This window comes from Vulpes lagopus, chromosome 5, assembly GCF_018345385.1.
Source record: "Vulpes lagopus strain Blue_001 chromosome 5, ASM1834538v1, whole genome shotgun sequence".
NCBI lineage: Eukaryota > Metazoa > Chordata > Mammalia > Carnivora > Canidae > Vulpes > Vulpes lagopus.
Genome location: NC_054828.1, coordinates 66,799,672 through 66,943,850, shown reverse-complemented (window position 1 = coordinate 66,943,850; position 144,179 = coordinate 66,799,672). Strand labels below are relative to the sequence as shown.

Sequence of the window (144,179 nt, the reverse complement as noted above, 5' to 3'; positions counted from 1 at the left end):
ACTATGTGGAGAAAAAACAAATGGAAAAATTCATTGCAAAACAATTTTCGGAGAGCAAAGAAGTTGTCAACGGCATGTGGTTATAAATATGTGTGAAATTTCTCCCTTATAGAAGTTTCATACGAGTTTCCAAAGTTCAAAAAGTTAAAGTATAGAAAATGATTTTTTTAAAAAACTTTTAATGTAGTTTATTTTGTGGGCAAGATAGTGACAATCGTGAATAAACCAAAGACGATTGAAATTTTTTAAACTCTTCCTTTTGTGAACCTGGCAATCAAACAATACAGAAATATGTCAAATCTCCTGCATGAGATTCTAGAAGGCATCTATGCAACAATTAGAAATAAACATCGGATTGACTGACAGCTTTGTACAGTCACTCCAAAACTTTATTTGCTTCATAAAATACATTTGAAAGTCTGGGAAATCGTAACATTTTCAATACAGACAAGGATATTGGTGCTAAGTGGCCTCTCCCTGTGACATGTGTGTGCATGTGCACACACACACTCAGGATGCTCTCCTTACCCTCCTTCATGCTGCTCTTCTACACAAGCCAGAGTCCGCTTTGCTCAACGCCATGGGCTGCATTCCAGAGCAAACCTCTCAGGACTGATGCATGAAAAAGAAAAACCCACCTGTCACTAGGATACCAAGCTTCTTATCTCCCAACATTCCAGAGTAAATTGAAAGCAAGAGCACTAATAAGGCAAGAAGGCACTTGGAAAGGCAAGCTGCTTCCAGAGACATTTCATTATTCACTGGCTTAACAAACATTTCCCATATTAAATGCATTGGTAAACTCTCCCCCCAAAAAGCAGAAGAGGCCCTAAAACATGGATTAGAAACGGTGGAAAAATTAAAAGAGCCGCAGGAAGTTTGTGTCATACCGCAAAAGCAGAAAGCACCACTGCCTGCTTTCCTTTTCATGGTGAGCTAAATGAGAAAAATGTTTGAGGATGTTCGAGAGCCTGGAAATAATTTTGTCCTTTGCATGTGCTCTGTTACTGTACCTCGCAGGGAGGACCTACCTGAATACTGTATGGACGTCGTTATTAAATTACCTTCCAGACTTTGTCTTCTCTGTCCTAAATAATACAATTTCCCTTAACATATTCCCATAGTTTCCATGTCTCAACCCTTTAATTATCTGCATCACTTATTAAGACTTCTCTAGCCTTTCTGTGCCATCAGAAACATTTGGTCATGTAGCCATCGATATTTAAACTTGTGCAAGTTGTACGGAGCTCTCATGGTGATTCTCATATGACAGACTGCTGTACGTGTAATTTCGATATTTTTTCCTTACTGTAGCATTTTGGTGAGGCAATGGGGAATCTCTGTATGATTAATTAGAACATCGGTATAAGTTGATGCTCATAAGACTTCAGTTTTAACTGGTTATCTTGTCACTGAAGTAAGGCATTATTATAAGAATGTGAAAGCAATCCAAATACACATTTTCTGCAATGTTTCAAAGACAGTGATCACTGGCATTGAAAACACATCTCTGTCTTCTTTTCAGAGCAATAAGAAAACATGTCATTTATCCATAAAAGTGCATTCAGTCATCTTTGCCCAGCGGTCCTCTCTATCCCCAGCCTTATGCTCTGGGTGCTACAGTACCAAGAGGCTGCAGCTAAAAGGACCTAAGACCAGGCCGTTTATGTCAGCGAGTGTTTTGTGAAATTAGCGCACTGTACTTGTCATAGGGTTATTATAATGGAAACCTATTCTTCTGCAGTTTACTCCAGAGACCACAGATCATTTTCCCTGCCTGAAGACATGTTTTCAAGAAGAAAGCCAAGAGATGGTTGTTATGGAGGTGACATTGCTGACAAAGAAAAGCTAAAATACATGAAACAGAACCATAGTCAAGCTTACCTTGTTCCCGAAAGTGACAGCTACAATCATTAAAGAGATACTGTAATAAGAGAAAGGGAAAAAAAATCGTTGACTTTTCCATACTCTTTATCTTAGAACTTTTAAAAGATTGAGCTAAAGGACTTTGGATCCTATAGGCAAGGGTCTTTTAGGGGTTAGTGACCTTTCTAGTGACTCTAACCACATTATAGTTGAGGAAAAAGCCCTTTGCTAGGATTCAGGCGATCTGTGTGTGAGCCCAGCTCTGCCATTAGCTGGCCATGTAACCCTGTAAACGCCACTGAATCATTACAGGCTTTAGTTCTTAATTTGTAAAATGAAGGGAGTGGATCACTATTCCCATGATACCAGAGAGATCAGCTTTGTTCTCTAGCTTGCTGGTTTCCACCCATTATTATGAGAACATACTGAGATTAGTTCACAAGATAACTGAATACAACTATGTACCTAATTGAAAGGTATGTTCTGTGAGGCAAAATAGGGGTGCTTGTGCATTCGAGGGTTTCTCCATATAGAGATTTTGGCCCAGACTTTGTAAACACCCTCCCAACCTGACTTAATAATGGAATGTCCTGACTGCTGAAAGTGAGTGAGTGTTCACTATGCAAAATAAATGTATTTTCAGCTACTTTTAAGGGGGATGATACTATCCAGGAGCATTTCTTCAGCAACCCTCCATGAATTGACCATTATTATATCTGTATTTAGAAAAAACAGACATAATCCTGTTTCATAGAACAGATAAAATATGGACAGCATTATCAAGCAAGAGGAGTTACCACAATCTGCATTCTTACACATGTCTCCCTCTGACACATGCTCAGATTGGTTGAACAAAACAGAACTGAATCATACCTTACCTGGACACAGTCCACACACAGCACTGCTTGTGGTTGCCACTAGCCAACCTCATACCAAAGGGTAGTCATAACTGATGCTATCATCTATAACCAATATAGATGGAGAGAAGTGAATCACTGTCACTAACTAATAATAATGTTAGAACCACTCAAAAGTGGTTTACAGACTGTAGAAAACTGAAATCAAGTTATGCAAAAAGGCATAAGAAGATAATTATGTAAGACTACAGCTTGTGCCTTATAAGTGCTTTTGGGTAGGGCTTTGCTTCCTTTACTCCTGTCTGTGTTTGACAGTTATCCTGGATGAATAATCAATAGGGTAATCACGAATTTATTTTAGTCTAGTCACCAAGGCAGCTTAATCTTTTTTTTTTTTTTAACTTTAAATTAGTATTTTAGGGAATCCTTGGGTGGCTCAGCTGTTTAGCACCTGCCTTCCGCCCAGGGTGTGATCCTGGAGTCCCGGGATTGAGTTCTACATCAGGCTCCCTGCATGGAGCCTGCTTCTCCCTCTGCCTGTGTCTCTGCCTCTCTCTGTGTCTCTCATGAATAAATAATAAAATCAAATCTTAAAAAAAATAAATTAGTATTTTATTTTTCTGATTATTAATACATTCTTAGAAATCACTTATATAATACAGAAATGAATGAAGAGTCCATCATAAGTCTATAATTAGAAGGAGGGTTAGGGATGAATTAAAACTCAGGAATGTCTGTCGCATGATATTAATTAAAAGCTATTGTGCCCAACAAAAAAGTGAAGTAGTTTTCGTTAAGAAAAATCTGAAACCATGAGGAGGAGTATAATAGTACAAATGTCATCATTCAAATGGCAAACCAGCATTTCTGAAATACGAAGGCAACCAAGACAAGAGTGAGCCATAGGACGTCAAATACCTGAAAGATAATCTTAGTTTTCCATTTTCTTTCCTAACAGAGCACACATTTAAATATGCCCTTTCATATGGTCAACAAAGTGGAGCGCAGCACAGCAAGATAGTCTCTCTAAGAATTCTGGAAGTAGGTGTAATAATAAGTAAAATTATTAGAACATAAATCAGTCATACATGTGAAGAAAATGAAGACCTACCAAAAAATGGCTTTTGAAATATTTACGTTAGAGTAGTATGAATAACTTAAGGCCACAATGTTCTTGTCTTATTTTTTTAAAAAAACACTCGTGTAAGTGGGGAATGAGAAAGGCCCTTCTTAATATAGAAAAGAAATCTCTCTTAAACCAAAAGTAAATAGTATAATTAACCATGGAACGCCAGAGACATTATTATTATGATCTGTTAAAGAATAAAACAAAGATTAGGCTGCTGAGTTTGAAGTAAGAACGTAAACATTGAATTCATGTTCATCTCAGCTTCTTTTATCTTCAATCAGTAATAATCAACATCAAGGAATTATTAGGCTCCGATGATGTGCCAGTAAATTGGTGAGATGTCAGAGATTTTAGTGATAAGCAAACACAGTTGCTCTATTTAGGGAGTTCTTTGTCTAGAGAGGAGATAGACAAGGATACAAATAATTTTAGATGGTTATGACAACCACTGTGATAAAGGTGAAGAATTGATGGCTGGGGAAGCGTTTAAGAAGGGATCACATCTCAAGAAAGGGTAGCCTCTAGACTAAGTCCTAACAAACAAGTAGGACTCAGGAGAGAAAACTGAAGACAGAGTGCAGATTATAAATAAGAGGAAAGGGATATGAAAAATGCTGACATGCAAGACAGAATGGTGTGTTTAAAGAACTGCAAATATTCAGGATAGTTTTCAAGAAAGTCATTTAAACAGCCTCCAATAAGTCAGATCCCACTAATTTTGGAATTTTTAAAGAATATTTTATTTATTTATTTATTCATGAGAGACACATAGAGGGAGGCAGAGACACAGGCAGAGGGAGAAGGAAGCTCCTCACAGGAAACCCAATGTGGGACTTGACCCCTAGACCTCAGGATCACACCTGAGCAGATGCTCAACCACTGAGCCACCAATTTTGGATTTTGATGTGTTTTGAAGATCACCAAAATATCATATGATTGCATCCCTTATGGCTATGAGTGGGCATTAATTATTATTGCAAGAAAAATGTTTCTTGTCATTAGTTTGACTTGACTCCCAAACACAATAGAGATTTCATACATACCAATTCTTGCTTGTCCAATGTTTTAAATAATTCATTTACTCAAAAATCAATGCATATTCTCTGTGTTTATACATAATATCTGCCCTCAGAACTCCAATTTATTGGCAGTTTTCTCAAAACCACAGAGTAACCACGTAGAATTGTTTTGGGAAACCTTACACAGTTCACTACTTATAGTAGAAGCATTTGATTGGTCATGTCTGGAAGCCAGTCAGGGTTCACATCAAATTTGAAAGTCATCTTTATAAGGTTGTTAATTTCCCCCCATTTTTACATCTTTCAAACCTTTAATAACTCTCTGGAATTTTCTATGTGCTCTACTAAAATGAGACATTTTATCTACGAATAAGTTATCATGTTTTATTTCAGCAAGATATCATTATTTACCTTTAAAATGAGCTTTATCTTTCATTTGCAGACAGAAGTCAATTTTTAAGTTAATGTAGAGTTGTACTGTGGCCTCTACCAGAAATCTTGCAATCACTGAGTATTGACTTTAAAAACTAACCCCAGTACTCAGCACCCATGTCTAGAATGCATTGAGCCATCAATAAATACATATTGAATAAATAAATGAATGTTGATGGATCTGTATTCACATCAATGACTAGATAGCCTCTGAAGGCCATTTTTTGCTCTAAATTTTTAAGATTCTACAGAAAAAAATGTAAAGAAAATCCATATTTCCTTGGAAGTTTTCAGAAGACAAAGCAGACGAAGATGAAGGAGGAGGAGAAAGAGGGGGACAAGGAGGAGGAGGAAGGAAGGGAGGGGGAGGGAGAGAAGGGAAGAGAGGAAGGACAGAAGGTCTGCAGGGGGCAGATATAACACAGAATGTGGAGTCTTTTGTGATGGTCTGGAGTGTCCTGTGTAAAAGACTCAGTCAACACTGTTTAAATCATTACATCTGCTCCCTTGGACAATAATTTGATCCCTAACTGGTAGGTTAATGTTGAGATCTGTTTAATCCATTTGGAATATACATCCCAGGTAACACAAGTGTCCTGACCAGCTAGAGAGATTTTGAAGAGTCCAAAGCTGATTTATTTAGTTGGGCAATGTCATTTGCCTACTGCAGAAGAAGGTTGGGAAATTCATTTAAAAGGAAGGATTTCTTTTAATGAAATACAGTAGTTTGACAGTTTAATGAAAGTTGATATATGCCTCGAGAACTTTCACTTCCTTGGTATGTCCTTCCAGCACATTCACAGAATGTTGTTTTTTCTTAGACACACCATAAAACTCAGATCATGCCTATATTTAAACAGAGTTGCTGTTGTTCCACTGAGGCTTTACTCAGAATTCAGGTGGGTGACATGATGGGGTCATGGAACAGTTGAAATTCTAAACTGATACAACCAGAGGGAAAAGCTAATGATGTTACACTGGTGACATAAAGGCATCCATGAACGTCGAATTAGGGTGGCTTCCGTTGTTCAAAACAATTTTGGAAATGACTTATCCCTCTAAAAAAATTGGGTTATCAAGCTGTGCCTCATATATTGCAGCCACACAGAGGCACAAGAAGCAAGAAGGTGTAACAAATAAGGTAACTTTTGGGTTAGAGAGAGAGAGAGAGAAGGAGAGAGACAAAAACCCCATTTGGTCATTCATTCCTTCATTCACTCATTCATTTATACATCCATCAAATACAGAGTGCTTACCATGTGCCCAGTGCTGTTCTACTCTCTTAGAGTAGCAGGTGAAGAAGACAAAATTTTGCTACATTACACTCTTGTAGAAGATAGTAAAAATTAATGAATAAAAATAAAACAGAGGTCATCAGAATATGACAAATGCTATAGAGAATAATTATTCAGAAAAGGAAAGGCAGAGATTGGGGAGTTGGCAGATATTAAGATTTTAATGTGATGGGTCTGGAAAGGCCTCCCTGAGAAGATTAATTTAAGCAAAACCTGAAGCAGGTGAGAGTGAGTAGTAAGGCTCTCTGGGAAGGAAAGAAATGCTGGCAGAGTGAGAAGGTCTTTTTTTATGTAACAAGAAATTGGGTTCACTATTTTATTTAGCACATTGAAGAAAAGCCAATGTTTTTAGAAATATATGTGATGAGGACTTGCAAGCGTAATCTTTGGGCGGCTTCAGATATTTCACACAGTTGGTAGGAAACATCCTACAGCAAGGAAATAACTGGTTGACAAAGACAAGCATGTACTTAAAAGAGCATGGAGCCCATGGATGATGCAGGCAGGTTCTTTTAAAAGATGATGTAGGGTAATTTCCTTCCGTTGCACCTGGGGCAGAGCGTCCTCGATGCATAGGTTAATACCAAAACCACTCACTCAAGAATCTGTCCGAGCAACATCTGTTGCTTGTTGCGTATCATCCAATGTACCAACTGCTTTCCAAGCACGGTCTCGTATAATCTTTACCTTAAATGTTCAGTAGGACTTTTATCTTCATTTCACAAAGTGTAAAATGAAGGCATAGAGGGGATCCCTGGGTGGCTCAGTGGTTTGGCACCTGCCTTTGGCCTAGAGCGCAGTCCTGGAGTCCCGGGATCGAGTCCCACATCGGGCTCCCGGCATGGAGCCTGCTTCTCCCTCTGCCTGAGTCTCTGCCTCTCTCTCTCTTACTCTCTCTAAGTCTATCATGAATAAATAAATATTTAAAAAAATAAAATTAAGGCATAAAGAGATTAAATAATTTGCCTACAAAGCTGAGTTGCAGAGTCAACAGTTGAACCCAGGCAGCTTAGTTATACGAAGAGAACAATGTATTCATGTTTCACTATATAGAAAAATAACATAAAATTTGAACTCCTTTTGTTATTTTTTAAAAGATTTTATTTATTTATTATGAGAGACACACAGAGGCAGAGACACAGGCAGAGGGAGAAGCAGGCTCCCTGTGGGGAAGCCAATGCAAGGACTGGATCCCAGGACCCCAGGATCAAGACCTGAGCCCAAGACAGATGCTCAACCATTGAGCCACCCAGACACCCTTCTTATGTTGTTTTTAATTAAATAATTTTTAACGAAACACACCAAGAGTAAGAATGTAAGCTATCTTTGGACATGACTAGAGACATAAAAGCACAGCAGAAGCTGCAACTACCAGTTGCTCTCAAGACAAGCATTCTCTCCCACAGGAAGCTGTCCTGCCTGTGCTATTCCTCAGTGCACTTGAATGTGGGCATTTACCATCGGCCAGGAAACTGAATGGGCTAGAGGAAACCAAGAGACCCCCTTCCTTCTGCTGCAGAAGGCCAGCCTACCCATAATTACACATGAAACACAAAGAACAATGGTCCCTGAGAAGGGGGACAGTAGGCTTTTGTCTAGGAATTTACTGTGAATTTACTGAAAGTAAATTACAAACACCTGCTCTTTATTAGTATCACACGCCTTCAGCAACCTTCATCAGATTTTGCTTCCCACTCTAATCCTCTTTTATGCACCATTATTTCCTGAAAACCATTCGAGTAAAATCTGGAAACAACGTGGAGACTCCGGAAGTGAAAACACCATTTTCTCCTATCAGGTGTTTTAAAACCTGACATAGACTGTCTCTTTTTGAAAGAGAGATGTTAATCATATAAGGTAACTTTTTGCAAGAACTGTTTTCAAGTATTGATAAATGATCATTGGAATATTTTCTAGGAAAATATTCACATAGGAGCCCCTTTGTCGCTGACAAAACAAGTGATAAAATATATATAATATTTTATGTTATAAAATAAAATAATATATATAACAATATATATTTTATATATACATATATTTTTTTCTTCTGAATTGCCAAGCCAATTGCCTCTTATTTTTTACCTTATTCTGCAAGATAAAGGCTTGCATTTAGTTACCACAACATGTACACACTTACTGAAAGCGATTACTTGTAAGATGTTTGTCATTTGCTACTTCTCTTAACTAGTGAATCTTAACTATTTAGGTCAGCAAACTGGGTAGTTCCTCATGAGCACAGTATCCGTATCTATATCTCTATATGTGAATATTAACTGGCAGTGACCTCAGAGAAAGTCACAGTTTTGAAAATGCTTTAATAGAGGCATCTCGTACCATTTCCAGAAAGCCAAGGCTTCTGAATAATGGGAATATCACAGACAAAAGGATCCAACATTTTCAGACTCAAATTGCCTCTCTTTAGCGATAGGATGAAATTACTAAGTTACAGGCCCTTTACTTTCTTACTCAAATTGACCCTTTCTAACAACTTAATTAAGTGTATCAGTCTTGGGCTCTTCAGAGCCATTGCTGATTTCATGGACAGTAGCGTGAAGCTAAGTGGGCGCAGTGCCTATGAAGCTGTCCCGTTGTAGGGAGAGCTCTCTCTGTTTTCCCTCAGACTGAGAAACCCCACATTACTATTCTTTAGCGACACATTTTAAAATGTTTACTTCTTTTTAATTGCTATTTACTCTTTTTTAAACAACTTTAATTCCAATAGACTTAGCCTGCAGTGTCATATTAGTTTCAGGTGTACAATACAGCGATTCCCTGCATCACCCAGTGCTCATCACCAGTGTGCTCCCCAATCTCCAGCACCTCGTTGGCCCATCCCCCCCGCTCCCCCTCTGGTAACCATCAGTTTGTTCTCTATAGTTAAGAACCTCTTTCTTTGTCTGTCTCTCTCTCTCTCTCTTTTCCTTTGCTCATTTGTTTTGTTTCTTAAATTCCACGCATGAGTGAAATCATATGGTATTTGTGTTTCTCTGATTGCCTTCGCTTAGCATTATAGTCTCTAGCTTCATCCGTGTCATTGCAAATCTACCTTGCTACTCTGTACCTTTGGACTTCATTATGTGTGCCATAACTATGTAATTTACTCTGGGCTCATCAGACTAAAGGATCCATCCTTCTGATGGCCTCTTTCATTTTGAAGATCTAAATTGTCACGCTCCTGCTGCATGCTTCCGGATTGCCACATATGCTATGATATTTTAACTTTTCTCTGTGTTCACACCCAAGACTCAGAGAATCTTTGTATTTTTCTTTGTATCTACTGGAATATTGAATGGTGGCATAGTGTTCACTTAATCTCTCATTGTTTATGGTCTTTCCCTTATGATAAAAAAAGCATTTGACTGATGACCCTAGGGCTTCTTTTTTCTCAGCAATGAGCTTTGACTTCTGATTAGAAGGCTTAATATTGACTCTTTCAAACTGCTTGATACTCCTCATCCCAGTTGAGGCTCATTAAGGGGCTTGGATGAGGTACGCTTCATTATGGAGATGGGGAGAAAATATCTCCAGGCCCACCCACTGGGAGAAGGGTTTCAGCTGGATCCAATAGCTATAGTCTAAAACCAATATGACAAGAAACAGAAAAAGGAATGAAAACTTGGGCTGCATTCCTGCCCACACACATACAACTGTAATGGAAAGAATCACCAAACTAATTGCCATCTGATAGTTTGCGTGTTAAAGGAATCAGCAAATGCCTTCTTGCTTATGTTTGGCTTGAATACTCTTTTCTAAGCCCACAATATAAAATTATGAACATATTAGTCAAAAAAATTGGGCTATTTGTATTCATGAAGAAATGCTAGAAGGTATAGAAATAAATAAAAGCAGTAAATAAACATCAGTGGAAAGATTACATTTCTTTACTATTATTAAAATTATGTACTCTATATTAGAAAAGGAAAGTTATAATGCAGAAAAATCTTTCTTAATCATTAGACCTGTCATATCTTTTTTTGTTTGTTTTTACTACTTTAAGCAAAAAAAAAAAAAAAAAAGGCACCAGATTTATTGACTTATCTGTAGTAATAAATCTCATGTTTAAACACTGGTAATTGATGTCTATAATGATGGATAATGTAATGGAATTTGTTTTATTAAATTGTAAATATAATTTTATTTGCTTTTTATTTCTTCCCCTAAAATATAGCATCAGGCCTTCCACATAACGAAAGCTCAATATATCATTGTTATAATCAATACAAATAATCATAAGAATAATAACAGTGGCTCCCTCTGATTATCATTTTCTTTTCAACCTAAATGGTTTTCAAGCCAAGTCATCATTTGGAGATTTGGATGTGTCAAGATATCTTATCTAAAAGTTGTCAAACTCATTTGAATTCTATAAACACATCAAAAGTTTTATTTTAAAAAAAGTCTTAAATTTTAAAATATTTGCCTTAGGAATAAGGAAACAACTACAAATACAACTTTGCTATAAAAAATATTTGGTATGTTATATATCCCCCGACTGTAACTTGTTTGAGATGGAAATGAAAAAGAAAAATGTCCCCTCAAGAACTGATGCTGAATGGCAATGGGAATGACAGAGTAAGAAGTTCTAAAAATCCTCTTTTCATAAAAGCAGTAAGAACTGTCTCCACCCAAAAAGGGTCCAAATTAACCTTTAAAGAAGTGTGGGAGGCAAGATGGCGGAGGAGTAGGGTCTCCAGGTCACCTGTCCTCAGCAAATTACCTAGAAAACCATCCAATCATCCTGAAAACCTACGAATTCGGCCTGAGATTTAAAGAGAGACCAGCTGGAACGCTACAGTGAGAAGAGTTCGCGCTTCTATCAAGGTAGGAAGACGGGGAAAAAGAAATAAAGACACAAAAGGCCTCCAAGGGGGAGGGGCCGCGAGGAGCCGGGCTGAGGCCGGGGCGAGTGTCCCCAGGACAGGAGAGCCCCGACCCGGAGGAGCAGGAGCTGCACCGACCTTCCCCGCGGAAAGGGGCTCCCCGGGAATTGGAGCAGGATCCCCAGAAAGGCGGGGACACCCTCGGGCTCCCTGGGACAGTAACAGAGGAACTGCGCCCCGGAGAGTGCGCCGAGCTCCCTAAGGGCTGCAGCGCTCGGCGGGACCCGGAGCAGCTCGGAGGGGCTCGGGGGCGGCTCCGCGGAGGGGGCTGCGGGGCTCCGGGAACAGCTCGGAGGGGCTCGGGCGGCGGCTCGGGCGGAGGAAGAAGCTCCGCGCGGAGGGGGCGGCGCGGCTCCGGGAACAGCTCGGAGGGGCTCGGGGGCGGCTCCGCGGAGGGGGCTGCGGGGCTCCGGGAACAGCTCAGCGGCGGCGGCTCGGGCGGAGGAAGAAGCTCCGCGCGGAGGGGGCGGCGCGGCTCCGGGAACAGCTCGGAGGGGCTCGGGCGGCGGCTCCGCGGAGGGGGCTGCGGGGCTCCGGGAACAGCTCAGCGGCGGCGGCTCGGGCGGAGGAAGAAGCTCCGCGCGGAGGGGGCGGCGCGGCTCCGGGAACAGCTCGGAGGGGCTCGGGCGGCGGCTCCGCGGAGGGGGCTGCGCGGCTCCGGGAACAGCTCAGCGGCGGCGGCTCGGGCGGAGGAAGAAGCTCCGCGCGGAGGGGGCTGCGCGGCTCCGGGAACAGCTCGGAGAGGCTCGGGCGGCGGCTCCGCGGAGGGGGCTGCACCGCCGGGAGCGCGAATCCAACAGCGCAGGCCCCGGAGCACAGGGCGCCGGGACACAGCCCAGGATCCGGCCTCCCCCGGGACAGGCAGAGGCCGGGAGGGCCCAGGACAGCAAGGACGCTCCTGCCTGGAACTGAGCAGATCAGCGGCCCCGCCCCGGAGCCCCCAGGCCCTGCAGAAGGAGAGCCCCGGAGCTACTGCGGGGGCTGGATCCAGGGTCCCAGAGCTGCCCCCGCCACTGTGGCTTCCTCCCGGGGCCTCACGGGGTCAACAACCCCCACCGAGCCCTGCACCAGGCAGGGGCAGTGCAGCTCCCCCAAGTGCTAACACCTGAGAAACAGCACAGCAGGCCCCTCCCCCAGAAGACCAGCGAGACGGACCAGTTCCAAGGGAAGTCAAGGGACTTAAACTACACAGAATCGGAAGATACTCCCCCGTGGTTTTTTTTTGTTTTTTGTTTTTTTTGTTTTTGTTTTTGTTTTTGTTTTTTTTTTTTTGTTTTGTGCTTTTTTTTTTCTCTCTTTCTTCTTGATTTCTGATTGCTTCCCCCACCCCCCCTTTTTTTTCTTTTTTCTCCTTTCTTTCTTTTTCTTTCTTTTTCTTCTCTTTTTTCCCTATTTTTTTCTTCTTTCTCTTTTTTCTTTTTCTCGTTTCTTTCCTTCTCTCTCTTTTTCTCCTTTTCCCAATACAACTTGTTTTTGGCCACTCTGCACTGAGCAAAATGACTAGAAGAAAAACCCCTCAAAAAAAAGAATCAGAAACAGCCCACTCTCCCACAGAGTTACAAAATATGGATTACAATTCAATGTCAGAAAGCCAATTCAGAAGCACTATTTTACAGCTACTGGTGGCTCTAGAAAAAACCATAAAGGACTCAAGAGACTTCATGACTGCAGAATTTAGATCTAATCAGGCAGAAATTAAAAATCAATTAAATGAGATGCAATCCAAGCTAGAAGTCCTAACGACGAGGCTTGACGAGGTGGAAGAACGAGTGAGTGACATAGAAGACAAGTTGATGGCAAAGAGGGAAACTGAGGAAAAAAGAGACAGGCAATTAAAAGACCATGAGGATAGATTAAGGGAAATAAATGATAGCCTGAGGAAGAAAAACCTACGTTTAATTGGGGTTCCCGAGGGCGCGGAAAGGGACAGAGGGCCAGAATATGTATTTGAACAAATCCTAGCTGAAAACTTTCCGAATCTGGGAAGGGAAACAGGCATTCAGATCCAGGAAATAGAGAGATCCCCCCCTAAAATCAACAAAAACCGTTCAACACCTCGACATTTAATAGTGAAGCTTGCAAATTCCAAAGATAAGGAGAAGATCCTTAAAGCAGCAAGAGAAAAAAAGTTCCTGACTTTTATGGGGAGGAATATTAGGGTAACAGCAGACCTCTCCACAGAGACCTGGCAGGCCAGAAAGGGCTGGCAGGATATATTCAGGGTCCTAAATGAAAAGAATATGCAACCAAGAATACTTTACCCCTCAAGGCTTTCATTCAAAATGGAAGGAGAGATAAAGAGCTTCCAAGACAGGCAGGAACTGAAAGAATATGTAACCTCCAAACCAGCTCTGCAAGAAATTTTAAGGGGGACTCTTAAAATTCCCCTTTAAGAAGAAGTTCAGTGGAACAATCCACAAAAACAAGGACTGAATAGATATGATGACACTAAACTCATATCTATCAATAGTAACTCTGAATGTGAACGGGCTTAATGACCCCATCAAAAGGCGCAGGGTTTCAGACTGGATAAAAAAGCAGGACCCATCTATTTGCTGTCTACAAGAGACTCATTTTAGACAGAAGGACACCTACAACCTGAAAATAAAAGGTTGGAGAACCATTTACCATTCAAATGGTCCTCAAAAGAAAGCAGGGGTTGCCATCCTTATATCAGATAAATTAAAATTTACCCCGAAGACTATAGTGAGAGATGAAGAGGGACACTATCTCATACTCAAAGGATCTATCCAACAAGAGGACTTAACACTCCTCAATATATATGCCCCGAATGTGGGAGCTGCCAAATATTTAAACCAATTAATAACCAAACTCAAGAAATACCTTGATAATAATACACTTATACTTGGTGACTTCAATCTAGCTCTTTCTACCCTGGATAGGTCTTCTAAGCACAATATCTCCAAAGAAACGAGAGCTTTAAATGATACACTGGACCAGATGGATTTCACAGATATCTACAGAACTTTACATCCAAACTCAACTGAATACACATTCTTCTCAAGTGCACATGGAACTTTCTCCAGAATAGACCACATACTGGGTCACAAATCGGGTCTGAACCGATACCAAAAGATCGGGATAGTCCCCTGTATATTCTCAGACCATAATGCCTTGAAATTAGAACTTAATCACAACAAGAAATATGGAAGGACCACAAACACGTGGAGGTTAAGGACCATCCTGCTAAAAGATGAAAAGGTCAACCAGGAAATTAAGGAAGAATTAAAAAGATTCATGGAAACTAATGAAAATGAAGATACAACCGTTCAAAATCTTTGGGATGCAGCAAAAGCAGTCCTGAGGGGGAAATACATCGCAATACAAGCATACATTCAAAAACTGGAAAGATCTCAAATTCAAAAGCTCACCTTACACATAAAGGAACTAGAGAAAAAGCAACAAATAGACCCCACCCCCAGCAGAAGAAGAGAGTTAATTAAAATTCGAGCAGAACTCAATGATATCGAGACCAAAAGAACTGTGGAACAGATCAACAGAACCAGGAGTTGGTTCTTTGAAAGAATTAATAAGATAGATAAACCATTAGCCAACCTTATTAAAAAGAAGAGAGAGAAGACTCAAATTAATAAAATCATGAATGAGAAAGGGGACATCACTACCAACACCAAGGAAATACAAACGATTTTAAAAACATATTATGAACAGCTGTACGCCAATAAATTAGGAAATCTAGAAGAAATGGACGCATTCCTGGAAAGCCACAAACTACCAAAACTGGAGCAGGAAGAAATAGAAAACCTGAACAGGCCAATAACCAGGGAGGAAATTGAAGCAGTCATCAAAAACCTCCCAAGACACAAGAGTCCAGGGCCAGATGGCTTCCCAGGGGAATTCTATCAAACGTTTAAAGAAGAAATCATACCTATTCTACTAAAGCTGTTTGGAAAGATAGAAAGAGATGGAGTACTTCCAAATTCGTTCTATGAGGCCAGCATCACCTTAATTCCGAAACCAGACAAAGACCCCACCAAAAAGGAGAATTACAGACCAATATCCCTGATGAACATGGATGCAAAAATTCTCAACAAGATACTAGCCAATAGGATCCAACAACACATTAAGAAAATTATTCACCATGACCAAGTAGGATTTATCCCTGGGACACAAGGCTGGTTCAACACTCATAAAACCATCAATGTGATTCATCATATCAGCAAGAGAAAAACCAAGAACCATATGATACTCTCATTAGATGCAGAGAAAGCATTTGACAAAATACAGCATCCATTCCTGATCAAAACCCTTCAGAGTGTTGGGATAGAGGGAACTTTCCTCGACATCTTAAAAGCCATCTACGAAAAGCCCACAGCAAATATCATTCTCAATGGGGAAGCACTGGGAGCCTTTCCCCTAAGATCAGGAACAAGACAGGGATGTCCACTCTCACCACTGCTGTTCAACATAGTTCTGGAAGTCCTCGCCTCAGCAATCAGACAACAAAAAGACATTAAAGGCATTCAAATTGGCAAAGAAGAAGTCAAACTCTCCCTCTTCGCCGATGACATGATACTCTACATAGAAAACCCAAAAGCCTCCACCCCCAGATTGCTAGAACTCATACAGCAATTTGGTAGCGTGGCAGGATACAAAATCAATGCCCAGAAATCAATGGCATTTCTATACACTAACAATGAGACTGAAGAAAGAGAAATTAAGGAGTCAATCCCATTTACAATTGCACCCAAAAGCATAAGATACCTAGGAATAAACCTAACCAAAGAGGTAAAAGATCTATACCCTAAAAACTATAGAACACTTCTGAAAGAAATTGAGGAAGACACAAAGAGATGGAATAATATTCCATGCTCATGGATTGGCAGAATTAATATTGTAAAAATGTCAATGTTACCCAGGGCAATTTATACGTTTAATGCAATCCCTATCAAAATACCATGGACTTTCTTCAGAGAGTTAGAACAAATTATTTTAAGATTTGTGTGGAATCAGAAAAGACCCCGAATAGCCAGGGGAATTTTAAAAAAGAAAACCTTAGCTGGGGGCATCACAATGCCAGATTTCAGGTTGTACTACAAAGCTGTGGTCATCAAGACAGTGTGGTACTGGCACAAAAACAGACACATAGATCAATGGAACAGAATAGAGAACCCAGAAGTGGACCCTGAAATGTACGGCCATCTAATATTCGATAAAGGAGGAAAGACTATCCATTGGAAGAAAGACAGTCTCTTCAATAAATGGTGCTGGGAAAATTGGACATCCACATGCAGAAGAATGAAACTGGACCACTCTCTTTCACCATACACAAAGATAAACTCAAAATGGATGAGAGATCTAAATGTGAGACAAGATTCCATCAAAATCCTAGAGGAGAACACAGGCAACACCCTTTTTGAACTTGGCCACAGTAACTTCTTGCAAGATACATCCACGAAGGCAAAAGAAACAAAAGGAAAAATGAACTATTGGGACTTCATCAAGATAAGAAGCTTTTGCACAGCAAAGGATACAGTCAACAAAACTAAAAGACAACCTACAGAATGGGAGAAGATATTTGCAAATGACATATCAGATAAAGGGCTAGTTTCCAAAATCTATAAAGAACTTATTAAACTCAACACCAAAGAAACAAACAATCCAATCATGAAATGGGCAAAAGACATGAAGAGAAATCTCACAGAGGAAGACATGGACATGGCCAACATGCACATGAGAAAATGCTCTGCATCACTTGCCATCAGGGAAATACAAATCAAAACCACAATGAGATACCACCTCACACCAGTGAGAATGGGGAAAATTAACAAGGCAGGAAACAACAAATGTTGGAGAGGATGCGGAGAAAAGGGAACCCTCTTACACTGTTGGTGGGAATGTGAACTGGTGCAGCCACTCTGGAAAACTGTGTGGAGGTTCCTCAAAGAGTTAAAAATAGACCTGCCCTACGACCCAGCAATTGCACTGTTGGGGATTTACCCCAAAGATTCAGATGCAATGAAACGTCGGGACACCTGCACCCCGATGTTTCTATCAGCAATGGCCACAATAGCCAAACTGTGGAAGGAGCCTCGGTGTCCATCGAAAGATGAATGGATAAAGAAGATGTGGTTTATGTATACAATGGAATATTACTCAGCAATTAGAAACGACAAATACCCACCATTTGCTTCAACGTGGATGGAACTGGAGGGTATTATGCTGAGTGAAATAAGTCAATCGGAGAAGGACAAACAGTGTATGTTCTCATTCATTTGGGGAATATGAATAATAGTGAAAGGGAATATAAAGGAAGGGAAAAGAAATGTTGGGAAATATCAGGAAGGGAGACAGAACATAAAGACTCCTAACTCGGGGAAACGAACTAGGGGTGGTAGAAGGGGAGGAGGGCGGGTGTTGGAGGGGAATGGGTGACGGGCACTGAGGTGGACACTTGACGGGATGAGCACTGGGTGTTTTTCTGTATGTTGGTAAATTAAACACCAATAAAAGTTAATTAAAAAAAAAAAAAATAAAAAAAAATAAAGAAGTGTGGGAATTAATCAAAGACTTGCAACAATCTGGGGAACATTTATTTAGGAACAATGGCCACATCTCAGGAAGGTAAACCTTGTGACACTTACCTTGACCCAGTCCCACTCACCTTGCCCAGTTCTTTAAGGGTCTTAAACAACAGAGTTGCCTGGGTGGCTCAGTTGGTTCAGTGTCCAACTCTTGATTTTGGCTTAGGTCATGATCTCAGGGTCCTGGGATTAAGATCTCCATTGGGCTCCATGCTCAGCATGGAGTCTGCTTATTCCTCTCTCAAACATACCCCCCTGCTCTCTCTTTCTCATAAATAAATAAATAAATAAATAAATAAATAAAATCTTTTTATTTATTTATTTATGATAGTCATCACAGAGAGAGAGAGAGAGAGAGGCAGAGACATAGGCAGAGGGAGAAGCAGGCTCCATGCCTGGAGCCTGACGTGGTATTCTATCCCCGGTCTCCAGGATCACGCCCCGGGCCAAAGGCAGGCGCTAAACCGCTGCGCCACCCAGGGATCCCTAAATAAAATCTTTTTAATAAAGAGAGTCTTAACCAACAACCCTGCAATCATGCTGAAGGGCAGCAGCCTAGGAGACCCTGGCGAGAAAAAGAGGATTGGAGCTCTTCCAAGGCCTCCTTCCCAGATTACCATTCTTTGGACTCTTTGGCACTTCCCTAAAAATCCTTTTCACCAAACTTGTCTTTATTTGAGCTGACTCAGAGCTGTCTCAGTGTCAACAGACTTTTTCTCTGGGGCGTTTGTCAGAAACAATCAGCAGCAGTTGTTCAGCCTCATGACTGCTTGAAGCAGTCAGGGATTGTAGGTTAGTCAAATAACAGGTGGAACAAAACATGTAAATGGAATACCTGGGGAATGAAACGTTCAGAGGAAGATTTAAGAAGCTTTGACACATTCCTGAGAATCTAGAAAACAACATGTATGAGCTGAGCTGAGAAAACCCTAACACCTCACCTCTGGCTGACTTTGTGGCTCCGTGCAATCAGGAAGTGAAGACTAGGACAGAGTTGTCAACTGCCTGCCTGAGCATTTAAAGCAAGCCCAGAAACATACACTGAGCCATTCAGCAAAGGCAAGGAGACTTACTGGTTCCAGGCATTTATTTTTATTTTTATTTTTATTTTTTATTTATTTATGATAGAGAGAGAGAGAGAGAGAGAGAGAGAGAGAGGCAGAGGCATAGTCAGAGGGAGAAGCAGGCTCCATGCACCGGGAGCCTGACGTGGGATTCGATCCCAGGTCTCCAGGATCGCACCCTGGGCCAAAGGCAGGCGCCAAACCGCTGCGCCACCCAGGGATCCCTGGTTCCAGGCATTTAAAAAAAATCTCAGCCCAGTCATCAGCTGACTACAGGCTAGTTGAGCAAAGATGTCAGTGACACTGTGTGTGTGTGCAGGATGTGAGTGTGTGTCAAGAAACCATATTGAATAAAAGGTGGCTTTCACATTAATTTGAAGGATGGATGACACCAGACATCTCTCACAGTATGATAACTGATGGATTACTTCCAATGTGAAAGATTCTTTGGTGCTGTTAAAAAAAGAAATCATCTGCGGGAATCAGTTTCCTATCATGTGCCACGTTCTCAAGAGACCATGAGCTCGGCTAGAGCCTTACCCTGATGCAGGGGAGCTAGCAACGCCGGGATGGTGCTACTGGAGAGTGAGCTGACCAGACTCTTCCAGAAGTGCCGGTTGTCAGGCAGCATGTTCATCACCTTACATGAGTATGGTGGTTGAACTAAACCCATCCAAGGAAAGGTTCAGTAGAGGCCTTTGAGCCCTTAGACAACAAGTGTCTGTTAAGAGCTACTGAGGGGAAAAAGATCAGCACTGTGGTGAGCTCCAAAGAGGTAAACAAGTTTCAATGACTTACTCAAACGTACTGAGAGCTAATGTGGATGGACTGAAGAAGACGGATGAGAAGAGCAAGAGTAAGAGGAGCAAAGCAGCACAGTGAAGGGCACTACATATCCTGCTCTCGCAGCTCACCACTGTTACTGTTTTTCCTTTGGTTTTTCCTTTTGACCACAAAGCTAGGTTTCTCATCCCCCTATGATAACTTTTCATGTGAGAGGAGGCTCATTTTGGATGGAACAAGGAATGCAGGGTTTACAGGATAGTTGTAAGAAGCAAAAATTATTTTAGAATTGGTTGATTGGTTTGTGTTGCATGGTTATATATTCTGGGATCATAAAGTCTCCATAGCCAACTGTGTGAAGAACAATGGATCATTAAACCTGTATTTATCTGCAAAAAAACCAAAAAAACAAAAAACCAGGAGCTCATGAAAAAAAAAAAAATGAGTGGCTAAGAGTAGTACCTGCTAAATTTTATACTGAATCACCTAGTTGTACTAGGAAAGTCTTTTTACATTTTGCTTTAATGAGTTCTCCTAAATAGTACTCTCTCCGGCAATGCTTGACTAATATATTCATAGTAATTATTTCTATGCATCTCTACCCACTCAGTACCCATTAAAAAAATTAGATAACAGGTTTTACTATGAGCCTACAATTGCTCTAAAAAGTCTTTATTTTTTAGAGATTATTTCAGAGAGAATGAGTGAAAGAGAGAGGGCAGGAGTGGGGAGGAGGGACAGAAGGAGAAGCAGAGGGAGAGAATCTCAAGCAGACTCTCCACTGAACAGGGAGCCCAACTCGGGGCTCTATTCCAGGACCCTGAGATCATGACTTGAGCTGAAATCAAGAGCTGGACACTTAATTGAGCCACCCAGGTATCCCTAAAAAAAGTCTTAAAAAAACCCCACTAAAACCAAATTTTTGCTCTAAGTTATTGTATAAGAAAATGTAAATTAAGTGTTTTTAGTTAGGTCAGTACCTATGCAATACTCTAAATAAGTGTAAGTCTGTTTTGCAATGTCTACAAATGGATAGAGTTATTGCATTTAGGGAACCATCTGTTTTTTCTGAGTTCACAAGAGCATGTTCTCCTTCTTCAAATGTATAGTAGTTATCTTTTTTGCTGTATTTCAAATTAACCAGACTTAGCAAATTAAAAGAACAGTTTAGCTAGTTCAGAGTTTCTCATGTGTTCATAACCAAGCCATCAGGCCTGCAATCATCACAAGGCTTAATTAGGACTGAAGACTTGCAAATTCACTTATAGGATTATTGGGGAGGGCTCTGGGAAAGACCTGTTAAGTGAATGGAGAGTTAAGGCACAGATGGGGAGAAAATATTTCAAAGGACATATCTGATAAAGGCACATTATCCAAAATATATAAAGAACTCTTGAAACTCAACACTAAGAAAAATCAACTCAGTTTAAAAATGGACCAAAAGACCCAAATAGACACCTCAACAAAAAAGATACAGAGCACATAAATAAGCATATGAAAAGATGCTCCAGTTTGTATGTCAACAGGGAAACAGATTAAAACAATCCTGGGATGTTGTTGTTCCGTTGCTCACATTCCATTTGCAACTGAAGCTTTCAGTTCCTCCGTGTGAGCCTCTCTACAGGGCTCTCTGAATAACCTCCTGGTAGGGCAGCTTGCTTTTCTCAGTACAGGTGTTGAGAGAGATCTAAGATGTAAGCCAGTGTTTTCGTAACTTAATCTTGGAAGGACATCTCATTACTTCTGCCCCAATCTATTGATTGGAAGTGAATCAGTAAGTCCAACCAGGTCTCAAGAGGCAGGCGTTCACGAGAGAATGGCTACCATGGGCAGGATCGTCGATGGCCGTCTAAGGCGCTGCCTCCACAATGTGCCAAAGTCACCTGATGCTGATAGGAAGTCAGGCCACACACACCTGTTGTTCTCTTTTCTTGAAGGAAAATAACTTCTGAGTTTCCACTTTGCACAACTGGTTAGATTATAATGTCATTTATGAAGCAAGAGAACACTGGTGAAGACTGGGTCTGAGGAAAGAGACCGTGAGTTCAGCGATGGACATGGTTTCGTTGGTTAAACTTGTGGTTAACCTGAGACTTCCAGCTGGAGATGCTGAGTTGGCAGTTTCTTACTGTGTGATGGAGCTCAGAGGGAAGTTTCGAATGGAGATGCTCACTTGAGAGCATTTAAAGATATGGGCACGGATGAAGTCATGAGGAAGAAAATATAATGTAAAATAAGGAAAGGAACAAATTCAAAGCCTTGAATGCCGAGATTAAAAGCCAAATAATGGGCAGCGATATAGCAAAGGACATTCAGGGGAATTAGTTCCAGAGGTAAAGAGAATGGAGGAGGTCTGGTGATACAGAAGCCCAGGAAGGGGTCGAATAACAGGAAAACAGAAAAATGCCCATTGGCTTCATGATGAAGGAAAGGGACAGAAGCACAGATTGAGGTGAGATGAGGAAAGGCAGGTAAGTGATCAGTGACACCGGCAATTTTTTAAGGCTTTGTAAAGGAAGGGAAAAATACAATGATCAAAAGGGAAGGAGAGTCCAAAGATGGTGATTTCTTTTTAAGATGAAAGTGAATATGTTTAAATGACGGTGGGAAGGGTGTAATAGAAAGAAATTAAAAGACCAAGAAGTCAAAACACAAGAAATAGCCTGAGGTTCTAGAAAAAGTGTGTGAGATGGGGGAGGTATGACACAAATGGAAGTTCATGTCCTGAACTGTAATGAGAAGGAAGGGAAGCAGAGGAGAGGAGACATGAGGCTGCAGAAAGGAGTGAAGATTCGATAGCAGAGAAGCGAAGTCTTTCTTGGCCTGTTGGTTTTATTTTGCCGTGAAGGTGGGAAAGAGGTCAGGTGTATGCGTGCCTGCACGTGGCGTGTGCGAAGACTGACAATGAAGAGAACACACAAGTCAGGCAGTAGTTGGTGGGACTTCGAGTAAGCTGGCACAGGAGGAAACAAACAATATTTTTTACAGGTGTAGCCGGATCATTTGGAGAAAGTTAATTCCAGGCCAGACTGTGAAACTGGAACGTAGGCCATTCCGCTCTCCCTTCCAACCCTTTCTCCTTCGTCAGTGCTTTTATGCCTCTCTTGCTCCTCTGATCAGAATGAATGGGGGTGTAAAAAATGAAGCTCACCTGTACGTGAGGGACTTGAGTGATAGTATCTCTCTGGAGGGTTTGCCTTTAAAAGAAGATGAAGATGCCTGGGGCGCCCGGGTGACTCAGTGGGTTAAGCATCTACCTTCAGCTCAGGTCATGATCCCAGGGTTCTGGGCTTGTGTCCCGCACCAGGCTCCCTGCTCAGTGGGGAGTCTGCTTCTCCCTCACTCTCTCCCCCTGCTTATGCTGTGTTTCTTTGTCAAATATATAAATAAAATCTTAAAAAAAAAAAAAAAAGAAAAGTCCAAAGAGGGTAGTGCTCTTGGTTTAAACCAGGAGAGTGAAGTGCTAATAAAGCAACAGAATTTGAAGCAGATTTTGGAGTAAACAGCTCTACCACTTGCACGCGATACAATTTATCTGGGCCTCAACTTTCTCAGCTGTAGAATGTGGATAGTAGTTAATTTAAAAGGTTTTGTAGAGGTATAACATGATGTATACCAAGTTCCTGACACTCAGCCACTCCTATTTTTCTCCTTCTTATTATTGAGGTCTAGTTGACAGTCAGTGTTGTGTTGGTGCAGGTATACGACATGGTGACTCAGCAATTCTCTACCTTACTCAATGCTCACGGTGGTAGGTGTAGCCACCATCAGTCACCACACAAGGTTATTATAGGTATTAACTATGTTCCCTATGCTGTACTTTTCATGCCTGTGACTTCCTTGTTTTATAACTGAAATGTGTTCCTCTGAATCCCCTTTATCTATTTCACCCACCCCCCATGCCCCTCTTCTTTGGGAACTGCCAGTTTAATCCCTGTATGTGTGAGTCTGTTTCCATTTTGTTTGTTTTGTTTTTTTAAGATTCCACACGTAAGTCGAATCATATGGTATTTATTCTTTGCTGACTCGTTACATCACTTAGGATTATACCATGTAGGTCCCTCCATGTTGGCACACAAGGCAAGATCTCATTCTTTGTTATGGCTGCATAATATTCCATTGTGTATATAAGCACCGCATCCTTTTTATCCATTCATATCTCAAGGGACACTTAGGTTGCTTCTATATCTTGGCTATTGTACATAATACTGCAGTAAACATGGCAGCCCATATAGTTTTTCAAATACGCATTTTTGCTTATTTGGGTAAATAGTAGTAGAATTACTGGATCACAGGGTGGTTCCATTTTTCATATTTGAGGAAACTCCATACTGTTTCCACAGTGGCAGTACAAATTTGCATTCCTACCATCAGTGTATGAGGGTTCCCTTTTCTCCACATCCTCGCCAATACTTACAATTTCTTATCTTTTTGATATTAGCCATTCTGACTGGTGTAAGGTAATATCCCATTGTGGTTTTAATTTGTGTTTTCCTGATGATTAGTAATGTTGATTCAATCACTACTGTTATACTCAAGAAAAATAGTAGTAGTTACTATTACTACCAGGACTACAATTATCATTATGGTTATTAGTATAACGTTGTAATTATGGTTTTTTAAGATTTTATGTATTTATTTATTTATTTATTCATTCATTCATTCATTCATTCATTCATGAGAGACACACAGAGAGAGGCAGAGACACAGGCTGAGAGGGAAGCAGGCTCCCTGTGGGGAGCCTGATACAGGACTCAATCCTGGGACTCCAGGATCATGACTTGAGCCAAGGGCAGATGCTCAACCCCTGAGCCACCCAGGCATCCCTCTGTGATGTATTCTTAGAGAAGTGTATCTCCTTCTCCTTCTTGTTTTGCTCCTTGGAATGCATATGTGATGACCAGACCTCTATCTTGAATTCTAAGGACCATGATGGCTCACTTTAGGGATGGAGGAACAAAAGCTCGAAGCAGCCTGGGGTCCAAGGGACTGCAAAGTGATGGGGCCAGCTCTTAATTGCTTATGTACACAAAATTATGGGCTATTGTACATTGTTATGTTTTTTAAGTAACTGACTTAAAAAAATAAGTGTAACCAATCCTTCATTAAAATTAACATATCAACTAGGAACTACTAGGATTCTACTGCTTTTGTAAAGTTTCAGATTGGTTATACATTTCTGGTTTTATTTCCACTCAAAAGACTATCATTTTGATGGCAGATTATTTCCTTCTAAAGGACATTGTGATAATTATTTGATAAAAGCAAATAGAGAACTCTTTACGTAAAGAAGTAAAATATGAGTTTCTTGCCCTGAGCCTCCCTAAACATGGAATTAACTGCCTGGTTCCCCACTCTGAATCTTCCAGTCTCTGAGTTAAGTTCTTCGTGGGATCTCACTCATTCAATCCTCCCAAGAATTCTTTGAAGGAGGTGTTATTTCAGCCCCATTGTACAGCTCACAGAGGTGAAATAACTGACTAATGCCTCCCAGCTAGAACTTGAAGGACTCAGGCTTTTAGCCCAGGCAGTCTGACTCCACAGCTTAATATCCAACCCCGCTCTCCCACTCGGTAGGTATGGGTAGTCCTAGAAATTCTGCGATTGGGGCTCGTTCACAGCAGAAAAAAATAGAAGTAGAGACAAGCAAGGAAATGACTTGGCACGAGACGTTCTTGTGGACCTATTCCTTAGATCTTCTTGGATTTTCTTCCTTGGTCCTGAGATATTTATAGACTGGATTCCTATTTTGCCCTCCATGACTGAATTTTCTATTCCTTAGCTCAGAGTGTCTTCTGTAACCAGGCTCTGCATAGTCAGGCACTTGGGACCTGAACATAATTTGGACCAATTGTTGTCCATGACTATCTTCTTTCCATTCTCTGTGTGCTACTCCGTTTTCAGTTGTGACTTAGATTTGTTTCTTCTCTCTCTCTCTCTCTCTCTCTCTCTCTCTCTCTCTCTTTCCTCTCTCTCTCTGGAAAGGCCAGTCTCTGGCTTGGAACCTTTCTTCCAATTCCATGCTTAGCTGGAGTTTTGGGTCTGACTTGATCTTATTTCCAAACCTAAATTCTAGACATGTAGAACTGAGAACACCAAATTCGGTGGACAGTTTGATTCTACAACAGAAATATGATTAACTTTGGCATTGTTGGTTACAGTGTAGACAGACATCCTTTGGCTGGATCATTTACTCCTTTATTCACCAGACATTCATTAAGCACTGACTTCTTGCTCTGTGCTGAAATAAAACCATGAATGAGTTGGTTCCCGTGCTTACGGAATCGTTACACCAGTAAACAGTGGTTGCAATAACAAAGGATCCTAATAATAGTAAACAAGTTACAAAACTCCCGCAATCAGGCTAGAACAAGGGAATAATCAACTGCTTGTAGTCAGTGAAGCTTGAGCTGAGTGTTGAAAGCTGTGTCATTCCCCAGGTTGGCAAGGGGAGGTGGGATGTTAGAACCAAGAAACAGGAGCATAACGGAAAGTTTAGGATAGGACAAAGGGAATAGTCGGAGATGGAATGGAAGAGAAGTTTAGAGTGACATCAGGAAACGCCTCATGTGCCATGCAGACGAGTTTGGGCTTTGAAGGGATTTAGGCAATCCAATGAAATGATGAGATTTGCCAGGTTTACCCACTCCTCCAGGCTTCTGCACATCAATGTGCCACCAGGCTGGTGCACACAGAGAAGTGATTAATGAGCTCTGTGACCACCCAGAAAACATTCCTGGCAGCTGCAGGCCCCAAGATACATCTAGGAAGCTGCTTCTCTGGCAACGTTTAAGTCAGAAATAAGTCTATTTTTTTAAGAGTTTTTCTGCTGCTTCAGTCACATCTCTTTTTGTCTGCCCTATCATAGCTGCTGGTTGCTCCTTCTTTCTATTGATTATTTTCAGAGATTAACATAAAGATTAATTGATACAAAAAAGGCTTGTATTTCCCCGGTTTTGAGGTAAGCTGAGATTGATTGTGCAAATGCAAAAATAATTTGGAAAGGATATACCAATTCTCTATTAGCAAGAAGTGTGATAACTTGTTCCCCTGTGAAATAATGATACTTCATTAAAATGGAAAATGACCATATATACATGAGAATGCCATGTTGACAGGTCTTAAGATTCCTTTAGCCTAGTCCTCACTGTCTGATGACACCAGCAGGGGACATTTGTAGAGAGGTCCTGGAGCTGCCCTTGCTGACTCCAAACTCTTCCCATCCTTAAGGTTGGTGATAAAGCCAATTGTACTTGATAAACCTAACAGCTCCACTTCCATAAGTATTTAACTTCGCTTGTCATTTTGCATCTTGCATTGAAATATGTAGCAGATTCACACCAGGAATTTATCAGGACAGTGTTATTTATTAATATGAGGGCCCTTTGGAGCACATAGGAAGTATCCAAGTCTAACTTTTGAAAGATGGAGAAATGGTGTGGTCCTGAAAACATGGTGACGGTATAATACTCTGCTCATTTGGGGCTTTCTAATCTAGCCTCAGGGATCGGCTTTGTGTTTCTATCTTTTTTTTAACATGACAGCAGTGTTCACCTCCCATGTTACAGTGATTGAAATTCCCAATATCTCAACTCAAGCCAAAGAAATGATAAAAAAGTGTACAAGCAAGAAAATAATGTTCTAGGGACAGGCTACACCTTTTTGCTTGATGTAACAACACCTAGAAGTGAGTATCAAGGCAAGGATTATCTCCTGGATTTTTTTTTTTTTTTAATAAATGCAGAGGTGGTTACAAGAAGAAATGAAATGTTGACTAGCAGAAGCAGCAGGGAGGTTTTCGTATTGGATAGTAACAAGTTGAGACATTTTGGATGTCTTCTTGCAGACCAGTAATTGGAAATTAAATAAATATTTCTGGTATAAAGGACAGGCACCTGCTTGCAGCTTTGTGTTCTATTATTCCTGCTTTTCTCCTTTGATGCCTGATTTCCATGTGCTTAGAATAATTCATGAGAATTACTTTAAAATTTCAGGAAAAAAAGTAATGAGTAAGAGCTTGCTGCCTAGAAAAATATTACACAGCTGATTTCTGACATTACAAAGAAACTTGGAAATCCTTCTGCCTTCATTATCTGCAATAGACCTGGTGTCAAAAGAAAGCAACAATTTTAGAATCAGGAGTCCGGGCCACAAGACCTCGCTTCCACTGCTAGCTCAGTGTGTATCCTTGGACAAATTCATCGACCTCTCTGAAACTCAGCCGTGTGGTCTAAAAAAGATGACAGAGGGCCTTTGATAATCAGGAAGAGCTTGCTGGCTTTAATGCTCTGTGATAATGCATTATGTGTTAGATTAAATGCAAATGAACTGAGAAAAAGAAAGGCAGAAAGAAGGGGACCATCATTACTGCTCTTGGATGTATGTGGAGTCACACCAGAAAAACTGGAGTTGTTTTTTGCCCCACACCCTAGACTGGAATGAGCAACCATGCATTTAAAACTGAAACTTTGGAACATAGTAAAGCTCGAGAAGGAACCAAGCCACAGCCTTGGGGGTGGCAGAGGTAACCCATGGTTCCAGTGTATCCGGCGCACAGAGAGGGAGAGTATGACTCACAAGGCAAACGCTTTCCTTCATCCCACAGACCGCTGTTCTTACTAATATTCCAGATCAGTGGGAGACCACTCTGTCTGCCTGGAGAGCCAAGGCACTTTCTGGGCTGGGAAGGAGTAAGGATCTAAAATGAATGCTTGGGGAATGAAAGGAAAATACATCCTCTAAGGGCCTGGAACGTGGGCCCAAGAGGTCCAAGGATAGGATTCAGGTTCTAAACAAATTTTCTTTCATTTTGTCTTTATTGCATTGAAAACCATCTTTTGGACAAACTATTGTCAAGTGATTCAGGCCCACTTATTAAAGTATTTATTACGGCAACTGTTCAGTAGCTTGAGATGCTACGGTAGACAGCGCTTGTCATTGTTGCCATGTTATGATGTCCAGAGTAATTTTTTTTATAAACATTAAGAAATAATGTATCCTATCATGATGACTATAAATATCTCTTCACAGACTTCTCACAGAAGGCACAGCTCAAGTTAGAAAATGTCAAAGAAAAAAATGGTACGATGAAACTTACAGATGTTTTGCTTTTACTTCAATTGCCAAAAGTTTTGGGACATAAACAGAGCTTCTTGAGTAGTTACATTCTTGCCAAAAGAAGCATAAAGTCAACTAAGCATGTTTCTAATGTATATTAAACAATGTGGGGTTCAAGAGAAGAAAGCTCAATTTGAAAATTTGGAACTTTACACTTTCATTTACAAGCATCACCCAATATAATCCTTATTTTTTTTTAAGGATTTTATTTATTTATTCATGAGAGAGAGGCAGAGACACAGGCAGAGGGAGAAGCAGGTTCCCTGCGGGGAGCCCGACATAGGACTTGATCTCAGGACCCCGAGATCTCGACCTGAGCCAAAGGCAGACTCTCAACCACTGAGCCACCCAGGTGCCCCAATATAATCTTTATATTAGGTTATTTCACAGAACTTCAATCAAGAACTACTTGGACCTCAGAAAACAACTAGAACAAGAGAGACTATTTGGACACTTTCTTTTTCTTATTATGTTCATTTCTGTCCATTTGCTTTATTTCTCTCTCTCTCTGAAGATCAGCTTCCACCATTTTTCTGGTCCATGGGTTTACATGATAGGAAAATATGGCCCCCAACACTCCTATATTTTTTCATAACATGAATAAATTCAGCAACCCAGAAAGGATTTTTTTTTTTTTTTTTTTTTTTTAGGATCTATTTTTTTTCCTAAAGTACCAGTCTGAAAAATCCCAGGCAGGGATCCAACTGACCTAATTTGGGGCAGGTGTATATCCATAGGCTGATCAACCATGGCCAAAGTTAACGTCATAGGAACACAGCTATTCGTACTGTCACCAGTGGATGAAAGGTACAATGTAAGCTCTTAAAAAGAATTGGTATTAACACATAGAAATGTACTGTGCACCCTGGGCGTCCCAGTGCACATGTTCAGTGTTCTTCTCTACACACAACTGCAAGTGTGTCATTCTTAAAGTTCTCCAGCTTTCCCAGGTGAACTCTGGTTTTGGCCCAAAATCATACTTGCCCTGAATTCTGATAGAATGGCCGAGGCGGTAATTCTCTGTGGCCAAGCTTTATGAGTGCAGTCCTGTCCTGTTTTATTCAGTCTCAATCACTTATTTACCTGCTTCTTTATAATATGTGATATATCAAAAAATACAGTTTAATTATAATAAAACTTATATCTAGTTAAAAGAATGAAGAAGTTGCAATGTATATTGGCGGCTAATTCTTTACATATCCTGATGGAAAGGGATATGAGGTAAATTATAAGATAAGCAAATACCTTGGACATGCATTTGTTAACTGTGTTCTTTGGAAGTGAAGTGTATTCCCTGATTATTCCACCCACTGACTGGGAGGGTTTCCTGTGATAAGTGTTCTTCGGGAGCTGCAGTTGAGGTTGGAATTTGGGAAGATCTCTCCTAAATCACCTTTGTAATTCACTTCCCATCAGTGTCTGTATTCGCTTGCTTTACTGGGTTTTCTGTGAACACAACTTCCATAAAATGTTGTTCAATTATCTGCCAATTTCATCTGCGAGAATTCTATTTTTAAATAACCAATGAAAGAAATGTGTTGAATGTAACCTGTAGCCAGAACGGGGTCTTGTGTTCTTGAATTCTACTTAAAACACCAGTGTTTAGGATTCTTCCCCTGCTTTTCTTTCTCAGTCATTTCTCATGAATGAAAAACAATAGGTTGGAAAAGTTTGTGCCTTTGTCTGCAATGAGCCCTCAACCCCTAACTGAATTCCAACTCTAGCTAGATATACTTTACCAAGAGAAGGTCATCAGTGTGTCCACCCCTGTAGTATTGGTGCTATGGAGGGGCATCTTAAGTTCTCTGGGACCTCTCAGATATTTTATTCCGATTTCTAGAACAGAGTTTCTTTATTTTAATTTCAGAATAGAATGCAACGGAGGATCTGATTTTTGCAGTTCAAGCAAGGGAAAATATTATCTGATCCCCAGCTGGTCAAAGGCAGAAGTTAGCAATATCTACTACGGTCCTTGAGCTGCCTTCATGTGAGCCGCCTCAAACTGCACATCATCCCTTTTGTGAAAAACCTCTAATGAAGGCTGAATGAAGTAGCCAACATATTACAATATTCTGACATTTGTCACCAAACCCCCTAAAAATCCTGGATACAAGATGGGTAACCAACTGCTCTGCTACCACCAGGATATCAGTTCTTCTCCTGGTTCCAGCCAAGGGATCATCACCCTCCAACCCTCCCTTCATTCAGTCAGTGGGAAATGTCTGCATTTAAAATTCTTTCTTGGAAAAGCAAGTCATGTTGATTCATACCATGGAATACTGTTCAGCAATAAAAAGAAAGCACCGTAATGAAGACTTAACTCAGTGACGCAAAAATATGGACGTCAAAAGCATCATGCTGAATGGGCCATGCAAGACATGGTCACACATGCTGTATGACTTCATTTATATTAATTAGAGGATCAGAAAAACCTTATCTATGGTAGTAGAAGTCAAAGGTGATTGTCTCGGAGTGGGAAATGGAGAACTTCCCCAAAAAGGACACAAGTAAATATGTCTTTGTTGGAGGAGGTCATCGAGAGGATGCGACTAGGGGCACCTGGGTGGGCTCAGTTGGGTAAGCATCTGCTTTCGGCTCAGGTTATGATCCCAGAGTCCTGGAATCCAGCCCCACACCAGGCTCCCTGGTCTGTGGGGATTCTGCTTCTCCCTCTCCTTCTGCTTGTTCTCCCTGCTTGTGCTCTCTCACTGGCAAATGAACAAATAAAATCTTAAAAAAAAAAAAAAAAAAAAAAGAGGATCTGACTGTTGACCCAAGGCCTGGACCAAAGCAATCAGAGGCTCCTCATGCCCTCCTCTGGCCCTTGGACTGTATGTTCTGGCCACTATTCCCATGTGATGAATTATTCCAAGGACACAGTCATGAGAGAGTGATGTACTGTGGAGATTGCCTGGAGGGCTTATGTGATTGAACCCAGTTAAAGCCTTAATGTGAACTTCTAAAATTCTGGAGGGTAGGTGAAGAAGCTACTCATCCTGTGACCACCCAACATGAGCCTTGTATGTAAGTTCCTTCCCCTCACTTATTTAACCTGCCACCTACCAGTCTGATATGACCTGACTTTTTCTTTAGTCTCCCTTTGCCCTCTGCGTACAGCCACCAGTTTACTTGGGGAACCTTAAAGCTGCAAACTGGCAATCCTATTTTCGGTAGTGGCTGCATTGATGCTTACAAATGTAAAAACTTATCAAACTGAATCCTTAAGATCTGTGCATCTTATTATACATAAATCACACTTCAGTGTAAGAAAATATATATATATATATTTAGCAGAGATAACAAATCTTACTCAACGTAGCTACAGGGGGAAAAAAGGAATTGATTATAGGGATTTGTGAGAATTTGGGGGAAGACAAGAGGAATGTGTATGAACATAAGGAATGAACTGGAACCATATGTTCAAGTGCTCTCAGGACTTAGTTCCCCACTAAAGCTAATCTCAGCACATCTGCCTCATTTCCCTTCCATACCTTCCCCTACCTCTCAGGTCCAACTGGCAGAAAATACAGATGACAGCAGTCCCCCAATGTCACATCTTACAGGATAATTCAATTCATCAATTGTTCAGCAAATAGTTACTGATCTTGATTATTGATTGTCATAGTGTGTCAGGTACCCGTTTAAGCCTTCGAGCTATTGCAGTGAACTGGCCAGACAAATCAACTGGAAGAGTACCTTGTAACTGAGGGGAAAGGAGATAAGAAGTAAAAACCAACCAAACAAACAAACAAAAAAACCCGCCAAAATAATATAATATTAGGTAGTCATAAGGATACTACAGAAAAGGAAAAGAATAATGCATGCCATATTTCAGAGATAGAAGGACCAGTGGAGTTGGATGAGGAGGAGAATGATAAAAAATATAGTCAAGAAGGTAGGCAGGTGCTGTCCTGGAGAGCCATAAAGACATGGGAAAGAATTGGTTGTATTTTAATAGCAATGGCAATCATGGTGGGATTTTAATCATTGGAAAAATAGGTTCTGATTTACATTTATATTTTTATGTTTAATTTATTTTTTTAAAGATTGTATTTAATTATTCATGAGAGACACAGAGAGAGGCAGAGACACAGGCAGAGGGAGAAGCAGGCTCCCTGTGGGGAGCCCGATGTAGGACTCGATCCCAGGACTCTGGGATCACGCCCTGAGCCGAAGGCAGGCGCTCAACCACTACTCGGGCGCCCCTATATTTTTAAATCAAAGACAATAGACTCTGATTAGGTAATTCTGATATCTCTTTCTTAAATTTGTATGTTTCTACGGAAAAGATTTATTTGTCCAGTCTGGATCAGGTTTCTACCCCTTAGTTCAATGGTTGTGGCCATTGAATAGGATCATTTTATAGAATCATGGTAGGTCCTGTTCAACCATATGTTTACAGGAAAGAAGAATTTTGAGAAAGGTGTGGTAGGCAGACAAACCTATAAATATGCTCATTCTTAGTCCCAGTATAAAAACTAAAGTTCTCTGGTTGTTTTTTATTATTATTATTATTATACTGCCAAGTAGAGATGTGACATAAATTGGAAAGGCTTCAAGGAATCCGTGCTTTAGAAATATGAGAAAGTGGTTTGTGCCTTGGTCTGTGGTTTATGCCTCTGTCTACATCATCTACTCCAGAAATGTAGATATTTCATTTAATATTTTGAAGGAGGTCTTAGAGGAATTGGCAGATGTGCCATTTTCCTTCAGCATAAACTGGATGGAATGATTGATGTCTCCAAGTGCAGATAATTCCTAACTTTCTTCCTTCCCAGCTTACCAGAGGGAATGGGATCGGGTCTATACTGTTTACTGCTACGTCCACAATGAATAGCATATAGTAGGTACTCAGCATATTTGTTGAATATGTAAGTTGTGATGCCACCAAAAATGCATTCCTATTAAGTGTTCTGTTCTGGAAACTTCAAGGAAATTGATGTCTCTGAATTGTTAAAAAAAAAAAAAAAAAGAAAAATACAGTGTCTTTGACTGAAAGAAAAATGTTGGGACATTATGGTTAAGTAGAACATTTGAAATGTTCGGCAGCACATCTGGGGTTTTTTGTTGGCTGAAGATAGAAGCTCTACACATCATCATAGTTCATTGCAATAATTATCTTAACTATTCTCTGCCGTATCCCAAGGTCTAAGAGAAGCTCTGCTATGTAGTGGGTGCTTAATAAATATTCACTAAATTAATTATTATGAATATATCAGAATGTATGGACATCAAAGATTTTTAAAAATTATCTTGAAATAAGCCTTGTCTATTGCTGTGATGTTGTCACCTTCATGAAAAATAGAATTTCTTCAAGCATTTTCTAAGAAATGGAAATAATATAAATTTCTTTTTCATCATGTGCAAAAATCTACGATTTTCTGAAAGACAAATCTCAAATGCTTTCATTGACCCTGACAAAGAAGTTACACTTTCATTGAGGATTAAAGAAAGTCTGTTCTAAGCAGGTTGACAGGGAGGGGCTCATTACTGACCTGGATTATTTGGTGGATCATTGTAGCCATGCAAATCTGGTAATATTCTGTTTTGCCCCCTTGCAGTGACTGGAGTGCTTTTGCTGAGGGCCTGTAATCTCTTTTGACCAAGATGTTCCAATAGAAAAAGTGGAGGCAGGGTGCTCTGAGCTGTCTCATATCAAAATAAATCCTTCTGTAGAGTGCAGGTTCTAAAGCAACAAAAGAAATTGTAGCAAGAATTTCTGTGCATGAGTTTTACACATTTTGGAGGCGGCTGTCAATAGCTTTAGGATTCTCAATGATCCCTTGATGCCAGAGTGTTAGGAACCACTGTTACCCCAACATTCGACTCACAGATGAACTGTTCTGTGGGAGTCTTTTTTTTTTATTTTTAAAATTTATTTATTTATTTATTTATTTATTTAGTGGGAGTCTTTTAAATGAGGGTGCAGGAGGAGCAGAAGTGAGCTTTGGGCCACGTGCCCTGCCAGCACCTGACACGCATTATCACTGTCATCCTCCCTCTGTCTCCCTCTCTCCGTGTGCACGTACTCAAGGTTGACACGATCCAGTTGTGAACAGGGCTAAAGGTTCAGTCGGGCCTGCATAGCTGATTCAACCCACACCCCAACTCCTGCCGTAACCTCCTACACTCCAGGTCACCACACATCCATGCCCTACACTCCATGGCCCTGTGCCAGACACCACCCGACAAGGGGTGAACCCTAGGACCCTGAAGCCCAAGAAAAATTATTCAAATTAGTCCATCTGCAGACAGTCAGTGAAACCTCACCCTCCTGTCTTCCCTTATGAAAGCTGCTCTCTCCTCGCCTTGTCTGGGGGAACAACCCCCTGTGCTGTCTTATGGGGTTGGAAGGAATTTGGTGGTGGGACACGTCATCAGGTGGTGTCCCACCACCAAAAGGATCTGTAAATCTTATAGGACAGCCTCACAATCCTGAGAAATAAACAGCCTGGGTTCTGCCCTGCAGAGGAGGAAACTGAGCCTCAGAGAAGTTGAAGTAGTGCAAATGTAGCACTCTGTTCACTGGGGGAGCCCGCATCACAATCCACCTCGGTCCCTTATCCTACTGCACTTGGCTCTGAGAACGAGCTTTCAACTTATAAACTCAAATAACCTCCAAAGATGATACATATTTCAATGACTGTCCTAGATTCCTTAGATCTTCAAACACAGAGAGAGAGGGGACCTGATATTTGGTTAAGAAAAAGTGATTGTCAAACTGTGAATATAATATCATCACAAGAGATAATACACCTTCATTAACAATGAGATAAGCTTACCCGTATCACTCTAACAGTTGTCATTAAATAAGGTTTCAATTATTTTTCCCTTTATGAGATAAAAAGAGAAAAACTGAAAGCTATGGAAAGGTTTCGCTAACAAAATATACATCCCAGCCACGCAGAGGTGTGCTCGAGCCAGCACTTTCAAGTTGGAACCTACTGTTAACCTATTGCCTTCAAATTGTTTAGGGAGTTTGCGAGGCAGCTGTTTTACAGTTGGAAACTTGGTATGATTTGAAGGCTTTTTAAAGGGTCACTTATGCGGTTTCAGAACCATTCATCTCTGATTGTTTTCCAAATTCTATGTTGCGCTACTCACAACTTCCCATAATTTCATATTTTTGAAATGTTCTGCTAAAAACTTACATTAAAGAATGTTTTAAAACATCATATCCACATAGCGTTACCACTATCTGAATGATAAGAAATGGAATTCCACTCTGAATTACAAAGTAGAAAGTATTTGATTTAACCTCACCAAATTACTATGTAAAGTGATAATCAAGAAACATATGTGCCTTAACGACAGAGAACAATAGGGATGTACAGTGAGCCTTGGGGACACCACCTAATCTTTTGTGTCTTAGTGCCATTACCTGCAAGACTGAAAACTGCACTTTTGTGTTGAGAGAAAAAAGTGACATTATGAAAGAGAAGTGCTTCAAAGGACAACACACTGCCCCACAGCAGGGACTTACTATAAGGTGCATTCACTTATTTCTGTGATTGTAGTTCACATTTTAAGGTTGTTTTTTTTTTTCAAGATTTATTTATTTATATAGAGAGAGTGAGGATGGCAGAGGGATAAAACCTTCCAGCAGACTCCTGCTGAGCACAGAGCTGGCTGGATGGCAGGACCCAGGAGATCATGACCTGAGCAGAAAGCAAGAGTCGGACACTTAACTGGCTGAGCCACCCAGGTGCCCCTAAGTTTCAATTCATTTCTTGTCTACTGTCTACATTTCTCACAGAAGCACAAGAGGTTGTAAACTTTCTGCAGTCAGGCATGGAGCTTCCCCCTGCACCCAACCCGGTCTGTGGCACAAAGGAGCCGCTCAATAGATATTTCTACAATAAAGGGATGAATCCACACTTAATGACCCAGAATGGATTGATGGAAATACGGGAGTAGGTGCACAGAAGAGACTTTTATAGTTTGCATGAAAAAATTTAATGATGTCCTTCATGACACTGAGGACCATCTGCTTCCTTTCAAAGAAAGAGAGGGTAAGGTTTGACCCAGAGCAGGAGGGAAGAATGAACATAGGACGTGCCTGGTCAATAGGGTAAGTTGACATTGGTCAGTTCTCCCTCAGAAGCGGCCATACCCAGTGGAGAGAGAAATGAGGCCCTGTTGGTGGTGGCCCAGGGTTTCCAGAATCCATAGCCACTGCTCCCCCCACACACACTTCACATTCTTGTGCCCCATTCGCCACTGCCAACCACCACTTCTAGACTCTGAAAGGTCATAATGGAAAATTTTTGTTCCACGACCTGCCTTCTGCTTATGCATCTTTGCCCCTCACAAAAGATCCTCATGAAAACCAGTTTTCCATTTCAACTTATGAGATACGGTTGCTCTCAAAAGCCAGACTGCTCTTGTGTCCTTCCCTAAGGTGTTTTCTCAGCACGAGAAGTCTGTGTACGTGGATGTTAATGACTAACTCACCTTCTTATAAGGCTATGTCCGTCTGTCACATAAGAAGAACAGCCCCCTTTCAAGAGTACTAAAGAAACCGAGGGGAAGGGTAGGGACAATGGGCAGCTATTAAAAAAAAAAAAAGGTGAAAGGCTGCTGGTGAGTATAACTGATAAAAGCAATTAATTAAGCATTAAGTGTAGAGTAGGGACTGTATGGCACAGCATAAATTATAGACACACTTCATGCTTCTTTGTCCCTAGACCTTGACATACAAAACCCCGTGGCTTATCAGGGAAATACAAATCAAAACCACAATGAGATACCACCTCACACCAGTGAGAATGGGGAAAATTAACAAGGCAGGAAACCACAAATGTTGGAGAGGATGCGGAGAAAAGGGAACCCTCTTACACTGTTGGTGGGAATGTGAACTGGTGCAGCCACTCTGGAAAACTGTGTGGAGGTTCCTCAAAGAGTTAAAAATAGACCTGCCCTACGACCCAGCAATTGCACTGTTGGGGATTTACCCCAAAGATTCAGATGCAATGAAACGTCGGGACACCTGCACCCCGATGTTTCTAGCAGCAATGGCCACAATAGCCAAACTGTGGAAGGAGCCTCGGTGTCCATCGAAAGATGATGGATAAAGAAGATGTGGTCTATGTATACAATGGAATATTACTCAGCAATTAGAAACGACAAATACCCACCATTTGCTTCAACGTGGATGGAACTGGAGGGTATTATGCTGAGTGAAATAAGTCAATCGGAGAAGGACAAACAGTGTATGTTCTCATTCATTTGGGGAATATAAATAATAGTGAAAGGGAATATAAAGGAAGGGAAAAGAAATGTTGGGAAATATCAGGAAGGGAGACAGAACATAAAGACTCCTAACTCGGGGAAACGAACTAGGGGTGGTGGAAGGGGAGGAGGGCGGGTGTTGGAGGGGAATGGGTGACGGGCACTGAGGTGGACACTTGACGGGATGAGCACTGGGTGTTTTTCTGTATGTTGGTAAATTGAACACCAATAAAAGTTAATTAAAAAAAAAAAAAACCCGTGGCTTTCCAAATCAATAAATTCAGCCCTGTTTACGGTAGCCTCTTTCCTTGGGGATGCAGCAGGTGTCTCTCCACGTGATTCTACTGCATGAATATTATGAAAGTTATGTCACAAGTCGCTGACATGAGCTGTAGCCATTAGTGGGGGCGGGGGGAGATGAGGGGCAAGGGTGTGGAGGACTAGGATTCGAGCAATTAAGAATGAAGAAAGGGGTTATTTATTTAAAGCTCCTCTATCTCTCTTCACTAAAGCATCTTAAAGTTTATCAGCAAAAACCATCTCTCTGCCTGGTCTTTCACACAGCAATTAGAGCAATTTCTTAATCTCAGGAGGATGCCAGTATCTTCCAAGGCAATAAAACCTGTTCTAGAATGATGTTATGGGCTTGCAAAATACTTTTTCGAAGCCTTCTTAACAATGCTGCCTCAAGAAGTTTCTACTTTAGAGATGATATCATATCCCACATATTTGACATATTTAAGGAGAGCAGGGATTTAAAGTCCAATTTATTTCTAGTAAAGACAAAACGGGAAGTGTGCTCCATAGTGATTGAAAGGCAGCCACGAAAATAGGCTTGTGTCAGGCCTTTTTGTTGTTAGGAGAAGCCATAAAGCCCCAGAAAAAAAAAAAAAAAGATATATGATCTTAAATCTGAGTAGGACCAAATAAACTTGATGGCTTTTTCTGAGTAAGAGGTGGGTGGATGGCCTAGAAACCTGTGTTGTGTGACGCCGGTGACATAGATCATACCAATTTAATTGGTACAAAGATTGAAATGGTTGTACAAAATTATTCCTCTGGGGCTATTTTACTGCCAAGATGGTACAGATTTACACTCAGACAGGTAAAACTTCTCGAAAAGGGCAATTTCTAGCTTGAACACAAAGTCCGAAAAGACTTAAGAAAGAATGAATTCATGCAAACTTACAGTTGACAGTTTCAAAAAATGGATCTATCAAACAGAGGATAAAGTAGCCCTTGCTAATTGGGCACGAATTCTGTAAACCTCTCTCATGCACGGATCCCAATTCGGTCAGTTGCCGAAATGCAAGATTATATAAAAATAGAAAAGAGATCTTAAAGCAATTGCATTCCCCGAGGTCGTTTGGTGAGTCTCTGAAGGTAAGCTGGGTTCACTCATTTTGCATAGGTTCCGAGGAGTCTATGGAAGGGATATGAGAGATTAATGACACTATAATCCAACATTATAGGGTTTGCCAACCGTGTTTCATTCATTATCCACTAAATTAGGGAGGCGAGGTGCTGCCAACAAGCAGCAAGACAATGCAAAGGAGATAAAAACCTGAGCAGTGCTAGCCGTTCACTAATCACTCTAAAAAAGAAATCTGTAAAATAAAATAAAACAAAATAAAATAAGATAAGATAAATAAGATAAGATAAGGTAAATAAGATAAGATAAGATAAGATAAAATAAAATAAAATAAATAAATAAAATAAAATAAAATAAAATAAATAAAATAAAATAAAATAAAATAGAAATCTGTCACTACACAGCTCAACGCAAACCATGTGGCATTGAGATTCTTTGTCAAAGAACCCTCAAATGAGCGAAGACACAGAACATTTTTAGGAAGGGCTATTTCCCATGGAAATTGCAGAGATGCTTTCCTGAGTCATGTACAGGGAAGCTATGACACTCTGGTCCCCCTGGGATGGTTCCCCTTTTATCAGCACCAATCAATGCCTAATGCTCTGTTTCATTTCCCTCCCAAAGCAGCTCTCTGAGGCATGAAGTACTGCCCTCTTATGAAAGATGAGGTCGTGAAGTGTTCAGAGAAGCCAATGGCTTACCCAGGGCCCCTGGCCAGCAGGTAGGGAGCTAGGACCCAAGTCCTCTCCAGGCCTGGAGAAGGCGCTCTGAAGCAGGGCTTCTGCAGTTATCCATTGTGGAAGACCTTCCAAACTTCCAATTACTTTTGTGCTGAAGCATTCGTAAAAAGAAAAATTACTAGGAAAATGAAATTAAAAAAAAAAAAAGGTGCAGCACGTAGACTCAACCATTTTGGGATTAGGGTCAAAGGTATAAAGTCACTCTGTCAAATGTCTACCTTCAGTTACCTCACAGACGGGAAACGAATGGTTGCTCGGCCCACACTGGCCCACCGTCCACCCTTTGAATGGCATTGTTTCTCTTCTGTCTCTTCTTCAGCTTTTTAAGAAACATGTCCTTGAACTGTATTTCCTTCTCTTGCTGCCGTCCCATTTTGTTTTCCTCCTCAAAGTCAAACGTTTGGAAGAAGTACTTGGACTACTTGCCACCTCCTATTACTCTTAAACCAGATACATTTTCTAGTTTTCACTGTTTCATTTTCCTAAAACTGCCATAACTAAAATTATCAACTACCTCTTTACTGCAAAATACAGTGGATACATTTCAGACCTTCCCCTTTCTTACTAGTCCTGAAGTATTTGATTTTTTTTTCTTTCTTTCTTTTTTTTTTTTTTAATCAGAACACTTTTCAAAACTGCCTGGAATAGAAAGAGCTCAAGGAAAAAGCAAAGCCTCTGATCGGTCTCCTGGGAACCACTTCCCCTTTTATTTTTTTTAAAGATTTTATTTATTTATTCATGACACAGAGAGAGAGAGAGAGAGAGAGAGAGGCAGAGACACAGGCAGAGGGAGAAGCAGGCCTCATGTAGGGAGCCCGAGGTGGGACTCGATCCCGGGTCTCCAGGATCAGGCCCTGGGCAGAAGGCGGCGCTAAACCACTGAGCCACCGGGGCTGCCCCCACTTCCCCTTTTAGATTTTCTTACAGTTTCCCCCAAATCTATTTCACAAAGACTTCTGAATTGTTTATAAACGTAAGACACTGTTCTAAGCATTTGGCCAGTGCCAATGTACCTAGTCTTTGCAATCATTTCATGAAATAGGTATTGCTATTGTGGTCATTTTAGGGTGGAAGGAATTAAGACTTCAGTTGGAGCTTTTGAAAAATACTTTTCTTGTTGCAGTCTAGACTGTGATTCTCTGAACCTGCCAAACACCTTCCATCTGGGGAGCTCCCTTCGCTGCCTGTCTAGGTGGGACCTACTGTCTGCTTTATCTGGTGTCATCCTCTTTCTTGATTTTTCCATCTCCTTTATCTTTTTTTAAGAAAGGGCACATGGGAAGTGAAAATGCTATGACTCTTTCCATATCTAAAAACATCTCTATTCTGCTTATTTACTTGAGGGATGTTTTGGCTAGAAATATAATTTTGGATTGAGAGAAGAATTCCTTTAGAAATTCTAAAGCATTGTTGTAACGCTTTCCTAAAGCTATTGTTGCTGATGATAAGTCTGATAATGGTCTGTTTCTCATCCCATGGTATGTGATATGCTTTTTCTATTCTGGAATCTTTTAATTGTTTTGGTGTTTTGAAATTTTGTATGAAAGGTCTAATGTAGGCAGGATTATAAAATGTCTCCCAAGATTTTCTACCTCTGTGATCTCAATGCCCTACATAATTCCAGGGTCTATGAATGTGATGAGTTTTACTCCCATTAATGGGGTTATATTTATGGCACGGTTGGCCTTAAGATAGGGAGACTTTGGGGCACTCGAATTAATTACATGAGCCCTTTGGAAACAAAGAGCATTTTTGCTGGTTACAGAAGAGGAAGCCAGAGATCGAAGCACAAAAATGGTTCAATACAAAAAAAAAAAAAAAAAAAAAAAAGGTTCAATACCCCATTGCTGGCTTAAAGATGGAGAAGGTCACTGGTAAGGAATGCAGGCGGCCTCTAGATGTGGGAGTGGCCCCAGCTCAAAGTCAGCAAGGAAATGGGGATCTCAGTCCTACAACTACAAGGAACTGAATCCTGTCAACGAGAATGAGCTTGGAAGCAGACTTTTCCCAAGAACATCCAGATGAGGACTCAAGCTGGTGGACACTTTGATCCCAAGCCTAGTGATAGAGTAGAGAATCCAAAATGCATCTTATTTGAGATTATGAAAATTTTTGGTCTTTCATGGTTTTCTCACATGTCTGGCAATCCTTTTAATATGGTAAGTTACAGGAGAACAGAGACTGTTCTTTTTCCACTGCTGATGAAATTCTTGATAAATAACTCTCAAATTAATTGAGTGAGTCAATGAATGAAGGAACGAGGTGATAGAACTTTGTGTGCAAGGGAAGAACACTGATGACAGGGCTCTACTCCATGTGGACACACTAGAAGAAGGTTCCTTTCAGAGATGAACCCTCCAAAATTTTGCCTGGGGTAAGTGCAGAGTCATTATGAACACAGAGATGATTAAAGGGGAATCAGAAAGAGTCAAGGTTGAGCATACATATTTATTCTGTCCCCTTGCTGTCACCACCCCCTTATTGCCTCTGGTCTTCATGTTACCAACTCTCTCCCCATGCTGACTGGGAAGCCTCTTCAAGGTTGAGCTGGGCAGATAGGCACCTTCCTTGCCTCTAGCCCCCTTTCTTCACATGTTGAGGTGATTCTAGATTCCTCTGCTCTGCTGCATCAGTTTTTTTAAAAATGGATTTTCCAGAAATTTGTTCATGTCTTTATCTGCCAAAGGTTCTCTCCATTCTCTTCATTGTGGAGGATTTATAACATCCTCATTCCATTATTTTCATTTGAATATAGTATCAAGAGTGGGAGAGGAAGGGAGGAGACAATATGCTCCGGTCACAATCTTGAACTTGGAACCCATTCCCTAATTCTTACTGCTTTCTCCTACCTTTATGGCTGTGACACCACAGACCTTTTATCAGAGTTTAGAGAGAAAAATAGCCAAACTAAATTGATAAATATTAAGCTTTAAGTAGGTGATGCTACTATTAGAGATGTTTTATTGTTAATCTAAATTAAACTAACTGATGGAATTAGAAACTAAGTAAAAGAAATTTTTTGAGCCAAGAGCCTTTCCTTAAAATAACTCTCAAGTATAATTTTTTTTATACAAGTCTTGGGAAAGAAAAATGGGAAAATGAGTATTGAGATTCTCCAGTGCCTCCTTTTTTTTTTTTTTTTAATTTTTATGATAGTCACACACACACACACAGAGAGAGAGAGAGGGGCAGAGACACAGGCAGAGGGAGAAGCAGGCTCCATGCACCGGGAGCCCGACGTGGGATTCGATCCCGGGTCTCCAGGATCACGCCCTGGGCCAAAGGCAGGCGCCAAACCACTGCGCCACCCAGGGATCCCTGCAGTGCCTCCTTTAAGTAGAAAAGGCAAGAAGAAGGTTGGGGGCACCTGGGTGGCTCAGTGGTTAAGCCTCTGCCTTTGGCTCAGGTCATGATCCCAGGGTCCTGGGATCAAATCCCACATTGGTCTACCCACAGGAAGCCTATGTCTCTGCCTCACTCTCATGAATAAATAAGTAAAATCTTTTAAAAAATAAAGAAAGAAAAGGTTGAACATGAAGCTCAGAACTCACAGATCTCTAGACTCTTGGGTGTGCCTCTGGAGAGGAAGAACATAAGTGACTTGTTTGGGTCCAGATTTCTCCTGTGTTCCAGAAGCTGTCAGAATTAAATTCCCATGGCTGTAAGGCAGGGGTCCACAAACTATGGCCCATGGGCCAAATGTGTACTTCCAACTGTTCTTATCAATAAAGTTTTGTTGGAAGACAGCCACATCCTCAGGGTTGTATAGGGCGACTTTTGCAGACAGCCGCAATGTGAGTAGCCAGCGGAGGCCATATAACCCACAAAGCCTAACTATTTACCATCTAGCCCTTTCCAGAGAAGGATGACTTGCCCCTGGTCTAAAGCAAAGAGGACAATCCCATTCCTCTTGCTAGTAACTGGTTTAGGAAAGGACGTATGACCAATAAATTGTCAGTGAGAAAATTGTGGAGAAGACAGCCATGGGGCTTTGAGGGCAGATTTCCACCCTTTGAAAGGAACACTCTTTTATCTCCTGCTATGTTGTGTCTGCAAGTGTGAAAATGGCCTGGCTCCTGGATAGTGTGTTTAACCCACTAAACTGATCAACTTAGGAGCTGCCCTCTCTCAGGACTCCTTGTTTTGTTTTTTTTTTTTTTTTTTTAAAGATTTTATTTATTTATTTATTTATTTATTCATGAGAGACAGAGAGAGAGAGAGAGGCAGAGACACAGGCAGAGGGAGAAGGAGACTCCCTGCAGGGAGCCAGATGCAGGACTCGATTCCAGGACCCCAGGATCACGACCCAAGGCAAAGGCAGACGCTCAACCACTGGGCCCCCAGGCATCCCATGGACTCCTTGTTTTGTAAGATAGTAAATAGTCCTTGTTGTTTAAATCATCTTGAATTGAGTTTCTCCTACATGCAGCTCAAAGTCTTCTCACTGTAACACCGCCTTGCTTCTAACATGAAGACTGGCGGGAGGAGAGGTAAGAAAAACCAGGCCTCTGTTTCTATTTTCTTTTCCACACCGTCCTGAGGACTGTGCTGCCCTAGTTACATACCTACCTTTTAAGGAAAGGAGGCCATTTCTGTGAATGAAATGCTTCTCAGAACTGCAGCATCATGTCTGTGCCAGCAACATTTGGGTCCTTTTGTCTGTTGGAAGCTTCTAGAACATTAGCACTGCAGAGAGAAACTCTTGCTTTACAAGTATGGAAATATATCTGTCTGAACTCTTAAGCTGCTTTATTGAGGATTAAAAAAAAGATAGCATTTAAATGCAAACATCAAATGTATCAGGTTTTCTGGTTTCTATAAATTTTTAACACAGTTATGGATTTCAATTCATATTATGTATATAGAGGGTTTAAATATTTTATTTTTTTTCTCCAGGTAATAGTATAAAATCATGATAGTTTCTAGAAGCATAAAGTGATTATTTCATTTTGTCTTACTAATAAATACTGAGTGAAGCATTTTATGTGTTGTCCCAAAGTAGTACCTTAAATTGAATTTAGTAAATCCAGTAACTTAAACTCCTTTGATTCACCACCTAATCTACATAAATCAAGGTTCCTCAGAGAACTAATTGAAGCTATTTTCCCATTTGTAGTTGAAACAAGTATTTTTGCAGTGCAACCCCATTTCATAATAAAATTCTTGCTGGTAAATTCTCTTCCAGCATGTAATTGTGATAGTCCTGAAGGCACTTTTAATTTTGTTAGGTGCAAATTGTTCATGCTACTAGGTGCAAAAATCATAAAATAAAGGTGAAATTCCTGATACATGCAGAAAATTTTAGATCTCATTATTTATATTGCTCTATTTTGTCTGTTTAATCTTTTATAAAGTCTCTTTTTATTCTAAGATGACAAATAGACACACACTTTTGAGAGGGGATTTTGAAGTACATAGTAAATGAAAGTTAAAGAAATATGTTATATTCTTACATGACAATATTCCTTTCCCCTCTATTATTCCACTTATCTATTCCTGATTTTGGCAGGAAAAGAACAGCAGTTGCAATATTGCATCCTTAATCTCTACTTTTGATAAAATACATAAATTCATTTAAGCTTGATAACAGCCCTACTACTGGTATATTGTATTACATTACTACCATTATCCTGCAGAAAAAGAAACCAAAGTTTTTAAAATAAGGTGGCCAAGGCCACACAGCTCATAGGTAGCAGTCACTTTATCAAGTCTGTGCTGTCCACCCCACAATATTCAGAGACATTCAAGATCAACAAAAAGAAATAAAATATTGATGTGAATTTAGGCTTATAAAGATTGTTGTAATAAACAAAACATGTCTGTTAGATGTCTAAATCAATCAGTGTTGGAAGAGAGAATTTAGTTACCAGTTAAGAGAGTTTCCACTCAATCCTCTTGTTTTTCTGATAAAAATAATAATGGTGAAATAACAGCACCAATTTTCTCAGAACTTCAAAGTAAACAGATCTTTCACCTCCATCTAACTCAACTTTTCCAAAATAAATAAAATAGGAACAGTTACAACTCGGTAGCAAAAAATAAAAATTAAAAAATAAATAAAAACAGGAACAACTAATCTGATTACAAAATGGGCAAAGGACCTGAATAGACATTTTTCTAAAGAAGACATACTGATTACCAACAGGTACGTGAAAAGGTACTCAACATCACTCATCGGGGAAATGCAAATCAAAACTACAATGAGGTATCCCCTCATGCCTGTTGGGATGGCAATCATCAAAAAGACAAAAGATAACAAGAGTTGGTGAGGATTTGGAAAAGATAGAACCCTTGTGCACTATTTGTGGGAATGTAAATTGGTACAGCTACTTTGTAAAACATTGTGGAGATTCCAGAAAGAAAGAAAGAAAGAAAGAAAGAAAGAAAGAAAGAAAGAAAGAAAGAAACTTGATACGCTTCACCAAATCTACTAGGTATTTATGCAAAAAAATACAAAAATTTGTATTTGATTATTTATTGAAACCTTATTTATAAGAACGTAAAATCTGAAAGAACCTAAATGTCAACCAAGAGGTGAACTGATAAACAAATCGTGATGTGTTCATGCAAGGGCTACTACTTAGCAATAATGAACTGCTAACACACAACACAGTTGAATCTAAAGTGAAAGAAGCCAGATACAAAAGATTGTATGATTCCATGTATAAGAAATTTTAGAAAAAGGGGTTCCGGGGTGCCTCAGTCAGTTAGGCATCTGCCTTTGGCTCAGGTCATGGTCTCAACCACTGGGACCGGGCCCCATGTTGAGCTCCCTGCTCAATGGGGAGTCTGCTTCTGCCTCTGCCTCTGCCCCTCCCCCCACTCATGTGTGTGCACCTGTTCTCTATCTCATAAATAAATAAAATATTTAAAAAAAGAAATTCTAGAAAAAGCAAAATTATAGCAACAGAAATCAGAGTAGTGGTCTTTGGGGCTAGGTTATAGAGGGAAAGGATTGGCTACAAAGACACACGATGGAATTTTGGGGGGTGATGAATATGTTCTATGACATGATTGTGGTGATGATTATGCTACTGTGTGCATTGGTAAAAAAATCTTCAAATTATACACACAAGTTGGTGAATTTTATTATATGTGAATTATACTTCACTAAAGCTGACCAAATAAAAGAAGAAATGGCAAATATTCTTAGAGTTGAACAGATACGAACTTCCTTGAATTTTGTTTTTCTCACAAATATACCTTTATCTGTTCTCCTTCTTCATTCCTCAGACCATAAGGTGTCCCTTCTCATATTTAAGACTGAACTCTATCTTGACTTGATTTCATTCCTTCTACTACATTGATTCCCTCTATCTCCTCTAGTTGACTGTCTCTGTTCATTTTCTACACAGGGATCTTCCCTGGCTCCTCCTCTTAACCTTTAAACATGATAAAGCAAAACAGAAACATACATCAGCCATAGTTTCAGCTGTGTTTCTCTCCTCCCTCTTCAACCAATCTTTGTAAAATAGGTTATTCTCTGTGTCTTGGCTCATGCGATTTCTTTGCCTACAATTCCTTTCCTTGTCCCTTCATCCTTCACCCTCCATTTTCACCTGATCGACTCCTAAAGCAGTCAATATTAGCAGTTCCTCTGGAATCTTTCCCCTATACCTTCTGCAACTTTGGGTGTAAATGTTCCATCTTCTGTTCTCCAATCTGCTTATTCCTTATTCCTTTAAAATCAGCTTATTTTTGAGGCTGTTCTTAGGGTATGGAATTTGTGTCACTATATCTACTACATCTAGGACATAGCAAATGTTTTGTGTGAAATGTGAATAATATTTTGTAATGTATAAAACATATATAAATGAGAGTCTTCATATAAAGGGCTGAGGGTGGGAAAAAATAAAATGCTAATGGTGAGCCATTTATAGAAATTAAATTAAATTACCTTTGGGACAAATTTTTAAAAATAACCCCACAATGGGTTATATACTTTAGAAATACCAATCTCAGTTGGCAATGTGCACTGTATAATATGTAAAGCAATTGTCAGATTCTGAGGCTACATCATAACATCATACAGATTAATCTATCTAGAATTCTAGATAGACATGGGTTTCATCGTTTTCCTTATGCCTTGTAGGAGAACTACATACATTTCAAATTGCTTTCATACATACTTTACCATGAGATGTGTTCAGCCAGCCGCACTATAGCAAAGCTAAGGCACGTGTTGCCATGTTACATTGTTGTATCTGCCTCAAGATAGAGTAAAATTCCTGCCACTGGAGGTATTGAAGGTGAGGGTGGATGACAGACCACCCCCACTGGGCCATTCTCCATCTTCAAAAAGATACAGATTGATCACATAAAAGTCAGTGTCCTCTTGACTGTTGACAATGACCTTTTAGGAGAAGTTATTTTTTATATAGGTCATATGTAACATAAAACTTTCATTTTTTTTCTTTAGAATTAGAGGGCTATAATTTAATCCAAAAACAGTCATATTTCATCAGGCAGCCCTTCATGGAATTATGTAATCATAATTAACAGTTTACCTTAGTATTTTAAAAACATGTCTTAGTTGTAATTTCATGTAGGCCTTCTTGAATCCTTACTGACTTTCTATTCAAATGGGCACGGATTAAAATACAACTGCTGCCTGATGTGTGAATTGCCAATAAACCTGACAAACCAAAGCATGTCCCATGCTACAAAGAGCCAGCAAGTACACTTTGCATTAGACATGGTATTATTTATAGATCATATTGTTGACACACGCACAAATCAATGCAGGTGGTAACAACAGGAGACACCCATGAGCATCTCTTGAACAATAGGTGTCACTCTTCCTCCTGAATCTGGCCCCTATTTGTTTTGGGAGAGCTAAGGAGTTTAGTTTTATCATTCGCTGTTTGTAGATACTGTCTTCATAAGTCAAGTCTTTTATTAGCATGAATAGAAAATAGTGTTTCCCTTGTCACTTATAGACAATAATCACCCACTTTACAAATTGCTGATTGAAAAGATCATGGTCATTAACATTTGTTGAGCAGCCCCTGGGAACAATGGGCTGTAACAGGAAGAAGAGAAAGGAGAAATGAATGAGAAAGTGAAGGGCAGGTTCCAGAGAGAGTGTTTAAGCTGCCTATCAAGACTCTTAGACATACTGTGTGTGCTAGAAAGGCAATTTAATTTAGCAAATATTTATGTACTATTAACTGAAGCACTGGGATAGTTCTAAAAGATGATTTTAAAAGGCTCCCTCAAAGAATGAATGTCCAGCTACACAGACAGAACATAAGCATGTAAAAAGGAAATGACAATACCATTCAGTAAATTAGGTTAAATGAGTAATGAAGAGCATAAAGGCTACAGATGTGGGCAGCTGTGTGAGGGAAATATATGATTTAGGAGAAATTGGTTGTAAGGTGGAGCTTTTAGAATGGGCAGCATTTGATGCGTGGAGGAGAGAGAGGAAGGCTGTAATGAGAGTCAGTGATAGATTCCCACCTCTACTGTGCCAGAGGGGATGTAGAAGTCATTCTGGGATAATGGGGGGCAGCCACCAGAAGCCCGTTTTGGGCATGACTATGGAGAACTCGGAGTAATAATAAGTACATTTTGCTTTACTGGGTTCTGCAAGACAAAAACAAAAGGATGACAAAATATTTTTTATTTTCCTTTTTGTGCTTTGGAAAGTTGGTTTTCCTGTTGTCTTTTATAACTTCCAGAAATATTGATTTGTATTTCAACTAACTCACGTATCTTGGGGAGCTACTCTGAAAGGCCTTGGGCCAGGTAACGAAACTATGTTCCAGGGCTTCCTCTGAGAAAACAGATACCTGGAACACAAAGGATTCTAATCTAGGGCAGCATGCACTTACCTGTGTAAGAGAGATTTCAGGTGAGACCCACCTTATTCTTCAGATAAGGAAGACTTTGTGTCTTAGGCATCAGCATACATATATATCCTACACTTGTTTTGTCTTAGTGCCTGAGATGGCACCACCACCTGAGGCTGAGAATTCTTTTAAAGGTTCTTTGCAAAAAAGAGCCATCGAAACTCAAGAAGTGGTGCAATTTCAAGATCTATAGCCAAAACCTGAGGAGATACTGAAGATGAGGACAATCGCCAAGATATGTGACAGCTTTCTCCTTGGGTGACTGCCACTGTGTCTGGCCAGACTCATTGGAACACTGGGAATCCTTACTTCTGCTCCCTGTCAACAGTGGAATGCACATCTGAGCAAACCTGTGTGCGTCTGAGCCATGCACGTGGGTAAGACCATGGGCTCTGTAGCTCACAAGCCCCTCTCAGGGCTGCTAGTGATCTGGCATCAGTGCCTACCTATTTGGGAAAAATGTTTACATCAGCTTTCATATTCAGAAGAAAAATACTCCACTGACTTTTCAAAGAACATGTTTATTATTGAAGAGGGGGGCATAGGGAGAACCGGCTACTGAACGATGTGGGACAGATTTGCTCCCATGTGTCAAAAAAAGTCTTAATTCCTTCAAAGAATGAAAATATTGACTTTTTTGGAGGTAGCACTACAAATTAAATGTGAATCGACAAAAATAATTTCTCTTTTATTCAATTAATTGAAGTAAAGAAATGGTTTCCCACCATCATTGTTTTAAAATGATGATTCAATGCCTGTCACATACTATGGCAAGTGAAAACATTTGCTTAGTGGTTATTGGTTAATCAAACATTTTTCACAAAAAGATTGTTTCGGTTGCACAAATGATCTTAGCCATAGGTTGGGCAAATATTATGCTGCCTTCTTGTTTTACAAAAGAAAGAGCATGAAAAGTACAGTGTAGGGTATATAATCAACAATCTTATAATTCTGTTGTATGGTAAATAATAATAATAAAAACCAAAACGAAAGAAAGAAAACCAAGAAGTTGCTTGGCTAGAATTATAGTCTAGTCAGTCTAAAACCCATACTCTTTCCAAATCATAGCACTAAGGGAACTCATAAAATCACACTTTGGAATATGCCTTTCCAAAATGAAGGGAGGTTAAATATTCAGAAACTGATATGAGTGGACATAAGAATTTAGTATATGATAAAGGAAGCAGTAGAAAAGGAGGGGTAGTTTATGAATGGGCTTGGAACACTGTTAAATCATCTGAAAAAAAAAAAAAAAAAGGTAGGTCCCTTCCTCATATCAACATGAATTCCAGATGGACTGACAATTTCAATGTAAAAGGCGAACCCCTGAAAGAACTAGAAGAAAAGAGGTGGCTATTTCTGTACGTCTGGTATGAAGATCACTCACTAAATATAACGGCAGAGCAAAAGCCATGAAAGAAGCAAGTGATGATAGTAGAGAGATATATATTTTTAAAAAAGGCAAGTGATGTATTTGATTACATAAAACATAAGACTTCTTTAAGCCAAATAACCATATACAGAATTAAGCTGAACGATTCACCAGAGAAACATTGCAAACTATATCACAAAATATTTTTATGGTTGATATATAAATATTTCTTACATCCCAATAAAAGATGGACACTCTACAAGAACTATGGGGAAATGTCTTTAATAGCAAATCCATAAAAGTAAAAGAAAGAACCAATAAACATTAAAAAATGCAATTTCACTATCCTAGAGATTTAACTAAATTCAGAGTTGGACTGTGTTGTTCAAACCCATGGGTGGCTACAAAGCTAAACTTTTTTTGGCCTAGGATAAATTATTTAGTTTAACATTTTGTTTTTTTTTAGTTTAACATTTTAACCTATGAAGTGGACTTATCATTTTTGTGCCTCATGTGCCTTGCCTGTATTATGATAGTATGAATAGAGCATTCTTCATAGTATCTACTTCATAGGATTAATGTGAAAATCAAATAGTATAATTCATTTTAAGTGCTCTAAAAAGTGTTTTATTTTACAGCAAACACTGAAGATTTTTTATGTAAATTAAAATAGCAATGAGGATTCATTTTTTACTTCTCAGATTGTCAAAAATTTATAGACATCATAATGCTTCTGGTAAGGACTGGGATATTAGTCTCACATACACTGCTAGTTGAGTGTAAATTGATGAACTCTTTCAAAAGGACAAAATATATCAAGCTTTAAAATTTATAAATCCTTTGCTCTAATATTTTCTCTTCTAGATATTTCTTCTGAGCAAATGAGTACTGTTTGTTAACGTGTTATTTTCATTAGGAAAAAATTAAGTAACAGCAATATAAAAGTTAAATTATGATACACATATTCTTTTTTATTGAGGTATCATTATATTAGTTTCAGGTATACAATATAACGACTTGTTATTTGAATATATTGGTAAATGCTCACCACAGTAATCTAATCATATTCTTTAAAAGTATGCCTGTATTAAATATATGCATGTAATGTATATATGTATATATATGTTTAGATTATATTCGATTCTCTATATATAATTTGTATATGTGATGTTCTATGTGGAAAATAAGACATAGAAGTAGATCAGATTACATATAGACCATATGTAAATACGATGTACACATGGGTTTATCCACTGAACAAGGGGCAGAGAAATTATTTGAATTTTCTTTCTTAGCTATTGTCTCTAAAACTTTACAATGATTACTTTTATAAGAAAAACAATAATCACTGCATTGTCATTGTTTTTCCTTAAAAAGTTAAAGAAGACATGGGGAATGCAATAGGCAGGTAGGGGAAGAAGGTTTTAGATTTCCTTGTGGTTCAAATTCTAACATGGTAAATAGGAGCGTTATCCCTAGGGCTGCACCTCACCCAAGTAATGGGTGCCAACTCAGCTCTTGCTCATGGGTTTATTACTAACTAGATTGAATGGCTTTTAAAACCGAGGCAGAGGCTGTGAATGTCCTGAGCTAAGACAAAAGCCAACTTCTTGGCTTTACCATTGACATCACTTAAACTTCAGCAAATCACCCACCTAAATGGATATGAAGTAGTAACTCATGTGGATAATAGAAAAATTGCATTTGGTTTTCTGAATTAACATTGACTGAACATCCTATTTTCTGCCAGTGCTTTGCTGGGCCTGGGGGATACTACAGGAAAGAGTCAGGGCTCTGACCTGCTCTAGCAAACTCTCCCTCAGGTGAAGTAGAGAGACATTTAACAAACATTGGCTGTAGAGTATGGCAGATGTTATGAGGAAAGGGCCCCCTGCTGCTACTCACCAGATATTTACAAATTGTCCGCTATGTGCAAGGTGCTGCCACACACATTGAGGATGTAGCCATGAACCTACTGATCCCTGCCTTTGTAGGGCTTACCTGCCTTTATGGGGCTTACATTCTAGTGAAGGAAGATAGAAAATTTAAAAAAAAAAAAAAGAAAGATAATACAATGTAGGTAAGATGGTGGGAAGTTGTAAATAAAACATAAAGCGGGAAAAAGGGTGAGGGAGCAATTGTAATTAGATAAAAGATAAAGGGAGCCTTCCAGAGAAAATAATATTTGACTGAAGATCCAGAGGAGTGAAAGGCGTGAGTCATGTGAATATTTAGGGTGGGATCATTTTGGAAGAGGGAAAAGAAGAGGAGGGAGAGTCAAAGTAGAAGCAGAGGGCCCAGTAACAGCAAAGGCTTTGAAGTGAGACATGCTGGTACTTTCCAAGAGCTGTAAGTGGTCTGTGTGGCTGGAGATAGTGAGAGAGGAGAGCATATAGCAGGTGATGGTGTTAGAGAGGTAACAGTAATAGTCCAGATCCTATATTGGCCTTATAGCCAAATGTAAAAGTCTTTGCCTTTTATTGTGAAGTCACTGCAGTGTTTTGAGCATAGGAGGGGCATGACCTGTATATTATAGTAAGACCACTCTGTTATTTTCTTGCAAATCCAAAAGCAAGGATACCCATTATGATTATATTGCAATGATTTAGGTGAGGATGGACATAGCTTGAAACAGGTTGGAGGCAAGGGATAAAGGGAGAAGTTGCTGAATTCTAGATATGTTCTTGAGTCCACAGAATTTGTGGATGGATTGGAAATATGGCATCACAGGAAGAAAGAAGTTAAGAGTGACTTTTTTTTTTAACATGAGCAAGGAAAGAATGGAGTTGCCACTAAATAAAATGGAGAAGACAATAGGAGGAGCAACTTTTGAGAGTAGGAGATAAGTTCAGTGTTGGACATGTAAAGGCTGAGATGCCTGAAAGCCATCTGAAAGGAGATGTCAGAGAGGCATAAGAATAGGAGTTCAGGGAAGAGAGTAGGGCTGGGGTGCAGACATGAGCATCATCAGCATTTAGATGGTATTCGAAGGGATGAGATAGGACAATACTCAGAAAGACTGGGTGTAGACAGAGATGAGAAGAGGTTCAGACTCCAATGTGAAAAGACAAGGAATATGAGGTGGAGTCACAAAGAAGAGTGAGAAGGAGCAGTCCTTGGGGTAGAAGGAGAACATCCCGGAAACCAAGAGAAGAAAATGCTTTAAGGAAGCGAGATTGATCAACTCTCAAGTATTGTTGGTAGGTTGGGCACTGGTAGGACTGAGAATAGCCACTAGATTTGGAAACATGGAAGTCCTATGTGACCATAAACCCTAACAAAGGCAATTGTATAGAAGAGGTAGGTATAAAAAGATGAAGGGGGTGGGTCCCTGAAAGAGCAGGAAGTGAGGAGTTAGATACAACTATTCCAAGTGTTCTGGGGTTTAAAAAAATAGAAAAAGGAAAAAAACGGGGGGGGGGGAGGAAAATTGAAGCATATGGAGAAAGAAATGGTGTCCAGATGGCATCCAGATTTTTATTTTTATTTTTTTTTCAGATTTTTATTTTTAATATGAGCGAAATAGCAGTGGTCATTTTAAAAATCCAGAATAGAGAGAAAAATTGATGATGCAGGAGAGGAGAATTTATTGGATCACAGGCCTTGAGAAGGCAAGGGAAGATCTAATGTCTTAGTGGGGTTCTCTAGAAAAACAAAGCTTCACATGTGCACATTTTATTGGGAGGGTAAAATCACAAGGAGGCAGAGATGAGGCTAAAGGGTGTGTGGTGGGGAAAGAAAGAAAACAAGTGTGAGAGGGTATCACCGATCTGATGACAGCTTTGTGACAAACTGATTGCTAAGTCTTGCAGGACAGCCTCAGAGACGCCATGTCAGAGAAGTTAGTAAAGTCCCCAAACGGTACAGAGTTTGTTCAACAGTTCATACCTCCCATCGGAAAGCCCAGGGTGGGAGGCCAGAGCTGTGCACACATTGCAAAGGAGTAAGGAAGTTGCCATTGGGTTGGGTTGTGCCCACTATGACCCTGGAAGCTGGGAGCGGTGCCCAGAGTGGGCCTCCTGGGCTGTAACGGCAGGGGTGGTGGCAGCACGAACCTAGTTCTCTGGCTGTGTAAACGAGGAGGTTGCAATTATCATCTAGGAGAGAGGGAGGCATAAAAAGACTGGGGAGCTGGGAGCGCTCATCTTGTCTGGGGAGCCTCCGGAAGCTTCCTGGAGAAAGGGATCTGGAAACTGAGACATTAAGAATGAGCTGGAATTAATCAAATGGGCAGGGGACCTATCTCCTGGAAAAAGGAATATAGTATGTGATAAGACCTAGGGACCAGGACAAACAACACATATAAATATTCCTGGCTAGAGCGTGAGATGGGCCACACATAGGCATTGAGTTGGTAGAGGTGGGTGGGCGAAAGACGGACTTTTCCCCTTATACTTCACAGGGGTTTGGTCTTGTCAAACATTGTCTTAACATTGATGATAAGACTACTTGGTGAGTTAGGATTATTGAAGTGCAGTCCAAGGGTTAAGAGATTTATACATACTTGTGAAATCGGAAACACTGGGAATTCCCGATGTCCCCACAATTAGACCCGTGAACAGAAAAGTGAGCGTATCTGCAACTCACAGATATGAAAAGTGTGAATCATTTTGGAAATAATAGGCCGAATGATCTTCCGCTCCTCTGTAATGTCTCTATGGCTCTTACATCGGAGAGGAATTTAATGCTCGCCTTTTGATGCTCAGGATCTTTAGGAAGAGGGTGCTCAGATTTACACAAACACACATCCGTGCACAAACGCAGATATTCATGACTTTGGCGGGGAAGCTAGATAGAATGTGAAAGGGAGGAGCAAAAAAATAAAACCAATTACTATCTTGGCAATAAGAGGTCTTTCACTCTGCTTAGCGTCTCTCTGAAAAATAAGAGTATCATTAGCATCCATTCAGATAGTAACACGTTCCAATACTTCTATCTCTGGGAAGGTTTTATCCCTCCCACAAATAATCGAAAGATACTTGGACATAATGACATCTTAAACTGCAGAGAATTAAGAGCAAATAGGACAAAGTGATGAGACTCCATTTTTTTAAAAGTTGCACTTGGGGGGTACTCAAATTGTCGCTCTTTGACTAAACTTGCTAGCAGGGTCCCACCCATCCTGTGGGTCCTGGAATCACGCAGCCCTGAGGACAACACCCCTCTGACTTTGTTCCTCCTTCACTGTGGCCTGGATGCGCCTGCAGTGTTCTCAGAGTCGTGCTGAGAGCTGTGGAGGGTCCCAAGAGAAGTCCCCACCCTTGGGAAGATCCCCAGAGGGAGCTCAGGAGGACTCCAGGTCTCCTGTCATCCCCCACTCAATAAGGTCATTGGCTGAGGTCCACGAGGCTTCTCCGGGTGAAAGAAGCATCTGGTAGGCCATATGAATCATGAGTGCTTCCATCATTAGCCATTAAAATACAGTGGAAAATTTAAGTCACTGCATGCATGACATGCTGTGGTCCTGGAGGTGGGGGGCTGGGGGAGGCCTCCTTTAATTACTCCCATGGAACTGAGCACATGTCTAGCCATGGTCTTTTCTTTTGCTATTTTCCAAATAATGAGAGCTCTAATTGCCTCAGTCGGAGCGGCCCTTGCTCATGTTAATGGTTGGCTGCCAGTGTTCTTTCTCTTTCTTCCTTCCCTCTACCTCTATTTTCTACATACACAGTCTCCCGTCCCTACCACCCACCCCCACCCACCCCTGTTTTTGGTCTGAATTTGATGAAAGTCTGGTTTTTACTCCCCGAAAGTTTAAGTGGCTAAATTAAATCACAACTCGCTTTGGCCAATGATCTAGGGAGCTCTTTAGGAATTGGGGAAACATTTTATTTACGACTCCGCTTTCCACCTGTGCTGACATGGCATGGAATTTACAGCTGTATTGAAAGCGTTATAACCAGCACCTCAGAAATTCCACATTCTCCTGAGCTGCATTATTATGGAACATTTGTCAGGCAGCCAATTGCTGTGTCAGCCCCTAATTGATTTATATTAGCATCTGTAGGATCGAGGTGCTATGAGGGTGGGGGTGAGCCTGGACCCACCCCACCTACCCAATTGCTTGAGAGTCCTGTGGACATGAGAGATTTGCAAACAGAACTGAACACAGATACGGTGTTTTCCTTTTGTTTTGTTTTTAGGCAACATGTTTAAGATTACAGATGTTAGCAAAAACCAGTGTAAACTTTTACTATTTTGTGAAAAAGTTCATCGAGCTTAGCTTCTCCCTGCCAGGCCCCATCACTTAACGGTAAAGAACACCTGGCCCTAAAAGGTGAGCTGCATTTTCCCCTCGAGGCACGAGGTGGGAGGTGGGGTGGGGGGTGGATCAAGAAACCTAGAAACGCCTTCCAACTGTTTTCCCCTGTCAGCCTTCATTTATAAATAAAGTAGTTAGCTCTAATAGCTCTTTTTTACACTTAGATCCCCCTCCTCCTGGATTAGAAACATAAATCTCTATGACTCATTTAGAAACACCTGGACTGAAGTTAAGTCCAAGTTGAGGGATCCTGGAGGGATCAGCAAAAGGGATCGTGGAGAGAATGCCCAAGACACTCACTCACTACAGCATTGGTTCCTGGGTACAAACGGTTTACACAAGAGCTCCCAAACGGTGGGGCTCCCACGGCACCTTGGACAATTTCATTTTAGATGTTTGCATACTTGATGGACACGACACCCCTGCCACTTCCTAGTGTATCCTATCTGGTTCACTGCACACATGACATTATGTGCCTGGCCTCTGTGGGCATACGAGTTTGCAATGATTCACAAACTGCCATTATGCAGCTTTTGCAAGAGGCATAGGGCGGGGATCGAGGATGATAGGAGAGAGGAGACCGTAAAGCTATATCATGAAAGGTAGCAGTTCCTTAGGTTGGTCTAGGCATTTGGTTATGGGGCAACCACAGCTGAGAGTAACTGTAGGAAGGGCCTCATCCTATTGTCCTCAGAGAACTCCTGGCTGGTCAGCAGAGGTGGTGCCTCTACTGGTGGTAGGGCTGGGGCAGCTCATGGTGTTCCTTGATCTCCATGTGCCTGGGCTATGGTATCCTTAGTTCCGAGCGTGCCTGTGTCACAGTGCTCCTTGGGCCCCACGTACCTTGATCACAACTTGCTTCAGTTACACTCCATAGACTTGACACGCCTTGGTCAGAATGTACCTTGGTCACACCAGGCCCGTACCACAGTGCTTCTTGATCCCCATATGTTTCGGTGCCAGCGTATTGGCCACAGAACCCCTGCAATGTGCTATGCCTTTGTCATGGCACCATATGCTTTGGTCGTAGTATATCCTGGCCACAGTGTGCTTGTGTTCTTGTGCCTATGTCTATGCGGATGGGTCATGGCCGTCCTTGGTCAGTGTGGGCCTCTGTCTCTGTGTTCTCGGGTCTCAGAGTGCCTAGCATGCCTTAGCCACTGTATACTGATGGCCATTCGCAGTTGGGTAACTGGGTGCCTGAGTCATGCCTCATCTGGGTCACAGCACCGATGTGGTTATAATGTGACTTCTGTTTACAAAGTAATGATGATTAGAAATAATCTCTTGGCATGTAGGGTCCTCATGGGAGGTGGAGAGATGGGTGGGATTCCAGAAGCCAAGTAAGAGAGGCATCAGCTAGCCAGTATGCTAGGACCCAGAATCAGGTTGATACACATAGTAACAGAATCTGTGTCCCAGAACGTTGATGTGGACACTTTAAAAACCATCTCTATGCTAATGACTCCTGATTTTATAAATTCTTCCCAGACTCGTATATTTATCTGCCAGCTTGACGTTCCCACTGTTATGTCACTCAGAATTTATGCAACTGTCTGAAACTGAGCTGACAGTCTCTTCTAAGCTGACCTTCCTCGGGTCTTCCCTGAGGTTAGACACCTCCATTCTTCAGGTTGCTCAGACTAAAACGTATGGTCATTCTTGACTTTGCTTTTTATCGTACCCCACATACAACACATCAGCAAATCCTGTTGACTCTAAATTCAAAGTACATAATAACCCTCTCTTCCTTCATAGCCGCAACTCTAGTCCAAAGGTCATCTCGCCTGGATTTTTAAAATAGTCACATAATTAATCTCTTGCCCTCTTTATTATCAACGTAGATACCAGATAGACCTGTTAACATGTAAGTCTTTCCTCTGATAAAAACCCTTCAAAGTCTGTGCCTCCTCCTTTGGGAAAAGGGTAAAGTCTTTGCAATGACTCCTAAGGCCCCCAGTCTGAGCTGTGTTACCTCTCTGGTGTTATCTGGGCCCTTTCCTCCTGTGGCCACCTCCCTCCTGCTACATGCTCCTGCTTTGACACCTTTGCACTTGCACTTTCCCCCTCCCTATGGAGTGCCCCCAGAGAGCAACAATGCTGAATCCCTCACTTTTTTTTTTTCAGCACTTAGGTCAAATGATCCTTTATTCTGTCTTGCTGCTAAGCACATTTCCTTGCTTTGTTTTCCTTTTTAGCATTTGCCCCTATGCAACACACCATGTATTGCACTCATTTTTTTTTTTTTTTTGCTTATTGTCTGTCCCCGACAGTAAGTTCAATGAGGGCAGCCGCTTTTATTTGGTGTGTCCTTCTAGTGCCTGCAAGTGGAACAATGCTTGATGTCTGAAAAGTCCTCAATGACTGTTTGCCGAATGAATGAATATTAGGCAAATTCTGCATTGTAAATTTCATTTCTGCTCTTTGTTTTTGTTTTATCTTCTGAAAACTCTTTTGAGGCTTCATTGCTAATCCCACATTACCTATTTTTCCCCTACACTTTTGGCTCTTTGATTTAATCTCACTATAAACTCTTCATCTCCTACCTCTCAGGACTCTAACATGCATGCAGAGCGTTCACGTCTCTTCAGGAGGAGCACTGTTCACTCTCTGGACCTTTCTACTCTCTTTCTAACAGCCCATTGCAAACTCCATGGGGTTTTCTAATAAGGTCTTCAAATTGTATAAAATAAAATTCATTGCATTCTTCCAAACTTGTCACATTTCTGCAGCTCAGTTAATGGTGCTACAATCTATCTAATCACAAAAGTTGGAACTCTGGTGTCTTCCTCAGTTTCTCTAGGATAGTTACTTCTAACATCAATCAGAAGACCTCTTTTTGGTCGGGATGACATTTGGATTTCTTGTTTCAATCTTTACCTAGCAAATATAACATATATGTATGTATGTATGGTTGTATGTGCATGAGATACACACACACACACACACACACACACACACACACACGGCACACAACAATAACAGAGGCTAAAGCCACAGTTCTATTAAGCTCTAAGTCAGAAAACTGGCAGATAGAACCGGAAGTTTGACCAAGAGCCAGAAGTTTCTCAGGTGTCACAGGGGAATGAAGCCAGGCTCACCGCATGAAACTGGACACTGAGGCAAGGCTCTCCACCTGTGGAGTACAAAGGAAAAAGCAGTGGCTACTGACCGGGGCAAAGGTGTTTGTCAATCTATACACTTGCGGTGCTTCAAGGAGATAGACTGGGCTTGAACCAAGCCACCAGCCAACTCCCATAACTGAATTTGCTGAGGCCCGCATATCATCCATAGCTTCTACTATAAACCCAGCATCTGGAGTAGGGTCCAGCAGCGCCCCCAAAGCAATCATAAAAAAACACTATAGAGAAAAAAGTGGTCCTAAAGGGAGCAAAGAAAAATTATAAGCCTGCAAACAAAACTTCGAAAGCATACAACTAAAACTAACACTAAAAGAGACAGTCAATAATATCGATGAGTAGGAGACTGTGTCAGGCTTAAAGAAATAAAAAATAATGGAACAATCTATATGTGATTTTGAAATCCTTTTGTTTAAGATTCTTGGAGACACAAAAAAGTAAGACCCAGGGGAAAAAATTGTGAAATGCCAAACAGCAGATATAAATCAAGAAGAAGTGGTTAAAAACAGATACAACTAGCAATCATGTATATATAGAGAGAGTCCTTGATTTTAAACAAAGAGGACCTTCTAGAATGCAAAGAATTAGAGAATTCAGACACTACTAAGCATTTGCCTAGAACAAACACAGGAGAGTAAATGAAAAATGTAAAAGATAACTTGAGGTTTCAAATTACATCTTAAAGGATTTGAGAATTCAAAAACAAACTAGAAGACATATAAGCAGTTTTCTAGAAAATAAATTTCCAGCCTTGAGGACATGAGTTTTCATGTTTACATCCTTAGTTTCAGGTATGGTAAATAAAAAGAAACCCACATCTACACCCATCACGGTGAAATTGAAAAGCATAAAAGATAAAGTAAAAAGTCTCAAAAGCTGTGAGAGAAAAGATGGATTGGCAGCAAAAGAATGACAATTAGAATTGATTTCAACAAACGATTCTGGGAGACAATGGAATACCATCTCTGAAATGCCAAGAGAAAACTACCATCAATTTGACACTTTATACCAAGATAAACCACAATTTAAGAGTGAGGACAAGATGAAGGTGTTTTTAGACTCATAGAGGCCATGAAAATGTACCATTCAAGAAGTTAAAGAAGGGGCAACTGGGTGGCTCAGCGGTTGAGCTTCTGCCTTCGGCTCAGGTCGTGATCCCGGAGTCCTGGGATGGAGTCCCACGTCGGGCTCCCTGCATGGAGCCTGCTTCTCCCTCTGCCTGTGTCTCTCTCTCTTTGTGTCTCTCATGAATAAATAAATAAAATCTTTTTAAAAAGTTACAGAACTCTTAATGGATAGATTTCATTGATGAGAAAAATGAACCAAAATTAATGAAATCAAACATCAAAACAAAAATGATTGAAGGAATGGTAAAACATGTTGGGCAATCTATAAACCATGTGGAAGAGAAGTCTGGAAGCATCACTGTAGATAGAGGGAGTGGTAGGAAGTAGTAGGAACTCAGTGTGTAGGAAAAATGTGTAAAAGTCATTAAGAGGAGAGAGAAGCTTTACCTCTTGTAAGAAAAATAAGAGAGAGAGAGAGAGAGAGAGAAATGAATATTAAAATTTTAGTAGTAAATTCCCAAAGAATAAAAATACAAACAATACGTTTCAAATTAGCAAGGGAAAAGAAAAGTGAACAAGAAAAATGTCAGCAACCTAACTGAAGTCAGGAGAGGAAAAAACTGAAGAGAGCATAGAAAAAGGATAGGAAACAGAATAAAATAAAATGGTAAAAATAATTCCAAATATATTAGCAACCTCAAATAATAATGGTTGAACTTCTCTATTAAAAACCAAAACCAGGGGCACGTGGGTAACTCAGTCGGTTAAGCGTCTGCCTTTGGCTCAGGTCATGATCCTGGGGTCCGGGGATCGAGCCCCACGTTGAGCAAGGAGCCTGCTTCTCCTGCTTCTCCCTCTGCTCATGCTCCTTCTCATTCTCTCTTTCTCTCAAAAAACTAAAAATCATGTTGGGGAAAACTTTCAGGCACATTCTGATGATAAAAGATGCATCTTTTTATTGTGGTAAAAAAAGAACACAATTTAGCCTCTTAACCACTTTTAAGTGTAAGTTCAATAGCGTTAAGTGTATTCACATTGTTATGGAACAGATCTCCAGAACCTTTTCATCTTAGCTCCCCTTCCTCCTAGCAACCTGGCAACCATCATTCTACTTTGTTTCTATGAATTTGATTACTTTAGATACCTCAGATCAGTGAAATCATACTTTTAAAATCACACAGAAAAATGGAAAAAATGACAGGACTGGAGGAGATACACAAAGCAAGTAGCAAATTAGCTGGTGCAGAATAGATTCACCTTAGACACTCCCATCAGCTTACTGCTGAGCAACACTGCTTTGTAAGGAGTGGGGCGTGGAAGACGTATGCATGCAGGAGACCAAGAAAAAAAAAAAAAAAAGATTGGCAGGACAGGAGCAGAATGAGAAGAATGCAGAGATTCGGAAAGTAACGATTATGCAACAATGTGTTGGTTCAGTCAAATGTGGACTAAGCCCATGAGGGAATTTGGAAGTCTGGAGTATTGGTGATCTCCATCGGTGATCTTGGGAAAAGCTATTTCAACTGAATTTGAGCAAATTCCTGTCTCTCAGATTGAAGAGGAATTGTGCTTTTGAGAAGTTTGAGATAAATAGGAGAGATGATAATCTAGAGGTGAGGCTGAGGGAAGAGGAATGTTGCTTTATAGGACTCATATAACCATATTTATAAATTGGGGGCAAAGAGATTAAGATGGAAAAGTGGCGTCTTCTTTCTCCAGTTGTATCTGGTTAGCCCCGCATAAATCGCATTTTCTTTAACAGATTCCCATACTTTTACCTCTCTTTGGTAATAGTTACTGTTTCCAGGGCCTGAAATTTCCTTTCCCTCTTTCTCCACTTCTTACTCATCTCCTAAGACTTAGCTCAAATATTCCCTCCTTTATTAAATCTTCTCTGACCCTCCTAGGAGAACCAAACCCTCATTCCATTGCATTCATTGAGTTTGTAAATACAGTCTGTTCTTTTGTAACAAGAAAAATATGTTATTTATATATGGGATATAGTTATAATAAATTTTTAAACATTCTGTCTTCTAGTTCTATTATCTGTGTCATTTTTAGGTATGATTTTAGCCGTGGATTTCTCTCTCCATCATACAAGTCACATTTTCCTGCTGCTTTACATGCGTGGTGATTTTTTTTTTATTCTACATCAAATATTATGCATTTGGACTTGTTGAGTGCAAGACATTTTGGTATTTCTGTAGATATTCTTGAGTTTTATTCTCAAAGACAGATAAGTTACTTAGAAGTAGCTTGATCCTTTTTGAGCCTTGATACTTTTAGGTGGGGCCAGGGCTGTCCTTAGGGCTAGTTTTGCCGCATTACTGAGGCTATGTCCCGAGGATCTACGTGATGCCCACTGAATTATAAGGTTTTCCACTCTGGTTAGTTGGACCACCTACTGGCCCTGTGGGAACTTCGGGAACTGTTTCTTCTAACCCTTTAGTCGGGTTCTTCTTTTTCTGGCCTTGGGTACTTGCCTCACTTGCACATGCTAATGGGTGTTCAAACTAATGGCTCAAGGGGGACCCTCTGCAGATCTCTGGCATTCTCTGTGTAGTCCTCTCTTATGTAATATCCTAGCCTTCCAGCTCTGTCTCCCTGACTCAGATAGATGGCTGGGCTCCATTTGGCCCCCTCTTCCTGAGCCATAGCCTGCTATTATAGGGTTCACCTCATTAATTTTTATTTTCTTAGGGATTGTTGCCTTTGTGATTCCCAATGTCTAACATCTGAAAATGATTATTTCAACAATCACTTAAGTTTCAATGAGGAAAAGAATGGGAAAGCTGAAGAGCTGGTAGGTTTCAGATGAAAAAAAATGTCAATAGTAAAGTTTTTAAAGTTATAAATGCATAGCTATAAACTTAAACATTACTCATTAAATTCAACTTTTAATCATAATGAGATTTTTGCATACTTTCAATGGCTTCTCTTTTCCTATACACCTGTTATTATTATTAGCATCCACGTAATATGTAAATTATAAGGCCACTCAAAGGAGCAACGCTGTGTGGGCCACAGCACTTTTTTTCCTTGTAATGATCAGCTTATAACCTGTGGTGTCCTGAGAAAGGCAAATCGCATCTACTAATTGATTATATTAACATATACTTTAGTTGTGAATTTTACCATAAGAAAATCATCGTTTTATCAGGGTAAAACTTCCTCAAGAGAAGAATTCTTCAGTGATCCGGGCCATGTCTTACTCATTTTTGATATCCCAAGAGCCTATCACATTGCAGGTACTCATGTGTTGTTAGGAATTAATCTTGAATTAATTGATCTTGAAACACAGTTGCAAAAATCTGGATGACTAAAAAGTCTCCTTTAAAACTGTTTCTACAGGTGAAATGGAAATATGAAATTGTAACGGCTGCAGGATGTACTAGTACAAGAAGGTATTCAGTAAATGCTAGTGGGGGTCAAAGGCCTAAGGCCGGCCACAACAGTGGAACCTAGGTTCTGGCATCTGTGTTAGGGCTGGTCATTGAGGCCAAACTGTTTATTTTTAAAAGGGAGCTTTATAAATCAATGAAGAACAATGTCAATAAGAATCTTGGGCAGTTCTTCACATTAAAATTACTATTTCAAGATGGGGCAGGACAAGCTGTTGTAAGTACACTCAAAAGACAATGTTCAAGTGCAATCAACACTTTTTCCCTCACTTATATTAAGTTGGGCTTCAAAGCAAATACTCTCGATTGGTAGCAAGCCCATATTCCATAGAGCCATTCAGAGACCCGGTGTCTTCTACAACCGAGGTCAAGGCAAGAGCAGCTCTAGGCAATAGCTTTCTAATCAACCAGGTCGCTGCAGGAGAAGGACATGGAAGGGTGTGTGTAAAGATTTCATGCTCCAGGCTTGAAAGCGGCACTTTACACCTCTACACACATTCCACTGGGGCAAAAGTCACCTGGCTACAGACACACCTAAATGCAAGCTGACTGAGAAATATGTGCAGCTGTGTGCACAGCTCCAATAAAAAAAAAAAATCTGTTGACACACCTGGCCATCTGTTTACTTTTCATAAACTGAACAGGAATTGATTTTCCTACTGACTGCTAGACCACATCATCTGGTGAGTGTTAAAAAAAAATACAGATCTTTTGACTTCCTTTATTTCTTCCTAGAAGATGTCCCATTGACATATAGGTTAACCGTTCTTAGTATTTTTCATACAATGACATCACAGCTGGCTTTGTAACCAACAGCTTCCCTCTGATTTTCTCATGGTGGTTCATATAAAGTTCTGCTATGTGGGGGGCAAAAAGGAAAGGTTTGCTTTTGAAAAAAGTTCTGGATTCAAAAGAAGAAAAAAGAACATTTCAGGGTAATAATTTTGTCATGTGTTTAGGAGTTTCCTTGGGGAAGAATATTGAAGAATATTTATTTTAGTATTTGTTAATAGCCCAGCGTCTATGGTAGGACCTAGCACAGTAGATACCAAAAAAAAAAAAAAAAATGCTCATTGAAACAAAAATGAAATAATATACACAAGGACAAGTGTGTAGTTGCCAAATTTCAACATTGAGCTGTACACAGGTCAACATAAAGCCACAGAGGAGCATAGGATCTGCTGAGGGGTACTGTACCGTACTGTGAAAAGTGGGGAATGGCAGTTACATGGAGGGTATGGTTTGAAGGGTAGGCTGGATCAATGAGTGAAAGTTCTTATACATCATAACTGAGATTTAAAGTGTAGCCATCAATGGTTTTTAAACAGGAAAGTGGCCAATTCAGATCTATTTTAGAAAAATAATTCTGTGAAACAATGAATTGTTTCAAAGAGACAAAGGACAAGAAGACACTGATTTAAGAGACAGGTCAGGGTCTGAACCTGGCAGTAGCAATGGGCTAAGAAGGAAGGCATAAATAATCTTGAGGACATTTCAGGTGCCAAATTTACAGGAGTGGTGATTATTGATAATTAAACATGGACGGGAGTATTGGAAGCACAATTGTTCTGGGATACAGGTGGAAAAACCCAGATAATCAACTTCTTCTAGGATACGTGAACTGCATGTAACACTTTTAGGGAGTTCAATTAGAATTACAGACAAAATTAGTGTCAGTTACAGGGGCCCTACTAAGTTATAGCATTTAACACAGTGTAGTATAAATATTTATGAACCTGCTTCCTGTCCCACTGATGATTAGGACAATGATCATTTTACTCCTTTCTATATCACCTATTCAAAATATACAACTAAGCATATATGAAATGTGTGATAACTGTTAGTGTGTTATCAAATTTCAACTCTGAGCTGTAGATCAAAATAAAGCCATATACAGAAACATCAAAGTAACTACCCAAACAATGGTAATAATCTCATGAAAGCATTAGGTGTTATGTTCAAACAGGATTTTTAAAAAAGTTAAACTTGTTAAAAGCCAAAATCAACCATGAAACTCAATAAAGATATGAGAAAATTACATCCAAGAGTGAAATTGTAATAGTTATGAATTGCTTTGCCTTATTCCTTAAAATGTATTCTCAAAAATTCTTTAATTAAAAAATATAATTCTAATAAAAAGCTACATGTGAATACTGGTTATAATTTCTGTATTCATGAATATCAGTAATCACATGGGAGGATATGGAATTCAGACTCTTGACACTAAATACAGTAGGAATAAGAAATTACAATTCTTATACTAGTGAGAATTTGAGTTGTATACATTTCAATCTATAATATAGATTTTCAAGAGAGTTTTATCTTGATAATATATCTCAAGTAAAATCAAACATCTATATTAAAAGATACTCATCACTACCAGGTTTCTCAAAAAAAAAAAAAACCAAAACAAAAAACAACCAAATGGCCTGAAGATGTGAACAGACATTTCTCCAAAGAAGACATACAAATGGCCAGCAGACACAAGAAAAAATGCTCAATGTCACTCGGCATCAGGGAAATACAAATCAAAACCCCAATGAGATACCACCTCACACCAATCAGAATGGTTACAATTACCAAGTCAGGAAACAACAGATGTTGGTAAGGATGCAGGAAGGGGGAACCCTCTTGCACTGTTGGTGGGAATGCAAGCTGGTGCAGCCACTCTGGGAAATGCTATGGAGCTTCCTCAAAAAGCTGAAAATAGAGCTACCCTCTATGACCCAGCAATTGCACTACTAGGGATTCACTGCAAAGGTACAATTGTGGTGATCTGAAGGGGCACCTGCACCCCATTGTTTATAGCAGCAGTGTCTACAATAGCCAAATTGTGGAAAGAGCCCAGATGTGCGTCAACAGATGAACAGATAAAGATGTGATACATATGTACACAATGGAATACTACTCAGCCATCAAAAAGAGCAATGTTATCATTTGCAAGGTGTTTGCAACTAGAGGGTACTATGCTAAGCAAAATACATCAATCAGAGCAAGACAATTACATGATCTCACTCATCTGTGGAATTTAAGAAACAAAACGGGATTGTAGGGCAAAAGAAGAAGATATAAAGCAAGACGAAATCAGAGAAGGGGATAAACCATGAGAAACTCTTAATCATAGGAAACAAACTGAGGGTCGTTGGAGGGAAGGGAGGTGGGAAGACGGGGTAACTGGGTGATGTAATGAGCACTGGGTGTTATATAAGACTGATGAATCACTGACCTCTACCTGTGAGACTAATAATACTTTAACTGATTGAATTTAAATTAAAAAAAATAGAACCAAAGACCCCAAATATTGGGATAACTCAGTAAATATATGTTGGCGAACCCTCTTCTCTCTTAAAAGAAAATCCCAACTAAAGTACCTCTGTGCCATTTTTGGACAAATCTAAAACCTCTTGAGACTGTTTCAAGACTTTTTATACATTTGTTTAAGCAATGCCTCATGAAAAAGATAAGTTCTGGTAACTGGATATTTCTAGAATATTGAAATTATTCAATTCGTGAAGAAACTGTACCCCTCTTTGAAGACTCTAATAGTTTTTTTGGCAGGACACTGAGTTATTCAATGTGTTAATAGAATACTGTCTTAAAAAATAGTGAGTTCTAAATTATCCTATTACACAAGTCCAACCACTGCAGATTCCAAGAGTGGGAGGCACAGTACAGGCACTCTGCGGTAACATTTGGTTCTCATTCTCTTTCAAAAATACCACCAAAGCACATCTATTGTAATATTGGTTATGAATTACTTCCTATCACATTAAATAAAAAAGACTAAAACCCCTCAGGTGTGTACAAATACCAAATCACTTTCCTTTTTTTAAACAATAGTACCATTGGCTATATTTTAAGAAATAATTTTTGGTTTCTTTCTGTAAGGAGACTGGGAAAATAAGTTTGTAAACATCCCATGGATTGTATTTCATAAAATGTTGTCAGCCACAAGTAAGGAATATTTATCTCCCAATATCTTAAAAATCAGCCAAGATTATACATAGTAACGATGTTATCATTAGCGTTAGTAATGAAGAAAAAACAGTGTCGAAGTTGGGTGAACATCATATCTACGACATTAAGATATGTTGTACATGAGTTGGTCTTTATTGGAAAGTATAGAAAGATTAAACTGAAAATTTTAAGCATTTCTTTTCAAATAAGCCAAATGATTTAATGTTTACATCTATTTTTTTCTGAAGTCTATTATTTTAGGATATCTTAATACCTACTAGATTCATTTTAATATGGAGACTCAATATTATATATTCTTTTCCTGCAAATGTCAATGAGAAATTGCTTGCTTTTCCCTACAGCCAAAATTATATGTAATTCATAGGTTTCAGCACAGAGTGAAAGGGAAAGACCGTATTAATGTAGAGTAAATCTACTTTTTGAATTTCAAGTGTTAATGATTTAACCCTTTGGGGCTAACTCTGGAAAAACTAAATCCTTTAAAAGAGGTTCATAATCATTGAATAGACCTCTATCAATGCTTGCATGGCATCTGGCAATAATGAAGACAGATTAACAATACGATTTTGAGAATCTGGCAATAGGATAAAGCCAAAGCATAAAAAATCACTTCTCTGCAGTTAGTTACTGGTGGTCCAGGGAAGGATCCACTTCCTGGCCTCTGGTGTCCACACTAAAGGAGGAAAATCTTACTGAATCTGAGTTCCAGGTTTCTGGCTAACAAACAACAAAGCTATACACTCATTAAGCAGGAAAAGTCATCCCCAACAGATCCTCTGAGAAGAATCTGCTTTTCTAATATCTGCTTTCACTTTAGTTCAAAGAACTGACAATGGCATAAATTAACACCTTCATCAGGTTAGATTTTAAAGCTTAATGTGCAATGTTAACTCTTCCCACGCATATCTAACTTCTGGGCAAGAGGATTTGTCTTTACACTACAGATGAAAACAAGAATTTGTTTTAAAACAACCCTGTTTCATCATGTGAATTGTTAAGCTTAAGTTTATTTCAATTACTTAAAACAATGTCGCTTAATTTTTAAAATGACTATATTCATTTTGTGTGTGTACACGCCAGTCATGTAATGCCGTTTTTATCTAAATACTGTTTAAAACAAGTATTTTAAATCGTTCAAGTAACAGATTTGATACTCAGTTTTTAACAAGTAGAGCAGGATGACCAAATTAGAAAAGTATTTTAATTCTTAAGGAATGTTGCAGAATAGTTTAAAAGTAGCTATTAGAACTGCTCATCCAGCAGAAAATCAGTAAGAATAACCAAGAATTCCATCAACATCCCATTCTCAGCTGGAACACTGGATGAAAATCCACCTTGGTTATAGCCATTTTAACTATAGAAATGTGCAATAAACCACGCTCTTGTTATAATTAAAGGGATGGTGAATGTGAAACTATTTGGAAAAGCACAGGGCATTAGACCACATAAGGCATTATTATAATTAAAGAAACATGGCTTGGACAGTGATTTAAGCAATGGTGGCTGTACTGCATTAGAGCAGACTATACCAACAAATCTTTTTTTTATTTGTAAAGTTAGGAATAAATTAATGTACCTCAAATCTTTGTAGTTCTTTTACATTTATAATGTGCTTTCACATACACTAATCCAATTAGAGTCCGTATTACCTCAACCTGTGTGATAGGCAGAGTGGTCATCTTTTTGCTTATATTTTAATGTGCTGAGCCTAATTTCCATCAATTTGAGACATGATAATATGAAATTATTAAGCCTAAAATGTGTCAAAAACAATAAAAACTGTAGTTGTATAGATGGGGCATGGGATCCCAATGACACATTTTATTAAATGCAATGTGCAAAATAAAATTAAGTGAACTCTATTCAAAAAGGGTACAAGACAGGTATTATTTAAAATGCTTTAGTACTCATTTTCAATAAAAAGAAATCTGGCATTATAAAAATACATAAAATAGTCATGGATTCACACCATTAACTTACATAAGATTTTTTTTTTTGCATAAAACAAAGTTAAAATAGTTTTAAAAAGGTATTCTTATATGAAAGTTACTCCCAGTATAAAATTCTTATAACTTTTTGTAATTTTGGTCCATCTGTATAAATAAGACATTTTATCCTTTTAAAATTCATAACTCCATTTAAAAACATAGGATTCTCTCTTTTAAATAAAAGTCCACTTGAGGTAGTATGTTAGAGCTCTTCTTTGCTCCCATTCTGTCTATGTGTCCAAGTCATAAGACTGAAAATTTGGAGTCCTATGGTTTTCTACGGTCTGTTTATAGGTACATGTGTGATTTTCTTGCTGAAAATCTGTCCTTTCTTTCCCATATTCCTCTGACTCAGAGTCCAAGTCTGGGGAAGAACGAGTTTTCAGGTGAAAGGCTCTTGGCTGACAATCCACTGGCTGTCCAAAGCTTGAAAAGGCATCCAGATGAGCTCTCTTCAGAGGCTTTCCAAAAGTTCCTGAAAGCAAGCAAGCAAGCAAGCCCTTGAGCGAATGGGTCCACTGGTAGCATGTAAATCAAAACACATTTCCAATGAAGGAGCATCTTTGCCCGTGAACACGAGTAAATGTTTTCTACAAGTCATTTATGGTATCGGGCATGTGTGCATCCAGTTATGGAGAGAGAACTTACAATATGGAGCTGGGTAATGAATACCGTATGTCCATTCTTTATCACATTTCATCCTCTACAGTAATAGTAATCATTGAGCAATGAGGTTCCCCAGTGTAAGTTCTTCCAAACCCTGGCTTTAGTACTTGACAGTGCACAATTCTCCATGTAGGAGATCTGGATTGTGGGTTAGCAGGTATCAACTGCACCTGGGTATAGAAAGTTTCTTCCAAAATAATCCTGATGCCTTGCCCTTTCTTCTTTACTGGCGAAATATTATTTTTAACTGCCTCAAATTCTTGTCACAGTCATAAAAAAGTCATTTTCATTTTTTGAAAAAGGAGTAAGCAATTATACTGTGACAAAACATACAATTTCTCAAAATGGGGTAAAATATTTTAAGATTCTTTTTTATTAAAACAAGACAATTTGTGGTTCATTTTCCCATATCTCCATTTAGTGAAAAGATGATCTCAGTTCTTCCATCCTTTGTCCCCATGCACTAGACAAAAAGAAATCCACAAACGAGTCTTGGCGCTAGCCAGAGTCTACCACCATCGACTTGGGCTTTGAGGCTCTGATGGTCTCCTCTGCCAAAGCAGTCCGGCCTGGCTGACAGGCGGTTGTTGCCAGGTGGGACGCTGTCCACCCTTTGACCAGAGTCAAAGGGTGACCCACCAGACATCCCAAACCACAATCATGCAGTGCATACAACTCCACCCCAAAAGCTGCTGTAGCCCAAAACCACTTTTTCCACATGGCTGACAAATGGAGCTCCTAAGTCACTCCCAAAACTTGTCCTCTAGATGATGCCACACACAGAGTTAACCAGAAAGCTCCTAAGGCTTAGTTACGGATTAAATACATAATCAAGTAAAATCCCCCATGTCTGACTTTGCCTTTAGAAACACGTATACTAACTCATAGGATGTCATGACAACATGATTTTTTAAAAAAAGAAAAAAAACATTTTTCAACAAGTTTGGCATTTGAGGCTCATTGCTCTCCCACATGCAACTTGGAATAGGAGTCCTGCCTGAGTCAAGGTGTCTAATAATTTAATAAACTTACCCATGAAAGAATTATTTGAAGTAACTGATGCTGGCTCTGGACTTGGACTAAAATCTAAAGAGGACTTGTTTAGACACAAACTTTTCACTCCAGTTCCTTCATTTTGAGAGTAAGTAGAGTTGAGTAACTTCCTCACATGTGAAGGCCATCCTATATCACTGACACTCTGTTCGCAGGAGTCCTCTGAAGGATAAGGACATGGGTAGCACTCCTTTTTCTTTATGTAACTGGGCTCACAGTGGTCCATCAAGGCTGTTCTCAGGTCAGGACCACAACCTTTGAAAATTCAGGAGAGTATCAGAGATAGAGTTAGTGCTTCTGGAAGTCTCCAGGAAACAGAAGAGAAATCAGGTAAGAGAATCACATACCTGTATGATAGGCTTCAAATGGATCTGAGCTGTACACATTCCCCTTCAAATACACAGGGCCTGAGGACCCCAGAAAGGGACAAAGGAACGGATCCGTGGCAACTTCCACATCGGCTTCACTACTACTGTCAATGTGGCAGGTCCCTTCAAAACAGACATTGTAGTCACTGAATGAATTTGATTCAAGTACCTGTCAACATTCTCTCCACTTTGGGCATTTTCCATATTTATAGATAAAAATTTTGGATAGAATGGCATACAAAAGAAAAAAACTAGAGAAATTTATGTTAGGGTTTTAAAACATTTACTGAGGCCTACAGATTAGTGACTAAATCTGTGCCATCTTCCAAGAAGAAGACGCGATTAACCATTGTACGACATGTGTTCACCTGGGTGCTGGCGCCCAGGAGCATCCAAGAGGAACTGACCTGCACGTGCACACTGCAGCCAAAGCAGCTGTGGCCTGAAACACACGAGGCCATTAGCACTGCCCCCTACCTCCCGAAAGTCACAGATGAGCAGGACCAGGAAGTGGCATTCAACAAATGATCTCTGAATGCTCAGCTCAAAGCTGAGCTCAGCCCAAACAACAACCACCTCCCCCCCCTCCCCACTCTATTGTGAGTATCTGAGCCAAACAACCCAGAAATGATGTGCCGGTTAGTCGTGGCCACAAGGACAAGAGATGTAGCACAGGTGAGAGAGGCCTCGATGGGCCATGTGCCTGGGAACCTGGGAAGTGGGAACTGGGCAGTCTCAGAAAAGAATGCGCAAGACGTGATTCACATTCAGGGCTGGTGGCCTCTAGAGCTGCTCCCAGAGGATCAATCGCCAGCCCCAGCATCCAAGTGACACGGCATTATTATGTTCCGGGTCTGTCGCTTTAAGTTTTCATAAATGTCTCTTCAGTAGACCCTGCTACATTTGAAGGAGGCTGCAACTGAATGAGTCCAACCAGAACAACCCCGTGTGTGTGCAAATCTTCCATCTGTATACTCTCTATCACTTGCCTTGCCAAACACTTTGGGACGATTTGTTGCCTTTTCCTGGTCTCACTACTGCCTACACTAGGAGTCCGAAAACATGTTGACTCCGGGATCCACCGCAGAGCAGATAGTCAATAAGTGCTTGTGGGAAAAGACGGTAAAATGTTTGAAAAGAATGTCAACAGTTTCTACTTTGGGAGCCCTTGATGTGTGCCAAGCACCATACAGGTTTCCGATATCATTTGACTGAATTTCATAACCACCCAATAAGGAAGTAGTGTATGACTGCCCAGGATGCACAGGGAGCAAGTGTCGGAAGGGGGTCTTGGACCAAGCCCGTGTGCCTGCATTACGGCTCCTCCACGAGCATTCTTAAAACCATGCAGTTCTTAAAGCAAGAGTCAAAAATCTGATTTCTCTAATAGAATCTTAAATCATTTTGACGTTTTACGACCATATGTGAAAGCAGTTAATGCCATTTAAGAAAGGAGGACTTTTAGGGCCAAGGAACACTTCGAGCGTAAAGAAAGTATCATGCTGCATGGAGAAATTAGGCTTTTTTTTTTTTTTTTTGAGAAATTAAGCTTTAATTTTCCTACTTGTCTTCTCTTATTATCAGAAACAAAGATTTTTCTAGTATTTAAGAGAAAGGTATAACCGCATTTAATTTCAGCTTTGCCAGTGATCTTGGGTCAGTCCCTAGATCTAGGAGTGTATCTATTTCTGGTGAAAATTAATACTGTATCCGAGCTTTTCCATCAGATTGTTTCAAGACAACCATGGGGTCCAGGGTTCATTTTAAACACTTACCATTGCTGTCATGTTGCGGTAAGAAAAATCCACCTCCTGAAGAAGTGACGAACTGGTGGTGGCTTCCGCTTTCTGAGGAGATGTAGCCATCCTGCCTGTCGGCTAAGGTTCCCTGAGATGACAAGTAACTCGGGATATCTGCCGGCAAGTTGGTCTCATCTGTAACCCGACGACAGCAGTGTTAACCAGGAATGATTGGACACGGCCCTACAACCTTCCCCGATGGACAGTACATACACGGTCTCCGTTTGTGTCCAGACCAAAGAAGTCTACTCCTGAAAACCCATCTCGGTTGTCCAGTCCTCAGGTGAGGAAGATTGGGGCTCTGCTGCTGGGGGCAGCACAAGCCAATTTTCTCCCTTTATCTGGATGCCCCTCCCGAATTTCCGAAAGTGATGTTCCAAAACATAAAGGCCTGGGAGTCTCGGTGGGGTAGTAGCTAAGCTCCCCAATTAAGCTTGATTTCTACCGTGTTTCGGACTCAGGATGCATGGGTGTGGAGTTCACACATGTTCCTCAAATCACGGCCCCTCCCAACAGTAAGGGGATCCTCCCTGCACGCCTGCACACGGGCACACCCATGACGAGACAAGAGCTTACACGGGGGTGGAGGCCTCGTAGGTCACCCCCGTGTGAAGCAGTGGGACCGCTTGACCCTGTGTTTGGACCGGATCGCACAGCCAGCAGGGCATTCTGCGGGGGGCTTAACAAAAAGGATTAATCTTTAAACGCCACCAGCTTTATTTGGGGCCGGGGTGTTATTTTTAGCTGACCATATTCCTGCCGCTTGAAACAAATGAGTCACCCTTCTGACACGGCCTCAGGCTGTGAGAGACACACACGTTCTGGAAGAAAATGACCACAGGACCACAGACACACATGACTACGGCCCCCCGGGGCCAAGCTTCTGTTTACACACCTGTGTTGGTGATGCTGCAATCTTCGTTCCTCCGCCTTGTGTGGTATATGATGACCACCCACACGAGCGACGTGCCCACCACGCAGCACACCACCGCTATGATCACGACGCCCACGGTGGCCCACCCGTCATCGTCCAGCGACGAGGCGGTCATCTGAGGGGAGTCGCAGGTGGGGGTGGGGATCACGCTGAGGCGCACGTTGCCCCTCTCGGTGCCCAGGGTGTTCGACATTTCACACGTGTATTTCCCGGCGTCACTGACATCAGAGTCCACGATGATCAGCAGCTGATTGCCTGCTGCAAAGAAGTGCCTTTCGGTGACCACCAAGGGGCTGTCGTCCTTGGTCCAGTTCAACCTGGGAGGGGGGCTGCCTCCAGCGATGCACTGCAGGACAGCAGTTTCTCCCTTGGTCACGGTTCGGTCTAGCAGGGGCCGCAAAAACGATGGTGTTTCTGAAATAACAAGGGGTGTGCTTTTGAGCCCCTCCATGAGATTGGGTTTGGCAGGTAGGTCCGAAGACCCACCCCCCGAGTGCATACCACTGGAACCTAACATCGTACCCTTCCACGGCCTCACACGTACGCTCCTTTGAGAGCCTACACACGCACACCACGATCGGGACTGCATTTTGTTACCTGGCTGTCACTTGTAACACCTGTTAAGGATAATGTTTACTATTTTTTTTCAATCTCAGTCTCTCCCAGTCTTTTTTTTTTTTTAATTCATTTTATTTATTCATGAGAGACAGAGAGAGGCAGAGACACAGGCAGAGGGAGAAGCAGGCTCCATGCAGGGAGCCTGATGTGGGACTCGATCCTGGGACCCCAGGATCACACCCTGGGCCGAAGGCAGTGCTAAACCGCTGAGCCACCCGGGCTGCCAAGTCTCTCCCACTCTTGGGATGGAATGAGAGGGGCAATGCAAAACATTCTAGGTATCTCTTAGAAATGGAAAAAATGCCTAAAAATAATTTCAAGCAGGGGGGTAGGTCAATGAATGAAAAAAAGTCAGAATGTTTAAATTTTTAAGGGGGAACTTTCTGGGGCTGGATGTCCAAACCTATATGCTAAAGTCTGAAGGTACATCTATTCTTTGGTGTTCATAGGCTACTTTGCTCAACTCCCTCAAAGATACGTATACGATGAACATGTGCACATTTTTCAAAAGCTCCTGTTTAGGCAAAAGGTAAAAGACACACTCTGGTTTCCAGAACGGTACAGTAGACCAAGACAAGAGAGGATAGGTCCTTCCTAAAGTGCTCACATGACTTATCTTCTCATATGTGTTTCATAGGGTGGAGACTGCGGGTAGAGCCTCTGCAATGGGGAGAGTAGGGGAGAGGAAGGTGATTCCTGCAAAAACGGGGAAGCGACACAGCATTTACTCTTCCCTGCCCCTTGAAAGAGAGGAATAGACTTGTCCCATTGGCCACACACACAGATGTAAGGTGCTCCTGGGAAGCCGTCTGTTCTTTCCAGGGAAGGGCAGTGTCCTATGGATTATCTCTCACCCTCGCAACTTCTGACACCTGGGGCCTTTGGCCGAGCTAGCGTGTTTAATTTTTATCACGGAATCTGACAACAGCCACTTACCCAGGACAGTCAGAGTTGCATTAGCAGAAATGCTTCCCGCACTGTTCTGGGCTGTGCAGCTGTAAACCCCAATGTCCTCTATCTTCACATCCACAATAAAGAACACATCATCCTCAGGCATAACATGCATGCGTCTCTCCCTCGCAGGCTGGGAAGTCTGTACCCCCATCCTTCTGCCAGGCTATCTGCGGGGCTGGATGTCCCAGGGCAGCACACTCCAAGCGCGCCATGGCCCCGGCACGGATGGTGAGGTCCATGGGGGTCTTGGTGAAGGAAGGGAGCACTGAAATCAGATAAAGAGTGTGTATTAGTGCTACAGAGTTTTAAAGATTTTCATTCTGGTTTTTTTTTGTTTGTTTTCTAGACGTATACTCACAAATGCCCCTGCCATAGGTCAGGCAGAGGTTATTTCTGACCGCAAGACAAAGAATCTAAAGTTGAGATGAAGAGATCCCCCCAAGGTTACGCACAGGTACAGAAAGGATGAGGTCAGGCTGACACACGGGTCACCTGATGGACAGACTATACAGCTTTCTACTTCCCCCAACTTACTTTTTAGTTTCCTCAGTAATTATCTGGGAGATCTTGGGCAGATCAATTCACCTCTTTGTACCCAGACCACTCATTTCATCATCATCATCATCTTTTTTTTTTTTTAAAGTCCCTCCTGGCTCTTACATTCTGTGACTTCAGATACGTGTTGTGTCCTACAGTTTTATTTTATTTTTTATTTATTTATTTTTTGTGTCCTACAATTTTAAACTCAAAATTGTTCTATGCATCAGGCCTCCGCAGCCATTTGTGGAATGAATGCATTAATGAATCATACACCAAAATCTTTTACCCTGGAAGGTACAAATAATTAAATAATAAAGTGGTAAGGTTCCTGTCATTAAAAGAAACAAAAAAAAAAAACGTATTCGGGTCACACAAAGCAAACAATTACGTATTTTTATTAACGGCAGCTAATACTTGGTGCATTTAGTCAGCATTCACTGTATTCCAGGCTAAGTCCTTTACACCAATTATTTTATTATCATACCTCCGTGAGGTAGGTACTGCTGTTCCTAATTGAAAGATGTGGAAATGGAGGCACAGGGAGGTTAAGTATCTTGCTAAGAGTCACTCAGCTGTAAGCAGGAGTGGCAGGCTCCAAAGCCAGATCTCTGAATTAAAGGTGGGGTGCTGCAAAGTCACCCTTCATGGCCTCCCACATCAGACTAACACGTTGCAAACTCCCAAAGAGTGGACCACACAAATGACATGTGGTTCCTCTCCGTGCTACCCACCAAGACGGGGTCCTGCACACGGGAAGTGCTCATGTAGGTACCAAGGATCTTAATGTTGTGGACTGAGAGGTAGAGAGAGGCAGGGTTAGGTGGGGAACCATGAGCAGGAGACAGCGGTGGAAGGAAGAGAAAGAGAGAAAACCAAATCTAAAAGGCGTCTGTACACGCAAATGGAAAAGTCAGGTCACATACTATTTACTGTAAGCTTGGCTTTGACAGAGTAGGATGAACCGAAGTGATTGGAGATGACACACTGATATTTCCCTTCGCTGGCAAATTCCACATTGCGGAGCCGGAGAATGGTGGTGTACTCCATCACCTCGCCACCCTGCGCGCGCAGGTGTGCGTAATTTTCCATTTCGGCATCGTGCAGTAGTTCATTGTCTTTTTTCCAAGCAAAAGTCATTGGGGAGTCACTGCTGCTGGCGGCTGAGCAGATAAAACTCAAATTGGAACCTTTTATTGCCGACTGTGTTTCTGGCTGAACGGTGATCTGGGGTTTAGGAAAATCATCTGTTTAAGAAGGAGCGGAGGAAACAAAACCATTTTAAGGCTTGAGAGTCCAAACGCCACTCAGGTTTTCATACCAAGAAACTCCAAACAGACGACGGCTTGCATGTGACCCTTTGTGTAGGGTTCCCAGATGGGACCAACAGTCCTCATGTGGAAAGGACAGCCCAGGAGAGCATTTATACACGAATTTGTTCACTTCAAATAGAGACTGAGACCTATTTATCGGTCATTATCTGAGAGGAGACTCTTTCTTTGGAATATAGTTTATCCTAGGCTCCTTAGGCTTTAAAAAAAATATATATATATATGTGTGTGTGTGTATATATGTATATATATATATACCATACACAAGAAGAAATCAGTTAAAAAAAAAAAAGAAGAAATCAGTTAAGAAGTTTCTAGGCTCATGGATCATCGTTAAAAGCTACTAGTAGGAACTGCAATTTTTCCCACGTTATCCACGAATAAGCACCAGCAAAATTAAGAAATCAATATCACTAAAGACAGCAATTAACACCTCATTTAAAAAAAACAGAACCCGTATTAAAGAGCAGTGATTTTTAGATAGAGTTGAAACAAATAGTCCTGTAGCAAAAGAAAAACCATCTCTCAAAGTCCCTGTGAGACCCTGGCTTCCGCCTGGGGTTGAGGGTAGACAATCAATCAGGCCGCTATGCTACACTGTCAGCGCTACATGGTAATTAGAGCTGGGCAACTCTTTCATTCCAAATGGTTATTTTTAGTTCTCTGTTACTTTTTGGAAAAGTCACCTTTTTTGAACTGCAGTTTCTTGGAGATGCTCTAAACCCAGAAAGGAAACAGCTCAGATCTACCAAAAGATAGTTTCTGGGTGCTCTGGAAAAAAATCGCCCGAGTGCATACATGCGTGTGTTTGGTGTGAGCATGCATGTGTGTGGGTGAATGGGGCTTGGGAATGCTCTGGTGACCCCGACGCTGCTCACTTCCAATATCACGTTGTCATCAAGACGGTTTCTTCTTCTCTACGATTCTTCTATAGTTCTCATCTGGTAAATCAATGTTTAAGATTCACAACGGAGGGACTGAAAGAAAAATCTATGGATACCATACACACGTCTCAAAATAACGGAGTTCTTATCTTGGGACTAGAGAACTGCGAAATAAGCACCATGGGAAAGGCATGGCTCGGGCCCTTCTAAATGAATGCCAAAAGCTTATTTAGATCCAAAAGCTACATCAGACGTTTTATTTCCAGAAACCGTTGGCACCGTTTAATGCTGCAACCTAAAAAAATATATTTTTCTTGTATTTGACTAAACAATCACAGGCAAAGCAGTTTCAAATAAATTTTTAAAGGCCAGTGTAAAATCAGGTTCCGTAATATCTTAAAACATATGCTGAAGTTTAAGCAAACTTTGATTTCGTGTTCTATCTGCGCATTTATCTTTACCCAGGTCTCCATGGCAGTGCGTAGTAAACAGCAGGGTAGTGCAGCAGACAGTAGCCTGCATGAGGGAGAAGAAAACCTGGGGTTTTGACCTGGATCTGCTGACTCGGTATGTGAGGTTTGGGATTTCTAGCGCTGAGATTCTTAGACGCTAAAACAATGGACCTTACGTTGATTTGCAATCAATTCAAACTTTCCAGTACTTGTAATGCTTTACCCAGCAGGAGCACAATTTTTAGCTCATAATTTTCTCTTTCTACCCCAACACACGGCATTTACACAGGGGTTAGTTCAGGCTCTCAACAAGCCTGAAATTGGGGAGGGCGGTCTGCAGACTTCCCTTCCCATAGACGCAGACACTGAGATTTAGGGAAGTTGGGAGGGCCGCGAAGGCCCATCAGTTCTCCCAAGACTCAATGTCCTTCTTGTTCCACCAAACCACCCTGGTGTCAAAACACAGACATTTTCGGAAACTCCTTCTCCTCTGTGACATTAAAATCATCAGCATGCTAGAGATCCATTTTCATCTACCTCAGCAGAAATAAAAGCTTCATTAAGAGAACAGAAGCTTATGCAAGACCATTCATTGGAGGGGAAAAAAGAAGAATGAAGGCAGAGGCAACAGTTACACTCACCACACACAAAGCCATCTGGGCTAACAGCAAAAATACTTCTTCCTTTTAGCAGCTGAGGATGGGCGCAACTGGCATTTACAAAGCTCTGAAAGTTGTTTTCCGCCACCCACTGTGGGAGCCATTTTAGTTGGCAATCGCACAAAAGGCTTGATGTATTTAAATGCCTGAGGAGAGTAATTATGTTCAATTTGTTTTATATGAAATGCAGATTCTACGAGTAAACTAACTCAAGTAAATATTAACAAGGCAATGAATGCAGAAACAAAATATACACACCCCATGCAATAAGTATTCTCTAGCTCATCTTAAAATGTAAGAGGTGTGCTAGCACCGTGGTGTTGTTCCTGCTGACCTCCTGAGGGAGAGCCGCTGATGTCCTGAAAACACCTCACTCCTCAAGACCCGCTACGAGGCTGGGCCTTGCACTGCATTAGGTCCCACAGATTTAAACTGCAAATTCGTAACAGAAACCAAAAGATACTCCTATTCTCAACAAAGGGAACAAATCACCAAGTCCCTTTGCTTCCTAGTATAAAAAGTAAGTATGCTGAGAACATGCTAGATGCTTTTTACAGACACGTGATCTACGTGGGACGTGCCCCAGGACAGCTCCTCTGACACCGTGTTTTATTTGAAACTCTTGAAAAGGAAAGGAAAGCTTACAGTTGCTGAAGCTTCTTCATTTGTGAAAATGCATTGCCTTGTAATGACATGATTGCGTTGTCACTCAGATCTCTGAAAACAACCAAATTGAACACATTAGAGCGAATCATGGTCACCGTAGGCCTCCTGCAGAAGCTGAACCCGTATGCGTCCCCCCAACCCCCCATTCACCAAACTACTCCATGTGCTGAAATGCACCGACCTGGCAACTCCAAAAAGAACCCATTAGGGAAGTCTGGACCAAAGAACAACAGTATTTATATCAGAGGCCGGTTCTGTCATAGTAAAAAAAGACCTGTTTTATATCATCACGTACAGGTTATTTGACTCATGAGGATTTAAGCTGTTTTGCTGTATTCTTTTCTTTTTTTTTTTTTTTTGTAGTTTTATGATTTGTTCTGCTGTACTGTTTTACTGTGTTTTCAATATTCAAATTAGTAACCAATAGTAACTTTTTTTAAAATTTTTTTTATAAATTTACTTTTTATTGGTGTTCAATTTGCAATAGTAACTTTTAAATACACAAGTAAAATTTCTCATAGTTATGCTTTTAAAAAAAAAACCCTCGTGTATAAAATACTTTCTAGGATATGCACTGGGTTAAAGGATTTACACTGACATAGTATTACATTTATTCCTCACAGCAACCCAAAAGAAGATGGTTTTACTTTCTTGTTTACCAGGAAAGGGGCAGATAAGAGGTGGACTCGATTATTTTCAGTTTCAAAACCTATGCTCTTGGTCAGTAGCTCATTCTGCTCCACACAACTCACCAGTGGAGACAATAAGATGTTCAGACAAGATGTACTTCAGGCAGGGCATTTAAAAAACTGGAGAATATTCTAGGCTGACTTTATTTTTAATTAGTATTGTGAGCAGTTTGAGTTAAAGCACTCTCCACAATGATTACTACTGTGTTTTCCTTTCCAGGGTCAGGGTATACAAAAAAGGATTCTGAATGAGATGGGGGCAACAGAGGACAGAGTGAAGGTACCCAATGTGGGCAGAGAAAGAGGCTGGGAGAGTCAAGAAGGCTTAGAAAACTAAGCAGAGGTTAATACTCCACTGATCCACTAATTCCACTTTCCCAGAAATGGAATGGGTCAGATGACAAACCCTTTGGCTAGTTTCCCTTTGAAAATAATTTGTTTCAAGAAGTCCAGCAACACTGGTCCGCCCTTCCAAATTCTGCTTTGCAGAATCATCCGACTCCGGCCTGAACTGCTCTGTCAGCGCGGCTGGCAATCCAGGCCTCCCTCAAACTAATAAGTGAGTCAGAAGACAGCAAGGTGGTCGCACACAATGGCGAAATCTTCTCTCCTGGTACTCAATGCACATTCAAGCCCAAGTGCCTTGAACTTCTTTTGTCCAAGTTAATGGATATTAAAGCTTTTGGCTATACATTCCCTAATAGTCAGGGTGGAGATATTTTCTCTGACTTTGTACTCTTGCCACACACATGTGTAAGACATGTACGCGTGATTGTAAGAAGCTGGTTGCCTCAGTGCAGGTTTTGCAGGTTTTGCCTCCTATCAGGACCTGTCTAGCTTGCCCTTCTAGTGGCTGGAAAGATCGGCATCCCTAAATGTCATTTGAAAAATATGTGCCAGGAGTTACTAAGAGGGGATGGCACAGAGACTGTGGGGACCGGAGCTAGTGTGGCACAAGGATACTTGTGGCAGAGGCAGCCCTGGCTTGAGTCCTGCCTCTGTCAATTGTGACCCGATGGGTTGGTAGCAAAACTGAATAAGAGAAAGAACAAAGATGGAAAAACAGGTGTGTGATTTATAACGCAATGGCAGCAATGACAAACTAATCAGTCTCAAAGCAGTGCTACTACTCTCCTAATGTCACTCCTGAGGACCACGGAGAATTGTCTTTTTTAATCTTTAAAATGCAAGTCAGGGGCACCTGGGTGGCTCAGTGGTTGAGCATCTGCCTTCGGCCCAGGGGTGTGATCCCGGGATCTTGGGATCGAGTCCCGCATCGGGCTCCCTGCATGGAGCCTGCTTCTCCCTCTGCTGTGTCTCTGCCTCTCTCTCTGTGTGTCTCTCATTAATATAAATAAATAAAATATTTTAAAAATAAATAAATAAAATTAAAAAATAAAATGCAAGTCAATGGAATCAATGGACACCCAGCACCTTCACTTCTTTACTTAAAAATAAAGGTAACAGAAGCTATTGACTAGTTTTCTTACAAGGATTAAATGAGGCTATACATAAATACCTGCCATAATTCCTAATGTACAGTAAGTGCACAATAAATGGTAGGTTTTTTAAAAAATTAAATGTGTCACTACTTGAGAAAAATAACGCAAAGAAAACCCAATAATGTGTAGTGATGTCCTCAAATGCAAAGGAAAATGTTTAACTATTTACTTCCATACAGATACAGGCAGGTAGATAAACAGGTAGGTAGAGGATAAGCGGGTATGAAAATATACTTTATGGTATGGAGAGGATGCCAACAAATCTACATTCTAGTTTATCTCTCATGGCACATAAATAGATAACCATCCCACACTCTTTTACGGTAATTAAATTCCAGTCACTCACAGATGTTCTAATGCGTCCAAACCAGTAAAGGCCTTTTTGGTAATAGATCGGATCCGGTTTCCCTGGAGTATTCTGGTGGGGGGAAGAAAAAAGTTACATTGGAACAGTTAAAGTCATTTGGGGGTGGAATTCTCATGAAAAGAATTGCTTTTAAAGTCACTGTGGATGATTCTATTTTCTTCAGTTAACCAATATATCCTGTAAAAACATATTCATGCCATCTCATTCAGTGATACAGGTCAGCATGGTCTCAAAGCATTCAACAGAAACCCAGCCAATACAGGTATTCAATAAGCTACTCTGGTGGTTATTGAAGCTGTGATTTTCAAAGTCCTCTTAGAAAGAGGTAGAAACTTCCAAGTAAATGGTCTTAGAACTGTAATTAGTGCAACAATAATAGTTCAGATCTTCTCCTTTCCCTTCCTCCCCATGGACACTTTCATCATCCTTCAAAGTTTAGGGTTATATGGAACTCAGCTTGAAAATTTAAAACACAGACTTTGGGCATCTACAAGGCCACTTTAAGGCTGAACAGAAGCAAGTTTTTTTTTTCTGCTGTACTGTTTGGAACCTACTGCAGTATCACCAGCAGACTCTGGATCATGTCACTTAAAAATCCTTGTGAGCAGGATGCAACACTGAAAGTTTCAAAATGATGAAATTAGGAAATGTACTTTTACAATGGTAATCCCAAGATTCTAAGCACTCAGAACAATTTAAAAATTTTTGTCTAGATATTAACATAAGTACATACGACTCACCAAAGTGTTGAATAAAACACTCACCAAAGTGTTGAATAAAACCACCATACCAAGGAAGAAAAGCTAATTAATACCCATCTTGTAGAACAACATTCATTTGGGGAAATGACCAAGGGAAGCAACCAGATTGAGCCTCTAGTCCTAAATTCTCTCAAATCTCAGAGTGGACTTCACAGAGTAGAGGTCAGAGAGTGAGGCAACCATGGAGCAGATCCTACTCACAGCCGTCTCAGTTTGTCCAGCCCAGAGAAAGCACCGTTCATGTCTTCAATAGTCCAGGAAATTTCATTGTTCTTCAGATCCCTGATTATAAAAAAAAAAAAAAATGTTACCGAAACTGCTACCAGGTACTTAACAAAAGACAGAAGAATTCTCTTTAGAGATATGCTCAGAAAGCTAATAAGATCACCACCCAGGTGGCATGTAATTTGTAATAAATTCCTCATAATCCCCCACATCATCTCCACCCCTTTCAAAAACAATAGAAAATTCTTTCCCTCCCCCATGTATCCCTTACAGCCTGGCCTCCTCCCTCAACAACACTTTAAGTTTTTGCCCAAAATCAGGACAGTTGATTGTGTTTTATTAATTCCTCTATCAACAGGACTAAATTTTGAAAGGCATGAACAGTCTGAAAAATACACTAAACTCTAACACCCCGGGACGCCTGGGTGGCTCAGTGGTTTGTTGCCTGCCTTTGGCCCAGGGCGTGATCCTGGGGTCCTGGGATCGAGTCCCATGTCGGGCTCCCTGCAGGGAGCCTGCTTCTCCCTCTTCCTGTGTCTCTGCCTCTCTCTCTCTCTCTCTCTCTCTGTGTCTCTCGTGAATAAATAAGTCAAATCTTAGGGAAAAAAACAAAACTCTAACACGCCTACTCCAACCACACCAGTCGGAGTTGGGCGAAGCACACAGCATGTCTTTCAATTATGTAATGCTTCAAATAGTGAACAGAGCAAAAGTTTCTGACAGGCAAAAACCAAAAGCCCATTGCACAATGTTAAAACTAACATTTCAGAGATTTTTCAAGGGTCAATTCATCCAACTCTCTCTTCTTTCTCTTGGGACAGAGATCAAGTCTGGATACACCTGGTCTGACTAACAGGCATCTTCCTTCCCTGCCCTTGGTATCTATCTTTTTGCTCCGGGTAATTTCTAATCTGCATTTTTATAAAGAAAAAAATCAGTGGATTTAAAATCGCTTCCCTTTCGAGCAGTTGCCAACTTCCTGGAGATCCCGAGAAGGCTAAGTGTAATCACCAAACCAATCTGATCATTGTCTCCTTTTTAATCCCCCTAAGAAACACATATGGATAAAATGGACTGATTTTAATCAAACTGATCTGGGAAAGATTAAGACACTACTTCTGAGGCTGTACACATTTCCTTCACAACAAAGGAAATCTGCTTGGAGAAAAGTGGGTACATTTAGGAACCAATTAGGTTCGTGTACGGAGAGCAAAATGTGTAACTTACAGAGTCTTTAAACTGGAAAGCCCCCGGAAGGCACAATCAGCAATGTAGCTAACTTTGTTATTCCCAATGTGCAGGGTATTTAGTAAGCTTAGGCCCAGGAAGCTTGAATCATCCAGCCTCGATAAGTGATTGAAAGTTAGGTCCCTGTTTAAAACAAAAACAAAAACAAAAACAAAAAAACAAAACAAAAAAACAAACAAAAAAACCCAAAAAGAACAAAAACCAAATAACAGCTTTTATTTTCCAATTCAACACAATGATGTGTTTCCAAACAACAGATAACATACGTAACCACGATAATCCTTACTTTAACACTCTGCCTTCTTAATAATGCTCGGGTAAACATTATTGCTAATCCTGGCAATTAAAAAAAATTCTCTTTATTTGAAAATAACCACCACGGATCTAGCCCATGTGGCCTAGAACTCAAACGGCAGAGCCGGCTTCAACTTATCCCAACAAAAATAGGACCGGGTTGCATGTGAAAAAAGCTGTCACCTTGGAAACTTTGTTATGAGCATTTCACAGATCAGTGGTAAGCAGCTCATGCGCTGGCATGATCCCTGCTCTCGAACCTGAGGAGAATGAAAGGCAACTCACAGCTCGCTGAGTTTCTGGCAAAACTCCCAGGCATCAGGGCTGATCCTGTTGATGGCGTTTTGGCTGAGATGAAGCTCCTGCAGCATCAGCAAGCCGTAAAGCCAGCCTTTGGTGATCTCTGTTAGGTTGTTATGGTCCAGCTGCCTACATTCACAATAAGATTCAAGAGCAGGATCGAAAGTTCATTATCTAGTCTCTTCAAAGGAGACATATGATTACAAGCTAGTACATACTCCTATTGTTACAAGATGTTTGGCTTTTGTTATATAAAGACATCAGCAAAATTACCATGTGGCTGTAGAGTCTCAGGCATGTTACTGGAGACAAAACTGAGTATTACATTATAAGATTGTAAATTATGATATTTTGACGTAGGATTTCAAATAAAGCTGCTGCATGCTCACCGAGCATGCCATGATCGCATCACCGAAGCAGGAGTTGTGGTAAGCTACACTTACAAGACTTCCATGTTGCTCAGCCCCCAAAAAGCGCCATCCATAAGTTTTGTTACTCCATTTCTTTGCATTTTCAGAGACTTCAGAGCACCAAGCCCTTGGAATGTGAGCCCATCTACGTTTTTAATCTTGTTTCGGTTCAGTTCACTGCATTGGACAGAACAGTTAAACCAGCTTAAATGACAAATTCTGGAGGTAGTAATAAAATGTGACATTACTACAATATAGTGAAACCAGCCAGTGTTAAATTACATAGAATGTTTTCAGTTTCTAAACATTTTTATTGAGGAGAATTTTGATTTATTAGCAGGGAGTAAATTTCCTTCTGAGACGTGTGACGTGTTTTTGGAATAATGAAATATTGAAATCAGACTACGCTTTAATGTCTAAAACACTTATCTACTCAGTATATTTGTTTTTAAATTGTCCAGAGTGAGAATATTAAATATTATGTTAAAACATGAGGTCTGTTCAGGGGCAGGGCTGTCAAGCTTACCCTGCTTACAAAAGTTGGTTACCCTCTCTGACGATTCTTTTTTATGTTTAATGCTTTCTCTTTAAGGCAGTCATTTTCAACCTTGGTTGCACACTGGAGTCACGGGGCGGGGGGTGTTAAAAATTACCATAGCCTGGATCTTACCCCCAGAGGTTCTAATATAATTGGTCTGGGGTGTGGCCTGGACATTGGGATTTTTAAAAGCTCCCCAGTGTCTATAATGTGCAGCCGAGGTTGAAAACCACCAAATTGTAGGAGCCTGTTCACAGATCATTCCACCACTATTAACGAGACAGCTCTCTGCAGCCACTTAAGCTATCAGAGCCTCCTGGAGTTGTTGGTATTATTTTCATAAACCACAGCTGTTGGGAGTCCCCATATTTGGCCAGTGCCACAATGATGCCTTTGTATGGAGGTTGTTCGATGATGACACTGTTCATTCCTTCGGTAAGACCTGAACCTGCCCCGTCAGGCAGGAGTTTGCACTAGGTGACTGTGAAGGCTCCGTCCAATTCAGAAACTCTAACCATTCCAGTTCCCAGCGGGATGCCAGCCACCTCCTTGCCTCTAAACTCCTCTGGTCACACTGTGGGTTTTAGGCAACAGACACCATAGGTTTAGAGGAGGTGAGGAAACACCACCTAAGAGAACATTTTACTTACAGATGTTGCAGCTGGGGCAGTTTAAACATCTTGGGTGGGATAGCGGAGATCCGGTTCCGGTTCAGCTTCAACACCAGGAGTGTGTTGGCCAGATTGTCAAAATACCCGGGTTCCATTGAAGTGACTCGGTTGCTGTTGATATACCTGTTAAAAGTTTGAAGATGAGCCTCTCCTTCTGGCTTGTTGGAAAGTTAAGGCACATACATTGTCTCCGCTATCATCTCCAGAGAACCTAGGCATTGTTTGTATCAGTGGACACTTAAAAATGGAATCTTTAGGTCCCTGCGGGCCAAGGCTGACTATGATCCACAAATACTACTAAGAGGGACTGGAATATTTGAAGGGTATAAAAACTTGTTAGAGATGCTTATCCAACTTTGAAAAAACTCATTTATTAATGGAACGAGCAATGATTTAAATTTTTAAAGAAGCATTTTTCACTCCATATACTTTTTCTAAAAAAGGATATCTAATTTTGTAATCCAAAGGTGCAACAATAAGGACTGATTATTTGGGTTTACAGTAAATTACACGCCAATAAGAAAGTTACACTGCTGATTCACCACCAACAGGTTAAAACAAAAAAAAAAAAAAAAGCAGAGTTTGTTATATTTTAAAGTTGATTTTTCATTATGACTTGCTATTTTCATTATAGGTGAATATTTCTGTTAAAAAAGACTTGACTTACAGATATTTGAGTTGTAGGGGTGGAAGGGGAGTTTTAAGCTCTGAAATATTATTGCTGCTCAGGTCCAAAGTTTCGAGGGACTGAAATTGTTTCAGATGCTCAGGTAATATCTCAACAATCCTGTTTCCAGCTCTGGAATTTAAAGATAGCACAGATGACAGGGTTAATAGTACAACAATCTGAAAGATAAATATTTTCCATTCCTAATTTGTTCTTCAGAAATATGGAAAACTGTTTGCTCTGAATTCTACTTTTAAAAGTTAAACAGCAATTCTTATGTCACTTTAGTTTCATCTTAAGCAGTAAATTATGATATTAGAACGCATGAAAAACATTCCTGTATAACTCCGGGTGTATTTAACAGCTGTGATTATCCAAGTGCTATGCGCTTAAAACGTCTGATTTTTCTTTATGTTATTATGTTACCAGTCCTTCCTTATCATTTTTACTAAATGGTATGTAAAATGACTAGCACTGAGTTGGCATTCCAGGCACCGGTGTGTGAGTGCCCTATTCTTTTTCCTGATTCCTAATCTATTTCTAATTCTTCTGGAGAGACTACCCATACTACAATGAACTTAAAATACTTAGCAGATTTTTTTTTTTTTTTACAGAAAAAAGCTCTCTTTTTCTTTAAGAAAGAGCAAGTTTCAGTGTATTGCCACAGTCTTCTAAACCAGTAGATACGCTCCAGGGCTTTGAGTATTATAAAAATATCACATAAAATCACACCAGTCTAAATAATCTCTAGTTAATTACATTAATAAAGTTGAACATTAACAGTCTTAAACACCAGACCGTGATGACCAATATGGTAGCCACGCGTAGCATTTTAAATTAAAATTAAATGTTCAAATTTCATTCCTTAATCACAGTGGCCACATTTCAGGTCCTCAATACCCACATGTGCTTGGTGGCTGTCCTATGGGTCAGTGCACATACAGAACATTTCATCACTGAAAGTTCCACTGGTGAGCCCTATACTAGACCACAAATGAGAAACAAAAAAAAGAGGCCAAGTCACACCTCTTAAAAGGTCATCAATACAACAGCTTTCAATGGGGGAAATTCAGCATTAAATGACAATCTTGCTAGAAAACAGGTCTCAAGTTGATGTGCAAGCCATCTTATTTGTCATATTAGATCAAGTTGCTTGGACTTCTTAAACCATCATTTGGCAGGGGAAAACAACATGTCCAGGTAGGAAGCCCAGGACGGAAACAGAGTCCTCTTACAAAGAAGGTCTCCTTATAACCGACGGAACAATGACACAATCCGAAGGCTCTAGGGAGAACTCTATACGTGATATGTCACATGCTGCTGTTTCTCTACAGTCTACAGTTAAGCCTCATTTAATGAGAAAACTTGGGAAATAGATCTCATATGTGTATCTTTCTACCAATGACTTATTTCTATAGCGCTTTGAGGTTATTAAGCTCTTTTGCATTATCATAACACACAGGCCTCGCCTCTCACCGTCTCAGAAGGTCCCTGAGTTACGTAAGAGCACCTCATCCATATTTTCACAAAATCCTATGCTGAGTTCCTACATGGCACTCTCACCCTGCTGGTTTTCTCTGCCATACTAGGAGCTCCTCTATGTAGGGGGATAGGTCTTTACCCCCTCTGTCCTGGACCGTATACGAAGCCCAATGATGCTGAGAACATCTCAAATGCCAAGCCGAGGCTAAGCATTGTTCATAGATTACACCACTTAATCAGAATAACGTTTCTCTAGTATATGTATTATAGATAATTGTAAAATTAGGATAACTAGAGCTTTTAACCTAATGAGGCCACACGGGTCCCAAAGCAGTGGCCGAAGGCTTATTTCACAGAATACAGCATCAAATACATTTTGTCAATTAAGTTCTTATGTGGAGATGCGCCCGCAGAAAGGGCCACTACTTCCCACCCTTTCAAAAATGCTGAACTTCTGGTTTCATATGAATGTGGGATCAACACTGGCTCATGGAGCCATCCCTATGCCAGCACTAAGGATGCCTTGGAAACAGGGTCTCCCCAGTCTTGCTTGCACCCCAGGAAGACAATGCAGGGGTCTATACGTGTTTGCCATCCACCAGAGCAGAAGACCAACTTCCTGAATATGTGCCAAGGTCAGGTGCTGATTCCCCAGCAAAATAATAAGGGCAGAAAACAGGTTGGACCTTTTCTATTTAAACAACAAACAAAACTTCTCAAAATATTGTTAGAATTCTCCATATCTTACTTTTAAGGACTGTAGGGAATCTCTACATTCTGAAGCAATTGTATACAAGGTAACGGGCATAGGTGATGTCTATCTTAGGAGCTGAACTTATCTGTGATAATAGTAAGGTTAAAAAAAAAAAAAAAGGTTTTACACTCCTATGTACAAGTAACAAATATCAAGGCCCTCAGTCTCCCATAAAGTCTTACAGACTTTGTTTAGAGTCAAGTCAGCCATGACCTCTGATTTTGACCATTTCCCACATCTGGATTTGCCAGTGTATAAACTCCTTGATCTAGTTGTGAGGTACAGGGTAATGCAAGCGAGACAATTAGTCAATCTCTAGATCCCGGAGATGGAGTTAGTCCAAGAGACAAGCCACAGGGCCTTAGGGTCAGGGTGTGTGGGTTAAACAAAACCACACTTTAGGGGACAGCAATGTGCTCTTAAACACATAACCCAAATGTTTGCATTACCAGGATGTCCTCCCACAAACAGCAGAGGAACCTGAAATGCGCCCCCCCTCCATCACCCTCCCTGGTCCCCAGTCACTACCTCCCACCAAACTCTGCATCTGGCTTTGGCCCCCAGGCTGTCTGAGGCTAGTACAGCCACACGTAACATTTAACAACACAAAGAAAATGCTCGGCTATAGATTTTTTCAATAAATGGAACAAACTGGTTTTTTGTGGGAAGGAGAAGGAGACCCACAGGTGTCTATCACATTGATCAAATAAGGCTACGGGTTTAGATAACAGGCCATACAATCTTTGGTTTATACGTTCGTTTGTTTATTAAGTAATTATGAACAAGGTATTAAAACTGCCAATTACTTGAGTGACGAATAAAATTTTCCTTGCAGTTAAAGTATGCTCCAGCCAAAGCCAGCAATTTCCTGAACTGCACACTTCCTAAATTGCAGTGTGAAAGTGCTCAGTTACAGACGGAGCGTGTACAGTGCCCTCTTTGTCAGCCCTGCTTCCTTGCACAAAAATCCCTTACAACTGCCAGGATAATAGGCCCTGTATCACAGAATTTTAACTCTGTTCTAATGGAACTGAATTAAATCCGAATACCAGTTTCATATGAGCGCTCAGACTAACTGACAAATAACCACCTGATATGTACCGGATTGAACAAAACAAACTTGCTTTATATCAGGCAAGAGTTTTTAAAAACAGGAGACAACTCCACTAAAAACTAGATTGAAAAATCCTTTTAATCACCTAAAACCTTCAAAATAAACACGATTCTAAAAGAGCTGGTCACAAATAGCCACTTCTAAAAGACAAAGATTCAATTCAACCCCAGCTTAATTTTTCTCCACATGTGGACAAATGCCAAAATTGATGAACACACTGAAAGTGCTGCGGCTGATTAATATTTATTTTTGGCAGGATGTGCAATGCTTTAACAAAACAAACTGCATGAATACCTTTTTCCATGACTTAATGCAGAAATATCATCTCTCCATTGTTCAAAAGTCACAATGCGTAAGCACTGTGAGTATCGGAAGGCATTTCAACCTTGTGCAAATCCATCTCAAAAAGACCGTGAACATGCTGGTCATCTGCGTTTGTTGACAGTACAAGGTGTTCCATGGTCAAACCACTGCCGAGGTCAAGTATAATTAATCCCTTGTGGACATACACAGGCCTGGGGGCTTGGTCTGTCAGAGCACAGATGGTCCCTCAGGCTTCCAAGAGGCCACAGGAAAAACAGGAGTCCCAGGTAGTCCAGCCTGGGCTTCTTGGGCCCAACCATAATGGTTTCACTTTGTTGCTAACTTCCCCTTTCAACCCACTTTCCCAAATACCTTTAAAATGCAGAGGCAAACGCAGCTTACTATTTTCTCAGGGTGGTATTTGCTCAGAGAGTGCTGAAGATCTAACGAGGAACAACCTGCATATGGTCCCTGACCTCACGGAGCTTACATTCTAGTGGGGCCAAGAGGCAGGCAGGCGGAAAGGGTCACCTGATATCCGCTGTGGCAAGAGGGCAGTGGAAGAAGGAAGAACAGCTTCCCAAAAAGTGGTGGGAGGGGTCAGCAAAACTTCCCACGGCAAGGAGACGGAGCGAGTGCGAGTAAGGCAAGGCTTCCCTTTGAGGAAATGAAAACAGGCCTTGATGGCTGGAGTCGAGGGTTCATGAGTCAAGAATAGGAGAGATGAAGTCCAAGAGTGAGGTAGCCGGGAGGGGAGGAGGGGAGGTCAAGTGGAGCCTGGTAAACCACGCAGGCATTGGGACTTTATCTCAAGATCAGCTGCAGGAGGAGGGCAAAGGATTTCCAATATGGGGTGATGACATCAGACACGCATTTGAGAAAGCTTGCTCTGGCAGTAGTGGGAAGGAACACGGGTGGCGGGGGGGGGGGGGGGGGGGGACAGGCGTGCCCAGGTGCCATGAGGAGGTACAGAGGACCGATGACAGTGTGTCAGGGTAACGATGACTTTTTGCCTAGCCATCCACTTGCGGGGTGAGGCCCCAACTCTTCACCTGGTTTCCTAGAGCACAGGCTGTGCTCTTCTCATCCCCTGACACAGAGGTTCAGGCTTCCAGGTCTACAGCCTCTGGACACCAGAACCCAGTTCAGCACTGCGAGAGTCCCCATCTACTCTCCGATACCACTTATGAGTGTGTTGCTGCCAGGAAGGCCTCTAAAGTGTGGGGTGCACACAAGGATCCCAGCTGGCTCAGGTGTGAGATGCTACTGACCATTTTAATGTAATGACTGGGAAAATTGACAAACGTGTTGTTCTCATACACAAGACCGTGTTCATTTGTTCGGATATTCTGAACGCCTGCACCGACTGTAAGCTCAGACTAAGTTATAACAGTAAAACGTAAGTCATGAGGTTAGTGACACGAGCACTGGGTAAGATGAAGACTGGTTTTACGTCTGACTCACTGCGATCTCCACAATGCGTAAGAGTCGCAGAAGAATTTCATGGACTCTTAAGTGGATATGAATGGTGTCAGTTTATTTCCAGAGCCTTGAAGGGAGAGTGAAATATTCTTTGTGAGGAACCAGAATATCAGGTTTTTTCACTCTGGAATTCCTGAGCCAATTAAACTGTAGCTTCCTGATGAATAAGAAATATCTGTCCATAGGTTCAACTGTCTCCTACCTATTTCACAAGGTAACAGGCAGCTTAAGGCTTCACCACTGTGATGTGTAAAGAGAGACGTGCAATCTGGGCTATTTAAGAGAAGGTTGCGTGCCTGTGGCATTTACCTTTTAGAGGAGGGGTGTGCAGCGAAGTTTATGTTGAAACCATTTTTTTTATGTGTTGCAACGCCCTCTCTTCTTAGAATGCATCACTCCAACCACAGCCCTCGAGTCTGGTTCAGTTAGCTCACATCGGCTGACTCTGTGGTCATCCTCTACAACCACAGATAAAGCACAGTAACTGTATTGACTTGGGACAGTCGGCCTAGCCCCAAGGAAATACTGATTTCTACCTTTAACTTGATTTCTACCTTCAAACTTGCAAGCAACCACGTTAGCACCCATGTATAAAAGAATTACAAGTTGTTAAAGAAAACACTACATTTTGCAAATAAGTTAAAGGTCACTTGCATTTCCAACAAGAGCTTTCTTCCCCCAACAAAATGCTTCCTTGAAGACTCCCTTGGCCGGAATAACCAACACCCCATAATATTAGGCTTCTTTTAACAGAGAGACTTGGCAAGCAAAGAACCTCTCCCATGCAGATAAAAATAAACTGTCTCTGCTCATCTTTTTTCTAAAAAGATAATTAAGAAGTTTCATTAAAAGAACACATGCTCAGACTGGTCCAGTGGTACCGTGGCATCAAAGAATAACGCCAGCTAGGAAACTTGTGCAGGGAGAAAGAGTCTTGATTAAGAACTAATGATACTAAGCAGCAAATGGGCCACTGTAAGGAGCAAAAAGCGCATTCTTTCAGATAAAAAAAAAAGCCATGTCACCATAAAATAGAATTGTCTTTTGGATCAAGAACATGAATGAAGATGGTCGTAATATTTTAATAAAAAGGTTCTACGACAATCAGGGCCCTATATATGTGCTAATTATAATACATGTTAAAAACGTAAAAACAAATAAGGGTCAAAAATCCATTACATCAATTAGAAAACAACCCTTTTGGATCACCAAGTGTGTCAATTCAAGGTTAGTTCTTTCTGTAAACAGAAATTTAAGGGTGAACCCCTTAAAACTTAAGATGCCAAAGATACTTACTGAACAATTATTTTAATCTGAAATAATTTAATTATGTACAATACAAATGAACTCTCATTTAGTAGACTTTAAATTTTTTCCCTGCCTCTCCTCTCTTTTGGGGCAGAGGCTTTCATTTTTTTTTTTTCTTTTTTGTGGGGCAGAGGCTTTCTATACAGATTTTCATATGCCAGACCATTGTTACAGTTCAGCTGTGAGTTTGTGTTTCCCCCCTTCCTTGTGGGTTACTTGTGAGTAGAAAGACTAATTCATCTTCGGTTTCCCGAAACTCAGGATTCAATGATTGGGTTTGAGGCCATAAATGACCAGTGCTTCATCCAGAAATTCTAGATCAAGCTTTAGATTGGCTGGTAAGGATTTATTTGAAGTGTGGTTCGAGATGCATATGTACATCAGAAAATGGTATGACCATCACAGCTACTGGACCCAAAAAAGTAAAACTGCCTCCCATACATTAACCAATCTGTTAAAAGTAGGATCTTGTTAATGAAGCAATTCGAATCATAGTTCCCTACCAAGGGGATTTTGGTTCTCTTCTTGGTTGTGTTTTGATTTACTTGACTCTGTGGACCTTGATTTTCTCACCTGTCAAGCAGGAAGGCATTGAATGGGATGATCTCATGCATGTCTAGGAGCTGTGATTCTGGATTTGGAGGACAAGCCCTGCCAGATTTGCTTTAAAAAAAAGGCTTCATGCCATCGTTACATAGAAAATGAAGCCTCCTGCAGAACCTGGCCTCACTCTGGGGGGATTTCAGCTCCGTTGGGAGTCCCACTGCCTGACTGCCCGCCTTCATCCTTGGTTTACTCCCTCATTTTCCTGGGGCATATCCTCCACTAGCTTCCCACACACAGAGGTGCTTCCCTCAGCCCACAGGTTTGGAAACGCCTTTATAAGACTGATGGTTTGAGTGTAGGCAGAGTCTAGCAGTCATTCTCCCTTTGGGATTTTGAAGACATTGTTTTACTCTAACCCACAGCACTGATGGAGGTACTCACTGGAGAGCCAGAGGCTATTCTGATTCTCGATCCTTGTGTTTCTCAAACTTGGGCAGGCATCAGAACCGGGGGGCAGGGCTTCTCTTCCAGCAGGTTAGGTGGAACCTGAGAAACTGCATTTCTACCAAGTTCCCAGGTGATGCTGACGCTGCTGGCAGCACACAAGGAGAAGAATCACTGTCAACCCTTACAGGTGGCCCTGTTTTGTGTTTTATCTTTTTCCTCCTCTCAGAGCTTCTCTTTACTCCTGGTATTCAGAAACTGCCCAGGGATGTCTACAGAGTATGTCTTTCAATTGCTGGCACTCAGTAGGGCCTTTCAACCTAGAAACCTGTTTATCAGTTCTGGGATTTTTTTTTGTATCTCTGATGATTTCCTCCCTTCTACTCCCTCAGATGTCTCTGTGGAATTCCAATTAGATAAGTGTTAGACTTCAGCCTGAAATTCCTATTTTCTCATTATTTCCTCCCCCATTTTCCATCCCTTTGTCTTTTGGTTCTTCTTTTAGAGCAAATTTTCAACTTTCTTCCAACACTTTTATTACCTTTTAAAGCATCTGTTATATTTTTAAGAGTTCATCCTTATTTTCTCAATATCCCTTATTATTATTTACCATTCTTCATTTGTTTTGTGGATATCACATCTCTTTGTTTTCTGCACATACTAGGTTGTTCTGAGGTTCCCTTTTTCTTCCACTATCGCTGGTTCTCTTTTCCCATTCATTTCAGACATTCATTCATTCATTGAGATGGGGAGAGAAGGGCAGGAGGGGTAGATGGAGAGAATCTTAAGCAGGCTTCACACCCAGTGTGGAGCCCAATGTGGAGCCTGATTTCACCACTCTGAGATCATGAGCTGAGCTGAAACCAAGAGATGGATACTTAACCAACTGAGCCATCCAAGCACCCAGCAGACAGTGATCTTACTAGAAACTTCTACAAAAGTCTAGTGACCACTGGGATAACTATTCATGTTTAATAAAAAACAGTCACAAGCTTACTGAGGGCTGTGTGGGGAATAGATTTGTTGATTGGTGAGTCCCACCATGTGATGGGATCTCCATATGTCTTATTGCTCCAATCTTCCAATCTCTAGCCTGGTGGGTCTCAGCATGATCGCTGATATCCGGGAGGGCTAACAAGCAAAGCAGCTGGAACAAGGGAGTGTCATCCTTAGTGTTCATATGAGATTTAATTTCCCTGACTGCAGAATATGCTACCCTCAAGCCCCACCCCTTCCTTGCCCAGCTGGGCTTATGTTTCAAATTCTAGACACTTACTACTTCAGCTCTGAAGAGGGTAACTTCTAGTCTTCTGCCTATGTCAGGCACTAGGCTTCGAGTTTTAGAAGATGAATATGGAGGAGAAACCAGGAGGTCTCATCGCTTCTTATAAAAGAGTTTTAACCTATCCCCCATTTGGAGTCCTCCTCTGCACCGGCAGGTCCCAGGAGAGCTGGCACCAGCAGGCACCTCCTCCCCCACACATCCCACCAGTGCCACAACCTCTGCAGGTGGAGTGATCCGCCTCCCGTCCCCACGCACCCTCCCTGTTGGTACTGCCCTGGCCAGAGGGCAGAGCACACAGGTTTCCCCACACTCTACCTCCCCTCCCAGAACACTCCCAGGCTTGGAGTTTTTCAATAGGTTTGTAGTGGGGAGGGTCCCAGGGAGGGTACCTGGACAATAAAGAGATTGGACTCCCCCACCCCCGCCACAAAAAAAGCCTGCTCTTATAGGCTCTGAATTTCTGAACTCAGAATGGAACTGCAGGGAAAAAAAAAAAATCTGCTGCTTTTGGGATCCACTCCATTTTCTCTCTTTTAAGTCGGTTATAATTTGTTTGTTTGCTTGCGAAATTTTTACGACATCTCTTATTTGGACTATCTTCTTTCCTATTTCAACTTTGTTTCTGTCTGTGTGCATTTTTTTTTTTAGCTCTTGCTTCCATTTTAAGGGAGTTTTAAGAAAGAACAGAATGAGATGAATACATTATATTCAGTCCACCATCCTTAATCCGAAGTTTTCAATAGAAAGCCAATCAATGAATAAAAATGGCTTTTCTCTAAAAACCGACATAAACCACAAAACCTTTTCGCAAAAGAGCTACTGTAATTTTTTTTTACTGAAAAAAAGTCACCCAACTTAGATTTGTGTATTTTAATTAAAAATTAGCCTATATAAGGGATTTTCATTTTAGATGATTGTACAAACCAGAAAACATGGCATCATTATTCTGAGCCTCAAATTAATAAATCGTTCTCATACAGAAGATTAATTCTGTATGAACACATCAGGTTAAATTGATGCTTTATTTTCTGATATGGTCCACAGACCAACTGACTAGCAACATCACAGATAAAAAATTTCTTGATTTAACCAAGTATTTAAATTGTTCTTGTGAATAAGACACAGATAATGTGGTGATGATCATACAAGCAGGTATGCTCACATCCCTTATCTTTATCCACAGACACGAACATTTAAAGGAAGCTGCTATAATACAAAATCAATGTACAGACATATGATGCATTACTAAACACTACTAATGAAGCAGCAAAAAGAATTAAGAAAATAAATCTTTTTACAATTGCATCAGAAATAATAAAATATCTAGGAATAAACTTAACCACAGAGATCAAAGAACTATTCTCTGAGAACTACAAAACACTAATAAAAGAAACTGAAGACAGCACAAAGAAATGGAAAGACATTTCGTGCTCATGGACTGGAAAAACAAATATTGTTAAAATATCTATACTACTGAAAGCAATCTACAAGGTTTAATATTATCCATATCAATAGCAGTTTTTGCATAACTAGAGCTTACAATCCTAAAGTTTATATGGAACCACAAAGACCCTGAATAGCCAAAGCAATCTTAAAAGAGAAATCAAAACTGGAAGTATCACAATCCCAGAGTTCAAGATATACTACAAAGCTATAATCATCCAAACAGTTTGGTACTGGCTCAAAAACAGACACAAAGATCACTGGAACAGAAAAGAGCCCAGAAATAAACCACTATTATAAGGTCAATTAATCTTCAACAAAGGAGGTAAGTATAAGCAGTGGAAAAATGACAATCTCTTCAGCAAATGATATTGGGAAAACTGGACAGCTACATGCAAAAGAATGAAACTGGACCACTTTCTTACACCATACACAAAAATAAATTCAAAATGGATTAAAGATCTAAATGTGAGACCTGAAACCATACAAATCCTAGAAGAGAACACAGGCAGTAATTTCTCTGACACTGGCTATAGCATCATCTTCTAGATATGCCTCCTGAGGCAAGGAAAGCGACAGCAAAAATAAATTATTAGAGCTCCATCAAAAATAAAAAGCTTCTGCACGGAAAGAAACAACACAACTAAAAGACAACCTACCAAATGGGAGGAGATATCTGCAAACAACATATCCAATAAAGGATTAGTATACAAAATATATTAACAACTTATACAACTCAACACCCAAAAAACCAAATGATCCAATTAAAAAATGGGCAGAAGACATGAACAGACATTTCTCAAAAGAAGACATCCAGATGGCCATCAGACACATGAAAAGAAGCTCAACATCACTAATCATCAGGGGAATGCAAATCAAAACCACGACAAGATAACATCTCACACCTGTCAGAATGACTAAAATCAAAAACACAAGAAACAACGACTATTGGTGAGGATGTGGAGAAAAAACCACCCTTGTGCACTGTTGGTGGGAATGCAGCCACTCTGGAAAATGGCACAGAGGTTCCTCAAAAAGTTAAAAATAGAACTATCCTACAATCCAGTAATTAATCATACTATTGGATATTTGCCCAAAGAATATGAAAACACTAACTGAAAGGGATATACGCACCCCTATGTTTATCGCAGCATTATTTACAACAGCCTAATTATGGAAGCAGCCCATGGGTCCTTCGACAGACAAATGGATAAAGAAGAGATGGTGTGTGTGTGTGTGTGTGTGTGTGTGTGTACACACACACACACACACACAGAGTGGAAGATTACTCAGCCATAAAATAGAATGAAATTTTGTCATTTGCAATGACATGGATGGAGCCAGAGAGTATAATGCTAAGGAAAATAAGTCAGAGAAAGACAAATACCATATAATTTCACTCATATGTGGCATTTAAGAAACTAAACAAATGAGCAAAGGGAAAAAAGAGTGACAAACCAAGAAACAGACACTTAACTTTAGAGAACTGATGGTTACTGGGGCAGGGGCGGGGGGGGTGGGAGTTGGAGGGGTTGGGGGACGGGTGATAGGTGATGGGGATTAAGAGTATACTTAATCTTCATGCACACTGGATAATATGGAACTGAATCACTGAATTATACACCTGAAACTAATATAACACTGTATGTTAACTATAGTGGAATTAAAATTTTTGAAAAAGACAAGGAAGTTGCTAGTGGCTGCTGTGGGTCTGCGTATGGCCCTTGTGCCGTCGACCCCTGTATGAGCATGCGCAGAGGCGGGAATAATCAAGTGCCAATGTCACAGAACCACACGTATGGCTCATCTATGAGACGAATCACGATCTCAAACATTTCAATGTACTAAAATGATGGTCTAGAAGCAATCAGAGAAATAAAGTTGGGATAAGGCAGTGTTTTGAATCTTTAGTCAATCATTTTAAAAAGGTTTATGTGAAAGCACTTATGAAAATGACAGTAAAATCTGGGGAGCTTGGCGGGCCACAGCTCAGTAAGCACCAATAACACGACACAGGCCTTGAAGGCTAACATGATTTTAAGCTTCACTGATGTCCAGTGCTCTAGTGACTAGCATGTTCTCACCATGTTTTTTTAATTTAAATTCAATTTAGTTAACATACAGTGTATTATTAGTTTCAGGGGCAGAATTCAGGGATTCATCAGGTTCCTGTAACACCGAATGCCCTCCTTAATGAGCATCACCCAGGTACCCCATCCCCCCACCCACCTCCCCTCCAGGGACCCTCAGTTTGAGTCTCGTATGGTTTGCCTCCCTCTGTTTTTATTTTATTTTATTTTTCCTGCCCTTCCCCCATGCTTTAGCTGTTTTGTTTCTCAAATTCCACATAAGAGTGAAATCATATGGTATCTGTATTTCTCTGACCAACTTACTTTGCTTAGCGTATCGTGTTTGGGCACCGTATCTTACACTCTCATGCCAGATGAAGTGTGTATGGGAGGACTTTAAAAGTCTAGACCTGCACTGTTCAGGACAATAGCCACTGGCCATGTGTAACTACTTACATTTAAATGAAATACAAATGGAATTCTTCAGGACACTAACCACATTTCAAGTGTTCAATATCCACATGTCTAGTAGCTACCACAGTGACCAGCACAGATATAAAACATTTTCATCACTGCAGAAAGTGACACTGCGGAGCACTGGTCTAGACTGCGTATCATATAGGTAAGGGTAATTGGAATTTGAGCCAGGAAAAAGAGAAGGCTTGAAGAAAATCTTGTATTTTATGACTTATAGGGAGTATTACTCAGAAAATAGAACAAAGTTGTTCTCCCCAACACACAGAACTAAGATAAGAGTTAAGGGAAGAGTTCAGCTTAACAAAAAGTCCTAGTAATTAGGACTACTCACAATGGAATGGTTTGTCACCAAGAAGTAAGCTTTTGTCCCTGAAAGTGCTCAGAGGGAGGCTAGATAACCTCTTTTTCCAGACATCTCTCCATAGGGAGAATGTCTCTTTCCATTCTAAGTTACCAGGATTACATGCAGACACTCAACACCAACCAAGAAATGGGTTTTGACCAGTTATACAATCTACCAAACCATTTCTAATTCCCCTTACCCTTTAGTTGATACTTAAATGGGGATGATGGTGAGGAAGTAAAAGCAAAAAAAGAGAGAGGAGGAAGAGAATAAGAGAAAGAGGGATTTGTACAATTGACTACATTTCCTGATTCTGTAAACATCCCATTCATCTTTAAAGAATACTGCCTCTATTCCTAGGCCAGTGCCTTGTGCAGGATCTCATGGCAATTAGTGATTAACTTCAAAAGGCATCTTTTTTTTTTTTCTAAAAAAGAAATGCTCATTTTGATTCTATTCCAATTATTTGTTTGGGAATAAAAACATTTAAAATTGCTCATGCACAGTAAAATTGATGGTCCAGGAATGTGCACCATGCTTATCCTGCGCTGTAGGGTACTTGCAGCATGAAAAGTACGTTGATATTTCATTTTGCCTTCAACCCCATTCTAGAGACTGCTCTATCTGCTGGCTAAAGCTTCACAGGGAGGAAGGGAGACTGTCAGGCAGGTGATTTTAAAAAGGAAGCGCTTATACTTATAATTGCCTTTCCTTTCATGTTTTGAATTTAGTACTTAGGCACCTCTCAGCCAAGGAAAGAAGTGGTGGTACTGGTTAGCACCCTGTTTGTTTTGGTCTCTCTACCCAACTAGAGCCCTGAGCCTCTCATCTATGGAAGATGGCAGAGATACTAAAACGAGGATGAGAAGGAGGAAATGTAACTAGGCCAGGAGAGAGACGTGTTGACTCTTGCCACCCCTATCATGAAAAGCAACTGGCTGTAACTTTATTGTTTTGTCTGTCTTGGCAGCACAAGCCTTGCTCAGCACAGAATCATCTCTGGCAGAAGTTGCACTTGATTCTTCAAAGCAGCGATCAAAATGGCTAGCATGACGTCGAGGGGAGAGGTGAAGGACAGACCTTGGCAACGCAGGAGATTTTGTGGCAAGCTATGCTGGAAGGTCAAGTTCAAGGGGTCAATTTTAGGGGCTCCAGAACCACCAATGAAGGAAGTTGTCTGCTGGTTTGCCACGTCCTATGTCCTATCTAAGAATCTTATTACTTTGTAAAAAGTAAGTTTTCATAATGAAAACAATTTTAAGTGTATACATAGAGAGGCATGAGGAGAACAGTTAAATGAACGGTTTTTTCCTACAATTAACTCTCTACAGGATTTAATGGGACCGGGCTATCCATTCAGTCATTCATTCAACAACCATGCACGGTCTACCAAGTGCCAGACACTGAGCTTCATGCTAGGGTTACGATGGGGGTGAAAACACACATGCTCTCAGCTTTTAGGAAGTTTCCCTCTGGTGAGGGAAAGGGACATTAAAGAACCACAGATATAAAGCTGGCAAAGGTCACTGCGTGTACCATAGTGCATGGAACAGAGGGCGACAGAAAAATGTGCCAGGTGAACCAAAGCCTGGCTCGCCAGCGCTGGGTAAGGGGGAGTACTGTAGGCAGAGAGAGAAGTATGCAGAGGGGCCTGACGCAGCACAAGGGGGCCAGAGGGGAGAAAGGGGTCTAGAGGAGGCTCAGGGGGAAAATAGGATTCAGATCACACAGAGCTCTGCATGTCTTGTGAAGGATTCTGCTCTTGACCTAAGAGCAGTGGGAAATTCTCCAAGGGTTGGAAGAGCCATGACAGGATCACAAATTCATGTTTCGAATCTAAATGGAGAACTCGAACACCTAGCAAACTTGCATTGTGGGGACCGGTCTATAATTAATTGTGGAGATACACACAGAGGGTAAAGAATACATCTCTGTGTACAGTAAACTCTTTTATGTACAAATCACATATAAACACTTTAAAATCCAATAAAAGAATACAACTTATCATATTACGATGTTTATGTGTTTACTTTGTAAGGCTTGAGCTTTATGAGCTCATTTTCATTAAACACAATAACGTCTGGTTTGTTTATACTGGTGAAGGCTGCAGCCCTCTGATGCAATGTCCTTTAAATACAAAGACACTAGTCCATTCATCCACATTAGTAGAGCATACACTGGGGGATGGATTTTTTTCAGTTGGGGGGGGATCAAATTCTACCCACAAATGGGTAAAGACGGGGATACAGTTCATGTCCACTTAGTTAGAACAAAGCTCCCTGATTCCCCAGAAACTTAAATTCTAATTTTGGCTAAAGCTTCTCCCCACTTCCCTAATTAATAGGACACACTGGTAACTTCCTTTCAAATGCTGACTTATGTAGGTTTGGTTTAAAAGCAAACAACTATTTCAAATCCACCACAGTTACAAAATTACTTAGCTACAGCATCATTTGAAAACTCACTTATGGAACACTTGCCTTCCCTATATGCAGCTTCATCTCTGAGCTGTGAACTATTAAAATAGCAATATGCTTTAAAAATCAGAAATCGAGTTTGATGAATTATTTAAATAAATGCTGTGCCGTGCAACTAAGTAAGAGTCTCTTTAAGTCACTGTCTCCCAAGACAATTTCTTTTATTAGGTTGATTTTTGAAATGTTCAATGAAAAATGGGTGCTTAGAGATGAAATTGCCACTTAATATGGTGCTGGGTTTAATATACAGATAACAGAATACTGCAGGCCTGATTTCTAATCATTTGTTCAACCCTTTTCATCATAGGCAAGTCAATAGGACGCCTACTCTATGGTCAATTTCCTTTTGGGGCGGTGGGGAGGGGATGTGGCCCTAACATACGGCAAGGCTCAGACTGCAGGATTGTTCTAAGGATGGATGGATAGCAGGTATTTGGCAATTGTTAATGATCAAAAGCACATTATTTACTTGTCTTCATGGCATTTGATTTTGAAGATGAACATGGTTTCATGACTACTTAAAAACAAGGAGAGAAGATTCTGTGCTTCTGTGAGATGTAGTCATTTCATTCCCCTGCTTAACAAAAACGTCAATTACTCCCCCCAAAACTTTAAAACACCTAAGTGCATGACTACCAACATCCCCCTCTGTATCCTTTCCTTCTCTGGACCTCATGTACCCTCCTACTTGACACACACTGAAGCTGCAGCCCTTGTGCACCGGCACAGCCCCAGGCGTCTCCCCATCATCCAGCGCATCACCCTATTTGGAGCATGTCTTTATTGTCTATCATCCCATTATTCATTATTGAAATCGCCCTCCCCCGGAGGGCAGAGGCCAAGTTCTATTTTTCCCTGTTCCCTAGCACTTAGCACATAGTAGGTGACATTGCTGGGCTCAAAATCCACCTTATAGATACACAAGCCTTTGGCCTAGAAATGTTGTTCGGTTATAATTCTAACTGAGCGTTTGCCAATTCTTTGAACTATTTGAAGAGAGCAAAAGTTTTCCAGACCAGCATTTTCCACTCCGAATGCAAAGTTCTTTCTCCCTCCCCCATCTACTGCGGCCAGGATAAGGATGCTAACCCTGCCTTACTGACCTGTAACCCTACGGCTGCTGCTCACACTGCTCAGAGCCCTTTCCTGTTCATTATGCCCTTCGATCCTGTACCAGGACTACCTGAGACAGAGAGGCAGACATCTCACACTGTTTTTACAGATAAACAAAGGGGAGGTCACTGAGTCCGCCTGAGGTCGGACAAGTCACTAGGGTGAGACGACACAAGGATGTGGATGCCCCGTTCTGAGCCTGGGTCTCTCTCTCGTCCACTTGGATGTTCGATGAGAACCTCCTATGTACCAACTTCTGGACTAGGCCTCTGAGGGGACTGACAGCTCAGTAAGACTTGAGTTCTACCCTGGACTAAGGAATGGGACAGAAGCCATTGGAAGACCTGCGGGACTTTCAAAACTGCAGGGAAAAGGTCACCCCATCTTCTCAGAACTCTACAATATTGTCCAGGCCACCCGAGCTGCCAACACCCCCTGCTGCCCAAGACTGCTCTCTGTAGCATAGGAAAGGACATAACTCCCACGCTTCCTGGCCTCCCGGAGCATCCCTCACACAGGCGGACACGTGGTGTGCTGGACCACATGTCACACCGCATCAGGCGCTGAAGCTGGTGCACCAGGGGAAACCCTTGAAGATCCCTTAAAACACCAGCGGAGAGTTCTTCTGCAAACCCCTCCTCCTCCTCTCTCCCTCTCTGAGTCCCATAGGGCCAGTCTGGCCTTCAGTGTCGGAGCAGATCAATTTTGTCTTTTGTTACTGAAGCTTTTTATCTTGAATGTGTAGCTCAGGGCCCGATGGAGTAGTTCGCATGTGTGCTGGGCACTGGGTCTACCAAAACCCCGGATCTCTGAAGACCGAAGTCATCCCCAGTGGGCTGAGACACGCAAAATGAAACAGGCGAATACAAAAGGGGACTTTTAGTTCCCCACACACTGCAGGCCACGTGCCCACTGGTGAAAGGGGGGAGCTGGACCATTTCCCTACTTATACTGCTTCTTTCTTTTACCTATTATCATTGCTGTTGTTATAATCCATTACTATTATTTACCAAGCAAGCATAGTTGAACACGAGTTAAGTAAAACACAGGCATGCTTTGTCCCCACTGTAAATTTTTAGCCACTAGCACAGACTAACTTAATAGGAGATTTGCCTGAATAATGCTAAGTGCACGTGGCTTTCCATAAATATGCTTAATTGTTATTCCTAGCACCCACTATATGCCATCTACCTGCACGAAGTGCTGGGGAAAACAAGAGTCAGCCACAAGCCCCCCAGTATAGCAGGGGAGAAAAATATAAACCATTTCATTGCCATGTGAAGAGCTGGATGTATATGGTCCCAGATGGGCCTGGACAGGGTAGGGGAGGCTGAAGGAGACCACCTCCACCCCCAGGATGTTGCACATGACCCTTCCCTGCCCCTTTCCTAATTCCGGTGTCACTTTCCTAGCAACCCCACTTAGAACCCTAAACCCTCTTTTCAGCCATACACACTCCTATGCCTCCCTCTCTGCTCTTTCCTCCCTAGCACTCACCACCTTCTGACCACATCTCTTATTCATTTTGCTTTTGGTCTTTTTCGTCCCACCAGAAGGCAGCTCTGTGAGTGCAGGGATTTCATATGTCTGTTCACTGCTGAATCTCCACCTTCAATCAGCAGCCAGCACAGAGTAGGATTTGGTAAATACTCAGAAAGATGCTGTCTTGGACCACGGTAAAGGGCAACCACCAGAGCTCTTCTTGTCCTCCTTGTTTCCTTGAGAGAATTTACCAAGAAAGTGAAATAATCTTTCTATGAAAAAAAAAAAAAGTTACCTATTGTTCCTTGACTCCTCACTAGACTGGAGACTTGGTAGCAGTGCGTTGTCGGCTTTGTTCACTGCTGTGTCCTCAGCCCTGGAAACAGAGCCTGGCACCGCTTATTTTGTTCGATGAGTTTCCCTTGAGTGCATGATCATCCTCATCATAGTCACAGCTCATGTCTGCTGTATACCCAGCACAAGCCAGATGGTTTTATCTGTATTCTCCTTCCAAATCCTCCCAACACCACCCTGAGGTAGGTACTGTTATGCTTCTCAGTTTGTCAATGAGGAAACACAGATGGATAGAAACTTGCCCAAGATCTCAATCCAGCAGAGGGAAGGGCCAGCAGGCAACTCCAAGCCATCCAACCTGAGCTTTGCTTTAGTCACCATCCTGCTGCCGTGACGCAGTGTCGTCGTCACTCCTGGGCTACTGCAGTGGCCCCCCCGCCCTGCCCCGGTCATCTGCCCTCTACAGCACCCTCCGGCCACTGCCAGGACATCCTCCACTGAAGCCAGAATAACACTTTCAAGTAGCAAAACTGACTGATCACCTCACTCTGCTTTAAATCTCTTCACTGGCTGTCCATTGGCAGAGCACACATTTTGGGGACCCATTGGCAAAGTGGTTAACATTTATAACAACTCCTCTGGAAGGATGACATTGCCATTTCCAGAAAAAATTAAAGACTATGAAGAACACAATTGGACTTGGGAGAAATGTTCTACCTTTGAGATAAATAATGAGAAGAGGCTTATTTGATTATAACAAACTGGAGTCTATCAGTAGTTCCAGAAATATTTATGTGATAACTAAAAAGAACCAGTAACGCAGATGTGTTAAAATGGATATCCTGGGCCCCACCCAATCTCATTAATTCAGAATCTCTAGGGATAGGGTCAGGAAACCTACGTTTTTTAACAAGTAATCTGGGTACTCCTCTGACATTCAGGGACCCACATCTTTTCAATGCTAACATATAGGCAAGTACTTATATGTTGGGTAATATTATAGAAACCATCAAGACTAAGACCGAGTCAGCGCTATCTAATGACCAATGAGAACTCCTTCGTTCAAAAATGTTATATGACTCGTGGATTCAAACTTGCCCTAACTCAAGTCACAGTGCTCTCTCTCTTTTTAAGGTTTTATTAATTTATTCATGAGAGACAGAGAGAGAGAGAGGCACAGACACAGGCAGAGGGAGAAGCAGGCTGTATGCAGGGAGCCCAATGCGGGACTCGATCCCAGGACCCCGGGATCACACCCTGAGTCAAAGGCAGACAGATGTTCAACTGCTGAGCCACCCTGGTGCCCCAAGTCACAGTTTTCAAAAATGTCCAATGCTTGAGCAGCATTCCATTCCACCTCATGGAAGCTTGAACTACCACATATGGTAAAACCAACTTACTTATGACATGTCAACAGTATTATATGTTCATTCCAAATATTGTTGCATTTCTTCCCTTAAAATATAGCATCCTGCCCAGGCTACAAGATAGAGAAAAAAACAAAAACAAAAACAAAAACAAAGCAAAACCTATAAACTACATCCTACCCCTAGCATGTCAGTTGACTCCTCAGCTCATGTTGGGTGGGATTCAAAGGAAAACAAGTCTATTCAGGTTTTTTTGCATTCTGACTGACCCCTAAGGAGGTTGGAGATGAGCTTTGTTAATGGGGGAGTTCAATGCTCATCCAATCAGCATCCCAAGACGCTGGTATTTTACAAGGCTTCCCTGACATTACCAGATGTTCATCTTGGACATGGGGTGCCATTTGCTTCTGAAAATGAAAGAAGGTCTCACCAGGTAGTCTTCTCTCCCTCCAGCTGGGAATGGTCACCACTGCAGAGCAGCAACAGGATGGAGCACAAACATTTAATCTTTTGCTCTAGACTCCAACTGATTTTCCTTTCAACATATTTTCAAATATTTAATTTGTGCAAATGACACCCACAACCCCCCCCCCCACCAAATCTGTTTTCTTCCATAAAATGTCAAAGAAAAAAAATCTTGATCAAATAAAAGTCAAATAGTCCCGAGACCTACTTGGAAAGATATGGTGTTTTAAGTGTGGTGCCAGAGCAAGTTTCTAACAATTTCTTTTGAAATTTCAGAAATATCAGTACTGACTTTTAGCTCTGATGTTCAAGTGCTTCTGCGTAAAAGAAAATGCTCTACCCTATACAAGACAGAAATTAATGGTGCTTTAGAAATAATGATTGTGTACTGCAATATCCAAAGAGGCCTATGGGAGAAAACACTACATTTGTAGAAGAAAACAATCAGAGAAATATATTTTTCAATACATTTCATAGATCTGAAGACAATTTTTCACTACCCCTACTGAATTGGCAGTCCCATCACCCTTGAAATAACCCTTTGCAGATGTTATGTAATGTAGGTACAAATAGGATCTATCATTATCTAAAATGAACAGAATAATCCCTGGTCAGATGCAATGCAACAAATTAAGGAGAAAAAAAGTGAGATTATTCAAGGTCAGTAAAGATTATTCAGCACTCACTAAAGTGAAACAAATGAAAACAGGGAGAAACGTTCAAATTTTGAAGGTTTCTATCTTTACAGACTGCATTTAAGTTTTTTAATTATAAATGAAATCCTGGAAGTGTAAAATCAGTCGGCCTTTTATTTCCAATAGAAGTTTCTAATTTCCTTATGAGTTCCTGGTATTTCAACTCTGTGCTAAGCCCAGAGGAAGCCTGTTTTCTCCACCCTACCTAGATTCCAAAACTCCACTGTGGACCCTCTCAGCCATGAAGCACGCCATGACCCTCTACTTAAGACTCTCTTGAACATGCGGACAGAAATCTGCCAACACACGGGGCAGGAACAGCAGGGGGAGGCAGAGCTCCCTGGGATCTAGAAAGATCCCATGGATCAAATGAGAATAGCTTCAGTTGTTTAAGATACAAAATCAGTACTCCTTAGACTCTAAATTCTTAAGCAATTGTGAACAACAAAAAAATAAATAAATAAAATAAAACAGGTATTAACGCTAGTATAAAAATGTTTTTTAAATTCAGTGTTTATTTGTCAAATACCAACTCCTTTTTCTTTCATTCCTTTCTGTTTCTGATCTTTGGAAAAACCACATCAGTATCAAATGTCACTTAGTTCTTACTCAAACAGAGGAAAGCAGACACAGCGGCTGCACCCGTGACTTAGGTGACCTGGGCCCTCAGTAAAAACCAACCTCTATAAATCACCAGATGTAAGCAATTGGGTAGTGATCACTTTAATTAATTGAACAGCTTTCCTGAAATTTACTGTATAATTTTAACCCTCACGACACCTTTCCCAGAAGCACCCAACAATGGTGGGCTTTTCTTAACTTGTTTGGGGAAGGAAAAACATTTTAACCTCAGTGCCTCAAATACATTTTAAAATTGTTCAAGATTCAAGGTTGGTAAGCTACTTAAATTTTAGGAAATCAAATACTGCACATTCCAAATACTACCCTGAAGTGCTGAAAGTCAGAATTATTCCAAAACATCTCCAAGGTGTGAAAATAAACATGTTATCTATCCTAAAAATACAGAAAATTTAGCACTATTTTATTTCAAAACCCATCTTTGCAAAACATGGAATGGTATTTATAACTTCAATCACGTATTTAACTGTATGACGTTGATATTTTGGTCTGATGTTTCTGAACCTCGATGTGTACAAGTACCACACTTAAAATACTCCCAATGCCTTATTATCAACTCCAATCACCCTCCACCAGGAACTATGTAATACCTAACACACAGATCCCAGGCCAACCACTGAGTAACACCAGAATTAGTGCTAGTCTGCAAGGCATAATCAAACACACGTCTCTAGGAAATGAAGGCAGCATCTCTGAATCTGGGACACCAGCTTAGCAATGACAGCGACATGGAGAGTGTGTTGTTACAATGATACTTAAGATCTAGGAAAGAAAGAGGCTGAAAAACAAGTTGACCAATTTAAAAAAAACACTTCTCCATTATCTACAGGAGGAAATATTCATATTTTGCTTCTAAAACGTTTATTCTAGCCCATATGGAACTGTTACCCATGGTCCCTGCAAACATGTGCAAAATCCTGCTAACATTCACTTACAAAGAGAGAAGCGTAATATTTGCTGAGACTGGTCCTAGATTTGGAATGGTCTCCAATTCATTGTTGTTCAGTTTCCTTTAAGAGCCAAAAGAAAAAAAGAAAGAAAAAAAGGCTGATTAAATCATCTGTGATTCAGAGATGTGAAAACTTTATAAAATTAAAGATACCTAAAAGTCTTAAATAACTTATTGTAATCCAAACGTTCTTCAAAGTAGCATATATTTTTTAATTCAAACCTCAAATAGAAGTAAGACTCACACTTCTCGAAGGTTTTGAAGGTGGCTCATGGAATTTGCCTTGATGAAAGACAATCTGTTGTGACTCAAGTCCCTACGAGGAAACAAAAGTTTCAAAAGGTCACTACTAGTGCTTAACGATGTGCAAAACAGAATGGATTTATGAGATACCTCTATCAACACTAGTGACAATGTAGGAAATAATTGGTTTATCCTACCCCCAAACTAGACGGCAACCAAACTGCCAAAATCAAAAATACAAATTCTGAGGACAAAATTAGCTTAGGAGACTGGCAGATTCAAGTGCTTTAAGCCCACAGATTTTTAGGAGATGGTTTTTGGCACAGGGTGAACAGATCTTTTGTGAACTGGTTGTTTTGCTTCACCCTCCCAATCCCCTACCATCTCCTCACTTCCAACCTGATATGGTGAAGTCATGGCCTATGAAAAGTGGCTAATTAGGCAGGCTGCTGAAACTCAAACCTCTAAAGAAACCTTTTTATTATTACCATAAAATTAAACATCGGTGTTCTTATTACAAGTGAACAAAACAGAAATGGCTTTTCATACGTATTTGTTTCTCTGGGCTTAGGCACCAAATTATTTGAGGTATCACTTGTGCGTATATGTTGGGAGTCGAAAACCATCCTAATTCTGCTTTGAATTCCCCAAATCTCAGTATTTGGTAACATAATGTATAATTTAAACCACATAAACCACCCACAAAGTAGGCTATATAGGAACCTATGATCAGATTTCTTTTCAATCATTACATAAACCTGCTTCCCAGAGACTTTAGAGACCTCAGCCTAACTTAGTAACAATTTCCATAGACATGGTTATTATTATTATTATTATTATTATTTTTACAAAGCAAAACAAAACTCCTACACATGCAACATTCTAGACTAGGCCATCATCTTGGCTTTTAAGACCCAACAATACTAAAGAGAGCCCGGTAAATATTTGCTCACGTTCCTTTGCGTGCTGACACACTGAGTGTGTGCCTGCCATGTGGTGGGTGGACTGAAAGTGAAATGGCTGGAACAGCTACTGAAAACCAGACTTACAAACAGCACGGCTGAAAAGCTCTCCCCCAGAGAGGGGTTTACCAACCCTTACCAAATGAGTTCTTTCAGCCCCCCAAAATGAAGACTTTCAGCTAACCAGTGTTTCAGTTAACCAAGCTGGATTGGCACAAAGCATGAACCAGAAATGAGAGGCAGAAAAATCACACCCAGAGAACCAGTGTGACTTTGCACACGGCTACAAAGTCAACAACTGGAAATCAAGTCTCTGCATTTTTGTTTTGAGAATTAAACCTGGATTTCTCTAGTACACCTAAAAATAAAATAAAATAAATCTGCAAAGGTTTTATTTGAAACATGTTTGCCTAAAGACCTACCAGACAGTAACAGACATGAGTAGATTTGTTCTGGTAGAGTTATAACATGAAAAAAATCTGGCACAGTCTTTAAACTATAAAAATCCTGCAATTACAACCACTGCTGTGCATGCTCACCACGCTGGAGCCAGACACTTTCCCTCACAGCCCAGCTCACGTCCGTCTGGAGTTCATCAAGGAACCCGTGAGCCCAACAACTCATGTTAGGATTCAAACAAAACCTGTGTGCTTTTAGCACCACAGACAGTCGCAGATTTCCCACAGGGTTTCAAAAACAACCAGCGAAAAGAGTCCTTCACCTGGGAGGTAGCCTGAATCAACAGAAAGTCTCATTTGGATCCACTTAACTAAAGAACATTGAACCAGCATAAAACTGCATCCCCTATTGTTTCAGTTTTTAAAAGGAAAAGGGGAGCCAATCTGGCATTTACATTTATATACAGGTGGTTTTCTTTTTATTTAGAAAAAAAAAAAAAAAAAAACGAAAACCACACTTCACTTCATTTTAAGGATTATTTCATAGGACAATCCTATGAGAAAAGAGAGGGTTTTAACTTTTTTTCCAGCCAGTAATGGGACGAGATCTCCAACAAAAGACCTTTAAAATGAGAAACTGCCTTCTGAGAAGTGTGCACATGCTGGGGACCACTCGTTTCTGATCCAGAAGCAGGAGCTGGCAACCCTAAATATTTTAGTTATTGCAACACACTTCCATTCCTGAGTTTTGTGTACTATTAAAACCACATTATATGTGGGAGAAAAAAAAAATCACCTCTTAAGTGACTTTTACTGCTAAATACTTAGAGCCATGAAACTTTTAATGTGTCTAAATTTAGATTTAATACAGTTTATGTTTCAGAAATGATTACTTTCCAGTTAAAGGATGTCACATTTTCCTAAATCTTCCCTATATTGTTTGTCTGGCTAGACCACATTAAAAAAAAATACAAGTTGTACAATGTCGATATTTTCTTAAACCCACGAGAACATTCAGTTAGAAAAGCAGATTCTTCACTTTCAGAGGTCCATTAACGAACATCTTCCCCAGGAAACCTTTTCAAAAAACTCTCTGTGGTGAGGTTAATAAATGGGAAAAGTGGTAAGGCAGGGAGGTGTTAACTATTTACCTAGAACTCAGCTGGCCAAATGCTTGAAAATCAAACTGTACATGGCAGGAAAAAAAAGTCTTTCCTCCTACACATTAGCAAGTGAATAAATATATATGAAAAAAATTAATTTACAACATTTGGTTCCAGCCATCATTTTGTTCCTTTTAGCATTTGGAAATCTAACTTCCAAGTCAAATTTTAAAATGCAAATCCAGCACAGCTTCTTAATCAATCCCACTGGGGCCTGCAGAGCTGCTAATTCAGCAGAAATCTGGAAAGCTGAAAAACAAAAAGCCAGGCTGTAGCTGTTTTAAGACACTGATCCAAAGTGACTCATAAATCAGCTTGCTATGTTCAAGTTTTAGTCTGGAAAATATAGAAAAACAGCTGTGAAAACCATAAGGACCATGACCCCCCACCCCAGCCCCAATTCTGGTACCGGCCAGACAATTTATAACAGGCGAACACTAAGGAAGCCACACCAGCAGAAAGTACCTTTCGGACTTTCGCCTCAGCCCAGCTCATGCAAACATTTCTACGTGATAAGATAAATAATTCTGAGATTCCAGTGAGATTTTAATACATTAAGCTCTCACTGGCAATTGAGCAACTTTTCCCTCTTTTGGCTAAGTAACCTATTCCAGCAAGCAACTCCTCTCTGGGTTCAGAACTCTGTAAGCACAAATTCTAGATGTAAATGCAAGTCTGCCTTTAAAGGCAGCTGTAAGCAGAGCTTCAACTAGTTACTGTTTTAAAAGCCACTTTCATTAAAGTATTACAAGTCAGTTTTTGAAAGAACGATATTATTATTATTTTACGGCTTAAACTTTACAATTTTTCACATGTGAGATTAAGGCCATAAACTACAACGAAAGCAGGGGAAGAAATACATACAGGACGTATATTAATTGATTTTTCTTAACTTGCAAATTCAACAAAGTGACACCAAAGATAAAGTTCTCCTGAATGGTGGGCTCATAAATTAGTCCTAGGGCAAATGTTTACTATCTTAATTACCCAAGAAAAAGTTAAGATACGGGAAAGAACAATGTGTAATTTTCTACTTCTTTCTGAACTCTGAAACTGTCTACTTCAACACTCTTACAATTATGTAAAATTCAAGAAACAGCCTCTTGTTCCAAACACCAAGTAACAGGTTAAAGCCCAATTCCATGTGTTTTTCTGCTTCCAAAGGTGGAGAGAGGAGACCTCTAGAGCTTTAGGCATAAACAAAAGAAACATTTACAATGAAGAATTTAGACCACATGGTTTGGTGACAACTACAAAGTTGGTTAAAAGTCACACAAGTACAAGAATGACAGAGGTGTCCACCAAGTGATCACAGTGGGGCTTCTGACAACAGACTTAGTGCTTATTTATACAAGTGGAACTTATTTTCACATATATTTAAGGAATGTGGACTTGTATTGAGACAATTTACTGCTGGCGGAAATGTAATTAAAGATCGTGCTAACCAAATAAACTGTAATTTGTTTTTAGTGTGCCACCAAATTATCTGCAAAACAAAATCCTAATTAGGTCAGCTACTTTTAAGACAACATTTCAATAGGTATTCAAAACCCTTCTGGTTTAATTCAGCTTCTAATCACGACCAATAGTTTGTTTTTTTTTTTTAAAGACATCCAAATTCACACCAACAACATATATTGCACACTGGCGTGACCCAATAGGCTACTTGACAATGAAAAACTACAACTATAAGCTAAATTTGGTGAATGAGTCCAGCCTTTCTAACACACCCCAGGAAGAGCTATTCATTTTCTTTTTCTCATCTATTATTCATACATGTTCACCTCCAGTCATTCAAATGTTCAGTTCCATATGTTGTCAATAGAGCCGTTCACATTTCATGAATAAGGCAGCATGACCTCCCTAAGAAGCAATTGAACAGAATTAGCCACAACTAATTGAAAGTCTTCCTGCTTCAGGTTAAAGCCCTTATCTCCGTCTTCAATTATAAAACAAAAACAAAAACTATTAAATAAGACATCCCTCGGTGAGGTTGCAAAAAAACCTCTAATTCTACTTTTGGACTAAACTAAGGTTTATTAACACAAATAGGCCAACAATCCCACAATTCACAAATAAAGAGTACAATGATTTAAAAAAACACAATTTCTTCAACTATGGACTCAAACCACCTCCTCCTCCTCCTCCTATTATTAGGCTAGTCTAGTAGAATTGCTTTAAGAATGTCGAATTTCCACTGCAATCCCGCTAGGCCCAAATCTAAGGGTTAAGGATGGACTGCACTTTGTTTTAGACAACTTTTTTTTTTTTTTTAAGATACACTAGTTTTGATGTTTACGTTTTCCACAAGTCTGCCACTTTTAACACAACTAGGGCTGGGGAGCAGGGGATGACACTTGAAAGAATCAGCCTTCCCAACCCAACTGCACTCCCTTCCTCCTTCCTCCGTGCAGTTGGCAGGGACTCTGGGTTTTCAGACTCTACCGTTCGCGTCCAACAACTTGCCGAGGCCCCTGAGCCCTGTGTCCCGCGCCCTCCGCCCCGCGCCCTCCGCCGCGCCCTCCGCCCCCCGCGCCCTCCGCGCCGAGCCCTCCGCCCCGCGCCCTCCGCCCCCCGCGCCGAACCCTCCGCCCCGCGCCCTCCGCGCCGAGCCCTGTGTCCCGCGCACCCCGCCCCCCGCCCCGCGCCCCCCGCCCCGCGCCCTCCGCCCCGCGCCCCCCGCCCCGAGCCCTGCGCCCCGCGCCCCCCGCCCCGCGCCCTCCGCCCCGAGCCCTGCGCCCAGAAGCCTCAGCAGCCGCAGCAACCGCGGCCTCGGCTCCGAACCCGAGCCCCTTGCCCCGCTCCCTACGGCCCAGCCTCGCCACCCAGTCCCCGGCACCAGGACGTGCTGCGAGGTGGACGCGCGTTTACGGGATTTCCTGCGGCGAAAGCAGGCGCAGGGGCGAGCGGGCAACGGGAGGCTACGACGGCGGGGCCGTGACCCAGGCCCGCTGGCGCGGCTCTCCGCGTGGACGGGGCTCCGTGGGTCAGCGGCCGCCCCCGCACCGGGCGGACCCCGCACCTGGCGGCTGGCGGCTGGCGGCTCGGGGCTCCCCCGCCCACCTGCGCGCAGGTGCGGCGGGCGCACGGGGCTACGGGGCTGCGGGGCTGCGGGGCTGCGCGGGGCGCGGCCGCGGGCTCAGCGAGCGCCGCTCAGGCCCCTGGGGGGCGCCCCTCCGCCGCGGGGTACTTACAGGCGGGCGACCCGGGGCGGCAGCACCTCGGGCAGGCGCGCCAGCCGCCGGCGGCTGCAGTCCAGCAGGTCCCCGACGCAGCGGCACGGAGCGGCACAGCGGCGCGCGGCGGCGGCCCCGGGGGGCGGGTCGGGGCGCCCCAGCACCGCGCCCAGCAGCAGGGCCAGCGCCACCGCCACCGCCGGGCCGCCCATCGCGCGCCCGCGGCCTCCCGCGCCCCGGCACACGCCGCCTGCGTCCTGCGCCGCCCGCAGGGAGCCCTCGGTGCACGCCGGGGAGCGGGAGCGGGAGCCGGAGCCGGAGCGGGAGCCGGAGCGGGAGCGGGAGCGGGAGCCGCAGCCGGAGCCGGAGAGCGCGCAGGGCCGCGGGCAGCGTCGACGGCGCACAAGCCCCGCTCGCCCGCGAACAAACTTTTCCGCCTCCTCCCCTCGGCGCTGCGCGAAGCCCCGGCGCGGCGGGCCGGGGGGCGGGGCCGGGGGGGGGCCGGGGCCGGGGCGGGGCGGGGCGGGGCGGGGCCGGGGTCGCCCCGCCCCCGGGGAGGCCGGGCTCGGAGCCCTGGCGGCCGCGCGGGGCGGGGAGTGGAGCCGAGCGCGCGGGCCGCCCCGCGGGTCCCTTCCCCGCCCCCCGGGCCGCCGTCGCCGCCGCGTCCTGGGAAGCAGACATCAAACGGGGCTAAGAGGGGAGGCGGTGCACACAGCCGGACCAACACTGGGGCGGCCTTCGGGGTGGGAGGCCCGGGCGCGCGGGAGGGAAGTCCAGTGAGCTCTGCTTTCCGGGGAGCCTTTAAATTCCAAATTAAAAAGAAAAAAAAAATCAGACATGATCCTACCCTCCAGATGAAACAGTGGTTTCAGTCAGAATACACTCGTTCTAACATGCATACTGGTCTTTTTTTTTTTTTTGGCCATATATATCAGCTCAAGAAATAAAAACAATAAAAGGTAAACAGAAATGGTATATCACGTTGCAAACAGCCAGCTGTAGTGCGCTGGATAGAGCTGGGGGGGGGGTATGTGCAATGACCTAATAAACCGTGATGGCCATCATAAAGTGTATGCCGCAGCTAGGAATAAGAAGAGTAGACTTCTTTTTTTTTAAGATTTTATTTTTTTTATTATTTATGATAGTCACAGAGAGAGAGAGAGAGGCAGAGACACAGGCAGAGGGAGAAGCAGGCTCCACGCAGGGAGCATGCATGCCTGGAACCCCAGGATCATGCCCTGGGCCGAAGGCGGTGCTAAACCACTGAGCTACCGGGGCTGCCCAGTTAGAGTTATTTCAAGGCAAAATGAAAAGCAGGGCCTTGAAGGAAAAGATTCATGTAGGGACCATGGTCTCCCTGGGCTTTGAGTGATGGTAAATTCTGATTGAGAAATGCTACCAGGCTAGGAGTACCTGCTTGGGGAAGCGGGGGTGGGGGTGGGGGGTGGCCCAGGGCAGATGGGGGTGGAGTTGGGGATATGGGACTTCCCCAGTGAACTCCGTATTCTGACTTAACTCTTGCAGGTGATGGGGGCCACAGCAGATTGGAAACCCCAGAGTTCATAATCAGTGAACACCCTGCTCCTCCAGGTGAGCACATAGACCCAGAGGAACTAACCTGTTTATGGTAAAAAGAGAAAGCTTGTTTTAAATTTTGGCTTCTGCAGTCACTGTTTCTTATGCTGTCTGCCAAAGCACTCCTGTTCGTTATTGGGGAGTGGAGATAGTTTGTAGAGTGGAGACTCTAACTCCAATCCCAGTGCTTTTTGATTTCCACTATAGCAAATCACCTGTAGAAGCACTCCCATCCTTGTGGGAGAGAAAGATTCACTTCGAAGGTGAAGGACACTTTAGATATGATATCCCATCCTCTTCCAGCCACTGTTAGTGTCAACTCCACCACTTTTTTTTGATGATGTACATTAGGAAATATTCATAATAATGGCACCTTCGTTTTGAATGGTCACTCTTCCTGTTTGGAGGGGTCCAGAAACACCACAGTTGTGCTATGGGTTTTCCCATTAGTCTTCTCCATCTATTGCATGTAAGGAAAGTCAGGCTTAGTGCACCTAGGAATTTTTAAAAGAAAGTATGCCATTACACACATGCCTGTATGGATAAGCATGGTGACTTGCTAATTGACATATCACCCATTTGACAGAAATAGTCAGAAATGGGCTACCATTTGGGGAAAGTGTGGCTCATTTTCTTTCTTTCTTTTTTTAAGATTTTATTTATTTATTCATGAGACACACAGAGAGAGAGAGGCAGAGACATAGGCAGAGAGAGAAGCAGGCCCCATGCAGGGAGCCTGACGTGGGACTCGAACCCGGGACTCCAGGATCACGCCCTGGGCCAAAGGCATCTGAGCCATTAACTGCTGAGCCATCCAGGGATCCCCTCATTTTCTTTCCCCATTTTCCACTTATTTCATTTTCCGTGAATTGTATTTACACCTATGTGCTGATATTTACCATATCCGTATTTCTAGCCCACATCTTTCTCCTAAGCTCTGGACTTCCCTACTCAACCACTCATAATAGGTCACCTCAAACTGGATGTTCAAATGTAACATGTGTAGAATTAGATGTCATCACCCCCGAGCCTTAATCCTTTTTCTTGTGAGTTCACCATCTCCAGGAATGATACCTCCCTCTATCCACATGACATCTACTCCAGAAACCTCATTCGCCCTTAATATTGCCCCATTGTCACCACCACCTCTACGTTCAGTCAATTAGCAAGTCCTAAAGAAGCTAGTAACTAAATGTGTGTCTCCTCTGCATCTCCATAGATGCAACGCCAACTCAGACCACCATCAGCTCTTGCTCGGATTACTGCTACAGCCTCCTTCCCATCTGGCCTTGCAGTCCTTTTCTCCACAGTGCACTCGTGTGATAAGCCAAAAGCTCAAATCTGAGCCTGTGATTCAAATGCTTAATCCCCACTGTTCTCAGAGTAAAGTTTAATTTCTCTGGCATATCATAGTCTTTGTATTTGGCCTCTGCTCAACCTCTTTAACTCATTTTATTTAATCATGTTCCTTTTATTCTAGAAACTACTGGCAGTTCTCTTCTCAGGCTGCCCTCCTCGCCTTTGACCCAGGAACCTTCACACCCTGGGGCCTCTGTCTCTCTTCTGTCTGGTTGGTTTGCCCTTCAACTCAGGCATTCCTCTTTTGGAGAAGGCTTCCTCGAGTCCTATTTTAACCATCCCTCCATACTTCCAGCACATCCAATATTCGCTGGAATGTAATTGGTCATTTTTACTCTGCTACTTTCTACATAATGCTTAGAACTTTCACATAGTCATGTTTCCTGTGTATCCTTTAAAGATTTTTACCAGATTTGGGATGCTAATTAGGTTACTGAAATTTTTAGTACCTCAGTTTCTCCATCTGTAAGTTGGGGATACAATGAAGATCTTTAAAGTCAGACTTCCACTGTCAGTTCACTGAATTAGCTGTCACTTTTTATTCCCCCTGTAAGATTTATTGACTAATACCTACGAGTAGCTGAAATCTAGAGGCTACCGGCCCCTCCCTAGTACATCCTTTGCATGTTTGCTCCTTCTATTAGGATATTGATGCATAGTAGTTACAGGTTTGTTTACCTCTATAATTACACAAGTGAATTAAATATTATGTTAACTAAATAAATCTGAGTACAACCAGAAAGTAGCTTTATTCCTTATAATGAATAATGAATTTGATAGCTTAATGATAGCTAATGATGAATTTTTAGCTTGGGAAAGATTCTTCAAAGATAATCACTAAAACACACTGCTATCAGATTAGCTGTGGGCAAGACAATTGAATAACTGGGGAGAAATTGTAGATTAGGAGATTTCTTCACACAGATTGCTTTGCAAGCATCCTTAAGTTCTTATTTCACTTCAAAGTAATTGTAATTGGGAATCAATCAGCAGAGGATGTTTTATGGATGTGGCTTATGCTTGCTCAGAACTTCACATGGTCATTGAGAGAGCAAACTATGATGACATGAAATGGTTTTAGTACACATTAAATATGGCTATTCTTCATCTCAATATGACCTCAACCATTCAGTCAATAGAGAGAGGAACCAGTTCTTCCTGGGAACTTTAAATCACTATAAATATTTCCACGGACTTCTCAAACCCTTTATGAACCACAAGATGGAACTTCCATGGGGTGTCTACTGAATGAGCAGGTTCCTTACATCCCTATGCAGCTTCTTTTCTAAGTATGTAGACAATAGGGATGGGGGCAGAGTGCCAAGAAAGAGGGTCTGTAATAGAGGTGGAAAAGGAACATAAAATTCTGTTTAATCTCCTTAAATTTATCAACGAATAACGGTGATCTAGCAACAGTTTTAATGTGTCCTTGAATTCTTTGATTTTCTCATGAGGTAGTTTATATGTGTGTACACACACACACACACACACACACACACACATGCACACACACAGCCACACGTACTACTACAGTAGTATCAAACGTTGCTTCTCCGTTCTTGTGGCTAATCTCTTATAAATAAAGATTTAGTGTGAAGTAGCCAGATTCATTTTGAACGGAGGTCTTCTAACATTTGCAGTAAAATGAGATCAAGTGGTGGCTTTCTGTACTCCTTCAGAGGTTTACACTGGTTAAACTGGGGAGTTGAAAATTGACTCTATTGGAAATGACCTAAATCACACCAGACAGTTTCTCATTAATAGCTTTGTCCTGGTGAATGGCAATTCCCATCCATTTTTAAAACAGTTTCCTATCACCCATTTTGTGGTTAGTATAACCCAGCCCCAGTTCTCTTTTCAGTTTTCCTTTTTTTTTTTTTCTCCCTCTGGCAAGTGTGAGACTTTCTTATCTTGAGTGTTGGCAAGGGCAATGACTCACCGATAAAAAGTAATAGAGGTGCTAAGCTGTCAGTTTTAACATCCCAGGGCAAGAATGAAAGCTAAACACTCAGTACTTGCTTTATCATTACAATGAATGACACAGTTTGTGTAAGTGTGAACTGTGAAAAGGGAAAAGAGATAAGGCAAAGGAGGAAGAAAAGCACAAAAATCCCCAGATAATGATGCCAAAAGCAAATGTTGCTGTACTCTGTAACCTAACCATATCTTTTCCCATTCATTAAGGCATTTTAGAAGAAATAGATAACCCTCTCTTTCTCACAAACAGTGCAATGCATTACTTAGAGAACAGGAGAATAGAATCTTACTTTATAAAAGCCGTGCTACGAACATGTCTTAACTCTTTAGAAAATAGTTAGAAAAATGAAGATAACCACCCGTTTCTCTCAAGTTGGCCAACTGTGCGATATTACTATAATTGAAAACAAACAATGTTATCTGAACATTCTATTCGTTTAGCCACAAATTACACATATGCTGTCTTTTATTTTACCCATTTCTCCAGTCCCTCGCTGGTAACAATGTGTGCTCTGAGGAGAATTCATATGGTGGACAAAACTGGATACAGTGGAAATCACCTAGGTGTAGCCAGGAGCCAGTGGGGGGGGGGGAGCCCTGAAGTGGGGGTGCGGGATGGGTGAAGACTCAGGGCTGTGGCCTTCCCCAGGTTCTCCTCAGGGGTGTGTGTCCTTCCCCAGCAACAGAACCTTCCAGCGGTCTCCAGTTTCTTTGTTACTTTAAGGACTTCAGGGCACATTCTCTACTTTCAGTGTCTGTTTCCTTCTTTTCCTGTAGCCAGCAGTAAGACTAAGTGAGACTCTCCTGGGAATCTCAACACGTAAAAAAAAAAAAAAAAAAAAAAAATAGCCCACCCTGTCAGAAATGCAGAAATCCAAGTGATTGAGAGTTTGTTATGGAGGATGCGGGGTAGTCACACGTCTGACAGGGAGGTCATACATGACCTCATGGTGTTGGCCTGTAAAACAGGTGGAGACTGACATATTGCTGACCAGTAGTATTGCGTGACTACAAAGTCCTGTGTCGGTTCTAGTTCCTGTTACTTAACTCCCAAGTTGCTGTTTTCTTTTCATGTTTCGGGGAGATAAAGGGAGTTCACTGGAGAAACATTCCACTGCTGAGTGTTTGACCAATGGAATGTTGGAATTAAGGAAACCCGCAATGATTTGTCCTGAGGAAAATAATATTTAATTTAAAAACGGAAAACAAACAGAAAACATTTTATAGCCTTAATATAAGATCCTTAATCTTTGTGTTATGACAACATACTACACATACCCTGAGATTTTTTAACTGGTCTTTTATTATGCCATCTCAAAAAGTTACTGCAGAACTCAATTTGTTACGATTTATACCATGAGGTCAAAAAAAAAAAAAATCATTAGGCAAATCATTAGGCATATTTACTAAAAGGACTCATATATGCCTCCTGGGAGGTTTTCAACAGAATATTTTTCTTCCACTTTTTGGACGAACAGTTGGCCTATACAGTATTCTAAGAATTAATTTGCATTTCCAAACTGTGAGAGCACTCATAAATGAGTCATTTGTTGCTTTTATTTATGGATTCATCCCTTTATGCTTTTTTTAAAAAAAGATTTTTATTTATTTATTCATGAGAGACACACAGAGAGAGAGGCAGAGACACAGGCAGAGGGAGAAGCAGGCTCCACGCAGGGAGCCTGATGTGGGACTCGATCCTGGGTCTTCAGGATCAGGCCCAGGGAGGAAGGCGGTGTTAAACCGCTGAGTCACTCGGGCTGCCCTCCTCTTACACTTTTGATGTTTACCCAAGTCTATCAAGTTATTAAGGTGACTTGGTCCTGAATATTCTCAAAATCAAGTCCCCTGCATTGAAAACTCTGCTTCTCTAAGTATAACTCTGCTTCTCTATCAAGCAACAGTGTTCACTATGTCATTACGCATCACAGGTACTCTCAAATAGAGTGTGAAGAAGAATTTTGGTTATAGGGGGTGAGTTTCAACATGACACTGTGCCCCCATCACAGTAAAGACAGAACCAATACTTTTTTGCTAAAATCTTTAGGTTTTAGCCCACAGCTTTACACATTTCTAGCATGTGTATACATCCATACACAAAGGTTTCCTCGGAAATACTGACCTAGTGCTTGAGGAAGCTTTCCAGGGCACCTTGCGTATCCTCTTGCCCAGGGCGCACCGTGTCTGCGGTAGGCAGCCTCCTCCACTCCCACGGCAATTCCTGCAGACTCCAACACCTTTCTTCAGTCAGAGCATTTGTCTTTACAGCCCACATAAATAAATTTCTCCTGTTCTCTTGCTGTCATTTGAGCTTTTCTGCTGCTTCTGGACAAAATAGAAGCTGTTCCCAGAAATATTCCTTAGCTTTCTTTTCCCTTTTTTTTTTTTTTGCAAATTAAATAATTGCAATTCTTTCTAACTTTCTCAGGATCAAGCACATCTCCTCTCTGGTTATTTGGCCTTGCATGGGTGAGTATGGCAAAGTGGAAGGCAGAGACTCCTGGGGGCCCCACAGTGAGGATATTCAACCTTTGTCGAGCTTTCACTATCCTTCAGATTCCCTAAACATTTGTTGTGTGTTAACTCATTTATTACTTATCATCACCCTGGACGATATCTTCCCCATGTTGCAGACAAGGAAACTGAGGTATGGGATTTGCCTCTGTTGGAGTTGGGCTTGTAAGGCAGTCAAACATACTCCTTGGTACTCTCTCTTAACCACTATGCTACACTGCTTTCCACTAGAGTCAGAAGAAGCAAGTTTCCAAAGCCTTTCCAAATGCTCCAGAGAGGGGTTTCTAGGTGGTAGATTGGGATCAACAGGGGCAGCATGCATGGAATTTGCCTGATAATTCTTGAAGGTGGCTGACTGCAGTCACTGCCCCTCCTTTCCTTTCCTCCTCCTCCCCTCCTTTCTTCATTGATCCAAGTTTAGGAAAAAATATTCATCTTTATGCAGATGTATAAATCAGTCACCTTACATTCTGATTCATAAAGGTTAATATCCCTGCCTGGGATCCAAGTGCTCTTTGAAATCAAACCATTAGAGATGAACTATGTGCCTCAGGCATGACTGTCTTCCTAAAGTTCTCTTCTGCAGTGTCTGTATACCTCACCTCCAGGAGTGTCACATAAGGTGTCATTGGCATTTTAAAGTCAGTGTTCTATAAAAGTACAAATGGCTTGCAGGAGAACCTAGGTGGTTGCTAATCAGAAGAGGGTAAAGATACAGAAAGGCTTTCTTTATAATTTTGTCTGGGGCTGCACCTAATTACAGGAACCATGAATGCGATGCATTTTTCTGAGAAGCCCAGAGAAATGAAATATTAACACTAGAGATTATATTTCAGCTGTTGAGATGCTTTACATGTGGTAGGAGAATTTTCTTTTAGCTTTTGGTTTATTAGGTAGCACTAATTTTTATGCTTTTCTAACTCTTGTACAGTGTAAGGAGAACTTTTCTTAAAGTGTCCCAAATTGGCTAGTTTTGAATTCTGGTTTCCCAAACAGCTTATTTTTTTTAAGGGTGCCCTTCAAGTCCATTGCCCCAGCAGCATTTCAGGGGACTGTGAGCAAGTCCTCTCAGTGATGCTTGAGCTAGAGTCTTTCTCACATTCAAAGACCCAACTCAAGTTATGAGAGAGAGACTTTCATGGTCTTCATTTACACTTATTAAGCTATCACCATGACAAATGGTTTCTATTCTGAGTAATATAATAGACATCATGAAAATGAACTTACTGGAGTTCTGATAAAAATCTATATTTTCTAATATTGACACAAAGTCCCCTGTATTAAAAGTTGTGAGTTCATTTTTGAATTCTTCTTATTATCTAATATTAAGAGCTCTCATCTATGATTTTATGAGTCTGTACTGTACACAAAAATAATTCACATAAAAGTATATTGATTTTTTTCAGGCATTTCTTAAATATGTTATTAAAGATAAAGTTTATTTGAACAGTTTTTCCTAGAACATTAAATTATTTGATGCAGTGGTAAAAGTTTTAAAAGCCAAGTCCCATCTTAAGAACAGGAATTTGGACACAATCTTTATTTCACCTAATGTGAGTATATACCATAGGAAGTTAATGAAAACATGAATAATTAATTACAATAAATGCTGATGGGTCTGTCCCAAAAGGATTTTGTAGCATTAGAAGTTGATGAGCATTTTCCTGAAGTTTGTGATTATTCATTGAAATTGATATGCTTGTAAAGGGAACAATAAAATGTACTATATTTTTTCCTTGTAACTTTGGATCTTTTCCTACAGTTTTAATGAGAGTACATGCTAAATGTCTCAAGGTGAGAGTGGAATTCTCCATCTTGTTAGTAATTATACTTGACTTCTTGTGATCCAAGACGAGAATGTTGGAAACAAAATTATGCATAATTTGAACATACTGATTGCAGTCACAAAAGCTCTTTCTAAAATTTTTGCCCTAGGCAAAAAAAATTAAATCAGCTTTTATAAAATCACTCAAATGTAGCATGCTTGCCTCCATTAAAAATAACTAAAATATCCTAAGGCAATCCATATTTGGTAACTATAGTTATTACTTCTTTAAGATGTGTTTTATGTGTGACTAGATCTGAAATTAAGAGCTATCTGTTTCTTAAGACTGATATTTTAAAAAAAGAAAAGGTTTAGGTCAGAGAATCTTTAAGACATCTCTATCTCTCATCTTTTGTCATCCTTAGGTCTAAAACTTTGTATTGAATATGATTCCTCTGTGTACTGTTTAGAAGGCACAGGATAAAACAAGAGTATTTATAGATGACAGTGTTTCTCCAAGGGTGATCAGTATAACTTTAGCATCAGACCCAGGGGAGGCTTAATAAACAAAAAGACTATTTAGCCCCTTTCTCAACATATTGAATCAGAAATTCTATAGATGGGTTCCCAGAATCTGCATTTTAACACACCCTCCAAAGTTTGGGTATTTGTAAGTTGCTACTCTGGAATTGTGAGGGATTAATTCTCCTATTACCATGTAGCCTTTCATATAGTTTCTTTCCACGGGTGATGAAATCCTTGCCATGAGTGCATAAAGCTCCTCTCTCTTCCTACCCTGCTTTGCCGAATATAGATGAATCTTCTGGAGTATACAGAAAAGGATACTATGATTCTCTCTTGAGTTATCATGGTTGCCTAGGACCAGTATGGAAATTTGGCAAAAAAAGAGGCATACTTTCCCATATATTTACATGGACAAGAAGGATATTTCCGTGGTGCCAAGCAATAGATATTTATGTGATATGTAACTATAAATAATATGCTGCTGTACAAATCAAGTTGTATAATCAGCCAGCACTGAAATGCCACATATCTCAACAAGTCCCACTATTCAGTGACCTATTTATGCTAAAGGCAAAAGAAGAAGCGCTTAAATAAAAGTTATGGAAAATCCAGAGATGGGGAAATTCCTGAGCATATTTCTGTTACAAAACTTGTCAGGTGCGTGTGTGTTGGTTTCTTCTCTGTGATGTGAGCTCCTTGAGTCTCCTGAGGCCAGGAACTGTCTCCAGGACCCATCTCAGCTGGTGGCATCACCTCTCACCCGGTCACTAGGGGTTCTCCTCCACTCTTCTCTTTCTCGCACAATTTGCAACTCGCCTCCCACGTCAGCAAGTCCTGTCAGTTCTATTTTTGAAATATATGCTGATTCTCAGCAGTTGCCACCCCTCCATTCCCACGACCCTATTCCAGCTCTCTTCGTCTTTCTCCTGGATTAAGAGACAAACCTCTTACCCAATCTCGGATGCCGCTCTTGAATTCCTATTATCAGTTCTCCACAAAGCAGCCCAAATCTTTTTGAACATAAACCAGACTCCTTTACTCTTCTGCTCAAAATCTATCTGCAGATTCTCTCACACTTGAAACTAAATCAAAGTTTTCACCGTGGTGTGGTTTGCAAAGCCCCTTCCTTCCCCAACCTTATCTCCCATTCCCCTGCTTGGAGTTTTATTGCTCTCCCCCTGGCAACACCACCCTTGGTCTCCTTCTTGTTTCTGGAACATACCAAGGTTATTCTTACCTGAGGATAGTTTCAACTGTTCATTCAGCCGGGCCTGGACTGTGCTTCCTTGATCACCCCCTAGCTCTTTCTCGCCTCATTTAAGGCCTCTGCTCAAATTTCACCTCCCAGAGAGACTTCCCTTCCACAGCTTCAAAATCACCTCCCTCCCCTCCCTCCCTGCCCCTTGATAAGCTCTAGTTGTTGCCCTTGTTATTTTACTTCTTTGTATTATCACTACCTGAAATTATATTCTCATCTCTTCTCTCTCTACTTTTTTCTTTGTCTTCCTCCCTTCCTCTCTTTTTCTTTCTTTCTTTCTTTCTTTCTTTCTTTCTTTCTTTCTTTCTTTCTTTCTTTCTTCTTTCTTTCCTTCTTTCTTTCTTTCTTTCTTTCTTTCTTTCTTTCTTTCTTTCTTTTCTTTCTTCTTTCTTTCCTTCTTTTCCTTCTTTCCTTCTTTCCTTCTTTCTTTCTTTCCTCTTATGTTTTCCACCAGAAGGTAAGCCCAGGGATGGGGCTTAGCAGTTGAGCTCCTGCCTTTAGCCCAGGGCTTGATCCTGGAGTGCTGGGATCGAGTCCCACATCGGGCTCCCTGAGTGGGGCCTGCTTCTCTCTCTGCCTATGTCTCTGCCTCTCTCTCATGAATAAATAAACACAATTAAAAAAAAAAAAAGAAAAAAAAAAGGTAAGCCCCTTGGCAGAATGGGAACTTGGTCCTGTTTACCACTAAAACTCCATGCCTGGAACAATGTCTGGCATGACATGGTAATCAGTGAAATTTCATTGAATGTATCTCCAGAGAGATCAGAATATTAGAGGTTTGTATATGGACCTGAGTGTCTTACTGAATGACTATTAGAAGCTTTGTGTTTCCAGCTGCAAATATTCCCCTTAAGCAGAATGTGCCCCTTGCAGATGAATGCCCTTACCTAGTCCTCTCCTCTGCCTCCTTGATCATATTTTTCCATCAGAACAGATCTGTTTCCTCCTGTTTAGATGAAAGAGAGTTAAGGAGAAGTTAGTTCTTATTAAGTAAAAAGCAATTTGGGGCTCATTTTATCCTATAAAATAATCTAAAAATTAATTTTGCCCAACGAAAGGATATATGGTGACATTCAAATTATCATGAAGCAAGGCAATATCAGGATAAGACAACAGAGACTTACTAATGGACCTTTGTCACTTGTTTCTCTCTTTATGCCAATGAGAATCTAAATACTCTGTATAATAATCCACCTGTTATTGCTATTCTTCCCATTACATGTTTCAGATTTCTTATCAGATTCTGAGGACACCAGTTTAGATTTAGGCACTAACTGCCTCATTGTCACATTTCTAAACAGAAAGTCTATCTTTATGGAACAGATACTTTTAGAATGTGTGTTATTGAAAATCTGAAGACTCCCAAGCAGTACAGTGGTCTTATGGAAAGGTGTCTTCCTATTAATACCTTAAGAAGTATCTGAAAATGCAATGAAACGTCGGGACACCTGCACCCCGATGTTTCTATCAGCAATGGCCACAATAGCCAAACTGTGGAAGGAGCCTCGGTGTCCATCGAAAGATGAATGGATAAAGAAGATGTGGTCTATGTATACAATGGAATATTACTCAGCCATTAGAAACGACAAATACCCACCATTTGCTTCAACGTGGATGAACTGGAGGGTATTATGCTGAGTGAAATAAGTCAATCGGAGAAGGACAAGCAGTGTATGTTCTCATTCATTTGGGGAATATAAATAATAGTGAAAGGGAATATAAAGGAAGGGAGAAGAAATGTTGGGAAATATCAGGAAGGGAGACAGAACATAAAGACTCCTAACTCGGGGAAACGAACTAGGGGTGGTGGAAGGGGAGGAGGGCGGGTGTTGGAGGGGAATGGGTGACGGGCACTGAGGTGGACACTTGACGGGATGAGCACTGGGTGTTTTTCTGTATGTTGGTAAATTGAACACCAATAAAAATTAATTAAAAAAAATAAAAGAAAAAGAAGTATCTGAAAAATATCATCTGCTATTATAGGAGGGGAAGTATGGCTTCTGATAATATTATCCACAATGTTTGGGAAATAACGTTAATGTTTAATGCAAAAGAAATAATAAAATTGCTTTATGTTGGTCCTCTCCCACCCTCCCACTTATAATTCAGTTTGAGGATAATTTCACATTGGTAGACAACTGCTTCCCACATGTGAATTATAGTTAAATTGCACCAATGATGTCATTGACATGGAATAAAAAGTGCTGTGATTTTTAGTGATGGCTATTTCACCACAGCTGTGAGCAATGTGTTCCATAAAGACTGGTATAATTCTCCCAGGAGCCATGTTAAAACCTCACTCTTGCCACTCTTTCATAAAATAATAATGATTAAAAATGGATGCTAAAGACATTTACCCACAAGGTCAGTATTTTATGTATTTCCTAGTTAATAAGTGAAAAAAAAGGTTCTGATATTATTATATACATGATATATTAGGCTAAGGTGCAGTACATGCTTTATTATTAAGCAAGTCTGCAAATTAAGAGGGTGATCAAATACAATAAGAGTGATTTTTCTAGTTTGAAATAAAAGTATAAGCACATGGTGCCTTTGAACTTTAAATATTTGAAGAAAAATAGCCTGGGTCAAAGGTAGAGCTAGACTTTTTTTCTTTAAAAGCTTTAAGATTGCCTACTCTTATTTTGGTTGGATTAAAGCAAATCGTTAGCATTACTGTAACCTGGGTCAGAGCTGGCCTGGGGGGGATGGCTGTGTGCCCAGCAGACCCATTCTGTGGGGAACTGCCATGGTGGCCCTCTCCCCAGGTGTCCTCCATGGAGCACAATTCTCTCCTTGTGGGGTCTCGATGATTCACCTTTGAATTTTCATTGAAGAGAGAGAGTTTTCCAAAATGGGAAAAGAAAAACAACACCCAGCCGCTGAATATAAGCAGCTGTATTTGGCATAGAGAAAGTGAAATCACTCCTTATGTTCAGAGTCCTTCACCTGTACCCCCCACATCTGACGTGATGTGATTGAGCAGATTGCTGCCTTTGCCCAAGACATCTGTCTGTCTGGATCCTGGTTCAGCCACATTTTGCAGAAAGACTATTTATTCAATTCATTGCAAAAATAAAGTTTCCTGGGTTGGTTTGTATGTGAAGGTTATCCAGGAAGGCTGAAGGCTTGAGAGTGAATGTGGAAAATGCCTTTGCTATCTATGTTCTGGGCTTATGTAGTCATGAGCTCTGAGAACGCATACATTATTTCTAAATTGTTTATCATGGTATCTCCTGAACTTGGCCATGTGCCTAGCACCTAACACATTATATACGCTGAAAAGGGTTGTATGTATGTGTGTGTGTGTTGAAATGAATACAGGGGAAAGGAAGAAACTTGAAGCGGGGAAATAAAAAGGATGCTGTGCATCAGGTCTAAAAATGTGGTATGTGGCCATTTTCAGAGAACTGCATGGACCCCTAAACTGGAAGAACTGGGCTGGTGAACAGAGGACAGATCGGGGTGGGTATTCAGGATTAAGATGGTGAGCTCTGCAAGGTAAGGATCTTAGCTGCCTTTCTAAAAGCTCCTCACTCAGTGGAAACAGGGCTGGCCTGACAGTTTCCAGAAACTGCCTGTGACAGGGACAGACCCCGCAATGGGCACATATCCTCCTGTGGTTAAGTCCTGCTTAGTACCACCTGCCTTCACTGCCCAGTGCATTTTTTCCCTGTGGTATCCCCTCCTACTTTCCCCACTAGAGTGCACATAAATCTTAAGAACACCATGGATTGGCCTCTAGGCCTGGGAGATGTAGTTTCCAAAGACACTTAATTTGCAATCAGGAAGTAACTCAGACATCAAGCTATTTGGCCTTAATTAAGAAAAAAGATCTTTGACAGCTACAAGTGGAAAGTTCTTGGGATGGGACAGCCTTTAATAGCTCCAGACTTGGCAACCTTCAAAAGAAATGCTGCCAGGTCTTAATTTTAAAATGAGAGCTGTATTTATGCAACATTTAAACAACTGGTTAATTCAGAAACGATTGCCACAATTTAATTTGGCGACATGTAGATGAACAGACCTCAGATTAACTAATTCACCTTCCAATCACTTGTCAAGATGTTGCAAAAGTGAACTGATTCCTATTTCACACAACTGAGATTTATGGTATCATTAAAGAGCCAAAGTTCAATGACTTTAAACTATGCTTGAATTATGACTTAAAACACTGTCTTACATTAATAATGGTGGGGATATGAAGATCTGCTTTTAAACTTAGCATGATTTTTTGGCTTTTACTTTAGTGGCATATTTATCAAAGATAAGTATATGCTGAGCGCTCAAATGTACCTTTAACCATGCTTTTATCTTATACTCAGAAAGCTACGGCAGTCTTTATTTTGCATTTTATGATGTTAATCTCTTTCCTCTAATCTATCTTATATTGCTAAGGAAATCTTAAACATTATTTCATAGTTTAATTTTCAACCTTAAAAACTTCAACACTATATATGTGTACAGATATCATCATTCCCAATCTAATTTGAACATATGAAAAATAAAAAAATTTTGAACAGGTATACACAAAAGTAATGAATATGGAAAGTTTGATTGCATTTTTTTTTATTTTTTATTTATTTATTTATTTATTTTTTTTTTTATTTAAAATTTTTTTTTTTTTATTAATTTTTATTTATTTATGATAGTCACAGAGAGAGAGAGAGAGAGAGAGGCAGAGACATAGGCAGAGGGGGAAGCAGGCTCCATGCACCGGGAGCCTGATGTGGGATTCGATCCTGGGTCTCCAGGATTGCGCCCTGGGCCAAAGTCAGGCGCCAAACCGCTGCGCCACCCAGGGATCCCAATTTTTGTATATTTTTTTATCGGAGTTCTATTTGCCAACATATAGCATAACACCCAGTGTGATTGAGTTTTAAAATTTTCATTTATTTGTGTTTTCTTATTTTCTGTGATGAGCATATCTTGCCTATGGAAAAAATTTTGAAATTTCTTTTTATTTTTAAAAGTTTCAGTAATGTCGATTGCCTTAAGAAAGAGAAACAGGAAAAGTAAAAAAAGTAGAAAGCGCATAAGATTATAGAAATAATCCAAACATTGTAGTAATAATATCATAATCAATGTAAATAAGTTAAATTCTCCAGTTAAAAACAAATCTCAGGTTGAATTTTAGAGCAAATACAAAAATTGGCCACATTCAGTTCATAAGATATACACTTAAAACATTCGGATGGAGATTTAAAGTCAAAGGACAGAAAAATCTTGTTTACCATTTAGTGATAAACAGAACAAATTGGTGTAGTTATTTTATTGTAAGAAAAAGTAAATTAAAAATCAAGAAGCATTCCTAAGTATGGAGGGTTCAAGTCACTTCTCAGATGTAATAGTTCTATTTTTTTAAAGTAATTTCTACACCCAGCATGGGGCTTGAACTCATGACCTAGAGATCAAGAGTTACATGCTCTACCAATTGAGCCAGCCAGGCGCCCCTCACAGCTCTATTTTTATATGCACCTAAAAATATAGTCTCAAATTGCACTAGGAGAGCTTATAATACATCTCTCCGTAACTGATAGATCAAAGCAGACAAAAACATCAGCAAAGCAATAGAAGATTGAAAAGTAAAGTTGTTAACAAGTTTAATCTGTTAAACATTGAGGGAACATTATACTCTACAATTGGAAAATAAACATTGATATAATATAGCTCATATTTCCTAAATCCAATGAAGTTAGAAATTGATAATAAGTATGAATCTAGGAGAAAAACAAAACACTTAAAAACACATTTTCAAAGGACTAATAGATTTAAAAATATCATAATTGAAATTATAAATATTTAGAACTAATTGGTAACAAAAATACTATATAATAAAAATTTGGTGTAGAGACTAAAGTAACTTTTGGTATGGGTTTTATAGCCATAGATACTTATATCAGAAGTGAACTCAAAATTAATGAGCTAGATTGTTTATCCTAGTAATACAAGATGGTTTAATAGTAGAAAATCAATGTGACTTACTACATTAACAGATTAAATGAGAGAAAGTGTTTATATTAATAAAAATAGTAAAATAAAAGTTTAGCAAAATTCAATATTCATTCATGATCATAGGTCTTAGCAAGCTAGGAGTAAAATAAAGCTTCCTTAACCTGAAATATGTCATATACAAAAGTGTAAGCAAGTGTCAATACTCAACGTGAAATGTAAGAAGCATTTTTTAAATAATCCAGAACAAGCCAAAGATGGCCACTATCATTGATGCTAACCAATGTTAAGCCAGTAAGAGAATTTTACAAGTTTATTTGGTATGAAAATCAAAATACAAAACTCAATTCTGTATCCATGTACCTACAAAAATCAGGAAAGCAATTAAAATAAAATGGAAAAACATGTTCTTTCTAGTATCCCTAAATTGATAACAACTAATCACCATTACCCACAGCAACAACAAAAAACTATCAAAATATGATACCTTTGTGAAGATTATAATATTTTATTGTAAGATATTAAATAAGATCAAAATAGAAAAACAAATACACACACACACACACACACACACACACACACCATGTTCTCAGGTCCTATATTATAAAGAAGTGGATTCTCTTGAATTTTATCTAAAATTCAAAGTAATTCCAACTTGATTTTTTATAGACTTGAATAAACTAATTCTAAAATATGTGTGGAAGAGCAGAGATGAGCAATGTGATGTTACTTGCACAACCAGATGTTATAACCGTATATATTGTCACAGAAGAAAGACCGTTAGACCAATGGACCAAATAAAGGATCTAGACACAGATCCTTTCCAAATTGGAATGTGACCTTTGGAAGAACAGGGACTGTAAATCAATGGGAAAGGAAGGAACAATGTTATAAATGAGGCTGGGCATAGTGATAATTCCTTGTGGAAAAAATAAAATTGGAGCTTGTCTCCTCCCAAACACAAAAATTAATTCTAGGTGGGTTAAAGACTTAAATGTGAAAGGCAATATTTGAAACAAATACTTTGAGAGGATAGTATAATAGGGTATCTTTATATTCTGATACATGGGGTATCTCTTAAGATATTTGATATGCATTTAAATTAAATACTTTTGTTTAGCAAAAGATACCATAAATAAAAAGAGTAAAAAATAAGCCAGGGACTGGGACAAAATGTTTCCAATATATATCACTGAGAAATGATTGCTAATGTGTTCCTTTGGCTCAGAGAATTGGGAAGAAAACATGACAAAACCTAATAGAAAAAATTGGCAAAAAGGATGAATAAAAATTTCACATAAGAGGAAACAGGAAAAGCTCATAAGCATATGAAAAGATAATAAACATCATTAGTAATTAAATAAAATTCAATTTAGTATATTTACATGTTAAACCACAATGAAACATTTCATATGTACCAAATTAGCAAGGATTTTAAAAGTCAGAAAATTCCAAGTGTTTACAAGGATATAGAATAGAGGTCGGCAAACTTTTCTGTAAAGATCCAGAGAGTAAATATCTTAGGCTTTGCGTTTTATAAGGTCTCTTATAACAACTCAGCTCTGCTCTTGATTCACAAAAACTGCCCCAGACAATATGTAACCAATTGGTGGCTGCGTTCCAATAAATCTTTATTTACAAAACAGGTAACTGGTTTGATTTGGTTCGTGGGCTGTAGTTTTCTGACCCCTGTGTAATAGAGAAAAGAGGAATCACAAGGGAGCATATGTTGATATGAACCTTTTAAAATTATAACAGAAGATTCCATTACTACGTCTGTAATGTAGAGTATTTTAAAATAATCATACAAAGAAATACTATATAGCAGAGAACATGGATGAACCACAGCTAGAGAAAAAAATATGGATGCATCTCATAGTATTGAAAAAAAGGAGTAGGTCACCAAAGAATACAGTATGAACACATTTGAATAAAGTTCAAAAGAGGCAACACTAAAAACATATCTTCTTTAGAATCATGCATGAGGTGACAAAATTGAGAAGCAATAGAATGATTATACAAAATGCAGGATAGTGTTCACCTCTTTCAGGAGGGACAGGATATGATCTGGGAAGGCCATTCAAGGGTTTCTAAGGCACTAGAGCTGCTCTATTTCTTAAATCAGTTGGTAGATCTTTTGGATAGGTTTCATTTTATTCATTAAGTGCTAAATGTGTATGTCGTCTATGTGGTATTTTGTAATTAAAATATCAATTTAACTACAGCGTGTGATCAGGGCACCTGGGTATCTCAGTTGGTTAAGCATCCGATTCTTGATTTCAGCTCAGGTCTTGATCTCAGCATCATGAGTTCAAGCCTCACATGGGCTCCACTAGTTACAAGTAGATGGAACCTACTTAAAAAACAAACAAAAACTACAGCATGTGGTCAAGTTAGGTAATATTTCAGGAAGATTATTCTGGTGGAGGTACTCAGGACAAACCAGAGAGGAGGAAGTATCAGGTGGATTAGTTAAGAGTACTGCATACATAGGGAACAGATGTAATGATCTTGGGTGGAGGGGACTGGAAGGATGGATAAGCCTAGTGAATTTTTGTTTTTGATGTTGTGTTATTGACAGTTGAGGTCTCTTCTATATTTTCTGAGCACCTGTTATAAACAGTTAAGAAAACAAGGAAAAAAACTATTGAAGAATTTTTGAATAAACCGAGCAATTTCCCCCAGAAGAGTCTAAATGAAATGTTTACTAGAAAAAACACAAAATAGAAACAAACAAAAATTTGTTGTAAAAAGTCCCAAGTAGAGTTGAACAGCATTTGTTTTCATATAAAATAATGAAAGAATAGGACATGTTCATATTATTTAATGAATAACGAACAAACCTCTGGCTCCATACAAATAGTAGCTGCTTAGAACACAGAAACATGTGAAGAAATGTGATCATCTTACTATGTTGGTTAAGAGCACAGCTTCCAATTCTGAGTGATCTTTGGCAGCATTTTTAATGTTTATAAATCTGAGTTTCCAATCTGTAAAATGAGTATAATGATATCTGTTTCAGATAATGCTTGTGGGGCATAATGTAATGCTCTTATGAGCTTACCGTATTGCATTGCACACAATAAAAACTTGGTAGATGACAGGTAACAAAAATATAATGATATTTTTATAAACATAACTAGGTCTTTTTAAAGAAATAACTGGTAACGTTTTTCCTCTAACATTATCTGGATGTGTTTATAATATTTTTTACAAGTGGAACTATCAGCCACATGGTTTTGCTGCTTTGCTGGTATTACTCTTTTCCTCCATCACTTTAAAGAAACATTGGATAATACCACTGGATTTATTTTAGTTCACACTTTGATACATTTACTTTTCTTTCAGTGACTTTGGAAAGGACAGATTCACTGAGTAAGACTAGTTATGATTGCACAGAACATATCTCACACTTCTGTGATTTGGGGTGTATCCTTAGAGAAAAAAATTGAACAGACACCTCACTTCTAGCCTTCTGCAAAAGATAAATGGGTAAAAGCTGGGCTTACATGCATTTAAATTCTGAGTTGTAAACTTCTCTTTCCTGTGGGAAGCTCAGTTACAATAAAAAAATAGAATGTGTGAAGGGAGGAAAGTAAGAGTCTTTGCAAAAGGAAGACTGTCACCGTTTAGAGTGAATAATTTAAATCAACTGCCTATACAACTCAAATTGTGCTGATAAGCGTTGAATTTCCTGCCTTATTTTTTATTGGAAACATTAAGTCTTTAATGGCTCAAAACTTTTTACCCCACTTAATAGTAGGTACAATAAAGTCATGTCTTAGCTACATGAATGGGGATTACTTTAGGTTTTTTAAAACATGCATTGCCTTGGGAGAAAAACATACAACCTTCAAGGTGAAACTGAAATATTGCCTTTAAATTATTAATTATGTTTTATGGAGATACTATTTCAATCTCACTTGACTTTTGAATTCAATTATTTAAAGCTTGGGGCTATACACAGCTACTCTAAGAAGTTAACTTCAGAAATATTTTAAAAGAAAATAAAGACAAAGGAAATGGAAAGTTTGCTTCTTTATGAAAAACTTGAAAATCTGTCTAGTAATTTTCTCAAACTGATCCAATAGGTAATCCATTATTTATCATATTTATAATATTTTAATAGTAACTTACTAATCAGCAAACTAACATTTATATAGTACCTAGTTTGCAGGTAGCTTTGGTATGTTTTACATAAGAAGTTAGATTTTCTTGAAAATGTAACTTGACTTTGCAATTTTGGAGGGTGCTGGGAGGGTAGTGATAGGTCGATCACTTCTAATTATAATTTGTTTTCATTCACTTGGTCTTCTTACATAGGTTTTCACATGACAAGCTAAGTAATTAAGGAGAAAAGGAAAAGATCAAATAGATACACATGGAATAACAGACATTTTTGCCAATGAATGCATTCATTAGAAAAATTTCACAACAGTATCTCATAACTTCCTTCAGAACTAGGAGAAGCTAGGTGATGACCAACTCAGTGTTTGCATAGGTGAGAAGCATGGATAAATTCAATCGGAGCAATTAAAAAAAATCCGTTTGGCAAGATCCAGTTAAAGTAACTTCTTTTGACTTCTTAAAACAAATGATCTGAGTGCATGTTTTGCTTTTTTAAGAGTTATTTGGACAGGAGCCAATCTTAGTGTCAGGTTGGTAGGATACACATCCTCATGAAAGTGGATCAGATGGTTACAATGCCCACGGCTCTCTCTGATGGGCGACAGAAGAAATGGTGAGCTGTGGCCTGAACTGGAATCCCTGTTCACTCAGACCGTTTACTGTCCTCAGTGAAGGATGGAGGAATATGACAGGCAGGAAAACCCAAGAGTGTGTTAGTAAATAAAGAAAAATGAGATGAAAAATGAGAGAGAGGCTCAGGCTTATTAACCCCACAGCCATAGGAACATAAATGACAGAGTCCAAACTTCACTCTGCAAGATTGAGAAATGATTATAATGGCCAATACATTTTAGTGCTTATGATATAGTAGGAACTTGATTAGGAATTTTATATCTCTCATACCATCTCTTGACCCTCCTGATAACACTGTATAGTAATTTATTATCACCATAGTATGAGGAGGAAACTGAGGCCAAAGGAAGCTAAATAAATTGGATTGAAATCAAAAGCTAAGTGAATGAATTAGCTAGGTTTTGAACTTAGGTCTCTGATTCCGTAGCCTATATTTTCAATCTCTCACTGTGGTTCAGGAGTAAAAAGAAGACTAAATGACTCCCAGCGTAGGAGATCCTACTGTGAGACCAGGATTAGGTATTCATTTGATACTAACCTTGATCACTTTGATTTGAGGATCTAGTGGAATATCTATGTCCTCTGGGTGACCAGAAAACTATGATAAGAAACACTGCCTGTTATAATTTAGATAAGCTGAAGAAAACATTCTTTAAATGTTCTATCTGTTGGCTAATGATTTTTTTAAATGAATATTTGTCAGATTTCTAACTCCCTATGGAGGTTCAGAATAAAATTTATACGAATAAAGATGTCCTAAAAGAATTAATTTTATTTTTTATTATTTTTTAAGATTTTTAATTTATTCATGAGAGACACAGAGAGAGAGGCAGAGACACAGGCAGAGGGAGAAGAAGGCTCCCTGCGGGAAGCCTGCTGCGGGACTCAATCCCAGGATCTCTGATCACGCCCTGAGCCAAAGGCAGATGCTCAACCACTGAGCCACCCAGGTACCCCCCAAAAGAATTCATTTTAGAGAAGCTGTAAAATAAATGTGAGACTAGGTACTAAGTTAATTATTGCAGCCATTTAAGATGATAAAGTCTATGTAGCATCATAAAAATGACAAAAATAATAATTACATATACAGACTATAAGTTGCATATATTTTATAATTATGGCTATATTTTAAAGGCACTCCTTAAAAAATACAAAAATACAGGGCAGCCCCGGTGGCTCAGCGGTTTAGCGCCGCCTGCAGCCCGGGGTGTGATCCTGGAGACCCAGGATCTAGTCCCACATCGGGCTTCCTACAGGGAGCCTGCTTCTCCCTCTGCCTGTGTCTCTGCCTCTCTCTTCGCTCTCTCTGAATGAATAAATAAATAAATCTTTAAAAAAAATACAAAAATACATCACACACTAACAAATGATTTTGTCCAGTTGTGAAGATATTTTCTTCCTGTAATTATGAATTTTAAATAATGTAATTACTTTTTTTATTTTTTTTATTTTTATTTATTTATGATAGTCACACAGAGAGAGAGGCAGAGACACAGGCAGAGGGAGAAGCAGGCTCCATGCACCGGGAGCCCGACATGGGATTCGATCCTGGGTCTCCAGGATCGCGCCCTGGGCCAAAGGCAGGCGCCAAACTGCTGCACCACCCAGGGATCCCTGTAATTACTTTTATAATAGAAAAGAATGAATAAATAGAAAACCAAACCAGAAAAGCAAGAATATATTTTAAAGAGACATTTAAAGCCTGCTATACACAGGGTTTCTTGACCTGTGGTTGTGATTGATGGTCAAAGAGGAGGAGCTGAAGTTGATTCCTAGTTTTTCTGAAGAGTCAAATGCATTCTCCAAAATAAAAGGAGGAGCAGGTTTGGGAGGAAGATAATTGAGTTCAGTTTAGACATTGTTGAGTGTTGCAATTAACCCAAATATTGATTAGCAGGAGAAGGAGGAAGAGATTTCTGTAGAAAAATCTGTTAAGCTTTTGTCATTGATTTGTTATATGCTGAATATCCACCAGACAACTGGAATTTCATACTAATGTTTGGAACAGAAGTTAGGGGTACAATTACCATAAGAGAGCTATCTGCTGGGGATTCCTGGGTGGCTCGACGGTTTAGCTCCTGCCTTTGGCACAGGGCGTGATCCTGGAGACCCTGGATCGAGTCCTGTGTCCGGCTCCCTGTGTGGAGCCTGCTTCTCCCTCTGCCTGTGTCTCTGCTTCTCTTTCTTGTCTCTCATGAATAAATAAATAAAATATTTGGAAAAAAAAAAAAGAGAGAGAGCTACCTGCTGATACATAATGACTGCAATTCTGAGAGTGGAGTCATCCAGGAAAAAGGTTTCAGGGAGAAAACGGAGCCAACAACAGAACCTTGAGAGACTCAGGTATAAGGAAAGGATTTGAACGGGTAAGACCGGGGGCATGGAGTCCATTTCAGAGGCTGGTCCTATATTTCTTCTGTGAGTTACTGAGAACATTGAGAATGGAGGTTGACACAGAAAGTAAAAATGATTTAGGTGTAGAACTGTGTTAGAGAGGTAATGAAGAATGGAAATGAGGATAACTTCAAAGTACCTACTGGTTTGAGTAACTGAATGAATGCTGGTGTTGCCAACTAATTAATGGAATAAAGTGGCTGAGCAGATTTAGCAAAAATTCATGGATCTAGATTTTGAGTCTTAAATGTCTATGGTCCAACCAAGGGGAAATAGCCAGTCAGCAGATAGATCTGACACGAGTGAGGTCAGGGCGGACGATGAAGGCCAATGTGGAGATGGTGGTGAAAATCATGGCAGTGGGTACAATATCCCAGAAAGAATAGGTCAAACAGCATCAAATGCTGCCAAAAGGACCAGGATAAGGGCTGAGAGGTGACCATTGATTTGACTGTGGGAAGAGTCCTTGGTGCTTTGGTCAGGGTAGAAGATCAAAAGTCAGTTGTGTTAGGTTGAGTAGTGAGTGGGGGTGTGGGAGTAGCAAAAGAAAAGAGACTACTCCCTTAAGAATCTTGGTAGAGGTAAGGTGTTAAGTCATTTAGACAGAGGGAGAGATGAATGTCATGTTTTTAGGGTGTTAAAAAGGAGTCAGAGAAGAAAGAATGGTTGAAAGTTCTTCAATATGGAGATAATGGATATAGTAGTAGGTTCTAGAGACGGTGGGTGGACTGGGGATGGAGTTGCCATGGACGGAGTAGTGATACGTGCTGCTCTGAGGAGACCACCCTGAAGTGCTTTGCAAACACACGTTAAAACAATAGTTCTCTCCCTCTCTCTCCGTGCCAACTTAAATCTGTGTTACAACTAGACTGGCATTGTTCCAGAAAAATAATTAGCAATCTTCAAACTAATAAGTTCCTACCACTCTTCACCCTTGAGCTAGCGATTGGAATTAGCCAAGTAAGAAGTAGCTCTATTAATAATCAGCTTCTGATATTCAGATTGTCTGTCCTTTTGACTTTGAAATCACAGTCTGTTTCCGCTCAATCCTTTGGCAGTGCAGACTGCCTTCCTTTTGAGATGTCACTGGGCCTTCAATGTATATTCCATGGAGCTTATGTCTTAAGTCAGATCACCCCAAAGTGTCCTCCAAATTTAGTGAAAATCCACGAGGCAGCAATAGAGAAAAAAAATCAATTTCACTTACGTGTATTTTAAGCATATATTGCATATTTTCCATCTATTGCCACAAACCTTCATTTTCAGAATGAAGAAAAATCTAAGAGATCTGGAGGCATGAGGTAACTTGTTTGAGGTCCTAGAGCTGGTTAATGATGCAACAGGAGCTCTGGATGAGGCTTCCTGCCCTGAATTCTAGTGCTTTATCCTGTGGCACACAGCACTTTATATGAAACATGTGGATGCTTTTTTGTTCTTTCACTCTTTCCTCTAAGAGTATATCCACACTTTATTGTATCGTGGCCAACAGTAGGCACGTCCTCTTATAGCTCTGGGTAATCTGGTTTAGGTCTGCTCGAAAGTTCTGTTACCTGTGTATGTGACAGGATGTGGCTGCCAAATAAATGAAATACCATTTCGGCCTGCCTTCCTGGTGATCTCATA

General features: G+C 40.6%; 1 protein-coding gene across 1 annotated transcript; it reads right to left on the bottom strand.

Annotated features, from left to right (window-relative positions):
• Window positions 1–69,408: 69,408 nt before the first annotated feature.
• On the bottom strand, window positions 69,409–118,920 carry LRIG3 (leucine rich repeats and immunoglobulin like domains 3). The gene is given in 20 exon segments (XM_041755578.1): window positions 69,409–71,885; window positions 73,109–73,384; window positions 73,477–73,620; window positions 75,273–75,431; window positions 76,192–76,644; window positions 77,785–77,929; window positions 77,931–78,067; window positions 79,266–79,586; window positions 81,648–81,811; window positions 82,311–82,382; window positions 84,869–84,940; window positions 85,852–85,932; window positions 87,103–87,246; window positions 87,703–87,846; window positions 88,161–88,304; window positions 89,316–89,459; window positions 90,004–90,135; window positions 112,521–112,595; window positions 112,779–112,850; window positions 118,495–118,920. Coding segments are annotated over 20 exon segments (3,318 nt in total). The 5' UTR covers window positions 118,689–118,920; the 3' UTR covers window positions 69,409–71,640.
• Window positions 118,921–144,179: the final 25,259 nt, after the last annotated feature.